The sequence below is a fragment of the Anas platyrhynchos genome, chromosome 2 (genome assembly GCF_047663525.1).
Source record: "Anas platyrhynchos isolate ZD024472 breed Pekin duck chromosome 2, IASCAAS_PekinDuck_T2T, whole genome shotgun sequence".
Taxonomy (NCBI): Eukaryota; Metazoa; Chordata; class Aves; order Anseriformes; family Anatidae; genus Anas; species Anas platyrhynchos.
The window spans coordinates 44,522,924-44,649,992 of record NC_092588.1 but is presented as its reverse complement, the minus strand read 5'-3'; the positions used below and the strand labels follow the sequence as shown (position 1 = coordinate 44,649,992).

General features: G+C 40.7%; 7 protein-coding genes across 10 annotated transcripts; 1 reads left to right on the top strand and 6 right to left on the bottom strand.

Annotated features, from left to right (window-relative positions):
- Positions 1-13,045: 13,045 nt before the first annotated feature.
- On the top strand, positions 13,046-61,360 carry TRAPPC8 (trafficking protein particle complex subunit 8). 4 transcript variants are annotated; one of them, XM_027452176.3, is made up of 31 exons: positions 13,067-13,397; positions 18,090-18,284; positions 21,057-21,140; positions 23,891-23,980; positions 25,205-25,379; positions 25,774-25,927; positions 26,962-27,049; positions 28,161-28,408; positions 29,880-29,995; positions 30,807-30,957; positions 31,737-31,837; positions 32,333-32,438; positions 33,960-34,091; positions 36,046-36,270; positions 37,060-37,168; positions 38,130-38,324; positions 38,498-38,625; positions 39,127-39,201; positions 39,865-39,991; positions 41,022-41,179; positions 41,655-42,097; positions 43,837-43,984; positions 45,233-45,329; positions 46,105-46,173; positions 46,285-46,325; positions 47,710-47,895; positions 48,454-48,555; positions 55,900-55,947; positions 57,303-57,448; positions 58,236-58,325; positions 60,317-61,360. In XM_027452176.3, the coding sequence occupies exons 1-31, from the start codon at positions 13,241-13,243 to the stop codon at positions 60,549-60,551; spliced, it is 4,419 nt and encodes a 1,472-aa protein (XP_027307977.1). In that variant the 5' UTR covers positions 13,067-13,240; the 3' UTR covers positions 60,552-61,360. The 4 variants fall into 4 exon arrangements, with proteins under 4 accessions (XP_027307979.1, XP_027307981.1, XP_027307977.1 ...); XM_027452178.3 differs by lacking the exon at positions 21,057-21,140 and having other exon boundaries at positions 13,046-13,397; XM_027452177.3 differs by lacking the exon at positions 55,900-55,947 and having other exon boundaries at positions 13,104-13,397.
- Positions 61,361-64,548: 3,188 nt separating this feature from the next.
- Positions 64,549-66,488, bottom strand: CATSPERD (cation channel sperm associated auxiliary subunit delta). Its single transcript, XM_072033345.1, is given in 3 exon segments — positions 64,549-64,733; positions 64,735-64,775; positions 66,136-66,488. Coding segments are annotated over 3 exon segments (396 nt in total). The 5' UTR covers positions 66,382-66,488; the 3' UTR covers positions 64,549-64,624.
- A 19,855-nt stretch (positions 66,489-86,343) lies between these two features.
- On the bottom strand, positions 86,344-88,468 carry LOC140001560 (E3 ubiquitin-protein ligase Topors-like). Its single transcript, XM_072033339.1, has 2 exons — positions 87,584-88,468; positions 86,344-87,462 (listed from the first exon to the last, which is right to left on the bottom strand). Exon 2 carries the CDS (start codon positions 87,373-87,375, stop codon positions 86,344-86,346), a length of 1,032 nt encoding a protein of 343 aa, XP_071889440.1. The 5' UTR covers positions 87,376-87,462; positions 87,584-88,468.
- Positions 88,469-90,188: 1,720 nt separating this feature from the next.
- LOC140001706 (E3 ubiquitin-protein ligase Topors-like) lies at positions 90,189-92,495 on the bottom strand. The gene is made up of 2 exons (XM_072034124.1): positions 91,482-92,495; positions 90,189-91,360 (listed from the first exon to the last, which is right to left on the bottom strand). The coding sequence occupies exon 2, from the start codon at positions 91,271-91,273 to the stop codon at positions 90,242-90,244; it is 1,032 nt and encodes a 343-aa protein (XP_071890225.1). The 5' UTR covers positions 91,274-91,360; positions 91,482-92,495; the 3' UTR covers positions 90,189-90,241.
- Positions 92,496-94,086: 1,591 nt separating this feature from the next.
- On the bottom strand, positions 94,087-96,393 carry LOC140001705 (E3 ubiquitin-protein ligase Topors-like). The gene is made up of 2 exons (XM_072034123.1): positions 95,380-96,393; positions 94,087-95,258 (listed from the first exon to the last, which is right to left on the bottom strand). The coding sequence occupies exon 2, from the start codon at positions 95,169-95,171 to the stop codon at positions 94,140-94,142; it is 1,032 nt and encodes a 343-aa protein (XP_071890224.1). The 5' UTR covers positions 95,172-95,258; positions 95,380-96,393; the 3' UTR covers positions 94,087-94,139.
- Positions 96,394-97,984: 1,591 nt separating this feature from the next.
- LOC140001704 (E3 ubiquitin-protein ligase Topors-like) lies at positions 97,985-100,291 on the bottom strand. Its single transcript, XM_072034122.1, has 2 exons — positions 99,278-100,291; positions 97,985-99,156 (listed from the first exon to the last, which is right to left on the bottom strand). Exon 2 carries the CDS (start codon positions 99,067-99,069, stop codon positions 98,038-98,040), a length of 1,032 nt encoding a protein of 343 aa, XP_071890223.1. The 5' UTR covers positions 99,070-99,156; positions 99,278-100,291; the 3' UTR covers positions 97,985-98,037.
- Positions 100,292-101,882: 1,591 nt separating this feature from the next.
- Positions 101,883-104,102, bottom strand: LOC140001703 (E3 ubiquitin-protein ligase Topors-like). Its single transcript, XM_072034121.1, has 2 exons — positions 103,176-104,102; positions 101,883-103,054 (listed from the first exon to the last, which is right to left on the bottom strand). The coding sequence occupies exon 2, from the start codon at positions 102,965-102,967 to the stop codon at positions 101,936-101,938; it is 1,032 nt and encodes a 343-aa protein (XP_071890222.1). The 5' UTR covers positions 102,968-103,054; positions 103,176-104,102; the 3' UTR covers positions 101,883-101,935.
- Positions 104,103-127,069: the final 22,967 nt, after the last annotated feature.

Here is a 127,069-nt window from a genome sequence, read left to right as displayed (position 1 = left end):
GTCTTAGGTATAACAACAGCATTAACAAAAATCAAAAAGCACTATGCATTTTTACAGAAACCGCAACAAAATATGTTCCAGCATATGTGAAATCTTGTCAGCCAGAATCAAATCAATGAATTTCCTTTGTCAGTTACTGTTTATCTTTAGCATCAAATAAAACAGGAGGAAAATTGTAACACCTTGACATTGGCTGAACTCCAATTTTGTCTGTTGCTGGGTTATTTTTGGTGTTGCTTGGTTAAGATTTAGATCTCAGTTATATCCAAGTTTAATTTCTAACACTGCATTAATAATACAATGTGATAAAATGTCACTAACTGCTGTACGATAATTAAGTACAAAAGCTATGAAAGAAAATCAATCAGGGACTAAAACTGTAGTTTTTCTGGTAAATCACACACGAATTTACAGTCTGACAATGTAAATATGAATAATGTATGGAAAACATTAAATCATGAAGGATAAAAGCAAAATGCTTTTTTTAAAGGGCATAAAAAAAAACAAATAAGCCCTTAAGTGCCCGTCAATAATATGTGAAAATAAAAACGGTGTTGTCATCATTGACTTATGGAGAATGGAAGTCTCGTGAAGACAGTGGTAAGACTGCATTAGAGTTTTCAGGAATTACTGTCAATAATTTTCCAGCACAAAATAGGTGCCCTGCACATAGACCTGAGTGTGGTGGGTAAAGATGGAATGATCGCAAGGCTGGAAGCTTGTTCTTGCCTGAAGACCAGTGGTCACAACCAATTACATCAAACAAGGGCAGACAGAGTGCAGGCTCAGCCAAGCTCTTTTACATGTGCGCATGTTTACAGCTGAGTAGTCATTACCTATGTGTATGCATTTGTTTAGATATTGCATACAGATAAATGTCTATGTCTGTGTGATTAGTTACCTGGAAAAAAATATTAGTTAAGAAATATGAAAATCCAATAATGTATGAGGAGAAACTTAGCTATATTAACAAAAGCCAGAGTGTGTATCAGGAGATTTTATTGTGTGGTAAGTGTACATCAATATTTTAAATAATATAAAGCACTATTTTATTAAAAGATCGTTATGGAAAAGGAAGTAAAGACAACAATTAGAGGTAGATAGCAATCATAAATATGGCAATAAAAATTAGCAAATGAAGCCAAAGAAAATTCAAGCCTAGTAAAAGTAGGAAAAATGAAGGAAATCTAAAATATGAAAAAAAAAAAAAAAATAAAACAGCAGTTAAGGCTTGGTGTTAGATTAACAGTATAGTGCTAATGATACAGAAAGTGTTCAATGGTTAACTATGGCTTTTGGTAAGGAGTAGAATGATGTATTTATATCTGATCAGAATATTGTGTAATTTCCCAGTCTGTAATGACAAGGCAAGTGTTAAACCACATTTATTAGGAATAAATACAGTAAAAAGAGGGCACAGTTACCTTTCAGCCAACAATCCTAGAAGATTTGGCTGAGGATATTTCTGTCTTACTGATAATTATTGTTAAGAATTCTGAGCATACAATGGAAATCCTCCAAAGTTGAACTCAAATGACACAGAATTACAGAATCACAGAACATCCTGTGTTGGAAGGGACCCACAAGGATCATGGCATCCAGCTCCTGTCTCCGCACAAGACCACCCAAAACTTGGGAGCCTGTGCCCAACTTGATGTGGTTGACCACAATGGTTATAAAATGTAAAAGAAGTTCAGTCAATAAAAATAAATGCCCTCTAACATAGTTCTAGAAATTGGTCTTGTCAGCTGAACTGAGGTTGTTCTTTGCTGAACTTACAAAAATAATTGCTTTTGGTGACTATGCAGATGTAAGATACTTCTGTAGACTATTTAACTTGGTATTTCATGCCCGTCAAACTAAAATGAATTAGCATTGTATAATATTAATAAGGTGCATAGGAAATAAGAAATACTATATGAAAGGTCTTACAAAGTAGTGTCAAAAACATACATACCTGATTTTGGATAGTATTTTTATGAATAATCTGGAGACAAATATAAAATCATCAAGTGACTGTTTGCAGAGTCAAAAGCACAGATGACAGTGGACATTGAAGAGTATAATCTGGTTTCCAGGCTAAATTGGACCCATTCAAAGAAAATAGCCAAGTGCATGCTCGTATACTCTATTTCTAGAAGAGTAAGTCAGGGCCAAACACAATGGAGCAGCAGGGTGGAGAAGCAGCATGCGCTTCCCTGGTAGCACTACTATCAATGAAAGCAGATAAGCTCTAATGGGGATAGCAGACAGAAAAAGTGGAAAATGATTATATTTATTGCATTAGATTCACTGCTCTAAGTGAAGGACAAGTGAATGAACCTCTGTGTAATGCAACTCGCTTTTTTTTTTTTTTTTTTCTTAATAAAGAGATGGAACTAAACCTTTCGGCATAGCTGATGTTTATCTGAGTGCCGTGCACTTTTCACACAATTTGAAATAAATTACATCACTGTTCACGTAGGGCAAAGTTGGATATTTATTGATTCATATCAGACAGCTTTTTGTACTCAGACATAAAAATCCAATATTTGTAATTTTTTTTTGTTGTTTTTGAGGTCTTTGAGCATCATTAAAGTAAATATTCTGGAGAGGAGAGTGCTAGCTGCCGAGGGACAATGTTGTTCATTCATGAGATTTTAGGCTGATTCCCTAAAGAAGTTAAACAATATCATCTTCTCTGCGTGTAGATAAATCTGTCTGTTTTCTCTCATTCCCTCAGGCCCGATGTCTTGTTTTTAGCAAATCTCAGAGCAGGCATTGAAAGGGATGATTAAGAAAACAGTGGAAAAACCCAAACATAACCTAAAATAGCCTGTCCCACAGAGGGTAGACTGCAGAGGAGACACTGTAAAATCCTGAGCAGGAGGAGAGGAGGACTGCAGCAAACCCTACATCAGTTTACCCCTCCTGCAGGCAGGGAGGATGTGTACAGTAAAGCTTCCACGACAAATGAAAATGATCCTTACCACCAGAAAAAGGTCTGCCAAGAGAGCAGCGGGAGGTCCTAGGTCAGGCAGTGCTTGCCCTTTCTAGCATCTCCATGTGACCACAAAGCTGCTCTGATGAGACGTGTCTCCTCCTGTATCTCACTCAGAAATGGTCACAGCTTAAGACAAGGATGCTCTAGTAGGCAATAGCTTGAAGATGCTGAGCTCTACCTGCTAGTGTGACAACAATAATGGCTACCAAAGCCATGATATTTGCAGCACATAGTCTCCTCTGAAGGTATATAAGCATAACTTTGACAGAGAAGAACTGGAAATATCATAACCTCACCAGACTGCATGTTAAAACACTACACATTTTTTTCTCTTGGGCTGTTAATGTAGCTTCACAGTCCCTTCTGTCAAGAATTATCGTGCTTCAGATAGGACATGCCCATGGATCATCTGCGTAAAACTGCACTGTGGACATGGGGACAATAGATGGGGATTGGATACATGGAGGCTGTTTCAGAACACCAGCTCTGCAATGAACTTCCCATTGTATAACGTGGACATGCATGTAGTGAACGTTGCTCCTGAACCACAGCACATTTTCCCACCCACACATAAATCATGGTCTTACAATTGAAAATACATGTTCAGGTACAACAATGGGTGTTTGTTGACTGGCCTAGAAGGAGCCCACTGAACTGCCTTTCCTCCTCATTTCCTGTCATAATAAAAAAATACTAAAATTGTAGAGGATTTCCTCACTTGAGTTTCCTGTCATTTGTGCAAGTCAAAATGACACAAGTATTTTCCAATCCCAAAAGGAAGACAGTAGAAAATCCACATACAGAAGACAGCAGTGCTGTTGCCTTGAAATATGAGTTTCAGTTTCAGTGAGCTTTCTTACAGATGACTCTTCATCTATTTACCTACTTTTAATGAAGCTATTATATGAGAAAGTAATCTCCAACAGTGACATTATTCATCATAGCTTTCAAAAACATTAATGTCTTAACCTTTCCTGGGGTGAGTCATAAAATTAAGTAATTGAGTAAGATCAATTAGAGTAGACACATACTGCCAGATGACAGCATGTGTTGCCATGAATCTGCTTTTATAAAATAATTGTGTAATCTCTAATATGTGCAGGTATCTTGAAGTACTATACAGTTTCCCCAGGAAAAACCCTTGTACAGATATTTTTAATTGCTAGCATTTTAGGAGAAAGACTAAAATATTTTGTTAATTTATGAAATTACTTAGTTTCCATGCTTCTTTCATGGAAAAGTGATAATGAAAAACAACAACAACAACAAAACTTAAACAACAGTATTTGGAATTTATTTCTGGTTATTGACATATAAAAATAGCCTATTGAAAGCCAAATAACTTCAAAAGCCTCCATTAGTATTTTGAGTATTTCAGTTCCTTTTATCTGATCTTCTCTATAGCTGTGGCTTCTACACAGAATCACCAAACTTCCCACTTCAGCCACATGAACCTTCCTTCAGGTTTAATCTTTCTTTAGCCTGAAACTCTTGCTCTGCTCTGCTCATTTAATCTAACTGAGATTTGGGTCCAATACTTATTCCTGGCAGTATCATGCTTCCAGATCCAACTTTGTACACTGATTTTTTTTTTTTTCTTGTTGTTTCATTGTAAGCTAGCAATCCATGCTGGCTTAGCTTCCAAGGTTGCTCCCTGATCTGTAACAGTCACTGCTTTCCCAATCGATTTGAAGAAGTCATTTATTTTTTTTTCTTCTTCTTTTTTTTTTTTTTTTCTTTCTCCATGATAGAACGTATGCTTGAGTGAACATTCAATTTTCAGTACTTCCACCACATTTTGCCCTAAGAAAATTCCCCTGAAAAGCAGGGGAACAACAGGTCTGAGCCAGGGTTAGCTGAAGAGCCTAGACAGCATGCTGCATCAAGCCATGCTTTTGGAAAACAGGTTTGAGAGAAAGGAGGCCTCAGAGGCAGTATGAGCAGGAAGCAAATGGGAAGCAAGCTATTGCAAAGCCTTTTGCATAATTTTAAAGGTGTGAAGCCACATAGACCACACTCTAATTAGAGACACCACACCTCTTTGCAGTTGGGTACTGCAATCATCTTGGACTTGCCTGTAATTGCAAGATGTGTGTTTGTGAGCCTCTCAGTTTTGACCATGGAAAACTTCTGGATTTTAACTTGTGTTACAGAATGCCCCATTTCAAAGCAAAGGGCAGTCTTAGCTCAGGAGTATGTGATGAATTTGGTGAAGTAGAGTAGGTGCAGATCTAACAGGTTACTGGAATTTCTGTTCCTCAATAAATGACTTTATTAGTTTTCTTTTTTCAACTTAGACTGGAACAAAAGTTGAAAATTGGAAATATCCTACTAACTGGCATCTTTTCAGGGAGAAAACAACTTTGTTTCAGGTCAGATGAAATGTTCAATTTTTAAAAAAGCTTCTATTTTGACTTGTAAATGTCATGCTTTCAGTGCATAATTTATGCTGTAATGGGAAACAGCTTTTCCAATTAAATGGCATTACTAAATGTAGAAACTGAAGCATGCTGTTTAGAAATGTTGGGAATGTTTGGATTTTACCTTGGTACAGGACACAAGAAGTGGAAGAAATAGAGATTTTTGACTGGCTGTCCAATTGGGAGCCAGCACTGTCAGACTCAATCTAGCACACCTTTCCTTCCTCTGCTTTCCCTTTTTTTCATAGAGCAAAATTAAAATTACCTATTCAGTCCCAGTACTTACCAGTGAGGATGGCTCTCTTATAGGTATTGTGCTATCTGGAAGCTGCTGAAGTGGGATTTTGACTTTGTTTCCTTGCCTTCCATCTCTTTCCAAGCTAAGTCCTACATCCCTACAAATAATGGAGACAAAATCATACTTGTACTAAATTCAGAGATTCCTGGTATAATTAAAGTCAGAATTGACTATTTTATGCTTCAGATGAGAGTGTATCAACAGAATTTGAACAACATTTATATTATAAATATATTATATTGTATTATTATTATTATATTGTGTTGTTACTACTATATTGTTAATATAACAAGTTATATTCTATGTATTTTCTCTGCATATCCACTTTATGCTGTCTAAGGAATATTTCATCAACTGCAGGGTGACTTTGCAGATTGCTTAGATCACTCATAGCCCAAACATCCTTGGAAAGGGCTGGTCCCAGCTCCTGCCCAAAGTCACTGCCCCTTTCTTCTCTTGGTGCAGATTCTTCGGTCAAGTGGTAAGCTGGACCACTTTTTAAAAACAGGATTAATTTTTAGATCTCTAAGTTCATTACTCCTGCTGATTAAATGTCCATTTGAGAAACAGTGCCAGATTTATGCCAGATTTATGGAGGTGCAAAGAGGAGTGCAGCTAGGCAGCTGTGGAGGGTGGACTCACTTTCTTTTTCCTTTTTTTTTTTTTTTTTATTTGGCAGGTCTAAGTTGGCTTGAATTACTTTGTGAATCTACTTAAGTAGATATCCACATGGTGGCTCCTAAGATAAACAGAAACACCCTGTAGTTATTTTTATTTTTGATTTTGTTCAGCAGGAACTAGGGTTGAAAAAATTATTAAACTGGGTAAAACTCAAAGGTTTTACATGCTATTTGGACTGTTTCTAGCTTTCTCTGAACTCTCCAGGCACAGAAAATGAAAGGAACGTGGAACCTAAAGGAATCTTTTCCAATATAATTTTGCACCATGCCCTTAGTATGAAAAACCTCTCCCAAGTGTTTATCTTTCCCTGTTCTCCTGCTCTTCAATTCTTTTTCCCAGCAGTGATGTTTTATAGTCACAGAGTCTAAGCAGGGTACTTGAAATACTGTTAATTAGAACGTGAATATCAAAATGTTGATTTGAAAATATTACTTGTGTGTACAATAGGTTGTACAAAGCAGGTTTTTTTTTTTTTTTTTTTTTTTTTTTTTTTTTTTTTTATTCTTTCTCCTCAGTCCTGCTGTGGTATGATAGATGAATTGCATCTACCTGACTGTTATGACTATTAAATTCTAGTAATTCTCAGATGGCCTTTCTGTGACTATTTGCAGTGTATTAAAATATGTTTTACAGTCAAAATCCGTACCACAACTTCAAAGACTGAGCTTATTGTTTGTTTTTTTAATGATGGGGAAACGTTTATTTAGTCCTTTTGGTTTGTTTGGTCTAATTCATTTATAGATATATATATATATATTTTTGTAACATGGTGAAAAGAAATTTGTTTCTGGAAAGACAGGCAAATCTAATTGTACAAAAGAGAGGAAATCTCAAATAGTTTATCCCCAGGAGTAACATCTGGCAAACAATAGAAAACTCTGCTATTATTGTCCCAAGGCTTTTATTATTATTGTATGATTGTGCAGTATGTAGCACTTTATTTATGTAACAAAATACCTAGGAAAAATACTCTTTGTTATGCAGAAGATTGTTGACTGCTAAGTGAGAATCTACTGTTTGGATAATTTTCATAGAATCATACAATCATAGAATATCCCAAGTTGGAAGGGACCCATAAGGATCATCAAGTCCAACTCATTTGGACTTCATTTTCTCCTTATGTCTCCAGAAGTAATTACTTAAATATATAGAAAATCAAAATTATAAAATATATTTGAATAAAAAAAGTTTGACAAAAATGTGACTCCATTCTCTTGTCAGAGAACTGATGAGAAAATTTACTATTAAGATATCTTCTCTGCATTAAGCACATTGCCATTTGACTCAAAATATTAAAATTTAACTGAATAGCAAAACATTTATAAATTTAGCATCTCAAATCTTTTAACAACATAACTTGTGCAAGTTCCATGAAAATTTTCAGCTTTTCTGTGGACTTCAGTAGCAACAATCCATTTGCTAGAGATACTATATCTGGTCTTAAATCAGAGTCAAAACTGACTACATTAAAAGCTACAGTATAACTCAGGGAAATTACTGCTTCTAAATTCTGCTCTTCTGCTTTTTGACACAGTGTGTCAAACTTAATTTTTGTCCTGTGGGTCTGGAAAAAATCCGGGACCCTGTACACGCTGCATGTTGCTTCCTTCCTGAAGAGAAAATGAGGCTGGAATATTATTTTTAAAATTCACGCTCACGAGGATGCATCTATAAAGCTGTTACCTCTCACACAGTGGGAAGCTGGCTTAATGATGGTGATTGCTGCAGGCTGGCTAATATTTGTACTTCTACTTTGTCTTGAAGCAACAAACAAACAAAAACACACACAAAGCCAAGCCAACCAACCAACCAACCAACCACAAAACAAAAACAAAAACAAAACACTTTACTGCTTCCTCCCTGTCTCACCTCTATACTTACATCATTTGTGTCTATGTCTTATATCTATCTCCCATCTTGTCCCATCTTTTAATCTATAGACTCTCTGATGTGAAGACATGATTTTGCATGACAATTCACATGCCTTTGTGTGTGCATGCAAGAAACACGGGTGCTGGGGTGCTGGCCTCTGCCCCAGCTTTTGCAGGGATCAACACCTCAGCTGGATGAGCCCCAGCTCCCATCCCAGTTGCCTGATTGGACTTGCTTGCTAAATCACCTTCTAATGGCTTATCTGAAGTACCCTTAAGTGTATCATTTCTCACACATGGCATGCTAGGGTCTAGTTTAATGTATTTTTGTGCACAGAAAATACTGTTTATTTCCATCGCATAGCAAGGAAAATTATTTTCTTTTTTCTTTAATATTAGAAGATTTTGATGTGAATTTCTCTTAGGCATAAGACATTGATATAAGATACCTGAGGCATAACCACAGCTTGCCTCATGCCCACATGGCACATACCTCTCACCACCTTCATTCCCAAGCTGTGTACTACACTTATTCACCAGTATACATGTTGATATGGGGCCATATTAAGTGTAGGGTTTTGCACATGACTAAGTGCCACAGGGACACTGAGAGTGCAAAAAGGGAACTGATTTGTGGAAATTAGTTCAAATGGCACCTAAGCATGAAGAATCTGTTCTTTAGTTCATCCTTGTTAACATCAATAACTCTTAGTTTCATCAAAGAGGAGATATATCCCCAGGAATTCTCCTGGCTAAGGGCCCTTCAAAATCTGGAACATTTTTCAATTACAGTTCAGAGAATCCTATAGCAAGGGAGACTGACTAAAGATAAAAGTGTCTAAGAGCATTCCTTCAGAGGAAGCTCTGAGAGCTTTCCTTCAAAGAGAAGGAAAGTTTGAAGTGTGTGTGTCTGGGGAGAGCATCCTCTTCACTAACTTGTAAGAGCAAAGTGAGGAGCATTATACCTGTCCCTCAGTGCTGTGGTGAGTGGAGCCTCCATCCCCAGTGCTGGGTTTGGACCTGCTCGCTTTCCTTCCTGTCCTCTTTTCATCTGCCTCTCTCCTTTGATAATGTGCAAACCTTATGTTTATATTAAAAAGTTAAATTAATTCTTATCGAGTCTTTTTTTAGACTTACATCTGTTAACAAAAAGGGGCTCTTAGTTTAAAATCTCTGGGGCAATACTGCAGAGATTGCTGTTAATCCTGGCTGAGACAGGGAGTGGTAGATGCCTTCCCCTGGGAACAAAGAGGAGGTGCTAGAGAGCCATTACCTTGGAAATCCAACCCCAGATCAGGACTATCAAGTGCTACCAGCTCTTCCTTTATCTCTCTAGGTGATGGGAGTTGCTCACAGAAAGATCTGGTATCATCATGCCTGGAAGGAGAATTGCATTATCACACACTCCCATCCCATGCCCAAGAAAGGTGTTGTGATCCTTGAGCTGGGACAGGAGAGTGCCCAATTGATTCAGAAGCACTGGAGATTGACTGTCTACCATCATCTGCTCTTTGTAATTCTCCCTCAGGCAAGGCAGGGTAAACCTTTCTGATTAACCACTGCAGCTGAAGATCTGACCTTCTTCAGCCTGCACATGTGAGCGTCAGGAGGTTGCCTGGGTGCAAGCTGGGAGCAGTGTTACAGACACCATGGGGCTGAAACACACTTGAGGCTGTGCCACTGTTCTTACTGCCTTGCTGTGTAAAATCTTCCTTCAGAACAGAAAACAAAACAAAACAAAACAAAACAAAACAAAACAAAACAAAACAAACAAAAAAAACACAAACGTGTGTGAAATACTACTTCTATAGCTCTGCAGAAGTCTGAACTGGGCAAAAACTCAAATTTGGCCTTTAAGTTTGCTGAGAGTTGGGAGTCCATGATGTAAACATTCAAGGGTATGGTTAAACCCGTAACAAACTTATAGGAACATAGACCTGTTCTGTATTTGAAAAATGACAAATGAGAGCATTGGACTCAGCTACAGATTGCAGCATTTGCAATTCTATATTTTTTGTTCTCTATGTTAAACCTACATGATAACACAAGTATCCTTTTATTAACAAGTAAAACAAAACAAAACAAACAAACAAACAAAAAGCACTAAACCCAAACCTAACCCAAAACAAAATAAACCTTTAAACCTTTAAAAAAATCTTCCTCAGCAGCAACTCAGTGCAGCAGAAAGTTCCTAATGTCTGGCTTTGTCATCTGCACAAAGGAATCAAAGAAATTCCAAGCTCAGAAGACTTCTAGCTCAAGGGAGTCAAAACACACTCCTGTCAGCAGCAAAGCAGCATGGAAGAGTAGAGGCTATACACTTCTAAGTCCAAATTTTTTTTTTTTTTCAATTGAAACAGTGGATATTTTTTATGTCTTGGTGATTGTGATTGTTTTGTTATTGCCAGACTTCGGAATGATACATGTAATTAGAGATGATATATTATATTCTTTCTAATGTACCTTCTGCCTCGTAAATAAAGATAATGTTATTTGAATCCTCTTTGAGTAGACTATTTTTAGCACCAGATCTGGGATACAACACCCTGAGCTACTGTGTCCATTGAGGATGGGGTTGTTTATTCTTTGGTAGCAGAGCAGACAAGTCAGAGGCCGAATCAACGGTTCTAAGCCCTGGGAAAACATAAAACTTTTATTACTATAACACAGACCGTGAGACTGAAGAGCTGAATCAAACCAGAGACGGTCCTTTGGACAATGTTGCACTGGAAGAGAACTATCACAAAAGGGAGAAATTCTTAGGACTAGTATTCCTAATGCTGGGTAAAAAGAAAAGGTGTACAAAAAGTTTTTATAGACAAAGAATAAATTTTGAGCACATAAGACTAGGTTCAGAATGCATGGCTGCTTTAGTAACAATAAAAAGAACTTATAAATTTTGCCCTCTGCAAACAACAAAAATGAATGTTTATTTCTCATAGTGTAATGGTTACCAAAGTTCATTGATAGTCACATGCTGACACTCTGAAGAGCAACAAATAAATGAAAATAGAATCTCTGCTAGAAAGACATTGAGATGTTCAAAATTTTAAAATAACTTTTAATATCAAATCATTTGTGATCAGGATTGGGACTTCTGATCCACTTCAATCTACCAGATGTAATCCATGCACTGTTCTGAAGAAACAGATTAAGTGGAATGGGGGAAAAGCACCAGTGTTTCAAAGTGTCTGTCTGGAGGTCATATTTTATCTCTGGAAACATTACTTTTGAATATCACTGTGGAATTTACAGATGCGGACAAGCCATAAATATTTGGAGAATGTTGGCCTTCCCCTTGTTCTAGTATCTGTCAAAGCCAAAATATTTTTTTCTGCAATATCGAGTAGCTTTTGGGTAACATTCCCAGGATTCAAACCTGGAAAACAGTGAGTAATCTAGCCTATTAATTTTTTTTTTTTTTTTTACTGCCTACATAGAATCATTGAATTAAAAACTAATTTTTCATCCACAGAGGAAGTAGCTGACCCAACTGGTGTAGATAGATAAGTTAACACAAATTTCCAAATTACTGAATCTGTTAGGGAAGACAATTAGATATTCTTTTTAAAAGGTTTATTTATTTATTTATTTTTCAAACAGGATGCACTCATTCCGTAGTATCAACTACAGAAATAACCACATCCTCTTTTTATTTTATTTTTTTAAAGGATCTTACACTTTAATGAGGCTTGGCTTCTTATGACTTTGTAAATCATGCGTATGAAAACACAATGTGCAATCTCCCACTGAACCTACAAGATCTCTCTGGCATTTGTGATTAGGAAGGAACAATCTTGTGCTATAAATCTTCCATCAGGACTGGCTCTCTCTCTTGTACATACCTGCTTCACTTTATAGCAACTTTCTACCCCTTGGCAGGCCTGCCAAGTGCACAGAAACCAGCAAGTGATTTCCAAACCTGAGTACTGAAATCATAATCTGTTATAGTCTGCTCAGCATTGCTTTCCAAACACCATAGGGCTTTTTCTGTGGTCTTGACAAGTCCCTGGCAGCATGTTAAAACCTAACCCTACTATTGCGATTACTCGTTCTTAATTATCACTGCTCAGCAGTGTTGCCTCCCTTCCATGTCATGTCCTTATGCAGGTTACAAATGCAAAAGCACAGAATCGTAGAATATCCTGAGGTGGAAGGGACCCACAAGTATCATTGAGTCCAACTCCTGGCTCCACACAGGACCACCCAAAACCAGACCCTGTGTCTGAGAGCATTGTCTAAATGATTCTTGAACTCTGTCAGGCTCAGTGCTGTGACCTCTGCCCTGGGGAGCCTGTCCCAGTGCCCGACCACCCTCTGGGTGCAGAACCTTCCCCTAACCCCCAGCCTGACCCTCCCCTGTCACAGTTCATTTGGGCTGAAAGCAGCAGAACTTTGTACAGGACCACGGGCGAAACACCCATGCAATTTTCGCTTCGTGCGTTCAGCCGAGCAGCGACAGGCCCGCTAGCCAAACCCCAAACAATTCTTTACACCTTAACGAGTCTGCTTTTATTTATTTATTTATGTATTTATTTGGCATGAGGGAGGGGCTCGTTCCTTTATTTATTTATTTACGCCGGTGCGCGGGGGCTGCCCCCTCACGCCGCCCAACGGTTGGCAGCGACGGTTGGCACCGGCCCCCCGCACCCCCCCCCCCCCCACCTCGGGGCACACCGAGACACCGCGCATGCGCAGCATCCCCCGCCCCCTCCCCTCCGCTCCCTCAGCCCGCCCCGGCCCCGCCCCTTCGGGCCAATCACATGAGCGGGCGCGGGGGCCGCCGGGAGCGGGCGCTACCTGAGGGGCGCGACATGGCGGCGGCGGCGGCGGCGCTGGGCGCCTGCTGCTGAGCCCCCGGCGGGCCGACTGCGACAACGACAGCGACAACGACGAGGGAGAGGACAACGAGGAGGACGAGGAGAAGCCAGAGGGGCCCGGGGGAGGGAGGTGGCGGGGCTGGGTGTCGCCGCGGCGCTCGGCGGCGATGGCCCAGTGTGTGCAGTCGGTGCAGGAGTTCCTCCAGGACTCGTTCGTGCCCTTGGTGGCCGCGCTGTGCAGCGAGGAGGCGGAGCGCCTGGCCCGCAGGAACAACCTGGGCTTCGCCGAGCTGCTCAAGCCCTTCTGCCGCCTCACCTCCGAAGGTCGGTACCCGTGGGGGTTGGGGGGGGGGGTGGGGAAGGCGGGGCCGCACCCTGCAGGCCGGGGGGAGGCGAGGACGCCACCCCCTGCCCCCTTTTCCCCTTTTCTTTCCCCTTCCCTGGGTTTGCCCCGGCTGCCTGCGGCTGTTCCCTTCTGCTCCGTGGGGTTCGGGAAGTTGGGCTTCTCCCCGAGGCGCCGCGAAGCAGAAGGTCAGGGAGATGGGTGTGTGTAAAGCCAACTCTCCCCGGCTGGGGTCTGTTAAGCTGCCCTGCTGGTGTCTGCCTGGTGCCTGTACCTGGAGCTCCCGCAGTAGCTTCTCTCGGGGTAAGGTTCTTTGTAAGCTGTCTAGATACTGAAAGTCACACAGCTGAAATGACAGCTAACGTCACGAAACCCTGCCTCCTTTTGCCTGTCCTGGTGTGTATACATCTCTTTTTTTTCTCAGTGCTTCTATGAGCAAGACTTGCCTCAATGAGGGGGAGCACTAAACTGTTTACAAAGCATAGATAAAAAAAAGCACATAGAAAACAGTAAAAACTAGGAATTGACCACTGGAAAAATGATTGGGCTCTTTTACTGTAGCACCTAAAGTGTTGCAGGTAATAACTTGAAGCTGTGCTTTTCAATTCACTGCTTGTCAGAACAGAGCTGCAGATCTGCTCATCAGCATAGTGATGCAGTGGCATTTGTCAAATTTGGTTTCTGGCAGACACTTGGCTCAGAAAGACTTCTTTCTTGTGTTGAGAAAGCAGTGTAAGAAACTGAAACTTGTACTGTCACTTGAGCTAAATATTCTGCATTGTTGAGTGAGTGGCAACAACTTGAAAGCTAGTGTGTGTGAAAATCTACCTTAATTTGTGGCGAGCCTTGAAAATGTATAAAAATGCGTTTAGCAGTAACTTCTCTATAGCCATTTTTCCTTGTCTGGTAACTCTCACGAATCATGTGAGACTGCAGAACAGATATAAATATTAAATGCAGAAGTTTCAGTCCTTGGAGTTCTGAAACTGCTGATATGTCTTAAACATCATCTTAGGTTCTTTGGCAAAAGGCAGTGCATCTAGAAAACTAACCAGTCAGGCTATTCAAAATGAAGCATCAGCTCTGATGAAGAATGCTTAGTTTTGTTGTTCCTCAATAATAAAGTCTTGTTTGACTGTTGTAACAATTAAGAAGCTGTCAAACCTGAATCTTTCTTGGTGTTTCCTGTGTAAATGCAGAGCTCTGTGCCGTAGTGTGTCAATGTTTATAAATCAAGCTATTCCTTCATCCTGTTTTGGAAGTTTTACTCTATAAAGGAGTTGGTTACAGCTGAAGTTTAGACTCCATTCCTCAGTACACCCAAGGATGTTGATTTTTGTTACCTGGGAGACAGATACTGACTGGATTTTGGTATTCTTCTGATAACTGGAGTAGGAAAGCTCTGCCACTTAATGATCTTACCATGATTTCTGATGTTTCTGTGGTAGGTCTTCTGTAAGTTCTGTAGTGTAACTGTATAAATAAATATGCTTGTGAACTGTGTCCAAATCTCCACAGTTTTCATTTCCTGATTTCACACCTGTGGCTGTCATGAGGAATATTAGAGAAGGGGTATCCTTGCTGGTCTTTCCAGGCTGCCTAACTGACAGTCTGAACTGCCCTTTTCAAAACCTGGCCTGGGTTTGGAGAACTGAGAAGCTGAAGCTCGGCACGGTGGGTGTGTGGCCCTGCTCGGTGTGTTCTGATTCAGCACACTGTGAGCTTGACTGCAGCTCTTCACTCCAAGCGTGACTTCCTCTGCTAGCTTCATGGAAAATGCATTTCTGCATGCTGTAAGTAACTTCTTGCAACGAAAGCCAGCATGTGTGAGGGTAAGCAAAGTGGTAGTAGTCATTTTCTTGAGGCAGAAGACTCATTAAGTGCAGTAAAGTTTCTGTGAAGTTAGTGTAGTAGTGAACAGTTCTCGTAGCTCTGTGACAGGGAAACCTGTTTGTGGCAGTCTGCACACAGTGTTGCATTAACAGTCACAGCATAATGGCACTGCTAACTGAGTCCCATGCACCAGACTCTGGAAACTGTGCATTTTTTGTGAGATAATAAATTTGGCTAGACATAGCATTAAATTTTTTTCTGTGGTCACGTTTTTGTGTCCAATAAAAGGAGTGGCATTATTAACGATCTGATCATTCTACAACAGAATGTGTGTATGCAAACCTTTCTCCAAAACTGTGTCTTACGGTTCATGATTGTTTTGATGTCTTCAGACTTAGCATCAGTTTTCTTAATGGAGAAGAAAACTGGAGACCAGATTACATCTAACTTCGGGGAGAACCCCACAAACATGATGTAGGTGCAGGGGGGCCTCTGCACTAAGTACTAATCAGAGTTAATCTACTGATTGACTTCTGTCTCTGACTGACTTGCTAATGTTGACATAGCCAAAAATACCTTTACAGTCTAAGGTTGTCTTAAGTTGTGATGTTAAGAAGTCCTCACTGCACGTTCAGAATTCTCCAGTGTAGCTATATCAGAGTTTTGACTTTGATAATTAAGTCACTTATTGTTATTGAATGAGAAATCAAGACAACTTTATTCTCCCAGTTAAGTTTTGACTTCACAGGAAAACAAAAACAAGGCCCCCAAACTTCTTTTGTCATGGTCTTTTTTAACTACTATGTTTGTTACTATGTTACTAACAGTTGCTGGCTAATTTAAGTTACCTATACAATATATGTTTTCTTTAACATTGCATCCCATTCCTTTGAGATACTTTAAAAATACTATCTGAACTAGTGCTGCTATGGTAGGAGAATTTGCTGCTTCAACTAGCATGTGTCACTTTGAGATAGCTTTTATTACACTTTGTTTATTTGAGTTTAGTTTGTTAGGAATTCACTGTTCATAAGCGTCTTAGAGTTTGAATATCCTCATCTTCTTATTGGGAAGATATTCTGGTACACACCACTTCTGCTTTGGGAAAAATACTTTTTTTTTTTTACTAAAAAAAAAGAAGGCTGAAATTTTGTGGTTCCAAATATGTCCTTTTGTGTCAGCCCTTAGGATTGCATCTATGCCAAAAATGTCATCTACATCCTGGATGGAAACGTGCATGTTTTTATTATTATGGCTATTATATTTTAGGAGAGACAGCGAGGATGAGTTTTGTTATAGCTGCAATGGGAAAACAAGTTGTTCTCTAAGTTGGTTGTCCCTGCTACTTCCTCTTGCATTTGGTCTTTTCAGTAATTCTGTAGCTGTAGGGTTAGTAATCTAAGGGTTGAAAATTCACCCCATTTGATGAGTTGGGGGGGGGGGGCACCCTACAGTTCTGCAACTGGAGCTCTGTATTCACGAGTCATATAAAGCTCAAATTATTGTTTCTGGTAAAATTATCTGTAAGATACAAAAGAGAGTGATTCTTTCCCTAAAAGTGATTGGGCTATGAAGAGCTAGACCTTTAATTTTTACACTTATCTGTAGTGGTCCACCCTTCTATTTATTTACTTATGATGAATAACTTTTTGCTTTTCAGGAGACTGAGAAGTCGCTGAACCTTCTCCTACCCTACCCCCTCATCATGTCCCTCCCTTTCTTTCCCCCCTAGCTCTTAGGCTGTGGTCTTGGGACTGTTTCGTTCTCAGTGTTTTCTTTTTGATGGCTTTCTTGGAGGAGTTGGTAGAGAGGGAAATCATTTTGGGGATAAATATCCCAAGTCAGACAGCATAAACCACAGTGTGCTAATAACATAAGGTTGGTATCATCATTTTAAAGGCTCGTCTTAATATTGCATCTGCTGCTTTTTTTTGAGTATTGTATGTATTGGTGTCTACTTTCTGTAAATAAGCAACCTTTGTGCCAACTTAAACACTTGTCAGCTATTTGTAGTTCTGTCATAAACATGATGTCCATATGGTATGAACCGCATTGTCAGGATTTTGTTTTTGAGGCTGCCTGCAATAATCCAGGTATACTTCTGCATAATTCTGAAATCAGTGTTTTGTGTTCATAAGATTTATTTCTGTTTTCAAACAAGGATTTAAAAGTGATTCAGACATGCAGGTGTTATTAACATCGACTTTTTTGGTTAATCAGCTAAAAATAGCTTATTACTTGAGAAATATAGCTTTCAGTAATGTCCTATTAAATCAGTTGCGTGGTGTCTTTTAGAGAACAGGTAAATTTAAAAACCATTTCTTCAAGTTAAAGTGATCACACTTTAGTGTTATAAATGAAAGGGTACATTCGTTAGGATGAACTAATGCTATGCTGTCCCTGTTGAGTTTCCTAAATGCTGTTATTGTGTGCTAGATTTTTCTGTCACTCCTAGGAATGTGAAAGATAATGTGCCTTCCATGTGGAGTTCCTATGGGCTTTCAGTAGAAGTTCAGCGTATTTCTCAAGGAAGAGGGTGTGCAGCAGTGTAGGCTACAGATCTTATGGGTACCTTCTTACTTAGAGTGGGTATTTTTTTCTAAACTAAGATCCTGCTTATATTTTCATGTGTCTACGTAGGTGAGCTTAATGCTGAACATGAAATAACCCTCCCCCCCTCTTTTTTGATACTCAAATATTATGGACTGAAATATAAAATTGATGGATGGGGTTTAATGAAGTACATAACCTTTCCAGAAGGAAGTCTGGAGAAATAATAATTATGGTAACTATTTTAACTCTGTTATGCTACTCAACAAAGCCTTTTTTTTTTTTTTTAGTTCACATGAGAGATCCCAATAATCAGCTTCATATAATTAAAAATTTGAAGATTGCTGTCAACAACATTATTACTCACCCACCTCAGCCTGCTGCCATTCGAAAGCTTCTGAATGAAGTGGTGTCCGTCAGTCAGCCTGCTGAAGGACTGGTAGCTAACGTGATCACCGCTGGGGATTATGATCTCAACATTAGCGGTATGTAACTATTTTCCTGTAATTTAAGCTGGAATTTACTGTAAGGTTCCTAACCTTGATATCAAATTTGTGACATGTATTGAAGTTGCTCTGAGGGTTGATTGGTCTTGAGTTGTTGTTGTACTGAAACTTAAATTAGTAAATATTCTTCTAGCATTTTATAAAAAACAAAACTTAATTTAATGCAACTGTGACTCATAACTTAAATTTGTTACCCAGTGTTGTGGTTCTTGTGAACTTCTGTTAAAGCATCATATTATTTTAAAACTGAAAATACTCTTTCTTTGGTTTTATGATTACCTTATCAGATTAGTGGTTTTCCTATTTCATAATTGAGACACTAACCTGTTACCCTTGCTTGGATAAATACGAACACTGTTGCTACTAACGTATGGGTTTACTTTAAAGTTAGTCCTCCTGTCTTGTGTTCGTCTCTTTTTGCTTAATGCATAGAGTTCATAAAGTCACTGTAAACACTTGAAGGATAAGGAGATCTTTAGGAACAATGTGCAAGTCTCTTTTTTTTTGCCATGAGACTCAGTGCTTCGTATTTCTGTCACAATGACTAGAACCTTCTAACAATGACTTCTTTCCAATCTCTAAAGACACTGAATAATGCTAATTGAGAACTGATCTTGAGAGCTGAGAAGATTAAACTCCTCCCAATTAAGACCCTAATCTATTAAAGCCTTTGAGTACATACTTAATTCAAACCATGTATGCATTGCCCTATTTAAACATGAGTAATTTATTTTACGTAGTTAGATGTGCAGTAGGGAATTTGGGCCTGTTATAGGGAAAGACAGGGTTTCTGTATACTTTCTATGAAGAATTCATGAGGATTAGTAACTGATAGTCATAGTATATTTAATGTTGATGTTGAAAAATGTGTAATTCTACATCTTCGATTTCTAGCTTGCAAGCTGCATCCTCAACTGGATGTGAAATATCAATAGTAAAGCAAAAGACTTGACCCTGAAAACTCTAAATTTTTGAGCTTCTGCTGCAAGCTGTAGCCTCTTTCAGTTTCTGTGCCCATTCTCATCTGAGAAACTGGTTTATTTGCTAGCTATTTTAATATGGAAACTTTTTTTTGGGTTGGGAAGTCTGTTTGAATTCTAGAGATTAAAGCCATTCTGCTTTCTTGGGGTCATCTAATAAAGTGACTGTTCTAAACTGAGGCCCTTAGAACTATTACAGAAGTGGGGGGAGGAAGAGAATGGGTTATAGTGACTTTATCAAGCCAGACAAGCTGTGGATGTCCCATCCCTGGAAGTGTTCAAGTCCAGGCTGGATGGGGCTTTGGGCAACCTGGTTTAGTGGGAGATGTCACTGCCCATGGCAGGGGTTTGGCACTGGGGGATCTTTAAGGTTCCTTCTGAAACTATAAGGAACTACTGTGTTTTTATGATTATTTGTAGTTTTGGAAGCAAATAGCTCTCCTTTTGTTTTCCCTATTTGCTTCTGGAGCCTCAGATGCGATAATTCTCACATGACTGTGTTCTGTCCCAATGGTTAGGTTCATATTTCTGTTCAAACTGGGTGTGTTCTTGGTTGACAGAGGAGGGAGTATAATCTATTTAGTGTTGTGCACAAGGACAGAAGCACGTGATAATTTCTTAGTTCTGTGGTACACCTTCTTAAGATTTTAGCACAAAACACGAGCACAGTGTCCTTGATCGTGAAATTTGAATCCCATTATACTGTAGGAGGATATATGGAAGTCTCTATCTTGTCATGTATAGTTCTTCTACTTAGAAAAACTTTGAATGTTTCCTAAAAATTTTTTCTACCTTGTTAGAGCATTTTATTAAAAAATGATGGAAGCATTCATTCCTGGCCATAAAACACGTGTGTGTGTGTGTATATATTTTTGCATGAAAATGTAAAATGTACTGATCTCTTTAAATTCGCTGCTCTTTTTTGGTAAATTATTTTTTTAGGGTGGCAATACTGAAACATATTTCCTTGATCTTGAATGATGCAATATATTTGGGAGGAATATATAAAGAGAGGGCTTAAGAAAACTATGCATGGGTATTACCAACACTGGGATCACGATACTGCTCTTTTTCAGAGAAGTTCAGGGACTGCTGTAGTGAATTGTTTTAATTGGTTACAATCATTCTTTGTTACACTTGTTAATAGTTGCATTCATAATTCCATCATCTTCTTGTGCTGATGGACCTGTTTGATTACTGGAAGGGTGCTTGCCTTCAGCCATGTGTGCCTCTCCATTGTAGGTGTGTGTGTGGGGGGGAAGTGATCCTACTAAAGGACTTGTATTTTTCTTCCAAATAGCTTTCAGCTGGATCACTGCTGTGACTGTTTAGGGCACGACGCTAACTCTGGTGTACAGCAATACAGGAATATGACAGATACAAGGGATAATGTTGGAGCAATCATTCTCAGCAGTGGATCTCTTCAGTTCAGTTGCAGTTCATTTCTACAGGCTGAGAAATCTCATGAATTACTGACTTACTCCAACTAGAAAAATAGCAATATATTTATATAGAATTCTAATTCTCTACTGCTTCATAGACTTATGTTATTCAGACCTAGAATTTGGGTGGAATCAGAAATAAATACTGGGTTCTATTAAAGTATGTTGTGAAATGTGGCCTGACTGAGGTTGTCTGAAATCAAATGCCTTAGTCTACTATGGGCATGCATGGTACAGGTTTTCTACTTCATGCTACCAGAGAGTAAAAGCCAATAGTGTGTTTGCACCTGACCCTTTTTAGTATAATAATACCATGTTTTTTCTGTCAGATCGCTCAGTTAAGGCTAGTGTTCCTTGGTACAGTAATTGGAAAGAGACACTGATGGAACTGAACACATCCACGTTTTATTCAGGTATTTTTTTTTTGTGGTTGGTGCCAATTTGCCAAGTTGCCCTTTATTCCTTTTTCCATGTGCTCCATCCACCTTTCCTTACCATCTTCTACAACTGTTTAGCACCTCTCTTGGCGTAGATGTGCATTCCTCCATTTTTTCCCCTAGAATAATAAAAAAATAAAATTGTGGTGGTGGTTGTTTGATTTTTTTTTTTTTTTTATTTCAGTTGCATTTCTACTGCTGTTAACCTAAATTGTTTGGTCTTTCCATGGAGTCCAATAAGTGCCTAGCTGGGGCAGGGGAATGGTCTGATGCTGTAAAAGCACTGTCTTGTTTGATCCTGTGGGAACATCTGCTATCACTGTTCTGTATTCCAAATGCAAATACTTTCCTGCTTCTTCCTAGAATTTCCTTTCATGGGACAGCGGCACTCCTTCAATTGAAACTGAAGAGTTAACTGTACTAGAGCTCATGCGATTCTGCCATATTGACAATTTTTCTGGTGTATGACTTAAAAACAAAACATTTTGTAGCGTGTCTTTTAAGATCTGTTTCTACCAAAATGCATTGGCTATTGACCTCTCAATTTGTAGATCACAACATAGAGATTCACTGTAAAGTAGCCAAGTTCTAATGTTCTTCAGTTTTAATCATTAGCAAAGCTTATGCCTTCAGTTAATAGTAACTGTCCTTTTGTGGTGTCCATTCAGGTGCTGCTAAATACTTTCTGAAGGTGCTAGCATACTGGTATTTGTGGAATTCATCTTAGTGAGGTAGCTAAAAAATACAAAGCCTAATGAAGCAGACTTCTTAAACTGTTATGTATGAACAGAAAGTATCAATTTCTGAACATGGTAGCAAGTTATTTAAACTTCAGTTCTTCTTGATTAGCAACCTATAAACATATACTGGAAAAATGCAGAGCATACAGGTTCCTAAATGACAGTGTTGCTATACATTGCTGAAACTTGTATTATATATGAAACTTACATATGTTACATTTGAAATTTTTCTTGGGCACTGTTTTTGTTTTGAATGTGGTGTATGTTTATTTAAATATTGAATGTGAATGATTTAACAGTATTCACTCAGAAACATTTTAGGACTGTGAAGTTTGTTGTGTCTGTGTTCAGGAGAGTCAGTTGCCTTTATAGGCACTTTAAGGTTCTTACTAGACAGAGGGGGTGAAAAATAGATGCAGTTCGTTCTTGTTTGTGGATGTGTCAGACTTTAACTTCTTTGCTTGGGTTCAACAGAAATAGAAAACTGAGAATAGAGCTTCAAACTAAAATGTACTTAATGTTTTTACCTTAATAGTTTAACATTGTAGAATCTGAACCTGAATTATTACAAAGCTTTGTTATATGTGTGAAAAATTTGTATTTATCACCTTCTTGTGGTGTGTTTTTAATAACAATCTGTTTTCCTTTATTTAAATAACAGGAGTATATATACTTGTTAGCCTTAGTTAAAGCCAAATGATTGTTCACACCATAAATGAGTGTTCAAAGAGCAGTTGGTTAGAAAGACTGTAGTCAAAAGCTAGCTGTTTGCCTTCTATTGATCACTTTTATGAAGTTAAATGTGCTGACTACTAGACTGAGTTCAGATGTGTAGTGTGGATGAAGCTGATATAAGATGGCCAATGTAAGATTAAACAAAAAGCGTTAATGCACTACAAGAGAATTCCAGTGTACAAATTAAACTCAGTTTGTTGAAGTTGGCTAGGAAATAAAGGGTTTGGGAGGTGGCAGGGGGAGGCCAACAAAGCTTTAGAACTTGTTACGTGAATCAAATCAAGGAATTTACTGGGGCTGTATGTGGAAAACATACCTTCAATACCTTATTAATGTATTTTTGGTACCAGTTACTGTTTTCTAGTTTGCAGGTGAGTTTACTCAGGGTTCTAACTGCTCATTGTGAAGCCTGGTTATTAAAAATGGATTAACTTTTATCTGGTCTTCTTTTCAACTTAGGTGAAGGAGTTGCAGAATTGAGATGGCATAAAACAGGCTTGAAAGGAGAACAATTGTTTCATGGCTAGATTGTTGTTGTGGAAAGAGACAAGATTAAGTTCACATGTTATTTGTATGTCCCAAACATGCTTGGCTTCCTTTGACTTGATACTGTTTAATATTAAAGTCCCCCTTGTAAAAGGCCATTTGAACATGACAGGTGAACGTTATAAGGCATTAATGGAACAACTTAGATCTGAGATTTCAGCTTTTTGGTTCTCTGCTTGGCCAGCTAACAACGAACTGTCTGTTTTTATTTATTTAGCAGAGAGGAGGAGGGGGACTACTGTCAAGCCAATTTACAACACCTTGCAAAAAAACTGGCAGGATAGGGTTTTGGTAATCCTTAGTTCCTTTGCATAGTCAAAAATTATTTTTACTTCTCAGTCAATTGTTACATTCCTAGCCAAGACAAATACAGTGATCATCAGAATAACTTCTTTTTTTTTTTTGCTTTCCCAAGCCTCTGTGGTTTTAGAGGGATGGTAAGGTTCTTTAACAAGGACTGAATATGTGAGCCTGAAATACCGAAGAAGTTGGTGCTTAAGATGCTATTCAGTTTCACAGGATTTAATTCCAAGTGTTTCTCCTACTTCTGTATATTTTTGATTTCATTTTAGACTGTTTCCCCTTCCTTTCTGTCCCATGCAAATCTTGTCAGAGTTTAGGCATAGTATTTTTTATTTCCTTTTTATAAATGACTAAACAGTAGTTTGGATAAATACTTAAATTTGGTCTTACTTTGTGTTTCAGCTACTACTCCTTGGTTTGAGTCTTACAGAGAGTGCTTTCTTCAGTCCATGCCTGCATCAGATCATGAGTTCTTAAACCACTATGTTGCATGTATCCTTTGAGCATTACAGACATCTTTGGTGGAGACTATTACAGATGGCTGCAGAAATATAATGCAGGAAACTTTGGAACAACTTTTTGCCACAGTGCTTTGAAATGTACCCTTTTCAATATGTCCGACTATACAGACTAATTTTGTAAGGGGTCCAGGTTTTCTCTGTAGTAAAAGCCACGCTTCAAACTGAACTCTGAGCTAATAATGTGTAACACTTTAAGAAGAGTGAATTTCTGCTATAACTCTTTAGGTCCTCAAGCACAACAGAGCTTGTGTGCTTGGGATGCACCTGCAGCCTTTTATAGCTTTTATAGCAGATGGATGAGGGAGGCTGGGACGGGTGTGTTGAAAAAACAGTGGACTCTTAGCTGTTTTGGACAAAAAAGTCTGGAAAGATGCCTAAATGCTTTCAGTGTTTCTGTTGCTGTGACTTAATCTTGACTTGTTTGCCTGCAGGAAAAATAAAAATATACACTGTTTCATGGTGTAGCTGGTGTTAAGCTTCACAATAAAGATAAGGCTGCAGGTTTCATAATATTTTGTTTCTAACATTTAACTAATTCACAATTTCAGCATGATATACCTCTGTATAAGATTTGACAGAATCTTGTACAGAATTAATTTGACAAAATATTGAATCTAGCCTTTGCGGTAATGTGAAGTACAACTTGCTTTCTGGCCTCTCTTATTTAATTTGGTGAATACATGTGGCAGAGCAGGTTGTTCCTCATTAATGATAATGGAGTTGCATTGAGGTAAAAGAACGCATCTGTTTTTTACTTAGTAGGTGTTGCTGTGTTTATGAACACTGGCTGTTGTTGCTCAGGTGATGCCCTAAAAAGGAAGTCCCAACTCTTTGAACATTGCAAAGTGAGCATTGAAGTGAACTTCAGCTATATCTCTACAAAAAAAGTTTCATATGGGACCTGGATTTGAAATATAATGAACTACTAGCTGTTATATATCAAGTTAAACTTGGGTTTAGTTTCAGAACTGGAGCTAGTTACTGTTTCATTTTAAAGATGTTAACACTTACTTGACTGTTTAAATAGTGTGTTTTTTTTTTTATTGAGACTTAGGCCAAGTCCTAGTTGCACTTGCTTTTATGGCAGTATAGTTTATGGGCTTAGAACAGAATGAGTGCAGTGTTTATATACTTCTTATTTTATCATCAGTGGCTGTTCCGGGGTTCTTGGTAAATGTCCTTAACATGAATTCAGGTATGCTTGTAGTTTCTTCTAGTGAACCGGAGCCTGTGGAGCAATTTCTGAAGCTGTCTCAAGAACAACATAGAATTCAGCATAGTAGTGAATATATGTATCCAAAATGGTTTATACCAAACACGCTCAAATACTATGTGTTACTGCATGATGTAAGCACAGGAGAAGAGCAAAGGTGGGTCTTCTGTTTTCAGTGAACTTAGAGATAAACTTTTTGACTGAAATGCTTGCAATTATAAATTACTGTTGAGATTAGGCATATGACAGAATATATTAACCACTATGCAATTATCAAGGCAAACTTCATTAAGTAGTATTTTAAGTCTAATTATTGTGTTCACATAAAATAAAAAGAATCAGTCCCAGGTTCTTGAAGTAGAAGCTTTCTTTGCTAGCTCACTGAGTAAATTGTCAGAGATAGTTGGTTTAACTCTTGCATAAAACACCACTTTAAATTTTTTTTCTTCTTAAACTGTATGTGTAATAGTCTAGAATAACTTGTTGTGGTAAACACTTAGAATTGGTTTAACATCAAAATGAATAGATGTTGCTGTATTTTTTTTTTCCAGAGCTGACTCCATTTATGAAGAGATGAAGCAGAGGTATGGAACTCAGGGTTGCTATTTGCTGAAAATAAATTCTCGGGTGTCTAACAGAGGAACGGATGAACAGATACCAGATCCTTGGAGCCAATACCTTCAGAAAAACACTATCCAAAACCAGGTATTATAGTGTTAAAAAACAAACAAACAAAAGCTAGTAGGTAGAAGAAATTAAGGCAGTTATGTAAGATTTAACTTTTTTAACCTGCCTTTTTTGTGAGGGCATTAGGTGAGTCCTTTTTCAGAGAGCTGTCCTCTGTGGTACTTAGTGACTCTAAGAAGCACAGAAGTGCTATACTGGAAGGAACATGGAAATAGTGGATTCCTGAGGTTGCCTGCAATGCATAAAGCAAAAGTCTTTTTTGTAGTAACCTTTTACCTTCATTTTGACTAATTTTTGTCACTTCCAGAATGTTTCTATTTACAGGTCCATGTAGTTCACTAAACAATATGGCTGTTTTTCTGTGGTAATTTCTTGCAGTCAAGTATAGCCTGTAATCTGCTAAGATAGCAAATGATAGTGTATGTTCAGAGTTTTGGGTTCTGTTTGCCATGAATGTCTATTTTTGACTTCAAGACCAAAAAACGCGCCTTCTTGAACTTACTTTTGACTGCCCTGCAGTTCTAACAGTATCTGATTAAAAGATGTCTGTGGAATTCACAGTTCTTTACCAAATACAGCTGGCACTGGAAAATCAAAGCTATTCATATTCTGTAAGCTGTTAAGAGGAGTAGTGAGTAATGTTCCACCATAAACTAGTTAATCTTTATTTTTTTATTTTTTGTTCCACGTCAACTATTCCACACTGTAGGTTTTTTTCAGGAGTTACTTTAGGGAGCATATTTTTTACTGCTATGGGCATTGCTGTGTAAGAGTTCCAATCAGCTGCTGGAACTGCTTGCTTTAGTTGACCGTGAAGTTATTTTGAGCAAACCAGAAGCAGCTTGCTTCATCTGTTGGTGATTATAAGTTTCATCTTTACAATAGGGTGGGACCTTAAAGGCTGAAAAAATGTTTCAGTGAATATATGTGAACATTAGTTGAATGCACTTTCCTAATCTGGTTAACTGCTATAAAGTTAACAATTACTGTTGACTGGTTTTTGTGTGTGTGTGTTGTATTATTCTTAAAGTACTAACTTTCCCTTCCGGTAGGACTGCTATGAAGATTGTTCTTATGCTGTCATTTCAAACAAGAGTACCGATCACTTGATATCGGATGGCTTAGATAATGAAATTAAAGGTATTTATATAACTTTAATCAAACTTTTTTGGTGTGATAGCTTTTATAGAGCTGCCTTGTCTGTGATAGTAGTTCTTTGAATGCTGGGCAGATTCTGCTGTGCCATTACATATACTGCTATGTTAAGTATTAACTATATTAGTTTTAAACTTCATGAATATTTTTAAAATTAATTTTAATACATTGTAGATTTATGGAACTTTATCTCAAACTTAATCAAGGTATAGAATAAATGTTAGGTAGCCCACAAACTGAGATTGGAAAAAAGTTGGTAATTATAAACTTTGTGTTTTGTTAAGAGATAAGTAATTTCCTCAGTGCTCAAAGGTAGTAACTGTATGTTAATAAATGAAAACATGGAGTTGATTTATTAGACTGATATTAACTGGAGAGTGTATCTGTAATGAGACGGGTATTGAAGTTTTAGGCTTGTCTTTAAGACTATTGTCACCAAACTCTGACAATTAATAACTTGCTTTCACAGCTCAGCTTTGCTTAGAGCTAGCAAGGCCCAGAGGAAGCAAACTGATATATTGGAAGGAGATTATAAATTTGAGGATTATTAAAATCTGAGTGGGTAGGTGTCTTGATGTAGATTGGCTAGCTAGATGCGAAAGTAGTTACCCTTCTTATTGAAGTAAGGTGACTTCAGAAGAGGTTCTTTTTCATCATGATTTCTCAGGAAGGCATGGAAAACTAGAGCTTTTAACCCTAGAAATAGAAAAGAATAATTGGATCCATGTTGTCCGCTGCATCAATTGATGCATTTCCATCTTTTCATGAATATTTGACTTAAATTTACTGTTTCATTGTTTTGCTTCTGTACTTTTGATACTAATCAGCGTATTCTTTGCACTCTAGGGTAGAACTGAAAACATACTTCGAGGCATGTTGCGTTTCCTAAGACTTCCTGAGCTTTCTTAATTTAAGGAGTGACATAATATTCACATAGTTCTCTGCTGATACTGATCTGTAGTACAGAATGTCTGACTAGCTCTGCCTAACAGAGGAAATAATAAGGAAAATATTAAGGTTAAGAAAAATAACACTTAAAACCATAAATACTTCAATAACTTCATACAAGGATTTTCATGTTTCAATCTCTTAATAGATGGTCTGTCAAACAACTTCAAGACTCATCCCTTACAACTGGATCATCCCAGCGGCAGTTTGGATAGCACTGATTATTTGAAGGCTACTACATCATTGCAGGAGTCAAAGAAATTGAACTCTGGAATGCCTCATGGTGCTTGTTTAACACTCACAGATCATGATCGAATTAGGCAGTTTATACAGGAATTTACATTTAGGGGGCTTTTGCCACATATAGAGAAGACAATACGGCAACTCAACGATCAGGTCAGTTCACTCTTACATACTCTTAGTCAAAAGCAGTTGTGGTATAAATCCAGTTACTCAACAGTCTGTTCTGAAATTAGTACTTCCCTGTGCATGTAATGATTCAATAATTTTACTGAAAGCTGTAAGCAAATTTAAGAGAAGCAGTTATCCTTTTGGCTCCATTTGTCCTTTAAAAAAAAACAAAAAACAAAAACCACCAAAATCCAACACCTGTGTCAATAAAACTTCAGTACAAAGGCTTGGTGAAAGCCTGTCAGAGATAACCCTTTGCTCCTAAAATCTTTGTTAGGCTTTTACTGGATGCTTCTAGCATGGAGAACAAAATGTACTTTCTCAATACTTGAATGCACCACTAAAGCTAAGAAATGTATCTTTGTCAATATGTGTCTCCAGAAAAGCTGGACGCTTCAATTGCTGCTTCTTGGCAAGGAAAGGAATGCATGGACATCTTAAATCATGCACTTCTGTTCTGATATCAGCAGTTTTTGCAGCCAAGTATTTGTCTCTTTCTTCCAAAGTATTCTTTGGAAGTATGCTATTTAACTTCATGCCTATTTCAAGACATGGGCATGCATTAATTTTTTTTCTCTCAGTAAGATCTTTTATCTTAAACGTATTTCACTTCTATGTGTCTTAAAGAGCTGAAGAGACAGATTGACTGACTTAAGTGTAATCAAATTACTGGATTTAGCAGTTGACATGAACCCAAATATCAGTCAGTTATCTGAGCTGTCTTTTGACTGAATTGTCCAATTAGGCTGTAGTTTTTAGTAGAGGGTTGTTGAGAGTAATACAGTATGCTGTGAGGAGCACAGTCTCCCTCATTAGACTTCTGGAACATAGTATATGCTGACTGTGTTTATGTTAGGAAAGCTTTATGGTTAAATAAAGTGTAGCCTTATGGCTGGGAATGTAGTGATATATTCCTAATGCATTAAAAAAAAATCAAAAAAACTTTTTACACTACTTTTAAAGAGAAATGTAGCTTTTCTTAGATCTGGAGGAATGGTAATTCCCTGTGGAGAATGTCTCATTTGTGGGACTTCCTGAAAGAATAACAAGGTGTAACCTTGCTTGCAGGTATAACTAGCACACTTGACACTGCAAAAGTATTACAATGTGGTGATGCTTCCCATGGTGATAGGGAGAATGCTCTCTCTTGAAATATACCAGGAAATAGGTGCTCTGTATTCAAGCAAATGCATTAGACTTTTTTTTCTGGATTGAGATACCTGAAGTTTTACAGCAGCAATAGACAGACAGCTGAAGTTCATTAAATATGGATTACGATGTATGTCAGTGATTCACTCCAATGACGTGTGTTCTTTTTGCTTTTTTTCTTCCTTCTGTTTTCTTGAAGAAAATAGAATTTGGGAATTATTAATGGAGCTTGGATCTGTAGTTGGGTGTAACTTATTTATATCCTTTGCAGTCTAGCACTAATTTGTTGTTTTTCTTTTTTTTGCAGTTAATATCCAGGAAAGGCTTGAGTCGATCGTTATTTTCTGCTACTAAGAAATGGTTTAGTGGCAGTAAGGTTCCAGAGAAAAGTATAAATGAACTAAAGAATACTTCTGGTTTGCTGTAAGTTATTTCAGTCATTACCTCTGAATCAAAATAAAAATGTACCTCTGTCTTGGGGTGGAAGCCTGTGTTTATTAACAGTATTCCTCAAAGTGAACTGAATCAGCAGTACCGTAGGAGGCTTTGATTGGTGGAGGAATCACACAAAGCACTCTGCCTTGTTTACAGCTTTATATTTGTGTGGTTTGTCTTAATTGTCTTAGGGCTCATAATCAAACTGTTCTTCATTTCAGTTTTCTATTTTGAATTTGTGAGTATGGTGTGCTTCTTACAAACAAATATATGTGAAAACATACTGAATTTGCACTAAAGATCTGTATATACTGACTGACCAAAAGTTACTGATACTAGCAGAAGACAGAAAATTGCTTTGTGTTTTGGCATAAGGCATGGTCTTTCTAAAACTTTTCTTTGTTGAAGAGTAGTGGGGATAAATAACTGCAGCTAGGTGAACAGTCTGTAAAGTCTTATTTTTCCTTCTCCTACAGGTTTCTTTAGCTCTAGCAGTTAATCATAGTGAGCAGCTTCAGTGATAGCTGCATACTTGTTTCAGTGTTTCATTCAGAGGAATGCTTTCTTTGAATATTAGTGGGATAGTGAATCTTGTTAATCAGAAAGTAGGCTGCGAAACCACGTAACACATGGCAGAAAGGAAGCAGCTTCACTTTTCTTAGTAAGTTGTTTTTTGGTAATGTTGAAAGTAATGCAGATTATATTCCTTCTCTCTGAATAGAAATTAAGATGAGAATGAAATATGTTATGCTCTACATATTGAAATCAGGGCTTTAAATTGAAGTGTTTGTACTTATAGGTATCCACCAGAAGCACCAGAACTTCAAATCCGGAAAATGGCAGACTTGTGCTTTTTGGTGCAACACTATGAGCTTGCATATAGCTGTTACCATACAGCAAAGAAAGACTTCTTAAATGATCAGGCAATGCTTTATGCAGCTGGAGCACTGGTTGGTACTTCACATTCTAAATATCCTATGACTTCTTCACTATAATTTCTAATATGTATGGAAGTAACAAAACACAATCTCTTCTCTCCACATCCAAATTTGTAATGGTCTTGACAAACTTACTGCATATCTTCGGCAAGTCCTAAAGTATTCTCAAAGCTGTTGGCTGCTGTTTTATGAAGGGAATAAAAGCATGAATAAAAATTGGAGACTCAATTCTTAAAATCTAAAACACAGAAAGGAGAATGCTTATAGTGTAACCTCTAGCAAAATGGGTCTTTAAACTTGTCTAATAACTCAAGTGGGTCGGAAGTAACTTAATAGTATATCCTGTAATAATTACTTGACTTCCTGGCAAATATATCACTAAATATGGTGCTGTACAATTTAGAATAAATACAAATTTGATCAGAAATATTCCTGCAGTAGATAATTTGCCTCTTAGACTTGTAAAGCAGTACTGAATCATCGTTGCTGCATACTGTTGGTGTGATATCAACTGAACAGTTGTGTGAATGTGTATAACTTTTGCTGCTGTTTAGTTAATTAAAAGCAGAGCTGTTAAGTAAGCTATTTTATTTAAGTAAGCTATTTTATGTTAAGCAAGCTATTTTATTAAACCTTCTATCAGTTACAGTGTGTACAGTGCATTCTTACATGCCAGTAATTGATTACATGAATATTTTGAGACAGTAGCTGTTGAGATGTGTTCATCAGTGTTTGCAAATTTTCAACATGTTGAAAACATCTGCAGTGACAGTACTGACTTTTCCTTGTAGGAAATGGCAGCAGTATCAGCTTTTCTTCAGCCTGGAGCTCCTAGACCTTATCCTGCTCATTATATGGAAACAGCAATTCAGACTTACCGAGATATCTGCAAGTATGTTTACTTTCATGGTGATCCTATGAAAGATGAATTAGTTAGTAGCTTAACATTCTTTCTGCAGACAGTGGCAGGTAACTGAAAGATCAGAAGTTGATAACCTGTTTAAAGAGTAGGTTACATTAGCTCATCTAGGAACGACACGCGTGCTGTTCTTAACAGAGTACTTATTAAATTTGTTTCTGATAGTTGAACTTCTTGTTTTTCATATCATGTAGTGGTCAGTTGCATTATTTTAGTTAGTGTTTTATAAATATGATGTACTCAAAGGTTTTCTAGCTTTGACTTAAAAAAGCTGCTGTTATAGGAGGATGAGACACTTAATGGTACAAGTTCTTCCCTTACAAAACAGGTTGACACTTATCCTTTTTTAAATTCAAAAAGGATGAATAACACCAGTCTGTAACGTGGAGGAAACTTGTCAGACTTGAGGTGAAAAGTTTTCCGATGTTTCTTTTCAATAAATATTCAATATATTTGTTTTTGCTTTAGGAACATGGTTCTAGCTGAACGCTGTGTACTTCTCAGTGCTGAAATCTTAAAAAGTCAAAGCAAATATTCAGAAGCAGCTGCTCTTCTGATTCGTTTAACCAGTGAGGTAAAATGCTAGTTTATTCCGCTCATGTCCTCCCTCTACTTGTGTACTTACTGAAGTGCTTTTAGGTGACACTGCTTTTTATCCTGGGGTACTTCCTATCCAGTGATGGCAAATGGCCAATTAAAGCTTGAAGTGAAGAAAGCTGTTTATGCTGCAAGTGAAAAAAACAATTACTTGATTTTTTCTTTCAAGTCAGGTGACTTACTTGATTTCTTTAAACAGCTGCTAAATGTGCATTTGTTGTTTTCGGCTTTGGAATTAGTTTTCTTTAATATCTGCTCAGCTTTTGTGTGTTATATTTTGAATTTAAGAACTTGTGGGTTAAAAATACTAGCATGGCTTGCCAGAGCTGTGATGAATACTATCTCTCATACAATCAGAAGTTCTCAATAGTTTAAGCAATGAAGCCATAACTGCAGCTTAGCTGCTATGAATCATTAGAAGCTTACTGGGTAAGTGAAAGCTAGCCTGAACATTTCTGTAATACTAATTGGTTTAAATTAGGCATGGAACTAGCTCTTAACAGCCCAGAAAGGGTCTGCTAAACTGTTACTGGTATTACATCTGTTTCACACTTTCTCAAGCTGTGTAGCTTGGAGGAAAGTCTATCTAGCAGTTAGTTCTAGCTTTGTAGCAAGCTGCACCGAATTTGATGCTTCCGAGAATTCGTGGAATTTATTAAGCATGGAATAAATTTACTTAGTTTCATAAGTTATTCTCTCAAGTGTCTTTATAGCTTCATTCTTGCCCTTTTACCTTAAACTTGGAACCAAATTTCTATGTGAGCAGTGTAAGTTACTTACATTTAAATGCTAGTGGCTGTGTGTGATCATATTTCTTTAAATTATATGTAGTATACTTTCGTTGTCTTTTGCCAGTTGCAAGGAAAACATAGGATACCGTGAAAGTCTCAGAGTATATTTGTAGTCCAGGCACATACTTAGACGCTACTGATAACAGACTTGAGTGGTGGTAAAATCAAATAGATTCTGTTCTTATTGCTTGAAGTAATATAGCTGTGTCTTGGCATGAGAAGAGGATAATAGTAAGGAATTGTATGCTGTAAGGAAAGCATTCTGGTTCTTGTGATCTAAATTCAATAAGCTACATTTTCTTTGTTTTATTTTAGTCTTATTTTTTATTTCGAGGCTTAATAAAATTATCTGAAATAAAGGGGGAGAGGGAGGAAAAAGGATAGAGTCCATCATAGCCTGAGTAACTGAAGTGGCAGAACATATTTGTTGTAATCCATACTGGAGCTGGTTGATAAATGGGGATGGGAGGCAGGTGATTGTTAACAGCACTTTTTGTGATCACTATTTGTTTATTGCTATGCATGTGACAGTGAAAAATACTTCTAGTCTTCATTTATTTTTGTGTTCATACATACAATGTTTATATTTATCTTTTCAACTTTACAGCAATGTTACATCTTTTTCCTGTTAGCATTAAAACAAGCTACTGTTACAGTTACATTCATATTTGATTTTGAGGCTAATTCTTCTTTTCCCTTTTTAATAGGATTCTGATCTTCGTAGTGCACTTCTGTTGGAGCAGGCAGCACACTGCTTTATAAACATGAAAAGTCCCATGGTTAGGAAGTTTGCATTTCACATGATATTAGCAGGACACAGGTTTAGTAAAGCAGGACAGGTAAGTCTTATCTTTCCAGATGGAAAATATGATAAGTATTTGATACTTAACACATTTAACATGCCATTCAGATTATTAGTTTGGTAGAAGACATGGAGCTTCTGATAGTTTTGTGTTAGAAGTGTTGAGCTCAGTGATCTTCTGAAAATGATTCCTGCCTTGGTCTTCTATATTTGTATTGGAAGTAATATTGAAGATCACTGGCTTGAAATTCAGTAATGCCTTTTTAATTTCTTAGTCTCAATTTTATCCCCAAATAAAGAGTTGTATTTCATTGTGTAAGGAACTATTTTTCATCTTGAGATGTGTGAGTTGCGGAAGTTAATTTTGTTAAACGCTATTAGAATAATACGAAGCTTAGATACACAGCTAAAGCACGAGGAAGACAGGATACTTTTCAGTGGAGTTTTAAGTGTATGAATAGTACAAGACAAACCTTAGAATCTGGTTATGGATCAATTCTACCAATTAAACCACTACAAACTAATTCTACTTCCACTCACATTCCTGGGCAGGCAGCTCTAACTCTGTGATAAAACTCAGTTTGGACACGAATCACGTGCTTTATGTGTCTCAGTTGTGCAGTAGACTCTATGGACATCTTGTTTGATTTCTGTTGAGGTTAACCACTGGAATTCAGTTATGGGGCTGTCCACAAACAGTCAATTTCTTTTAACTTAAAAGCTGCAAACCTGTGATACAAGGCATCAATACAACTTGTATTTCAAGTCAATAATACAGGAGAACCTAGGCATCAGATCTACATTTGAAACAAAACTGTGTGTATAGAGGTGTTTTCAGACCTCCCCCTTCTTCCCCTCCGGCAAAAATAAGAGTATTCTCCCACTTTGTTCTATTCTTGCAGTAGCTTCTTTATCTGTAGTTCTGACAGTGCTGCTGATAACTAGCTGCTGATCAGTTTTTTCTATTTTACTTTTTTAAAATCTCATTCTTCTGCCTGGGAAACTGCATATGTTTTGTAATGCTTTGAGTCAATATTCAGGTAACAGCTCTGTTGCTTGTTTAATTCTTGTAAAGATTCTGTTTTCCAGGAAATACTTTTCAGTGTTACAGTAAACATAGGCTATTTTTTTCAATATCATTATAAGCACCAAAATATTAAAAAACTACTGAAAAGTCAGCCAGGCTGCTCAGTTACATACTGCAATACTAAATATTACCATATTAAAATATCCTGATGCTAGGCTATTACTGCTTGTCCTCTGCTGTTGTTGCCATGCTTATTTGAACTTACCTTGGATTAATTCCCATTAATGCTGTAAATAAGGGAATGTTTTGAGAAGCTGTGACTTGCCTGTATAGTGAATACCTATGCAAATGTTCAGTATGTAGACTTGGGATTGAATGTCCAGGTCCTGATGTATCCAGTTAAGGAGCTGTAGAGGTCATTGGGAGTAAAACATATATTTCACATTGGCTGATGCCATCGGTAATTTTGTCCTACATGTACTCTAGGGGCTGTTTGTTGCTTTACTTGGTGTGGATTTTGTCTTAAGCGTCTTTTTTTTTTTTTTTTACTGAACAATTAAATGGAGATGTGGCATGAAGATCCAGTTACTAGAGTGAGATGTAATAAATGTAGTTTACTCTAAGGCTTGCTAATAGGCCTCTACAAGCTCCTGCAGTCAGTTCAAAAGTAATGCAGAACAGTATTTTTAAAACTAGTCTTCTCTTGTTTTCTAACCCTACTGCCTGTTACTGATACTGGAGAACGTGAACTTTATCTGCAAGCTAGGCACTGCGCTGTAGGAGCCAACACAGAAATAGTGTTTAGATTAATGCTGACCATGTTCTATGAGTTCTGCAAATGTTGTTACGCTTAATATAGTGGGGATTGTGGTAAACAACTTGCTGTTCAATCTTCCTGGTATTACAGTTGCAGTGCTTGGTTAATGGGACTATCTGAGAAATAATCTTTTTATTTTTCTTTCAGAAAAAACATGCCTTACGTTGCTACTGTCAAGCCATGCAGGTTTACAAGGGGAAAGGCTGGTCTCTTGCAGAAGATCATATTAACTTCACTATTGGTCGCCAGTCCTTTACGCTTCGTCAGCTTGATAATGCTGTGTCTGCATTCAGGCATATTTTGATCAATGATAGTAAACAACCTCCAGCTCAGCAAGGAGCTTTTTTAAGAGAGTATCTTTATGTTTATAAGGTAAATGATTTTCTTTTAATTCCTGAAGCGGTCAGCAATTTCATTAATGGTAATTTTTTATTACGTGTATATTACTGAATGATTTTCTGTCACACCTGCGTTGTTCCAGGCTTGTTTTTTTTCTAGTTGATATGCTTACTTTTTACTTTAGGTTTCAAAAAGCAAATTTGCTGCATCTAGTGTGTGTGTTAAGTTTATTTACTTAATGGATGTTAATACAAACTTCCTAACGGAAGTTTATTTACTTAACGGATTTACACGGATGAGTGTGTGTTACAGGGTGTTTAGTGCTGGTATCTCCACACAACTCGCGGTCTTCTAGTTGCTTAGTGTCTTCTAAAGCTTATAAGCAGCATGATTGTAGTATTTGCTATTTTATGTTAGACCTTTTTTTGAGACTGGTGTTTGAAGCCACAGTGTGGTGAAAGTCTATCAGATGGTGGTGGTATAGTGAATGTAGCTTAAAAAATTCTGAGTTAGGCCTTGCATCATAATAAAGCTGGCAACAGCCATGCAGTCACACCAGTGGTTAGAGTACACAATGGAGATTTTATTTAACTTTTTTTCTACAGACTTCATGGACTTTAAGATCTTATTGAGAGAAAATACTACCTAAAACTGAGACAGAATGAGCTCTTAGAACAGTTGATTGAAATGACTCATTTCATATTTAATAATACTTCAAGTGTTGAATGTTTAAAACTTGGTCTCCTTATCATTCAAACATTGGTAACATGCAGCATATATGTTACGTACTTTGATAATGATTCTTTTCTTCCTTAACTCTAGAATGTAACCCAGCTGTCACCTGATGGTCCTTTACCACAGCTTCCTTTACCATATATTAACAGTTCAGCAACCCGTATTTTCTTTGGGCATGATCGAAGACCAGCAGAAGGTTAGAAAACTTTATGTAAACAGCTTAAAATTATTTTTTTATGGAACTAAAATCTATGCAACTTCTCTTCTTAAAAATCATTGTTACATAAAAATGTAGCAAGATATCTTCTGAGGTTGGATTTCAAAAAGAAAAGCTTCAGCTTAGCACCTGCTCTCTAAACATATCTATACAAGGAGTCTGAATAGGAAATCCTTATAGGCAGTTGTACTGAGTTTCATTAGCTTTCATAGCTTGAAAGCTTCAGTGTAAGTCTGTAATGAACTTCATGAAAGGGATTTAAATGCTTTAGTAAATGCTAGATGCTAGTGTCAGAGCTAGAAATTATCTTTACAGTTAGTTTTCTCTAAGGTGATGTTTGAAACACTGATTCGTGAATGGAAAGCATGTTGAGTGAAAATTCTTATTTAAACTGGGTCTGTACTGTATACTATATAACATGCTAAAATCATAGAATTCCAACATTTGCACATAAGTGTTCTCAGTCCTTGGTATCTTCTATGCATGCATTTCAGAATCATATGATCATTTAGATTGGAAAAGACCTCCAAGGTCATCTGGTCCAACTATCCCCATACTACCAATATCATCCACAAAACCATGTCCCTAAGCACCAGGTCCAACCTTTCCTTAAAAACCCTCACGGATGGTGATACCACCAGTGCTCTGGACAACCCATTCCAATGCCTGACTGCTCTTTCTGAGAAGAAATGTCTCCTCATTTCCAACCTAACCCTCCCCTGGGGCAACTTGAGGCCATTGCCTCTAGTCCTATTGCTAGTTATCTGTGAGAAGAGGCTGACCCCAGCTCCCCACAACGAAGTCTCTGGCCATCTGCTGACTGGTTGATTAATTGACTGAGAACTGAATCTTTTTAACAATGCTTACCAAATTGCCATTGCAGCCCTCTGTAGTTGTATGCCAATGTTGTCACTTTCTAAGATTGCCTTACTCTTATTAGGTGAAAAGCAGGCAGCAACACATGTAAGTCTGGATCAGGAGTATGACTCGGAGTCATCACAACAGTGGAAGGAACTTGAGGAGCAGGTTGTTTCTGTGATCAACAAAGGAATAGTACCTGCAAACTTTCAACCAACGCAGTTCTGCTTAAATCGCTATTCAGATAACTCCAGATTTCCCCTTGCTGTGGTAGAAGGTAAAGCTGAGATTTATACAGTTAGCTCACTTATTTCTGAAATGAATTTGTACAGTGTTTTCTTCTCTGTTGTAGATTTAAACCATTTTTTTATTGTATTGGCCTTCTGAGTTAAGTGAGCCTTCAGAATGATGAGGGTAGGCTGTCATTATTTTCTTGTACTTCTTTAATAGAACCAATAACTGTAGAAGTCTCTTTCCGAAACCCACTGAAAGTTCCACTTTTGTTGACTGACCTTTCATTGCTGTGGAAATTTCAACCCAAAGACTTCAGTGTTAAACACGATGAAGCAAAAGAGCCGGTAAGGAAAGTGTTATCTTTTTCCAACCCAAAATAGGCAGTTACAGTTATGGAGTTATGTTTGAAAACTTAAGTTTTCGAAGTTTAAATGTGTGAAAACAGCTCTTTTAAAAAACAAACAAACAAAAAAAAAAAACACAAACAAAAAGAAACTGTTTAGATTTAAAAGGCGGAAGGTGTGGGGAAAGGGAATTCAGAAAGTCTGAGAGGATGGGCATGCAACACTGCCAATTTTTAAGTCTGTAAACTGGAATGTGTGTTTTTTGTCCCTGAACACTCTAGGAAAGCTGCAATAAATAGTGTGTATATATAGTGTGTATATATATATAGTATATATATAGTGTGTATATATATAGTATATATACTGTATAGTATATATACTATACAGTATATATACTATATATATATACACACTATATATATACTACACAGTATATATACTATATATAGGCAATCTTTCTGTCTAGGAGCAATATCTGAGAAGGTCTGTCTTCTTTTTCAGGGAAAATGCGATGATGATATGATAGGAACTGAAGCAATAGCAGAATTTCTAATTAATAGTGAGGAGACAAAAGTGGTAAGTACCATACTTTATATAACATTGATAAGACTATTCTTAGGAAAAAAAAAAAGAAAAAAAAAAAAACCTTTGGGATAGGATGGAGTTCAGTCATGTTACAACCTGAGTTCAAACTTAGAGGAAATGTTACTGTGTGTGAAGAACTGAATCTTCTAGATCTCATCAGTGTGTATAAGTAACTGAAAGGAGAGTGAGATGGGACAAGATGCAATGGGCACATACTGAAACATGGAATGTTCTGTCTGAACATCTGGAAGCAGAGCTTACTGTGTGGGTGATGGAGCATTGGCACAGGCAGCCCAGAGAGGTCGTGGAGTCTCCCTCAGAGACATTCCAAACCTAACTGGAAGAGGTTCTTGGGCAAGCATCTTCAGGCGGCCCTGCTTGAGTAGGGCCGTCAGGCAAGACCTCCAGTGGTCCCTTCATATCTTAAGACTTCTGAGATTGTGCCTCTGTTCAAGTTAAGTTTTGTTACAATTTAGGATTCTTTTCTTATGTAACAAGTACTCTGCAGTGAATCGCCTGTAGTTACTATATATAGTTATATCTAATGCAACTGTAAAGTAAATGTAGCTATGAGTGTCTTTAGTAATTGGACATTTAAATGTAATATTACTTACTTAGTAGCAACAACACCAAAAATTTAACATATCTCCACAGGCAAGACTAAAGCTCTTTCCCCATCAAACAGGGGAGCTACATATTCTGGGAGTCGTTTATAATCTTGGCACTGTTCAGGGTACTGTGACATTAGATGGGATAGATCCTTCTATTGGATTACAGGAAGGTAAGTGTATTATTCCTTCAAGTGTGTGTCTGGAAGGGGGAGTTATGAATTCCGTTGAGTAAAAAAGCGTTCAATGTTTTGACAATGTAAGGCCTTTCTTTAAGTAAAGATATAGAAACTGGAAATAACTGGAATGGGGAAAAAATGAATTGGCACCCATATGATTACCATAAAAAAGGAAGTAACTTCTGCAAAACCTGTTCTTACGTTCTTTTCAAATCTTTAGAAATTCTGAAACCCTTAAATTCATATATTCTATCTATGGAGTCTATAACAAACTTATTGACTCCTTTACCATTTATTTTTGTTCCTGGTTTTATTTTCTTTTAACTTCTTTGTGTTGCAATAAACATTTTGGTATAGATTCCCAAATACAAATTAAGCTGATATAGGTTTACTTATCTTGACTTTTTTGCTTGTCTTTTCTTTATATTAACATATAAATGCCTTAATTGCATGTTCATTAATCTGTTTTGTTGTTTCATTCATCTGAAACTGTCTCCCACAGGGAAAATTTAGTTCTTGAATTAAGTGGGGATTAAAGTACATACTTGCCAATGTCTAAAAGAAATAAGCTTAGTTAACTATCTATGAACTGGAAATTTGTGGGAAAGACTTTCAAATAAAAATCGTTTTGATAGCCTGTTTTTGAAGGAAGAAAGTGTTCTGAGCAACTTTTCCCTAGCTTGGCAGAAATGAAATGGATCACCTTCACTCAACACCCTTTCCCGCTTTCCCAGCCAGTCTGGTATCCCTATTCTCTTTACTGCCAGAACTTTAAAGAATTGAAGTCAAACTTAAAGGGCAAAACTTAAATAGATACCTGGCTGTCTGAACTTGCAATAGCAATGAATTCTGTGTCCCAATAAACTGTGAATATTTCTTTGTCAGTGACGCTGCTTAATAAGTGAACACTGCATGTTCACAGTAGCAAAAATCAAAATGATGTGTAAGATTGGGAAGGGAAGTTCAGATTACTTCCTAAAAAAGAGTTGCTTTAAAAAAAAAATACTTTTTAAAACTGTTTCAGGAAAGTTTGTCTCCAATGGGTTATCTGTACGAGGACGACAAGACTTAGAAATCCAGGGGCCTCGACTTAATAACACAAAAGAAGAAAAAACATCTATTAAGTATGGACCTGATCGACGTTTAGATCCCATTATTACAGAAGAAATGCCTTTGCTGGAGGTATGTAGCTTTTTCTACTGGTAATTTTGAGCAAATTGCTGAATCCAGAACTATAAATATAGTTGCAACAATGAAGTCTTAAACTTTGTTTATGTCTAAGTTTTTCCAGTTAAATTTGGCACTGACAGGTCATAATTTGGTTTGTTTTCCAAAGGAGACTTGAAGCCTCCAAATTAATATAATTCTGAAATTGTTATGTTCCCTTTTGAGTTTTTAGTTTGCAACAGCTTTTGTAGCCAAATTATAACTATGGGTAGGGAAGAGTCAAATAGGTGTTTTTGTTTGCTGTTCTTTATCTAGAACACTACAAGTTGGTTGGTTAATAGAAGTGGTAGCTTTTCTTCCTAGTGTTATTGAAGTACTCTTATCTGGCTAATGACAGCACTCTGTAGTTTAAATATTAGATTTTTTTTTAAGATCATTCATAACTTTACTCAGTGTTCAGTTTTTTCTCCTCCTGTTCTCTCCAATACAGGTGTTCTTTATAAACTTTCCTACAGGGCTTCTCTGTGGAGAAATCAGAAAAGCGTATGTGGAATTCGTGAATGTAAGCAAGTGTCCTCTTACTGCGCTGAAGGTTGTGTCCAAACATCCGGAGTTTTTCACTTTTGGTGGAAATACTGCAGTTCTAACACCACTAAGTCCTTCAGCTTCTGAAAACTGCAGTGCTTACAAGACTGTTGTGACAGATCCTACCTCTGTGCGTACAGCACTGCTATCTTCAGCTTCTTCTGCAGACTTTGGGGTTGGCACTGGAGGTCAGCCTGAGGTAATACATGTCCCACTTCCTGACTCAGTGCTTCTTCCTGGGGCATCAGTGCAGCTGCCAATGTGGTTACGAGGACCGGATGAAGAAGGTGTTCATGAAATAAACTTTTTATTTTACTACGAAAGTGTTAAAAGACACTCAAAAATGTGGTAAGTTATCTACCTTTTTCTCCTACTTACTAGGCTGTTAATAATAAACACCATAAGCATAAATTTAAAACCTGCTGAAGTTCTCTGAATTGCAGTGAAGATATATGTGGCCTATTATCAGCTGTTCTAAGCAATAATTTTACTGTATGATGCAATTTTCATGTGAAACTATATAGCCTATACTTCTTCCGTCAGAGTGCCAATATTTCTTAACTTAACAGAAGGAGAGTTAATGGAACTGTTTAATACAGACTCTGTTCGTAGTTTGTGTTTCTGGGAGCACATCACTCTATGAGATAGAAGAAAAGCTTCATGACAATTTCTGTACTTTACAGAAAAAGTCTGCTTTAAACCAAAGATTTTTTTTTTCCTAATTAAAATGTGGCTAGTGCTTGTATTATGATACAAGGGGCTAAATACCAAGTTTGACTTGCATGCTGTTGTATAGCTCTTCTTTGGAGCATTCCTGGGACGATGAACAGTTGAGTTTGGTACTAGAGGCTAACAATAGCATTTTTAACTTCAATTTTATTATTGCTTATTCTAAAGTCCCACATGTTTCCCAAGCTAAGGCGGCTCAGGAGAACTTATTTTGAGAAACCTGTTTTTCAAAGATTCTGGGGTTAGATATGCCTTTGCTCAGAAAGCGAAGGTATCAGCCTTTAGGAAGGCATTTCTGAATTTCTGTTTACTAAAGCTTCAATATGAAGTCTGTCTATTCTCCTCACCTCCTGCCCCTACAAGCTGTCTTTCACTATTTTATAAGTACTGTGCTTACAACATTATTTTACAACTGTTAAAGCTCAAAGCTAGAGCAGAAAGTTTTAATAGGCTTTATCTAGATTTAGTTTTCAGTCCAGTAAGAAATCTGGTTGTGGACTTGACAAATGTAATTATTTTGTGGGGGAGAATTTCATCATGGAGATATGTGCTAGATTGATTTGTCTGGAGGAGTGCATCTCAGCCTTCATTAAATAGCAGTGCAGGCTAGGAGGAATGCATCTGTAGCATCAGGGCTTAGGAGTTGCCTCCATACGGTAGACATTAAGGATGATGGTACCTTAGGTGAGCTCTAGTCCCATGGACTTAAGCTCCAGCCACAAGCTGACATTGTTTTTCAGGCTAGTTCTGAGAAAGAGCAAGTGAGCTTGGCTTCTGAGACTTTTTCATCCTGTAAACCAAAGCAAAGTAAGTTGAAGACTGTCAAGAGCAGATCAACAGCATGTTCTTGAAAATCAAACTACAACTCATGTAAATGTACCCTTTGATAATTCCCAGTTCATGAGAATTTGTTGAATGTGGTGGTGTTTCAGTAAGTGTTTGTGCAGGAGGTGTGATTCACTAGTGGGCCTTTTATGGTTTACTTGCTGAAAAACTGTATTTCCAAAGCATGTTAAATTGCATCCCTCTGCCAATAAACGCCTGTTTGCTTTCATTATGCCACTTGTCTTATAAGAAATATTAACAAAGTATTTTTTTTGTCATGGTAACTTCTGAACTTTTTTCTGGTATTTTGAACTGGATAAGAAACGGTTTGAACAGTGCCTACCCATTGCAGCATGGTTGTTTAGCATCCTATCAAAATGATACGTTGAAAAGAAAAATGCCTCTTTGGTTGTTGAAGGGAATAAATTGTTTAATAGCTTGATATTGACAAGAAATGTAAAAGCTAGACTTGGTGAGAAGTTATGGATGGCAGTCCTGGTTCTTCAGAATGTTGTTTTTTCTTCCATTTCTAGTCATAGAGTATTAAGGCACACTGCAGTTATTTGTACTAGTCGATCTCTACATATTCGAGCTACTGTCTGCAGAAGTAATGCACTTGAAGATGATGAAGGCAGAGGGGACAACATGTTGGTGTTTGTGGATGTAGAAAATATCAATACTGTAAGTTCTTTTTTTTAATGACAGTACTACTCTTAAGCTCAGCAGACATGTAAACATCTCTAGTAGAACCAATATTTAATTCAGAGCTTTTATACTAGCAATCTGACTGGAAATATTAAGTAAGCCTTGCATATTTAGACTTTTCAATTAATGTTGGAAAGAAAGTACAAACAGTAAGTAAGTTATGACTCAAAACTAGCTGTGGGTATCTGCTAGAACCACCTCTACATTAAATGTATATGATTTCGTCTTCAAGCTCCTTTTGAAAGACTTATTCCAAATTCATGGATGTCCCTAATGCTTGCAACTTCCTGAATGAGACAACCTGTGTTCCTTCTCTGTGCTACACCCCCGACAGAATTAGTGATAATCTGAAGGAAGCTTCTGTGTCCGCATTCATTAATAAACTCTCACATTTTTGGAAGCACAATCCAAATGCAGATATGTCTGTTGGCTTAGCAAAGCAAATGACAATATTTTAGTTTGTCTAACTGTGCTAATTTAAGTTTACTTACATTTTCTGGTTAAAGCTGCTCCTTATTTAACAAGGCCAGGAAATCAAATCCTCTGCTTATTAGGATTCCTGGACACTTAAATGGTAGTGGAATCACAGAGAATTTTGGAGCTGATTTGTCATTTCATGTTAAGTGTGTAGTTCTTTTTTCTTCAGATATTAAGGTGAATATTGCCAGTGTTCTTTGAGGAGGAGGAAGTGTACAAAGCACTTAGTGAGTTTACAGATGATATTGTATAAAATTTAACTTTCTGCTGTCATCTCATTCTTTCCAATAGAGAAAACGATCCCAAAAGCTACTTTCCATCATGTGTATATAGACACGTAATTTTAAGAGTTGTTGAATTTCTGTTTTTTTCTAAGAATTTTGAAGTAATCTTAGAGATTATGTCCCCTTCTAGCCAGTGGTCTGCACTGGAGTTTAAACAAGTCTAGGTTTTATTATAGTCATGTTATTCTAAAATGCCACCTCATGGGAGTTTTTCCATAGGATTTTTTCATCTTCTTATAGCTTTGCTTACTGGAATTCGAAGTTCCTGGGAGCTGGGACTATTTTATATTACAGTGGGTCTTCAATCTGTTCTTGTCTCCTTAGTACTGTATTGCAGATAGTGTGAATGAGGAGTTAAATGAAAATTTCAACAATACCACTTTGTGATGAATGCTTACTGTGCAATGAAGAACATTCCAAGTATGACTGGTCTTATTTGACATTATTTTTGTCTCTTCCTTAGAGTGAGGCTGGTGTTAAAGAATTTCATATAGTTCAAGTTTCGAGTAATAGCAAACACTGGAAGCTTCAAAAATCTGTTAACATCTCTGAAGACAAAGGTGTGTATCCTTAGTATCAAAAGAATAGCAAGTCCAGCTTCTGCCTGATGAGAAAATTAATCTTTTAAGAAGTTGAACTTGCATTTCAGATTAACTCAGCTATAGGTGTTTTTGTGTTCCTCTCAAGTGAAGTGTTTTTCAACTTTCATTTATTAAAAAATGGTCTTAATTTACAGGTAAATTATTTTAAGTTTTGTGGAGAAATCCATGTTTAGGTTAGTTGATAACTTACCTTACAAGAAAAATGTCTCATGGCATTTTTTGTTTGTTTGTTTATATCAGTGTAATGTTTTGACTGATCAGCAGAATATTTCACAAATGCTCTATTCAGTTATTAGAAATATACCGGAATTACTAGTGCTGTGTATCCTGCCTGAGCTAATATAACCTGCTAATTTTTGAAAAGGCAACCCAAGAAAATAGACATCTATTATTGTATCTGATGTGCTATCTTTACATGCATGCCGATGCTTTATATATTTAAAGTAAATCTAGACAAATCTTCCTCTTGCATTAGTATTGAAGGATGTGATTTTTATCTTCTGTTCCTTCTTTCTTTCTCTGTATGTGCTTTACATAGTAAAGCTTGTTTTGTGATAAACAAGTAAGTGGAATGGGTTAGCAGAAGGTCATCTTTACTTTCTGCTTGTTCAGACATGCTATGTAAGTGTCAGTGTAGTTTTATCTGTGAAGTTCAAAGGCTGACTTATGGCTAATGTGTGATGCTTTGTGATTATGTTGAGGGGGGAAAAAATCTTGCAATTTTTTCTTTCAGATACTAAACTTGCTAGCAGAGAGAAAGCAAAGTTGTGCTTTAAAGCAGTAAGATGCAAAAACTCAGAAGGTAGGTTCTCTTTTGAATGAGGTAACACTTCTGAAGGGGAATACAGTTGGGATGTTGTATACTGCAGTTGAGTCTGATGCTGAAATAATGCCTTCTCTTTTTATCCCTTAGAAAACTACACATTTGCAGATATTGTCTTTGGAAATGAGCAGGTAAGTTACCTGGTACAACTGCATATTTTGTCTCTTGCAAGTAGCCTAGTGAAATCCTTTTTTGCATACCCTATTGCTTTTTTTTTTTATCTTTTCACAAAGATAAGTTAAAAATTCTAACTCCAGATCATTGTAAACAGTGGAAACCTCTAATGAATGTAGGTACTGAAATTGCAAAACCAGTAATTTAGGTTACAATCAATTCAGGGAGTCTTTCTCTAATTTTTTGAAAGATGGTTAAAATTACAGGCTACCCCATCCTATTACTCTGTTTAAGCATACAAATGTCTGAAGAAGAGTCAGTTTAGAAAATGATCTTGGTACATGAAATATTTTTCCAAAACCTGAGAAAATAAGACACTGTATTGGATCAGAAATTACACTAGGATAGTGAATTTGGTTAGTTGGATGTCAGTACTAGGTTGCTTGTTTTATGTTGAGATTGGATTTTCTATGTATGCACCTGGCTTTTAAAAGCCAAAGAAAAGCTACTCAATGCCATTTCTTTTATAGATGTATAGACATATACTCAATTTATGACTGAAAATCTGGATAGGCTTCATGAACTTGCGCTTTCTTGTAAGAAAATATTCTCCACTTGGCCTGTGGGAAGGGTTCTTTCCCTTTTAGACAGTTACTTCAAAAAGCAGTTTTTCTCTTTGGATAGAAGTATTCTGCTGATGGAAAAAAAATAAGCAGCTCTGCAACAGAGTATTCTTGAATGTCTAACACTTTTTTAAATGGAGGTAGTCTTATTTATCATGTTTGTCCAGGCATCACTGATGTCTGTCTTAACCATCACTTCTTTAACAAGCTTTTGATATTTGTCATAGCTTATGCTAAGCTTTTCCAAACTTGACAAACAGCACAGTACTCCTGTACCTGTAAAACAGGTGGAACATGCTATGCAATCTCTAATTTTTGCTAGTAACGTGTACGTTCCTAACTAGCATTTAGGGTAATTAACTGGAAGAATCTTATTATTAACCTAATAATTAGTCAAAATATTAATCACTATTAATAAAGCAATAGTGATTTGTGTATATGTTAGTTCAGAGGAGAGACTCCAGCTCTCTCCACCACACTTGATTATATCTCGGTAGGCTGTCTGGTAATAATCAAAGACCTTATTTTTAAGTTCAGTACTTATGATTTTTAGACCTTTAGTGATCTGTAGCTCTGTTCCCATATGTTGCTTTGGAAGCTTCACTATGTAGTGCTGATGGCTGTAAAAAGAGCAAGTATTGTAACCAAAATGACATATGCTATGTATTTGCAAGAGATTGTAGTATTTCAGTTCCATTCTCAAACAATGGTAAGTTCTGTTAGAGAAACGTGTAACAGCTTGCATCTTTTCCTGAGAGCACTTTCTTTCATCTTCCAGATAATAAGTTCAGCTAGTCCTTGCGCAGACTTTCTTTTTCAAAGTTTATCCTCTGAATTAAAAAAAACACATGTGCAATCTCATACTCATGGATCTCAGAGGGCTGTGAAACAATCATTTGACGAGGCAGTCAGATTGGTACAAAGATGCAGTGAAGTGGACTTGAATGTCGTTGTACTGTGGAAGGTACGTATAGTTGTAAGAACTCTGGAATTTGACTGAGTTTTAACATGTAGAAAATAATGTGGCATCCTGAACTTTCAAGCATACTTGTACAAAACTTGCAGATGTAACTTTTTAAAACCAGACTAATGAACTAAAAAAGTGGTAAGTAAACAAAACAGTCCTAATACTTGAAGTAAATCACTTAAATGGTTTTATGCTGTCCTAGATGCATCCAGTTCTTATCAGCTCTTTTTTTTAAAGAGAAAATTTAACAAAACATACGTTTTAAGTTTTCATAATGCTTGCTTTTATCATAGATCTGTAAGAGTGACCCCGTCTGCTTTGAAGAGGAAGACCCAATTTACCCGAATGCAAATCTTAAGTAGTGGCAATTAGCAGTCTGAACCACAGTTGTTGTCTGTGCTTGCAAAGTTTAAAGCATAAACATAAATATGTAAGTCAAGTTAGTATTTAGGTTTTTGACAAAACATCTTCTAGTTAAGGAGAGAATGTTGACTGTAAAGCTTAACATATATTTTGGTCTGCTAATGTCTGTGGTCTCTGCTCTGTATTTTGTAGGCATATGTTGTGGAAGACAATAAGCAGCTTATTTTGGAAGGTCAGCATCATATTGCCCTTAACACAGTTGGGAAAGAGGCTTTTTCGTTTCCTCAGAAGCAGGTAATCTACTATGAAACTTTCCTTTGCAATTGCTTCTTTCTCAAACTGCATGTGATCTGTTTTCTTGTAAATGGAAGTAAATTGAATCATTTTGTGTGCTTTTTGTAAAATCTAATATAAGACTGCAGTGAGATACAGCTATGTCGTTTTGTAAACTTCTGTGGTATTTCAGACTACATCTAGCAGCTTTTTAATTCATTAAGTCAAAGTTAAAACTAAGTAATGAAGTGTTAACAGGATAAAAACTTTGTGAATTCTACTACACACAACTTCTAAGTGAAGGCCTTTATTGTAAAATTTTTAAAAACAGAAGCAGAAACTCTGGGGAAATTAGTTAGACATTGAAATATTTATTTGAATATATAAACTAATAATATATTTCATTTTCAAATTTTATAGCCTGTGTGGTTATACAAAGAAAATAACATCTGCAAGAAATTTGTCTCTTGGTACACAAACAGTAACAGTTATGAGAGTTAGGTTTGCATAAAAACATGTGTATGACAGATGCAATTTGTGTATGAAAGTGGCTAATGTGTAAAATTAAAAACCATAATTTAGTTTTCTGTTGACCAGTACAATGCCGTTCCTTCTTGCTTTGGTGCTGGTTTCTTTGTTTTTGCCAACATTGCATTACATATACAGCTTTTAGTGAGCCCTCTTACTCTTCTCTGGTAATAAAGCATTAAGACAAATATGACTTTCTATAGGGATTGTTATAGCACAAATAGTGAATTACTTGGATATCTGAAGCTGTGCATTTGGCTTTGGTTCATAAGCCTGTAAGTATTTTACATCACTAAGACTTTTCCGTGTAGTCCTTTTATGCTATGAAATTTAAATAGATCAGAAGGGACATAAGTTTGATCTAAACCGGCTACTGTTCATTCTCACTGAAGAATCAGAAAATCTAAACCCAAACTTCTGAAAAAGCTTCTGTTGCAAAAATAACAACAGAAGCCTCTGCATGTGTGGACTGAAGTTATGCTGTACAATATTATGCCTTTAGTCTGACTACTTCCCATTCTAATATTCTGTCCTGTATTTTAAAGTTGTATGTAGCACAGTAGATCATACTGTAAACATCTGAAGTTCCAAGAGAAAATGCTGTTGACTTTGCTCCTTGATCTCATTGAGGTCTTGTTCTAGCAAATGGATGTGGAGAGAAGTAGGAATGAATTGCATCTGCATCCTAAAATAAACATATCACCAAACATTAGACATGCTAGGTATAGGGGTTTTCATTTTTTGTTGACTATATCAGAACACTAGATGTTTGCATCGAGTTCAGTTGTTTCAAACTAAACAAAAATGATCACAACTTGTTTTGAGGAATTCATGCTACCCTCTTAAAGATTAGAGGCTGCATTCTCATCAATATTGTTGTTACAACTACAAATAGATGCTACATTGATTGTATGTACCTTCTTAATGAACAAATTCTCAGAGCTTCTTTTGAACCATTCTGTTCTGCAGGAGCAGAAATCTATCTACTGTCATGCTATTGAAATCTAGTTTAAGAATAGGGTGGTTGTTTTTAATAAATGCTTAACTCCTCTGTCTTCATGGTAACCAAAGCTCAGGTTGAAATTGGACTTTAAGAACCTGTAATTTCAGGATGGCAGAAGGAGAGACTTTGTATGCTCATATACAATTTTATATTGTGAGAAGAGAAGACAAACTCTGAGTTTGAAGGTTGGGAAAGACCTTCATGATCAAGCCCAACTGTGAGCCTGACGTATGGAATCCCTACCCTGTCCTTTGGTGTCCATATGTCTCTTGAATACCTCCACTACTCCCATGGGTTGCCTGTTCCAAAGCTTGACCACCCTGTCCATGAAGAAATATAAACCTCCCCTTGTGCAACTTGAGACAGTTTCTTCACATGCTGTCATCTGAGAAAAGAGGTGGACACCTTCCTTATTACAGCCTCCTTTAAGGTAGCTGTGGAGAGGAATGAGGTCTGCCCTCAGCCTGCTGTTGTCCACACTAAACCCCAGTTCCCATGATTGCGCCTTATAAGCAGTGTTTTCTGCTCCCTTCACCAGTTTCAGTTCTCTTCACTGCATACACTGGAGCAAGTCAACACCCTTACTGTAGTGAGGGGCCCTAAACCAAACAGTATTTGAAGTGTGGTCTCATTGGTGCCCTGTGCAGGGGTACAATTACTTCCCTGGTCCTACTGGCCATGCTTTTTTTTTATATGGGTTAGGATACCTTTGGCTGCCTTGGCCAGCTGGGCACACTGCTGGCTCATGTTCAGCGTGACAAGCACCCCCAGGTCCTTTTTTGCCAGGCAACTAGCCATTCTTTCCCAAGCCTGTACCACTGCTTGGGGCAGAACCCAGCACCAAGCCTTGTTGAATGTCATGACTGGGATCCATGTTGATTTAGCCTATTGAGAACCCTCTGCAAAGCTTTCCTTACATTCAAGCAGATCAACAGGCCTGCCTAACTTGGTATCATCTGGAAACTTACTGAGGGTGCCCTCAATCCCCTCATCCAGACTTTTGCTGAAAATGTTAAGCAAAGCTGTCCCTAAAACTGAGCCCTGGAGAGCACTACTGATGACTGGCCATCAGCCAGATTGAACTCCTATGCACTGCGACTCTTCGGCCAGTTCTTCACCCAATGAACTGTATACCTGTCCAAGCCATGAGCAACCATGTTCTTCAGGAGAAACTATAGGAAACAATGTCAAATGTGTTACCAAAATCCAGATAACATCCGCAGTCTTGTACTTACCTGCTTATTAGGTCATCTTGCCTGACAGGAGGAGGTCAGGTTAATCAAGCAGGACCTGCCTTTTATAAACCCATGCTGCCTACTTCTGATCAGTTGATTGTCCTCTGTGACAAGTTAAATGAACACAGACTTTGCAGCAGTTAAATATGTGGAGCGAATGAAGTTAAGAATTAAAGAATACCAAAAAATCCCCCAAAATAGGATTAAATGAGGCTATGCAGGGAAAATAATATACTTCATCTGTTAGTTAAGGCTTGCATATTCTGTTTAAAATATCTTGCTCTTTAGTTAAAGGTACACAAGCAGTGAAATCACGAAGTCAAACAGTACTTGTGCCATTATGTTTTCAGTACATAGTTTCTGGATTTGCAACAGTCAAATAGTTTGTGTAAACCTGTGTTTATTTTGTATAAGTCATCACCAGGGTTGGAAACTAGACACTTTGAGTGTCTTGGGCTGACAGTATAGCATTTAGCTGTTTTCTGTCGACTAGACAGCAGAGGGAGATGGAGATGCATGCTTTCTACCACCAGTAAATGCTACTCAGTTCTGGAAAGTAGATATATGCAGATTCCAAACCGTGGTCACCTAGGATGCAAAAATCTGCTCCACTCCCTGCATTTCTTGCTGTGTTTCTGCTTGTTGCTTTTTGAGTGGCTTTTTTTCCTCTTTACTTGAACTGCTTCTGCTTCATGGTGTTGTAACCACCAACGGAACTGTTGCTTCTGGCAATAGAGCAACTCCCAACAAAGAACAATTTCACAGTAGACTTCTAGAAAACATGAATAAAACTGTACCCCCTCCCACTTTGTTTTGTATTATTAATTTATTTTAAAGTAAACTCCAAGTGATTCCAATCTTAATGGAATTCTTCAAATAATTGCATTAAATAAATCTGGATAGCTTGCTCTCGGGGGGGGGGGGGGGTGGGATTAACTTCTCTGTACTTGCTGACCTCTGCTTTGTCAGTTACCGACTGAATAATTCTTTGCTAGCCTTTAAGGGTTTTGTTTGGAGTTGTTCAAACTTGAATGACTTGTCAAACAAAGCTTCAGTAAAGGTCTGCATTAGAGAAGTGCTGGATCTGCATTCATTGACATGTTTCTCAAGTTCTTTAGGCAGTTGCTGATAGATTGGTAATTGCATGTGCTGATACATAAGTCATCTTAAGGTTTCTCAGCTAAAATGTTAAGTCTTCTGACCAAAATGCAAGGACAGGTTACTTCCATTTGGTTTACTGTGGAACAGACAACAGGATGCGATTATTCCTGTAGCACAGCAACATAACTTGGCAGAACATCTGCTTTAAAAAAAAAAAAAAAGTATGGTTTCCACAAAATACAAGATAGTGGGGTTAAGGGAACGCTTAAAATGTTTTTGGCTAAAATTTCTCAATACCTTCTCTATAAAAAAGAGAAAAAGCGAAATTCTATTTGAACTTTATTTGAAAGCTCAAATGCACATGATATACTTTATTCCCGTGTGTGTTCAATATATAATTATAGACGTTAAACTCTTCATTATAAACAAGGCAATGATAACTACATCTTTGAAGCTTACTGGTTTTCTGTCACTGTAGACAGACTTTTTGTTTACACTATGATGTTTTTATCTGCAAAATTGAGTAGGTGATTAAATGTTTTTGAGCACAGGTTGCTGGACACAGTAGGTATCTCAGGTGATGTGAGGAGCTACTTGCATCTTCTAGAACTTCAGAATTGGAACACAATGCTGACAGAACGTTTAACAAATACTGATTCTGTTAAACCAGAGGAAAGTTTTTATATAGAGGACTGTTTTTTATATATATATTTATATATAAGTATATAAATAGTTCTATATAGAGGAATGTTTTTATATGTTATATAGAAAGCTCTCTGAACAGTACAGAAAATGTTTATCTACCTGTCCGTTCCATCACGTGTACTTTGGGGGGGAAAAAAAAACAAACAACTTTTGCAAAAAGTAAGAAAAAAACTGCTAAATACAGCTTTTTGCTGAATCAGAAACTCAGAGGTGCCACATGGTATGTGGCCTAGGCAAAGTAAAAACCTCACTAATAAAAACTGACTGGTACTTGTAGATAACTTCTTTTCTGACAGCAATACTGCCAGGGAGTCTGTTTCTCTTTTGAAATCTGTTTTCAGAAATTCAGCTGTATTAAATGAAGGTCAAAATATGACTGCATCTAAAATACAGCTATTCTGCCATTTGAGTTCTTTACCTCCCTACCATAACTTAAAGGATAGAGTAACTTCAGATTTTTTCAAACATCCATTCTCAGCTAGGGCTGTTGCTCAATACTACTTTCTGTTTTTTCTCCTATTTTTTTTCCTAATCCGGTCAATTCAAGCAGAAAGGTTCTGAAGCAAAAGCACAGTGCAGTCAATATAGTGGGGTTGAAGTAACATTGCAGGCTGGGGTGTTTGCTGTAATTTTGATTAACAGAGACTTGACCTTGACTAAAGATAAGGAGCAGCCTAGTAGAAACTTACCACTTTAGACTTTCATCATCATCTTACACTACTAGCACCCATACTTGTGGAACGTGTTACTTATGAGCGTGATTTAGTTCTAACTTGTTTACGTGAGGTTATGTATGTATGAGTGCATTAAATCAAACGTACTTTAAGTGATTCTGTTCCCATGTATGGCTCTCTCCTTTTATTATGGAGGGACTTGTAATGCACAAGCTTATAGATTTCTTTCAGAGAGGAATAATCTGTGTACATCCTAGGACTGTGCAAGATTTGCTTCTGGGCTGCTATTTCAGTTCTGTGGATCAGGCTAGTGCTAGCCCAAAGGAAACTCCATGAAATACTTAAGGCATGGTTGAAACTTCAGAGATGATCACTTTTGGTAGCGCTACTTCTTAATATCGATGTAACTCGGGAGTTAGAGTGAATATAGACAAATCATGTGGTAAGGAAAATCAGTTTAAAACTGAGATTTAAAAATGGTACTCTGGTTTTATTTTTTCTTAATACCTTTAAGAGCACATTGACCCAATCATTGGGAAGATTGTCTCTGAACTTGAAAACTTTAAGTTGTCCAAAACTCCTTAAAAGAAAAAATTAAATGGTTGCATGTAAGGATACCATAGTTTCTGCCCATCTGATGGAAAGGAAGGACTTCTTACTTCGAAAGTGCCTTTTAAAGTTGAAGTATTTATTATGGGCAGACCTATCTATTACATGTATCATATAATGCAAAAGCTACATTGATCAGTATGTAAATTTTGAGTTTTCTAGCTTTAATTAGTTCATTAGTGCAGTTTCAGGAGAAATCAAAAACTGGTGTGAATAGTACACAATTTCTGAAGTGTAACTAGGGGTAATACACTTCTTTGCTTCAAAGAAGCAAAAAACCTCACTCTAATGGTCCTTTTTTTTTAATAATTACTGAATAAATAATGAAGTTATAAAGATTATTCTAGTTGGAACAGTAAGCTTGTGTTTTTTATAGGTGTATGTTTTAAGCTGACCTTTGTAGATGACTTTGGACAGTAAAAAGGTTTCTATTAACAGAAACAGCTTTTCTAGTACCAGTCGTACAGTTTGAAGCTATTGGAAGGCACATGTGGGAGCAGTGCAGCTCTGTTGCTGCTATCTATTGAATGTTTCCATTAAAAAAAAAGTCCAACTTAAATGCAGCTATAGTACTTGACAGGGGAAAAAAGGTTCTGCTGTAACTGTCAAGTTCAATTCTTCCAAACTCTTTCTATGATGAAATCCATTCCATTTGAGCTTGTCTGTATTGCTACTGTTATAATGTTGAGATTTTCAAATTGTGCCTAAACTATTATTTAAAGGGAGTATGCTGAATGTCGTTGTGGCCTTCTTGTATGGAACATATGGTGCTTGCTGTGTACTGTGGCCCACAGAGGCTTTACAGAGAACTATAATGGGTCAACAAGCTGACTTTAGGTCTCAGAACTTTAAAAAGGCAAAACTCCATTTGGGTTGGTGCTCTAGAATTTGAGCAACAAAATACCGCTCATTTAATTTTTAGTCTTGTTTTACTTTAAGTGTGACTTGAGGCTATTACCTGTTTGGTGCGTATTCTTGAAGGGGAGGGTACAGGTACACAAGTGGGTATGGGTATCTTTTTTTGGTAGTCTTGATTCAATTTCTGAAACTCCAGAGTAGGGAAGGAGTTTAATGCATCTTTAAACTTAGCATTTCTTACTAGATATCTATAGGCAGCTCCATGATCTGCATGCAGATCTTCTTGGTTACCATTTGTAAGTGTTTAATTCCCTCCTGAAGCATTAAGTAAGAGAATCGTGCTAAATATCATACAGCCCTTGTTACAGATAAATTGCAAAAAAAAAAAAAAAAAAAAAGACTTGAGCAGCTGAAGAAATGAATGTCTTTAGCTGAATCTGACACCTAGAGCGTGACTGGAATTAAAATTTAGCCCTGTTACGATAAACTGTTAATCTTGTTACCTTCCAGTCCTTCAATAGAGGTGTAGTATTAGAAATAGAGATTTGAAATATTACTAGTATACTGCACTTTCACTGGTAAATGTTCCTGCTGCATTTCATGATGTTTTTGTCTATTTGTAGAGATAAATCTTCATATTTGTCTTTTGTAGGGTTTTAAAAAAATACTCGGGAGTTCTGATTGGGAGGACTTGGAACAGGTAATTAACTCTAGGGCAAACTACAGTATGTAGGATTTTGGTGTATGGTCAAAGAGGTGGTTATAATTTGAGATACATTCAAATGAAAAACTATAATTTGAACTCTCAAAGGCTGGTGTTTTTCATGCTGTCAAGTTCCATCAAATTAGGTACATATAAGGTTAGGGTGGAACTAATAAATTCATTTAGGGCTTAAAGTAATTTGGGGGGAGAGATACTACACAGTAACAATTAAATATATTTTAAGAAAGCTACTTGTACTTTCAAGAAGAAAGGGGAAAAATAACACCAAAAAAACCCTGGCTTATCTGGGAAATCAGTAGAGGCTAACATTGATGTTCACGGATTGCAGAATGCTTGCAGATTTCACTGAGCCCCGTGAGTATGTTTGAGTCAGGTTTTATTGCTTTTAGTATTTCTGTTCAACTTAGAAGGTATAACTCCCCATCCTTAAATGAAAAGTATTACTTTGCGCAGTGTACTGTCTTATTTGTGTGTTTAAATCTTTCCTCACTTTAAGTAGTTACATTTATTGCTGTAAAATCTATTTTTTCTAAAGGTGGACTCTTGTAGAATAGTTTCTTAAGACAATGAAGAAGGTAGCCCCTGCCTCTATAAATCCTGCTTGCAAAACAGATTAAATGTTGATCAGAGTTCAGCATTACTGTAATGCTCGACCAAATGTAGCCAGATTTGCCTCATTTGGTGTTGCATCTTTGTCATCTGATTTCTTCTGCTTCAGAGATTGATTCTGCTTATAACGTTAGGATGAATCCCAAGTAATGACAGTGCTTTACTTGGGCTTACAGCTGGGGACAAGGGAAGGCAACTTCTATGTCTACAAGAGCTTGCTATACAATTCTTAAGATATTCTGTGTTTTCAAATCCTCCTGTCACTGCTAGCATGTTTTCCATAAACTTGTTTGCTTTACTTTGGATCTGTTCTGGGAAACTTGGTTATTGGCTTTTCTGTTGTGAACTTCCCAGGGTAGGTAATGTTTTTTTTTTCCTAGTTACAGCTTCTGAATTAGGGAACTAAATGCTGTCCCTTTTTCTTAAAAAAGAAAACAAAACCAAAATGCATCAAATTACCACAACACTAGCCTGCTTTTGTGAAACATGCACAGATAGTTTTTTCACAGTTGACTGTGAAATCTCTCTCAAAAGAAGGTAACTGATAACCATATCATTTCCTTACTTAGAATGCTTAAATACAAAAATTGGAATAATTAAGCTATAGTCATGTCCCTGGAATTAGAGTTCATAATAAAAACTTCTAACTTCTGTGACTGGATTTATTGTGTTGCATGGTGTTTCATGCCAATGTTTTAAATGTCATTCTGAATTTGTTTCAGGAGTTACCGGAAATGGCTCTCTTAAAGTTTTTTCGACCAGAAAGTACACCAGGACCTGCAAGACCAACACCAGAGCAGCTTTCCAGTCTTATCAAGACGAGTCTTCATTACCCAGAGTCTTTCAGTCATTCTTTTCATCAAAAAAGGTTAGTGGAATGCTTTCTGCAGAAACTTTTGAAATATTGTTAATTTGATGTAAATCCTGTTGAGAGATGCAATGTGGATTATAGTACAGAAGACAAAACAGCATGAAATCTTGCTGAGTTCCTAAACTTGCTGCTTAGGTAATACATAAGTAAAATGGAAGTTTAGAGTAGAAAAAACAGGCTATAATATCACAGTTTGCAGTTTTAATGTTAACTGGTAACTTACAGAAATCAAAACTTACTGAAAACAAAATAAATACTCTGGTGTCTTTGTGCGTTTTGGTGGGTGTCAAAGGAGGAAGCAGCATATCTTCTCTGAGGAGCTCAGCAAAGCTCCTCAGCAAAACAGTAGTCTTAAATTAAAAGAACTGCTATGTCTACAGTATATGACTTGTCAAGATCAGCCATTGTTCTGACTTATGTCAAAAATAAAGATGATAATGGTCTAGATTGCTTGGGCTTTTCTCCTGGAAGAATCTCAAAATTAACCTGTCAAATAGACAACTACTAGGGTGAATTAGTTGAAACCTGCAAAAATGCTTGACTCTTCTAAAATGAAAATGATCTGAACAGAATTGGCTTAATTGGCTCGATAGTTTTTTTTACATTGACTAGAGTTAGTGACACTAAGTGATTGTATTATGTATACTGTCTCAGACTGTTGTATAATAGACAACTACATGTTAATTTTGCATGACCTGAAATTTCTTTTGACTACTTAAATCTTATTCTGGATAGTCCTTAATTATACTTTTTTTAATTGCTGTGAAACTATTTGTCTTTGCAGCCTCTGTCTGGTACCTGTCACTCTCCTACTTTCCAATTGTTCCCAGGCTGTTGTAGATGTGATGATTGATTTGCGGCATAAAACAACAAGGTAATGCATTTAATCAAAACATTTCCTGAGATTGTTTCCTAGTTTTAGGAAGTTTTGCAGTTTAACTGCACTGAATATCTGGAATAAGATCTTTATAATAGTGGCTTCAATAAAAGAATGCAAGGTGATCTAGGCTTCATACAGTCAAATGTGTGTCTTCAGTCACTTCTCAGTTTTTGTTTTGCTTTTGGCTGTATCTGAGAGGACCAAGTAGTTAAATTAAACTTCGCAGACCTTTTCTGGGGGAAAAAAAAAGTGGAAACATTCTTAAACTTGCAGAATACTGGCTTTAGCAAACTTACATTACTAAACATGTTATTTTTTTCATTTTTAAAGTATCAAGGCATTTGTAGAAAACGACTTTTGAAGTATAAACTTGAATAGTTTATGCTGTAATGTGATCTAGTATAAAATGTTGTCTTAAAGGTTCTAAGATTTCCCCTGGTATTTTACCAGCTTATTTTTATGACTGACTTTTCACCTGGAATTGGAGTACTATGTAAAATACTACACTGGGGAAATATTTTGTGAATTGTTTCTAAAAGTTTTAGATATTTCAGTGGGATAGATGGAATTCAGTATCATGTGATACTGTTAGTTTTAATTTCTGTTAATAAAAGGCAGTTTAACTCACGTAAAATTCATGTGAACCCTAATCCTAGATACAATGCTACCTGATTTACCTTGATTTACCACAAAATAAACCTGTGGGATTCTTGATTTGAATGATCTTGGGGGAGGGGGTAGGGAGGGAGATGACATGACAGATTGAGAGACATCGAGGACTTGTTTATGGGGAATGCGTGCTTCTTGCCAACAGACTGTCTTACGTGGTAAACAAGAAATTAAAAACCCAGAGTCTAACACACGGGTTCAGAAACAAAGATTAGAAGGATAAAGTCTTCAATTTGTTGTTTAAAACTGGGAAGCTATTCACTGAACTTCTTTGTTTTCATAAGGTGGTTGCTCTCTTAAAGCATTATAAGACCCAGTCTGACTGGGTATTGCAGTTACATGCCTTGACACTTATTTAAAAAAAAAAAAAAAAGCAAAATACCAAACCACCCCCCTCCACTGTAACCACCAAATTACTGCGGTGCCTGTGTATATCCATGTTAACTATTTCTGTTGACGTGACATGTTCTGTCTCTAGTTCATGGGACAGGCCTTAAGAATGCCTTATGCAGTACTTTTAAAAACTGACAATTGGTATCTTGTTACCTAGGCTATTGTTATGTCATGGTTGTCATGGTTCTATAAAACCAGGGAGTACACTGGAATTTATAATTACAAATAGATGTATAAAGTTTTGTGTGTGGTGTACAACATAATAAGTGTTTTAAAGATCTGTACTGATCCATCTGAGACAAAGGAAGAGTAGTTGTAAAAGTTCGTGTGAGTCACAGAGTAGTAAAAGGTATTTGGAAAGAAGTGAAGAGGACTCAGTTAAATGGACGTGATGAGTGGGTGTTGAATATCTTTACAGATCCCTAAGGTGATGTCGTGGTATGCATGGTGGGAAAGAGGACAAACATGCTGCTTTTTTGAAACTGTTTAGCATCTTGGTTAAATGTTAAGCACGCTTCTGTCTATATCTTTGATTGCTATTGTCTTTCAAAATCTAGGCTTGTCTTGCTAGAAAAATGATAACCTCTTAATGATAAGGTTGGGAGGGTGGAACAATGAAGTATTTGAGGAATGCAGTGATTTAAGGGAAATTATTATTGGCAAGTAATGAAAAAGACCCAGCAACTTCTAAGATTCCAAAGAAGACCAACTCTAGCATCTGAAGACTGCCAGAGTAGGAACTTAGTTGTACAATTCCTGGTTTTCGGTTACTTTTCAGAAAGTATAAACAAGCATATTTGTAAGGGGCTGATTGTGAACACACAGTGCATTCAGAAGTTTTGGGAAAGCTTCAAATTGAGGGGTTCATGTAAACTGCTAATGTCTGAATTGCGAGAAGTAACTCCTGTTACCTTCTTTTTCAGCCCAGAAGCACTAGAAATCCATGGATCTTTTACGTGGCTTGGGCAAACACAGTACAAGCTTCAACTGAAAAGCCAGGAAGTCTATAGCTTGCAGCTAAAAGCTTGCTTTGTTCATACAGGTGTCTATAATCTTGGAACCCCCAGAGTATTTGCCAAGCTAGCGGACCAAGTTACTTTGTTTGAAACAAGTCAGCAGAACTCCATGCCTGCACTGATTATTATTAATAATATCTGACCACTTCTGAAAAATCATACTAAAAGACAAAATAAATGGGATTCTTTTCTTATATTGCTGGTTGACATTTTGCTGCAGTTTTTTGAAATAGCACCTCAAACATCTAACTTGTTACTAGAGATTGTGTAGGAAAGAAAATAGCAAAATATTCAGACTACTTGTCAATTTGTTTCTCAATGCAACGCACGTTGGACTGAAAATTCGTTTATCCTTTTATAATGTATTTCTTCTCCGGTAATTAAGATATTCATAACACAAAATAATCTTTAACTCCAAATCTGAACATATTTGTATGTCCTATGCCCTGTCAGAAACGCAGCTTGACTGCTGTTACAACTTCCAGCATGGTGTGTTTAATATTTGTGGCTGTATTAGGATATGGTTCAGGAAGAAACCATCACTGGCTTTTTCCTGTCTAAAGCCATTAGTCATGATAAATCCCAACCTTACTGTGAAGTTCAATAGGGTATCTCCAATCTGTTCCTCAATTCTTTAGTATAAAACTTTGTTTTGAGTTTTCATGTTTATGAAAGCCGATGACCTGTCAAGGTTTACATACAAGCCCCACCTATGGTGTTTAAAAAAATAATTTCTTCAACCAGTTTGAGTATTTTTTTTCTCATTCATCTCAGCACAGAATGCACTATTTCACAACCATGAGATTGTCATTTAAATTGTCACTTGCTTTATTATGTAACTAAAACAATTGATCTGTTTTAAAAAAAATCTACTCAAGATTTTCAAGAAATGTATTATATTTATAACAAATGTACTGTAAATAGAATAAAACATACACCATATTCACTGTATGGACTGCTGCCTTTAAATTTTTTTCCTTCCTTTTTATACAGCTTTGGCGACCTACTAGTGCTGGTTTTGTATATAAATTCAGTTGTGTACGTTAGAATATGTTCATTCTAGTCCTTTTTGCTCTGAAGTTTCTATCTTGTTGTCTATGTGTAGTGTTGGTATACATGGGAAAATTGCAGAGGTTGCTATATTTGTCTTTTGAGTTCTCACATGGTATTTCTGGGAGCAAGTCTCAGGATTCAGCTACCTGGGGAATATCAGTTAGTATGTGGTGAGGATTTTTAATTTGAGTAGTAGCTGCTGAACGTAGAGAAGGCTGTGAAGTAATCGAGTGCAGCAAAACCAGCGTAGAGTTAGGAGATGTGGTTTATGGTGGATTATCCGAGAACAAGGAGAAACAGAAGACTTCTGTCTGCTGTGTCATGTGGCTGAAGGAAATTCCATCACAGAACAACATTGACTTATGAAACAGTAAATCTGCCTTCAGAAGCTTTTTTTTTTTTTTGATACCTTTTATGCAGCACTACTGTATGTCTGTTTCCAGGACTTAAATTCCTGAAAAGTCTTTGAATTCATTCACAGCACGTGGCCTTTCATAGTCATACTTAATGACTGTGGACTATGCTGATGCATTAACAGAATAGTTGAATATTATAAAACAAACATGCTGCTTCTGGGGCAGAGTTCTTTTCTGCTGTTGAACAGCTTTGAAGGCTACACTTGCTAAATTTTTCTTGGCATTGCACTATGTCACGAGTGCTCTGTCTTGGCAATCTTTTTAGGAATGAAAGTGTTATTTATGCCAGCCAGCTATCCTGCTGTAGGCCACTAAGTAGTAAGTCACATCTGATGTGTTTTCAGCACTTCTTTGAATACTTGAGTGGCAGAAGTCACATTATTCAGACAGAGGATGTTTCCACGTGAGTTTTGTGACATATGAGTCAGAATTTAACTGACTTTCAGCCTGTCAAAAGAAACTGCTAAGAAATATTTCGTGATTTGGAAGTTCCATTGTTGTAAAGAGTAGCCTTACTGCTGAGTCAATTAACTGCTGCCTGGTATAGGTTTTTTTAATGATCCCAACTTTTAGATTAAGTAAACCAGTCCTTGATGTTTCTACTGGTGTGTATCTAGGTTTTTAAAACAAAGAGAAACTGTCACAGATCACATAGCTTGGCTTGAAAGAACTACCATATGTAGATCAACCCTTCATGTTTCTCAATGCTTCTAGGAACAGGGTGAGCAGGAGGCTTAAGGAGACGGAGGAATGTTTTATTCAGTATGGGTGACATTAGCAGCCTCTTCATCATATACTTATGAGATGCTTTTCTATGTCTGTTTATGTACACATGAGATTTTTTTTTTTCCTGTGCATAGCAACTGTTCCCAAGGAATTCTCAACTAAGCAAAACTCAGAAAACTCAGCATTCTAAGCTGTTTCAACCCTATAAATAAACCAGACTTTGATTATGCTGTTGATATAATATCATGTTGCTTTAAAAAAACAAAAAACACCAAAAACAAAGCATTTGCTTTCTTTTCGCCCTTCATTGAAATCTCCCTTTTGTTCTCTTTCCCAGCATGCTGCTTAAAAAAACTGAGATTCTCAACTTGTCATATTCTAAAACAACGATGGAAGGGTGGTATCTGAGTCTAACTCTTTAAAGCATGTTAGAAAAGACTGTTATGATGTGTCTGCGGAATGACTCTATTGTACACATTAAACCATCAACCAAAGTGCTTTATTTCCAAATCAGCATCAGTTCCTTCATGCAGCATTGTCAGTTGTATACATCATGTTCTGTGTAAAGCATGGAGCTGACCAAAGAGATCAAAATCTCTAAATTCAATAAAATGTACAGTTTCATTTTGAACATGGTAGAGAATTTGTGAGAAAATTAGACTTGCATCAAGTAAAACATAGGAGTAGTTAAAAACATAGGAGTAGTTACACACCTTTGTGTACTTAAATCCTAATTGTGCTGTGTCACCAACTAGCATGGTCCTGGAATGAGGTGGGTGAATTCTGTCATCTATTCCATATTTAGGAGTGTGCCCTTCTAAGTCCTACGCTATGGGGAAGCAAGTGATGTGAGAATCCAGCTAGTTCCAGGCTGCTTTGCCAAGATTTGTTGAGATGCTGCATTGACAGGTTACAGTTTTGTGCAATGAATATCTGGAATAATACGGTTTTCTAATGTCTTCTAATGTCTTCAATAGGCCTTGAATATGACTTAGAAAGCACACAACACTTCTGAAAGGATGGTTTGAGAATGGAGGAACATCAGGCCATATAGTTGGTGACTTTTATGTTTTATATCACTTCTGAAGCTTGAGAGGGAATTCCAATATTTAAAATCTAATATTACTAAATTAAAATCTAAATTTCTTGTGATGGAAACACATTTATAATGTCTTTGTCTTAAACTGCATTATTTAAATCTTGTTTAAACATTCAGTATAATAGGCTTTAACTAGCAACAAATACCAAAAAGTAAGCCATATATTGCAAATGCACAGGATTCATAGTAATTGTCTGATCTATATAGGAACTAATTTTTTTTTTTTTTGTTATGACGGTACTGAGTGTAGATAGTGTCTTAAAAGGAAAAAAATTTGGAAGATTTGGCCTTTGTCACAGTCTTCATTCTTACTAACAAAAAATTATCTTCAGTCCACTTGATGTAAAAGTTATTTCCTAAAATTAAACTGTCATGTTTCTGAGATTATATGCTTGGAAAAAAACCTATACTGTCTCTAGCCACACGTGGTCAGCGATAAGTTTAGAATGATAAATGGGGGGAAAAAATGGGTAAAACCGGTTAACAAGTTAAAAACCATTGTGAAATGAACTTTTTTTTTACAACTTCAAAATATCAAAAATTTAATTTTATAATTAGGAAGAGGACACTGGGATAGTTTCCCCATCAGATTTTTGTAATATCAAAAAATTTTCCCAAACAAAAGAACTTCTGCAATTAGCTCTCCTAGAAGCTTTCAAAAATTGCAGTGAAAATACTTGGAGTTTTTGGCATTTTTTGGCATTCAGTTTTTAGTGATAAATAGGGTAGGCAACATCTTGTAAAAATCAAAAATAAAATCAGAATGCCTGACGGTGCTGTCCAAAAGCTTAGATAGCTTGTGGGAAAAGCACCACGTATATATAATGAGGTTACAGATAAATCATAATACCTATACAATGTAGCCACTACACTGGCTTTAAAGATGTATAGACCACTATATGGAGGGAAAATGATCTTATTTTAATCTTTATGAAGAATGGGATGCTTGATGGAGGGCCACTTTAACTCAGCTTCACTTCTATTCTTACAGCCCATATAGTTTCTTTTGGACCATGTAGTATATGGACTGTTCTTCCAGCAAAGAAGTCCAATTCTGAGGCTGAGAGAAGCACTTTGCATCATATGCAGTTCAGAGATAATCATAGTTATGCATTCTGTGTATTTCAAACATAAAGTTGGAAGACATGCTTCTGGTACTTACTGTCTTCCCATAACTCAAGACCTGCCACCTGAAGATTTTTGTAATGTGTCAGGAGAGGGCATCCCAGATTTGTAAAGTTAGCTTTGCTCCATAGATTTAAAGTTAAATTTGCTCTATAGATGGCTGTGCATTTTCTCTGGCAAGAAACTGTGAGTCATATGTTTTTGGCTGTTTGTATAACTGAATTTACTTCTCAGTGCTGTTTCCTGTAGGTGGGCAGGGCGCTGCAGTAAGTGCAGTTGTGGGAGCTGTATCAGTATAGCCAATGATATTGTCAGGGATATCCACAGTGGCAGTAGACATGTCTCCGTCACATATGCCATCACAGAAGTCAGCCTATGCAAAAGAAGAGACGTTCTGCTGCTCCAGAATTATATGCAAGAGTTATTGGATGTTTCTGTCATATATAAGTCCAATTTATATTACATTTGCACTGAAAGCCAGCACATGTGAATTGCTGCCTGTCACCAAGTGAATGAACATTTTGTCAGGCTTGGGCACAAATAGAGTTTTCAAAGTTATATTTCTATGCATGTCAATGTAATAGATATTGTTCCCAAAGTTTCCTGTGAGGATCTCCACAGTGCAGGACTGCTGAGATTTCCAGACTGCTAACTTCAAGTCAAGTTTGCATTTCTTGGTCATAACAGCTGAGAAAAATTGCTGATCACAGGGCTGAGCATGGTCAACCACCCTCTTTCTTCAAATGATATCTGTTTTTCAAATCCATGTTCTCATCCATGGCAACACGCATCATGCTAGTGACAAGCCTGATGCTGCCACAGGAGATGTCTGTTCTGGGTCAAGGCTACAATTTGGGAGACACCTGCAGTTACAAGGAGGAAACCATTGTCAGGAAAAGTAGTACTTTGAAACCTCTTTGAAGGCAGGACAGCCACTTCTTCCATGATCTTCCATTGTATCTGAAATGGGTCCCTGCTGCCACCTTCCCTGCCTCATCCTCTCCAGTTCTGCTGATAAGCAAGCCGGTCATGGCAAGGGAGATGAAGTTGTAAACCCCAAACAGTGCTCTTTGCTTTCTTATATTACTCTTGATAGATGTAAATGTGTAACTCCCATCCTTTGAAACAAAGATGCAACTGTTGGAGACTGAGCACCTGGTGTCATAAGCAAAAAGGGTCCAGCTGAGCTCCTTGCACTGGGAGTCTGCCACCAAGTAACAGCAATGTGTGTATGAGTGTTCAAACCCAGGGGAAGTGACTCCTGCTGATGGGCTCCATCTGTCAAGGCTCTTGAAGTACAGGTAAACCTGACCATTGATCATTATCGTGACTGTGTGCACACAGGTGATGGTGCTGATGGCAGCTTCTTTGGCCTTAAGTTCTTCTGGGATGGGGAGAGCAGAGATGCTGCTCTCAGAAGCATCCATGCTGATGAAAACATCCTTCTCCAGGTGTGTGGATACCTTTGGCTGCCTCTTAGAGCCAAACCCTTCACGGGGGTGCTGCAGGATGGTGGGGCTGGCACTGTAGTAGCTCATGTAGGTTCCTCTCATCAATGTCACTGTGAGGCCAAAAAGTATCGCTTATGCCCGCTACACGTGGCTGCAATCCAAGGTGTCCCTGCTGCCCTACGAGCAGAGCCACAACCCGGCCACCAGTGCCCACCAAGGCTAAAGCACCGAGTCCCTGGCTCCTGGAGGGCTGAGGGCCGTGCTGAAGGGCTGGGACAAGTGGCAGCGGGGGCTGTGCAGAACATGGCGGCAGCCGGCTCCTCCCCTCCCGGTGAGGTTTCTCTGTCAGTGGCCGCATGTGGCAGAGGCGGCTGCTGCTGAGGGGTGCACTGCCCAGGGGACCCCAGACAGGGACAGATTCTGGCTGGATTGGGCTGGGGATGTGCCGAGGAGATGAATTCTTGAATGAAGAGGAGCTATCAGAGTATTTCTCCAGCAGCAAGGTTTCCTCACGGACTGTATCTATCATTGCCTGAGCAAAAAGCCCCACAATCACACTTTTTCACTGGGTCTTATGACGCTTCAACCATCTGGAGTTTAAGCCTTATCAAAAATAACCACTAATTGCCATTAATTGCACAGATGTTGGCAGTCCTTGGCACTGTGGGGTTTCTCATGTGTCTTCCTCCTTCTCTTCAGCAGCATCAGGGTAGTGCTGGCACTGCCAGGGTAGGCAGGCAGAGGGGAGAGGGGTGATATTGCCCAGCCAAATGGAAGTGGGAGGTAGACGATGGGACAGAATTATGTAGGTGCTTGAAGGGACATAAACCTCAGAAGGGAAGAAAGAAAAAAGAAAACAAAATCAAAAACAAACAAAAAAAATATTGGGAGCTTTAAACTTTTAGGGGAAGCAGTACTTCTGTCAAACAAGGTTAGAACTAGGACAACCATTCTGAAATAAAGCAGCTGTCTATGCAGGCAAGCAAGGTGAAGACAATAAGGAGATGTCATGAGAAGCAGAGGGTAAACACAAAGAAACATCTGGTAGGTCAGGGAGTGCAGGGTACATAAGGCAAGCTTAAAATACAGGGAAATGCAAAGAACTGGAGACAGCTGAGGTCAAGTTAACATGAAAAGCAAGAAGGCCTTGAAATGGATCGCAGGAGAATGTGGTGAAGCAAAAAGATTGAAAAAAACGATGATGGATGTGGGAACAGGCATGAAAAAAGAGTGGAAGTGAGTATTTATCTAGGTATGAAAGAGGGTAGAGAGCACCCTGTCCCAAGAATGTCCCCCCAGGAATGTCTAGGCACTTTGTATTTTTTCTTGTCTGTATACAGGGTTTAATTTAGGAGCACTGTATTCCAGTTCTGCAATATTTTTATCTCTGACATTGAAAAATGCATTCAGTAGTTACTACTAAATTGTTACTTCATGTCATATTACTACTATTCCTGTTTTACATTGGCATGAAATTGGAAAATCTTGATTCTGCTATTGCCTTCTGTATTCACTGGCATTTTATCAACAGTTTTGTGAGATTTATCTACATTGTCTTTAGTTTTAAATTCGTGCCTCGGGTGCCACGGGAAATACATAGAAACTCCATTGTATTGCTGTGTGGGTGGCTGCTCTCCTACTTTTGTATCCAAATTATATGAGTTAAGCACTGCTGCCATCTAGTGCTTTCAGCTCCTAAACGTGTTCTGTCTCATCAGGAGGTGGAGGTGACTTTTTATTTTCAGGAAAAGTCTAATTTGTTAGGTTATATGATAAAAGACTCTTCTCCACAAAAACAGAGGAGCAGAGAAGACCAATGGCAGGTGGAGAAACCCCAATAATCTAACCAGAGAAATGAGGCACCATGACTTGGCTTCTCCCAGAGCAGTCCAAGGTGAGCCAACAGCCCCATGGTCTGTGTGTGATGCCCACTGAGATAATGGGGCAGGTTCCCCAAATCCCCTGACAGATTGAGAGGGGTTACTGCCTAGGGCTATGGAAATCTCTATGGCATGCAAGGAAAGATCCTCTTGAGACTGTACAAAACTCATGACAGTTTGGAGGGGGGGAACCCAAGGTGGGAAAAGAAAAGAGATCACAGTGATTTGTGGAGGGACAAACATGGGGCAAAAAGGACGGAAAGGATCAGTCTAGTGTAAGCGAGCTGCTGGTCAGGGTGCATGTCCAGCCATACCCAGTGCCTGACTATCACGGTCTGTCCTGCATTGTTATTAACTCATTTTCTAACTATTTTCCTAGGTGAGGGGATTCTCTATTCTGCATATATGTATTTGCAACTCCTGACATCATGTTGCTATTGTTCAGAGCTTCAGGTAAAAGACAGAAAAAAAGTAAAATGCTTGATTCAGCAATTAGAAAATTTTCAAGAGAGAGGTGTTGGAGATCTATTTCTCTCCCAGTGAGACCTTCTGTAGAGAGCCAAATAATAGTCTTCATTCTTCTTGGTGTCGTAGATTATAGATAAATGTTACCTACTGTCAGGATTCAAGATTTCAAGACAGCAGAGAATGAGTACAGATTTACTTTGAGTAAATCCTTGTCAGTCAAATGAAAGATACAAATTTTCTAGTGACTTGTGCCTTGAAACATCTTTTTCATAATGAGGATTATGTATTCCTTGGTTCAATGTGTTTAAAAACTTTTGTTCTAGCTTTGTTTACTAAGTAGCTTGGGAGTCCTGAAATTAGATGTCTCTACTCAGGATAAACTACATCAAAATAAACTAAACACAAAAGGTGTCAAAATAAAAACAGAAGATTTTTCACATTTAGTGTCTGTTTATTGACAGAATTCCTGTGCAGTAGAAATAATGCTCAGTACCTGTGGCCTTTGTGGGTCTCAGTGCACAGTTTGTGTTTTGAACTGTTACCAAAAGGATTCTCTTTTCTGTTGCCATTTATGTACAGCAAATTTGTTAAGATAAAAAGATAAGTAAAATCAATTGTTTTAAGTTGTAAGAAACACTCTGCCAAAGTGGTAGAATGAGTGGAAAATACCTATACTTTGCTGAGGGAGCTTGTATTATAAATAATACAATGAAAATAACGATAATAAAAAATACAGGTTTTGGATGGCTTACATTATTTAAACCTGAGGTCATAATAACTGAACATTTTGAGGAAGCTCAGTAATAAACCAAAGCTTCCTTACTGATTTCCTTTTCAATCCACCAATGAAACCACAAAATCAACATTTCTAATATTCTTCTTTTTGAAAACGCAAGCGTGGCTGCTTTACTAGCAGTCAGTGTCAGTGAGACTGCTTAAAGGAGAATGGAATCATATGTGGTAAAGTCATGGCTATGATCAGGTTAATGGGGACGGAGTTTCTCTTCAATATTATTCTCAATTATATTTATGAAATATGTAAAACCTACCTTCTAATTTTACTAAAAAGTTTTAATTTTAAAGCTCTTCTATTTCAGCATCTACTGTGATTCAGAGCTGTCTACATGGAAGTGTCGTCTAGCACAGATAAGAGAAATCAGGTCTCTGAATTGCAGTGGATATAGCAATGACTCCTGGATCTTTTCTGCTTATTCTCCTGTTACTCCAGTGAGGTAAGAGATTATTTCTGAGTATTGTAAAATATATTTGCAGTAGTAGAAATCCACCGAAGGAACTTCAACCTTTCTTCATATGCATATTGTCATTATCTCAGTCTATTAATATTTGCTGTCCTTTCAAACTTATTACCCTTGAATAATTTCATGGAAAAGAAAAAAAAAATAGAGTAAAAAGTAGGCTGGTGCAGAGGATAATCATTTTCTCAACACTTCTGTTTTAACCATGAATGCTGATTAAATGTATTCCAGGACTGAGTGATTTCCTGATCCCATTTAAATCAAGATTTATTTACTATGCATTTCTATCGGTTTACAAGAGTAAATCATCAATTTGTAAAATGTCACTTGGTTTATGAGTTCTGCTAATTGCCTTAGTAGTAGGTGAAAAAGTGAAAAATTAATGTTTTAAAGATGTTGCTTATGGACTATAGCAGTGTATAAATCAATTCAGCTGATGCTTGTGAATTTAGTTTCTTGGGTTTTCCTCTTTTTAAGTTAGAATAGATGTGGTGTTCTCCTCCTGATAACTGTGGCATACTTCCTTACCCTGTTTCCTCCAGGAAAATGGAAATGCTGCTCAAAAAAAAAAAAAAAAAAAAAAAAAAGAATTTTACTTACGGAAGGAAATAACTTAATGGTAGTCCTTAAACAAGTGTCTCTGGGTATTTTGATGCCCTAGGCCACAGAAGATATTTTTGTATGTTGAGGAGATTGCAGAGAAAGTAACAATTACTTCTGACCAAGAAAATAAATACTTACACTTGAATACATGATCTGAGTGTACCAAAAAGCTCAGCTGCCACAAGACAAATTAAAAATAAAACAAACAGGCAAAACATTGCATCTCTCCCTATTGCGCTGCCATGGGCTACCAAAGGGAGCTGCTGTAGGAGGGAAACGGCAGTGGTGGCTCAAAGCACTTCTAGCTCTGCTTGGGAGAAGGAGTAGGAGGAAAGAATACTCCAGAATGTTTTCCTGTTGTGACAGAACTGATTGAATGCATCACTTGAGTTCAGGGGCTGTGGCTCAGGAATCACAACTAATACCATTTTTCATCTTAACATCTGTCCTTAAAGATCACAGTTTTATTTTCCAGACCGCAGAGGAGAGATGCCTTAGAGGTTCATGTTCTGTTTCTGGCTGTTTTTCAAATCCTCCCTGGTTATCTATAGGTCAAAAGAGCCTCAAGCATTCTGAATGAATTGTATTCTCAGCTACGCAAAAAACCACTATTAAATTCCTTTATTCTTTTATAGACATATATTACAGCAGAAATTACCTTTAACTTACTGAAATCCCATTTAGAAATATTTGTATTTTTAGAATAATATGTAGAACTTTTACATAACAGAACCTTAAAAGGTTACAAGGAAAAAAGGAATATTTTATTGTTTGTCTGGGTCTTTTATTTTATTTTTTTTTTCCTACCAGGTAAGGAATTTCTTCTGTACATGCTAGGGTTCAGAGAAAATGAATGGGTGCTGAACATACTCATCAGAAAAGTTTTCTTCTGTCCAAGATATTGCTATAGTTTTGTTCAGTATTTTATTAAGCTGGCTGCTGGCTGTAACTTTTCTGAAGACTCTGTACCTATTTTTAGTATTCTCTAATATCCTTTCTGAAGGTGTGAAACTTGGTGTTGATGAAGATTGCCAAGAAAAATCTTAAATTTTCTCAGTATTGATAACTTGCCATTGAAAACAGGTTGTTTAAACCCCTTTCATTGAAGATCTTTGCATATTTATACGCCTCCGCTACACAAGAGGAATGAGAATGTATGCATTGGGATGACAGTGGCAGGGCAAGTATGTAATGGAAACTTTCTTCACTATGCTGCCATCTTCCTCATTACTTTGGCTGCTAATTATTGATAGAAATTAGTTTTTTTTTTTTTTTTTTTTTTTTTTTTTTTTTTTTTTTTTAAAGCAGCACTGCTGCATATTTTCTTTTGTCTCAAACATAATATTTACAATGAAAATCCATAAACTTAAGTGTAAAGGTTTAAAACTAAGAGAGCTTATCCAAGTGAATGTTCTGCCTGAGCTGTCAGGGAAGTGCCAGCCTTGCAGAAGCCCTGTAGTAGTGCCAAGCAGCTTTGGAAGAAGAGTATGGAAATAAGAGCTCAAGCTCCTGCTCTTACATTGATTATATATTGAAATGACCACCAAGCCAGCTGTACCAGCCAAAGCACCGGTGTTAGCATCCTCAGGAGCAGATGGGACAGCAGTTCAGAAACCCATGCTTGCTAGAAGAGCTTATGTTGCTGCACTGTCTGGTGGTAAATGACTGTACTCTCAACAATCTTAACTAGTTGGAACAGTTTACCAAATAAAACTGTGTCCTGAATATATATATATGGCTCTGCTCATTATGAATGCCGTGCACCAGCTCTTAATAAAAATCTTATATGCTGCAGTAGACAGTTAAGTTGGTTAAACAGGTAATTATTCTTGTCAGGAGAGTTTAGTCAGGTATGGCTTCCTAGGAATGATGATAATATTTCAGCATGGTGTTACTTAAACAGTATCTGCATGATAGATGCATTAACCAATGTAGCATTTCCAAAGACACTGAAATGAGAAATAGATCCAACCTTGACAGCCCCACAGTGGACACTGACTTCTGGCTCAGGAGATTAAAGTCTTTATTTCAAGATACTGCTTTTATGCATGAAGCATGCAAAAACAAGTCTTTGGCACTGGATACCACGGACTAATAGAGTCCCTGTGTCTATAAAATGAATTTGAAATTTGCTATATTTCTTTAAGCAACAAGGTAGGCAGCTTTGGGGCTGAACTCCAAAAAGTGAAGGGGCAGATTGAGAACTGGGAAAGGTAGTGACTTCCTGGACTCCTGGCTTTCCGTCATTATCAAATGCAGTTGGGAAAGAAAGGTCTCCCTGATTTATTTATTTATTTATTTATTTGTCATTTTATTTTTTTTCCTGGTAAACCACTAGCATTCTGTCATAGTATTACTTCATTTTAATTATCAGTGCAAATCAATCCCAATTCCCTGAATATTAATTGTTCAGGTCAAAAGTGCCAAAAGGTTGTATAAAGTTTCCTAGGAAATTCAGTTTTCTTTACAAATGCTGTTTTTGGAAAGCAAGAGAGTGTTTCAGCTACACATTGTAATTTTGCCAAGAACTGTTATTTTGTTGAATCCTTCTGTGGAGATTTTAGCCAGTTGCTGAGGTTCTGGAAGGACATTAAAGGAGAAGACTCTCTTTTCGCTAATCTATGTATGAGAAGCAGATGAAACTAAATTATTATTTTAATAAGAAGCTGATATTGTTTTGCAGCATCTTTTCAGTTAGTACCCAGAATGTTTTAAATGAAACACAATGTGACGCTTCTGCTAATGGGATCTCTACTTAGTAGGAAGAGTATAACAGTACTCTTGTGGGTAGCATCCCTGCTTGTGTCTGCATGCTGGAGATGGAACTACATGTAGATGATCTTTAAGGTCTCTTCCAACCCAAGCCATTCTATGATAATGGGCAAAGATCTACATATGAGGAACAGACATATATGAAGAATGCATACTGCAGCTGTAGGAAATTGCACAAGGATGCAAATAAAAAATAATAATAATAATCTTGTCTGAAAAAAACTGTCCATGGGAGATCAAGGCATGAAAAGGCAAGTCAAGTTTTATTAGGAGAGAGAAATTATTTGAGAAATATTATTACAAAAATTAATAATTGAATGCTACTGTAAAGGTCAAATGATTACCTTTGAATTGCTCTATGGCTTCAGAATTAGATTTTGATGACTACAAACAAAACAAAACAAAACAAAGGATATGATTAAGCTGAGATCTGATACCCATGTACAAATATGGACATGATATTCCCAATTAAAGACAGGATTGCTTGTGATACTTAAGATCCTAGATAATGCGCTGTTGACAGCAACAGATGAGACACTGTAAAAGAACTTCCAAATGAAAGGTTACTGGCGTTCAGATACTGGTTCAAAGTAGTTGTATTCATTAATACAGGACCAGATATGTTGATTCAAGCTGAAAAAAAAAAAAAACAACACAAAAAGGCAGAGCAGAGACAGTGACAAAGAAATCATTTGTAACCAAGAAACAGTGTGTGTGTGTGTGTATGTACACACACAGAAAAAATATGAAAGATAGAAGAAAAAAATCAACCTGAATTGAGTAAGGATGTTAGAGGTTACAATAAAGATGATGTGAGTAATCTATCCATAGTCTCTCAAGAGGTGCATGCTGCTTTATCTTCCTGCATGAAACAAACAAACAAACAAAAAAAAACCAACAAACAACAACTTATCATGATTGGTCTATATCTCATGTTTCTGATGTTTTATTTAATTATATTATAAATATCAGATTTTTCCTATGATACTAGTGCTATCTTGGATAAATATTACACTTATAATTGGCAGATTTTATAGAATTCTCTTCAGCAACAAAACAGGGGAACTTTTTGACTAAAAGCCAAAAGAAAATTTATTGCAATATCTTATATAGGCAAAATATTTGGCCTTACAAACCACTACAGAAAGTGTTTCTGAGGCCATAATCCATTTTTGCACAAAAGCCCTTCTCAGATATGTTATTTAAGTTATTGCTGAAAGCGGTCATATTTCCAAAACTATGTTGCTGCATGCTGATAGAGTCGTTTTAAAAAAATAACTTTTGTAGGCACCCGTATTCCATTTCTTATAAACAATGTGACTAGAGCTCAGTGCTTTCTCTTCAGTTTATTTTTTCATTTTTTTTTTTAATAAATCTTTTATGATCTTCATTTCATCTTGAAATTCTTCAGCAGTGCTTTGAAAATCTATCTTTCTAAATTTATTTGTAGTACCCAAAAATCTTCAGTTTCTCAACTGTGTATTTCAACAGCTTTTCATATTACTCCAGTCGAGAAAAAAAATGATGAGCACTGTTGAATGGTTCATGCTAAATGACTCACTGCACAATTTATTGTAATACATAAAAACCTCTTCTGTGGTAAGGTATTTTGTTCCACTGGGAAAGATATTTTATAGTCAGAGTGGATCAGTAATTACCTACAGGTCCTTCAATTCCACTATCTTAATAATGTTGTGTTATATCCTCTAAACAATAACATCTCTGTATATAAATAAATTCTGAGCTTAGCATTAACACATTTTGAATGCCTGTAACAATGATGACAATCTTGTTTTTGGGTTCTTGTGAAGAACACATGCATATGGATGCATATAACCATTGATGTCCAAGGAACCAATAGGGCTCATTTCATATTGTGTTCTTATGTGCAAGTCAAAAAAAAAATCTTAATTTGAAGGATGAAATTTAGGGCCTGGTAACTTAAATAACCACTGAATATTTAAATAATCACTATACACCCTTGCTAGTAGCACCATATAATTGTAATGATTTCTGTAACCCCATAAGTGTCTCCTGAAAGGAGGTGGTACCTTTAATTTGAAGTCACACAGCTTTCAAACCCAGTAAGAGTATAATATAAAACTAATTCTCAAGCCTGTATTTTCAGGGACATATTTTAGTCATTTGAATTTGCTAGAAAAAGACTTAGAAAGTTATGGAAACTAATGTTAGAGATCAAGAAAAAGCTTTAATTTTGTCTACATAATAAATCAAAAAACTCCACAAAATTACTTATATTTACTAACAAAATAGACCAGAGTTTTGCAGAATCTGACAGTTAATCTGGAAAAGTGGTTAGTGGTTTTACTATACTTATTCTGTATGAGGAATGTATATTTTTCTATAATAATGTAGGCTTTTTTTTTAATTTTATTTTTTGCTTGTATGTTGTCTACCTTTAATTGGACACCTAAATAATTCAAAATATTTACCTAGGTAGTTGCTAAAATATTTAACAATATATTCAGCATTTATTCCCTGGGGAATTGTTCCAGTCCTTGCCTGATGCTGCTATTTTTCATTTCATATATGTCATTTGGGCACAGGAGGGAAATCTAGAATTAATAGTTCAGATCCATGACTTTAAGATCATTGAAATGCCTCAAAGCAAAGAGTATACAGTATGTTTTCTTCTTTGTCTTGAGTAATGGGTTGTCATTTATTACAGTCTACTTATTCACATCCGAAAATCGTCACTTCAGATGCCAGCTGTCTCATCATTTTTTGCATTTGGCAGACACAGATCCTCAGCTGGCGAAAGCTATGGTAAAATCATTCAAGTAAATGAAAGACCGTCCCATTAATGTCCTCAGTGAACATCGATGCATCCAACGGAGGTGGATGATGAGAATAAAGTGACAGTTACATCAGTACTGCTTAGCAGTAGGAGCAATGTGGATATCTCTCATTGTTTTGATTTGTCTTTAAAAGCTCTTCTTAGCATCAGGAAAATGTAAATGTACTAAATGAGAGAGCTCATACAAGACTAAACCACAAAACCTTTCATGGTGTATACCATCTTATTCTCGAAGGCTACAGAACACATGGATGGGAGACTTTGATCCTATTAGCACTGCATGAGTGGAAGTCAGCAAGAAAACAAAACCTCGAGTTATGCCAATGGGAAAGTCAGTTACATAAGTAATTGTCTACAAAAACAGGAAAAATACCCTTTCTTTTACAAGGAACTAAGGTCATCCATGGCTAACTGGAAAACAAGGTTAGTCCTTTGCATCTATTGCCCCTAGATCTGCCTGTGGCATTTTTGGCCCCTAAGGACCGTTACTAAATATAGACTTGTTTTTCAAGCATACCCAGCTCCTGTCCATCACAATATGGTGCAGCTGTCTGGTGACATGGGCCACTCTGAGGGATCTAGTGTGGGTTCATGGCCTGACTCTTTGGAGCACATCACAATTTTTTCTTTTTTTCCTGTTATGCAGAAAGTAACTCTCCAGCTGTGCACATCTGCCCAGAATTTGGTTACAGAACTTTCAGAAAATTATTTCTGAAGTTATTTAATGTCCAGAGGAGATTTAATGTGAGGATCTGAGTATCCCAAAACAGCCAGAACCACCTACTGCTGGTTACTGTCCAGCGAAGATTAGATAGACTTGGCAGGTAGGATTCTAGACAACTCCAGGAGCTACAGAAACTTATGTCAAATAGAAAACCTAAGAAAAATACAATGGCCTGCATATGAGGACTCACAAGCCACTGGCCAATTGGCTATCTCACACTGGGGCTGAGTCATGATGTTCATCCTTCTGAAAGTTTTAACACAGTGAGTACTGGTGCCCTGTGTTATGGATGGAAGAAAGAAGGATGAAGATTAAATAACTTGATTGCAGCCACAAAAAAACTGGTGTCCAAGCCAGAGGTAAAGTACAGCAGACTTTATTCTCAGCTGACTGAAGCTCACAGTACCTTCTGGTCTTGAGCCAGTTTTTTCAGGTGCAGAGGAGGCATCCCCAAACATTCATCCCCAAATTCTCATTGTCCGTCAGTGCAGCAGCAGCCAGCATAACAACCCTGAAGGTAGTGACTGAGACATCTTGAGGCTACAGAAACTACCTGTCTTTTACTTCCCACATTTTAAAAGTCTGTGGAGTGCATCCCAATTTCATAAATATAAATAGACTAAAAATTAATCTGATTTGACTGTGAAATATTTTAAATAGTTTTTGCCAGCTTGCTTGACCAAGAATGGCATCTATAACACCAGTGAATTAAAGGATCCTCACTCTCATGGATTTTAAAAGCCAAAAGTGAAGTACTCTTGAGAGATGAGCAATGGCTTTGTGTGTGGATATCCTCCCACAGAAAAAGCTAACAACTCTTAATTAAAAAGGGGAAAGAGAAATTGATAAATATACCTGGACTGATAAGTATGAGGCCAAAGTTACACTCAATTTAATGAAACTACAAGATACACAGCTCCTGGATACTTAACTGTACTGGGCCTGAGATAAATTCATGGTCTGCAAGGTACAAATATGATGACAGTTCTATTACAAAGTCTTTAAGAAGTATATATGTTGTTATGTTTCTTAGAGCAGTGCACTGGATTATAAAATGTTTTATGTTATATAACAGTGATTTGTTAACTGGTTAAAACTTACTAAGCAGTTATAGTCTCCTTCTTCTTCCACCCAAAGGATTTTTTTTTTTTTGATGGGAAACAAAAAACAGCATCTAACTTCTTTTTCTCTAGATTTCAATCCCAGAATTTCGGCAACATTACAGTAAAAAGAGTTGTTCTCACATAGGCTATTATTAGGTATTTTACTGTTAAGGAAATGACCTAAAACGTATATATGTCTTTCCAAATTACATTTGAAGAGGTAAAACTACAAAACTGATTAAGAAATGGCAAGCAGCCATTGAATGCTACTCACTTAATTTGAGTCTTACATCTGTTTTATTCTCAAGAATTAACATTGACTTGGAATGAATTGCTCCTGATGCAAACCAGGGTGTAGTAACCTCCTAATTCTGCATTTAATGAAGCCAGTGGTAGATATTATTTCAATGGGTACAGCGTCAGCCTCTGTTTGTGAACAGCAAATCTGGAGCAAAACTGAGATGTGCAGCACGTCTCAGGTACCAAATTTAAGATTGCTCTGAGCAGCTCTTGGAGGAATGTGAAGGGCAAAGGCACTTATCCAAAGTCAGAGGCCTGCTGGCCCTTCTTGCTGTTATCCCACAAATGTTCTTTCACAATGTATAGCTGACTTAAACCAATCTATACACTCTTGCCTTTGGCTTCTTTTGCTGTTTGTATTAATATAACCGTTTGGGACCTGTATGATAAATCACAGATTAATTAAGGAGGATTAAGAAGACTCTACCTTTTTCTGTTGTACACCTGAACCAATTTCATCTGAAAGCATGTGGTTACACAGAGGCTCCTGCTCTCAATGAGATGTTTCAGGAGGATGATCTAGTTGCTCTTATAGTTTTGTTTGAATGGCTTGAATTCTCTTAATCTTCTTGCAGCTCCAAGAGATGGGGCAGCACTACAGCTGTGCTGCTTTGTATCAGCTTTAAACTGGTGTGGAACCTAATGCTGAGAAAAAGACCCCTTGGGGGCAGGGTCTTCATTGCCTCCTCTTAATGCTGCAAAGACCGGTGTTCAGAAACTACTAATAAACTCACGACAGTACCAAGGATGGACCACAGCCATACAGATATTTCCATCCAGGCCTCATTCATTTTATGAAGGGATGAAGACATGCTGAGCAGCCAGATTTCTCCTCCTGCCTGTTAAAGTTTAACACAGAGAAGCAAGTAATGATCACTGTAGCTGCAGAGGCTGAGGAAGATGCTCTCTTAAGTTCTAAGGGTCTCTAAGCCGAGGAGCAGTGGCCTTGGAGACTGGGGGATGTGGAAGGCTCTGGTAACAACAGGTGTGGAGGCATAGAGAGGAACTGGTTAACATGCTGGTGTCCTGTGAACTGCTGCTACAGAGTGCTTGCAAGGTGAAGTTCAGAGCATGGTGATATTTTGGAGGCCAGCTGATAGAGTTGGCCAAGTCAGAGCAGTTTCTAGATGTGTATTAATTTTGAAAAAAGATTTAAGTGTTCTGGGAGATGTGCTTGTATCTGGGAATTGTACACCGTCCCATAGTTATGTTTGTAACATTAAATGTCTACGTGACTTTGTGGGAATGAGAATAAATTGATATATTTAATATTAACATCCTGATGGAGGGAAAATAAAGAGGTGAGATCAGGTTTTGACTGGCATCATCCTCTGTTTCAGTATCAGAGTTTTACAGGAACAGATGCAAACTATAAAGAAAATAGTTTCTTTTATAGTTTTTGCCATATTTGACCTCCTGTAGAGCCTGTGCAACCTAGAAGAGGTTGTCTTCACCAGATCCAGGGGTACTTGTGCTCAGGTGCTGCTGGAGACCCAGCTCCCTGCTGAGGCTGTGCAGCAGCCAAGCGTGGAGCATTTGGGCTTGCGGGGTGGGGAGCCCCAGGCCCCCGTCCACAACCCGGGGAGTCCAAGTCCAAATCCTGTGCTCTTTAGATCTGCCTCAGTTGTTACAGCAGCCGGGCTGCCTCTTCCCCTCGGTGCGCAGAAGATGATGTCGAGGGATGGGCTTTCGCGAAGCGCTGGGAACATACCAGTTTTTATGGCGAAGATAAGGGGGCTGGTTTTATTTGGCTGTGTTTCACCCCAGTGCCGAGCTTTATTACTGCTGCTCTTTCCAGCCAGATCGGCGCGGCCACAGCTCCTCAGTCGCACCCGGCGGATTTGGGGCAAAGCATCCCCCGGAGGGACCGGGGGCACCTGGCCGGCCCCAGCCCGCTGTGGGGCGGCCGGGCTCGGCTCCCCCTGTCCCGCGGAGCCCCCCGGAGGGCCGGGCTGCCCTGGGCTCGGCAGCAGCGCCGCAGCCCGGCTCCGAGGTGGGCAGCAGCGGGGCTGGGGCCGGGGGGCTGCGGGGGCTTCGTGGGGGTGCCCGGAGCCTGCAGGGGCTGTGGGGGACTCGCGAGGGGAGCCGGCGCCCGAGGCTCTCAGGTGTTCGTGTGGGGAGCGGCTGTGCGTGAGTACATCCCCCTCCTCCTCCTCCTCTTCTTCTTCCTCCTCCTCCTAACTTATTCGAGCTTTGCAAACCCGCGAATGCCGGGTTTTTAACCCAGCCGTTTCATGTAGTGGGTCTTCTCCACGCTTTGGCTGCTTTTTTTTTTCCATCCTGCCACATTGATGCTTTTGGGCCACCAGTCCCAGGATTCAGGGAATTATAGGAAAATCCTACATTGAAATTAATTATGCTGCTATCCATTCAGCTTAGTCTCTCAAACCATTAGACAAAGAATGCAAATCTGGAATTTACTCTAAAAATCCCATGATCTATAAAAAATAGATGATAGCTGAGAGCTGAACTGTGTGGATTGAATGCTCCTGAGGTTGGTAGGATGGCTGATTTAATTTATTCATTATGTAGTGGCTTTGAGTATTTTGTTTTCAAACGTATTGCTGCTTGTGGCAGCATAGAAAATTGTTTCTCTGAGTCTCTGGACATTTGTTAACAAAGTTGAGCTTTGATTAGTGAAGGTATGGGACATGGATTTGTTTGTTGTTTCTGCAGCCCCTCGTGTACTGGTTATAGCTGGATGTGAAGCAAAAAATGTTTCTTAGATATGAAACAAATCGAAGCTGTGAATTTCCAACTTGCTTTTTGTGAACAGCAGCTCTAAATTCAGTTCAGATGTCTTCCAATCAAAAGAAAGCTGAATACCAGGAAGAGTAGTTTTATTCTCATACAGAAATAGATTACTGGTTTTGATATTTGTTCGCGGGTCAGCTTCACTTTTTCACTGGTAGTGAGGAAATGAAAGATTTTTAAAGAAGGACATGGTGTAACACTGTGCGATGCAGCCTTTGTGGGTACTAGTGGCTTACTGAGGTATCTGTTATCTTTTGCATTTAGAAGTGGTTGCAGCCCAATCAACAACCAGAAGGATTCAGATATGCACTTTTACACCAAGACTGTTTAACAGTGATGCTGCTAAGTGGTTCTGAGCTAGTTTGATTACTGAAATTATCAGATACTGGGGGAATATGACAAGTCCAACATTTTTGTTCACTAAGGCTGGTGTCATGGTGTTTGCATCCTGGGAACAAGGCAAGATCTGTGGGGCAAAGTAGAGTATATCAGAGTAATATGTATTTTCAAACTATCTGCAAAAGTCCAGCAAAATGCGAGTGCTAGCAACTGCGCCTGCCTTCGCTTTGATACAACTTGTCATACAGGAAAGGGATAATGCTATTTTTTTGCAGCAATGTGTTTTAACCCTTTTCTGCAGAGAGAAGCAAGATCTCTGTTGTGTAATACCGAGAAATGAGGCAGCTGTGCCTTTGTGCATTTGGGCAGACTTTCTTTGAGCTCTAAAAAGGTTTGTAGAGACGGAGTCCTTTCCAAGTGCGTAGCCACCAGGCGGTGGGGGGCATGGTTTTGCTGCGAATAGGGTGTGCATGGCTTCAGGTTCAGGCTGCAGCAATGATGTCGTGTGAGCTGTTTTCTCTGTTAGGGTGGGGAACTGCAAGTGATTCATTCTGGGAGAGAAAACAGTTTGTAAGACACTGTGGAAAGAAACTTCTCCATAAAGGAGAATTATCTGGGGTGGCTTAAAGACATCTATTGACGGGGCCAAACCCAATCTTAAGTTTTTCCTGCTTTGTCTCACCATCCTTCTGTTCCCCAGAATTGAGGAAATACCTGGGACGAGCTATACCCAGATGGGATTCGTTTTGCTGAAATGTAGGTCTGCAGCAGATTCTCTTTAGCACCCTGTAGTGTCTCCCCATAACACCAGGCCAGGAATCAGTGAAGTCTCAAGAACCTCTGAACTCTAGAAATGGAGAAAAACCTTGAGGCAGCTTTCGAAACATCCTGCAAGACCTCAAGGCTAACAAAAATATCATGAGACATAAGAAATGCTTCCTTGAGTCACACACAATTAGACTCCTTACTCCATGCTTCAGAGCAAATGCGTCTAAGCCTGATGCCACGAAAGAGATCCGAGGGCTCTTTTAAAGCTGCCCCTGAGGAAGCTCATGGAAGGAGAGTTCTTTACACTGATTTCCAGAGACTTGCTGTGAGTTTTGTAGTGTCAAGATACTACAGCCAATAAAAATTTGAATAAAACAAAGAGAGGAAGAAGGCAGGAGAGATATGTGATCTTCATACGTAGCTTCAAAACATGAAAAGATGTCATTGGGAAAATTAAAAATCAAAATACATCGAGAAGAGAATAAGGGACAGCTAAGAGAAACAGCTGAGGACAACGACGGGCACAAAAATGGTGCAGTTAGATGAAAGTATCTGTCCTATTAAGAATTTGGACAAGGTAAATGAGAGACAACAGAAATCCTTAATTATTTAAATAAAGAGCTTTGAGTATTGAAGAAAATCAAGTATCTTAAGCCTTTGGTGTGTAACAAAGTCTTTTAAAGGGCTGGTGGAATAAAGGCGTGAAAGCAGCTGTGACTCATCTACAGATAAGGAAGAATATGTCCTGGCCAAAGACAGATGTGAAAGTGTGCATGAAGAAATCCTTTTCTAAGAAAACAGCTATATGTTCCAGAGAAATGAAGAAAAATCACAAGGATAAAGCAGGTGTTCTCTGGAGAAAACTTACTTAGCAGAACAGGAAAGGATGGTTTCAAATAGAGGCTTTGTTGGGGTTGAAGCAACAAGTGTTTGTTATAAGTTTTCAAGGTTGATTTATAGAGACATCAATACAGATAGTGGCCTTAGTACATTTTAACTGTCTGAAAACAACCTGCAGATTAATGCAGAGAACAAAAAAGGCTAGGGTAGCTGTTGCTAGCAGCCAGGTGATGGCAGCGCATAGTCGGCTCCTCACCTTCTTGGGAGTAAACTCACATCTTTTCCTCTGTGGAATAAGATGTATAAAGTGATTGTGGTGCTTATACAAAGGAGACAGATGTGACCCTAGACTGTGATGGGTATTTCTGATAAAATACTGGTAATGAGCTAACCACTGAAGTACAGGATGGATTCACAGCAGTAGAAATATGGCTGGTAGGGGGGGAAAATGACAGGATATTTCCACATTCTTCACAAGGTGATTAATCATTGGAGAAGACTGGGAGAGAAGAGACAGACAAAACTACCCTTCTGTCATTTCAGTTGCTAATAATAAATGATCAGAGTAAAACTGACCCTAAAGCAGTGTGAATAGGTATGATGGTACTGAGAGACTTGCTGGTAGACCCAAAAAAATTAACTTTGAGTGTGGAGTAAAGAGTAAATAACTATAAGTAACTATGAGTAAAGAGTAAATAACTTGAGGAGCAACAGCTAGCTATCACAGCTCAGAAAATAAGTTAGGTATTCCTAATGGTCAGTTCTCTTTAACAGTTATTTAGTGTCTAGCAGCTATCAACAAGAAAAAAAAAATAAATTGCAAAACATCAACTAGAAAACAACACAGAGAACTTGATTTTTTCACTGCGTTGTTCAATAATGTATTGGTACTATTTGTGATTCTGGTCTCCACAGTTTTAGGCTGTGGAGCACTGATCCAGGCTTGCTTTATAATTAATTTGTACTTTTTGCAAATATCTTCAAATGATGACTTCTGTGAGTCTACAGAGACTGTATGAAATCCCTGTTGAGAATTGTTAGGTTTTCTTGTGGTGCTTCCCATCTCCTACACATCAGGAGCTTCCTGAGCCCTGGCAGAACAGCGGTATGCAGAGGCAGTTTGGCCCTAGTGTGTGCATAGTCAGTAAAGGGGGTGATTAGGATGTTGGCATGTCCCTTTCATTACGTTCAGGTAAAGAGCAGAAGACACCACCGACTGCAGAGTTGGGTCTCATCTCACCAATACTATTGGCATGGGGAAACTGTTGAGGCATGATGAAAATGAAAGGGAAAAAGCAGCCTGCAACCAACAGGGCCTGTGAGTTAGACAGGGATAAATAATAATAATAATAATAAAAAGTTTTAAAATGTCTTACTGTTCAGAAAAAATCAGACTTTTGTAGGGCTGTGGGCAAACGTTCTGCGTGCTCTCAAAGCTCTACACAGTGTTTATCTGTCAGCAATGTTAACTGCTGAGAGAGATGGCAATTTGATCAATTTGTGAGGTATTAGCATTTATAACCCACTGTGTCTTTTAATGACCTATTTTAAACATGTATGGGAGAAAAAAAGGTTTTACTCAGAGTGGAAAATCCATAAAACTGCCCATTTCCAAAGCCGCCAGTGACTACAGAAAGATGCCAGTTTTTATAAATAGACTTAAAAGAAAACAAGCAAAACTTTAGAATTTGTCCTTGATTAAGGAGCAGTGATAGTGTAACAAAGATTTTATACTGCATGAAGAGATTGAATAGATTCTATGTGAAAATGTTAAAGTGAAAAGAACTGTTGAATGAAAGTGACTAACTCTAAAACTAAAAGTTTGCACCTGCAGAGATGGCAGCTCTGGCTCACTGATATATTCAGGAGCTCTGTGTATTCCTTTTGATGTTTATTTTTTTTTTTTTTGGATGGATATTACCAAGAAGTCACAGCATGCCCAGAATTTTGACTTTGCTTTTATTAGTGGTTCAGATCAGGAAGAGTATGACTATGTGCTTCAGAAACTTACCTGGTGTTTGTGAAGTAATGGGTAAAAATGCATTATTTTCTCCATGTTCAGTGATGGTTTTCAAAAACATCCTGAAAGAGTTTCGGCTACGCACTGAAGCTCTTCTGTCTGTGTGGTTGTGTACGCCCTCATGGAGAGGAACCTAGGAAAATTCATTTTGTTTCCCATGATGGAAAAATATATTTCAAATTCCTTTATTACAAGAGAGAAAAGGTGGGAATATATAATTATATTTACATAAACATTTTTACCATTATTTTATTGAGGACAGGCTGACTTCATGGGGAAAACACATGGAAGCAGACAAGATACATCTGGGTTATAGAAATGCGAATGATTGTTGGAAACTTAATTCTGTAACTTGTGGTGAGTCCACAGCTGACTGATGTCAAGATTTGTGTGTCTGTGCCCCCAGACAGCTCCCTGTTGAGGTCAGGACCCTGGAGGTTGTTCTGGCTGCTTGAGGGGTCCAGACTTAAGAGGAGAGAGGCAGAACTCAGAGATTTTCGCCATGGGCTGCAGGGGTCATGGGCACAGCTTTGAGGAGTCTGACTGAAGGAAGGAGTTTAGAGTGCAGAGTAATGTGGGGTTTGGGGTTTAGAGAAAATAGAGCCATTGCTGTTCCTTTGTTGGTCACGTCTGTGGGGATCTGACACCTATTTGCTGTTTTCTTCATAAAAAACTTCCTTTGACCTTCTTTGGCTTTCTGGCAAAACCCCCTTTCAGAAGCATTTAGACCATTTTCTTCCCTTTCCCAGAAACTCCTGCTGCTGCTGTGTTGCCCCACACGCTGTCATCAGTGTATTCTTATGGGTGTTCAGGAGCTTCCAGCCCAGCACCAGCAGCTGGGGTGACATGGATGTTGCCTTCCTGGCAAACATGCCTGAAAAGGCTCTGGAGAGACCAGAAGGCAGAGTGTGTTGAAGGCAGTGCCATTTCTTGGAGTTGAATGTGCATTGGGACATGCTGCCCACATCCATGAGCAGCATTGCTCTACCCCTTTTGCAACTGCAAGTGCATGCATGACAGGCCTCAGCAGTCAGTCACCAAGTGCTTTTAACACACCTGGATCACACCAGGAGGTGGTTTCCAGTGACCACCTTCTTTGCTAAAAACAGAGCCCCCCGAGGAAGCGTTCAGACTAAGGCATTTCCAGTTGGGGCAGTGGGATCCAAGCCCAGGGGATGGTGTCTCTACTTGTCCCTGAAGCTGAGCCTCAACCAACCTCCTATCCCCACCCTCGTGGGGGCCTCTTGCAGCACCCCTTTTGGGCCCTGTTTCCTGGAACACCCATCCCACATCCCACCCCTCATTTGTGGCATCACACGTAGGCTCTGCCCTGAACTCTCTTTGGAGTAAGAGCAAGACACTGTGTCAGAGTCACTGCTTTTATAGATTTTTTTTTAATTCAAAACTAAACATGCCCTGCTAAAGGCGCCGGGGAGGCGGCCTCTTGCAGGGTTTGGGAGAGTCCGGGCTGCTGTTGGATCTTCTCTTCGGGGGGCGCCGGGGCCCCCCAGGAGAACTGTCCCTGCCCTGGCCAGGAGGAGACGGCCTGTGGCTGCAGCCCTGCATCGCGGCACCTTCTGTTGCCGCCTGTCCCGGCTCTCTGCAGGGCTCCTCCCGCTCTGTGGGGATGGGTGCAGTGGGAGGGTGGGCAGGACCCCCACGCAGGGCGGCACTGGAGGTGCTGGGGAGCTCCTCGATATCAGAATCCTCTGAGCTGCTGGAGGACAGCACGATGGTGAGAGGAGCATCCTGGCAGGAGGCAGCATGGCTGGGGGTGGCTTCAGTGCTGTTTTCTGGCTCCCGGACATGGGAGCACCCCAGGTCCACCTCAGGGCCATTCTGGTGCTGGCTTGCAGGAGGGGGCTCCAGGAGCCCCAGCTCCTCGAGGAACTCATCGCTGCACATGTCTACAGCTCTATCAATGAGCTGGTTCACAAAGCGCTCTGTATGGCCCTGCAGGAACGGCTGCATCTCGCGAACCAAGACCACCTCCTCCAGCCCAAAGCGGCACAGCCAAGCAATGACCTTGGCCTCTAGCACATCCTGGTCCCACCAGGCAGCCCCAAACAACTCCCTGGCTTGCTGGCGCACCCAGGGCCTCAGAGGACCGAGGATTTCAGGATGCTCCCTGAAGAGGGCCGCCCATTCCTCTGGCAGGAGGCCGCTCACGGCAGCCGGGGGCACCGGCACTGCAGCCCCCTGCTCGTCCTGCTGGCTGTCCTCTTGGTTCTCTGCATGGCTGACAACTTGGACCTCCAGAAAGTCGTCTTCGGACCAGATGGAGTAGCGTATGGAGGTGATGTCCTGCCTGCAGAGGGGGCAGCTGACGCTCCTCTTGGCCCAGCGCATGATGCAGCCGAAGCAGAACTGGTGCTGACAGGGGCTGATGACGCTGGGCTCCTTCAGGGACCCCTGGCACACAGGGCAGGTGACTTCAGCCTCTGTGGCCATGGTGCTGTCTCGCTGCGGCAGGCTGGGGAGAGCTGCGGGTGGTGAGCTGCTTCCCCTCTCTGGTGCCGCCGAGACAGGTGCTGCGCGCTGCAAGGAGGAGAGAGGCCAGGGTCAGCAGGAAACCCCCAGACCCATCCCCATCCCCGCGGCTGAGCCATCCCGTGCCCCCTGCGGGCCACCCCAGGGTACGTGTCCCCACACAGCTCACCTGTGTTGCTGCAAGCGCGCCTCACAGGGCCCCGGCTGCCTGAGCCAGGCAGGGCCGGGGAAACACGGGTACTGGCTGTGGGGACAGGCACTGAGAACAGCTGCCAGTGGCCCCCCAGCACAGCTCCACCAAACCCTTGCTCGTCTCTCCAAGCCTCGCACACTCGCTCAGCAGGAGTCCAGGCACGAGCCAGGCTGGGGCGGGCTCTGCCAGCGCCCCTATATAAGCAGTGAGGGCCGTGAGGTCACAGCCTATCGCTGGGTGACATCACAGCCCATCGCTCTGTGTGACATGTCTGAGAGCATTGCCCAGACGCTTTGTGAACTTCAGCAGGCTTCCTGCCCTCACCACTTCACTGGGAGGCCTGTTTCAGTGGCCGAGACCCCCGCCAGTGAAGAGTCTTTTCCTCACCTCCAGCCAGACCCTCCCCTGTCACAGCCTCATGCCGTTCCCTTGAGTTTTGTCACTGTCCCCAGAGAGCAGAGCTCTGTGCCAGGCCCTCTGCTCCCCTCCTGAGGAAAATGTAGGCCACCATGAGACCTCTCTTCAGTCTCCTGCAGGCCGAACAAAAGCAGAGACCTCAGCCGCTCCTCCTCCATCTTGCCCTCCAGATCCTCCACTAGCTTGAAGCCCTCCTTTGGGCACTCCAATAGTTTTATGTCCTTCTGTTACTGTGGTGCCCAAAACTGCACACAGGACTGGAGGTGAAGCTGAAAGAGCACAGAGCAGAGCACAGCGATCCCTTCCCCTGACCGGCTAGCACAGTTGTGCTGGAGACATCAAGTGGCCGGTAGACCAAAGGAATGCAAGAGGTTGTTTCAGAAATGAGTCCCATTATCTGATTCAATTCTTTTGGGCATGCCATGTCACCATAAGACCTGCTTTTCAAGGCCCTGTTTGAACCAGAGCTCCTTTTCCCGCTGAAACTGCTACCACTTTCCCATGTTTCACTTTGGTCAAGCTGTCACTTTCTGACTAGAAGAAAAACAAAAATCATAGAATCATAGAATCATAGAATATCCTGAGTTGGAAGGGACCCTTAAGGATCATCAAGTCCAACTCTTGACACCGCACAGGTCTACCCAAAAGTTCAGACCATGTGACTAAGTGCACAGTCCAATCTCTTCTTAAATTCAGTCAGGCTCGGTGCAGTGACCACTTCCCTGGGGAGCCTGTTCCAGTGTGCAACCACCCTCTCTGTGAAGAACCCCCTCCTGATGTCAAGTCTAAACTTCCCCTGCCTCAGCTTAACCCTGTTCCCGCGGGTCCTGTCGCTGGTGTTAATGGAGAAAAGGTCTCCTGCCTCTCGACACCCCCTTACGAGGAAGTTGTAGACTGCGATGAGGTCTCCCCTCAGCCTCCTCTTCTCCAGGCTGAACAGGCCCAGTGCCCTCAGCCGTTCCTCGTACGTCTTCCCCTCCAGGCCTTTCACCATCTTCGTAGCCCTCCTCTGGACACTCTCCAACAGTTTCATGTCCTTTTTATACTGTGGTGCCCAGAACTGCACACAGTACTCGAGGTGAGGTCGCACCAGCGCAGAGTAGAGCGGGACAATCACCTCCCTCGACCTACTAGCGATGCCGTGCTTGATGCACCCCAGGACACGGTTGGCCCTCCTGGCTGCCAGGGCACACTGCCGGCTCATATTCAACTTGTTGTCTACCACGACCCCCAGATCCCTCTCTTCTAGGCTGCTCTCCAGCGTCTCATCGCCCAGTCTGTACGTGCAGCCAGGGTTTCCCCGTCCCAGGTGCAGGACCCGGCACTTGCTCTTATTGAACTTCATGCGGTTGGCGATCGCCCAGCTCTCCAACCTATCCAGATCCCTCTGCAAGGCCCTTCCACCCTCATTCGAGTCCACAGCTCCTCCAAGTTTGGTGTCATCAGCAAACTTGCTCAAAATACCTTCTATTCCTACATCCAGATCGTTTATAAAAATATTGAAAAGTACCGGCCCTAAAATGGAGCCTTGAGGGACCCCACTAGTGACCGCCCGCCAGCCTGACGCAGCGCCATTCACCATAACCCTTTGGGCCCTGCCCGTTAGCCAATTGCTCACCCATCGTATGATGTTTTTATTTAGCTGTATGGTGGACATTTTGTCCAGTAGGATCCTATGGGAAACCGTGTCAAAAGCCTTGCTGAAGTCCAAAAAAATCACATCAGCTGGTTTCCCTTGGTCCACCATACGGGTGATCTTATCATAAAAGGAAATCAGGAAAATAAAGGAAAAATAATACCTGGTTTCCCCTGAAGCTATTCCTTTCCCAGACAGCCTTGCTGATAGGGTGTGCAAACTTACATACTCAGGGTGTGCAAACGTCTGATCACCTCCCCATTTGGCCACTTCATTGAATAGGGACAGTTTAATTTCTTGTAAAAAGGCATGAAACTTCTGTGATATCAGGCTACTTCCGAAGTGAATCTCTTTTTATAGTAGCCACACATAACTAGTGCTGTGAAGCAGCAGTGATTTCTTTTTTAAAAACTATAGAGTTTTGGGCCCTGTTTCCTGGAACACCCATCCCACCTCCCACCCCTCATTTGTGACATCACTCGTAGGCTCTGCCCTGAACTCTCTTTGGAGTAAGAGCAAGACACTGTGTCAGAGTCACTGCTTTTATAGATTTATTTTAATTCAAAACTAAACATGCCCTGCTAAAGGCGCCGGGGAGGCGGCCTCTTGCAGGGTTTGGGAGAGTCCGGGCTGCTGTTGGATCTTCTCTTCGGGGGGCGCCGGGGCCCCCCAGGAGAACTGTCCCTGCCCTGGCCAGGAGGAGACGGCCTGTGGCTGCAGCCCTGCATCGCGGCACCTTCTGTTGCCGCCTGTCCCGGCTCTCTGCAGGGCTCCTCCCGCTCTGTGGGGATGGGTGCAGTGGGAGGGTGGGCAGGACCCCCACGCAGGGCGGCACTGGAGGTGCTGGGGAGCTCCTCGATATCAGAATCCTCTGAGCTGCTGGAGGACAGCACGATGGTGAGAGGAGCATCCTGGCAGGAGGCAGCATGGCTGGGGGTGGCTTCAGTGCTGTTTTCTGGCTCCCGGACATGGGAGCACCCCAGGTCCACCTCAGGGCCATTCTGGTGCTGGCTTGCAGGAGGGGGCTCCAGGAGCCCCAGCTCCTCGAGGAACTCATCGCTGCACATGTCTACAGCTCTATCAATGAGCTGGTTCACAAAGCGCTCTGTATGGCCCTGCAGGAACGGCTGCATCTCGCGAACCAAGACCACCTCCTCCAGCCCAAAGCGGCACAGCCAAGCAATGACCTTGGCCTCTAGCACATCCTGGTCCCACCAGGCAGCCCCAAACAACTCCCTGGCTTGCTGGCGCACCCAGGGCCTCAGAGGACCGAGGATTTCAGGATGCTCCCTGAAGAGGGCCGCCCATTCCTCTGGCAGGAGGCCGCTCACGGCAGCCGGGGGCACCGGCACTGCAGCCCCCTGCTCGTCCTGCTGGCTGTCCTCTTGGTTCTCTGCATGGCTGACAACTTGGACCTCCAGAAAGTCGTCTTCGGACCAGATGGAGTAGCGTATGGAGGTGATGTCCTGCCTGCAGAGGGGGCAGCTGACGCTCCTCTTGGCCCAGCGCATGATGCAGCCGAAGCAGAACTGGTGCTGACAGGGGCTGATGACGCTGGGCTCCTTCAGGGACCCCTGGCACACAGGGCAGGTGACTTCAGCCTCTGTGGCCATGGTGCTGTCTCGCTGCGGCAGGCTGGGGAGAGCTGCGGGTGGTGAGCTGCTTCCCCTCTCTGGTGCCGCCGAGACAGGTGCTGCGCGCTGCAAGGAGGAGAGAGGCCAGGGTCAGCAGGAAACCCCCAGACCCATCCCCATCCCCGCGGCTGAGCCATCCCGTGCCCCCTGCGGGCCACCCCAGGGTACGTGTCCCCACACAGCTCACCTGTGTTGCTGCAAGCGCGCCTCACAGGGCCCCGGCTGCCTGAGCCAGGCAGGGCCGGGGAAACACGGGTACTGGCTGTGGGGACAGGCACTGAGAACAGCTGCCAGTGGCCCCCCAGCACAGCTCCACCAAACCCTTGCTCGTCTCTCCAAGCCTCGCACACTCGCTCAGCAGGAGTCCAGGCACGAGCCAGGCTGGGGCGGGCTCTGCCAGCGCCCCTATATAAGCAGTGAGGGCCGTGAGGTCACAGCCTATCGCTGGGTGACATCACAGCCCATCGCTCTGTGTGACATGTCTGAGAGCATTGCCCAGACGCTTTGTGAACTTCAGCAGGCTTCCTGCCCTCACCACTTCACTGGGAGGCCTGTTTCAGTGGCCGAGACCCCCGCCAGTGAAGAGTCTTTTCCTCACCTCCAGCCAGACCCTCCCCTGTCACAGCCTCATGCCGTTCCCTTGAGTTTTGTCACTGTCCCCAGAGAGCAGAGCTCTGTGCCAGGCCCTCTGCTCCCCTCCTGAGGAAAATGTAGGCCACCATGAGACCTCTCTTCAGTCTCCTGCAGGCCGAACAAAAGCAGAGACCTCAGCCGCTCCTCCTCCATCTTGCCCTCCAGATCCTCCACTAGCTTGAAGCCCTCCTTTGGGCACTCCAATAGTTTTATGTCCTTCTGTTACTGTGGTGCCCAAAACTGCACACAGGACTGGAGGTGAAGCTGAAAGAGCACAGAGCAGAGCACAGCGATCCCTTCCCCTGACCGGCTAGCACAGTTGTGCTGGAGACATCAAGTGGCCGGTAGACCAAAGGAATGCAAGAGGTTGTTTCAGAAATGAGTCCCATTATCTGATTCAATTCTTTTGGGCATGCCATGTCACCATAAGACCTGCTTTTCAAGGCCCTGTTTGAACCAGAGCTCCTTTTCCCGCTGAAACTGCTACCACTTTCCCATGTTTCACTTTGGTCAAGCTGGCACTTTCTGACTAGAAGAAAAACAAAAATCATAGAATCATAGAATCATAGAATATCCTGAGTTGGAAGGGACCCTTAAGGATCATCAAGTCCAACTCTTGACACCGCACAGGTCTACCCAAAAGTTCAGACCATGTGACTAAGTGCACAGTCCAATCTCTTCTTAAATTCAGTCAGGCTCGGTGCAGTGACCACTTCCCTGGGGAGCCTGTTCCAGTGTGCAACCACCCTCTCTGTGAAGAACCCCCTCCTGATGTCAAGTCTAAACTTCCCCTGCCTCAGCTTAACCCTGTTCCCGCGGGTCCTGTCGCTGGTGTTAATGGAGAAAAGGTCTCCTGCCTCTCGACACCCCCTTACGAGGAAGTTGTAGACTGCGATGAGGTCTCCCCTCAGCCTCCTCTTCTCCAGGCTGAACAGGCCCAGTGCCCTCAGCCGTTCCTCGTACGTCTTCCCCTCCAGGCCTTTCACCATCTTCGTAGCCCTCCTCTGGACACTCTCCAACAGTTTCATGTCCTTTTTATACTGTGGTGCCCAGAACTGCACACAGTACTCGAGGTGAGGTCGCACCAGCGCAGAGTAGAGCGGGACAATAACCTCCCTCGACCTACTAGCGATGCCGTGCTTGATGCACCCCAGGACACGGTTGGCCCTCCTGGCTGCCAGGGCACACTGCCGGCTCATATTCAACTTGTTGTCTACCACGACCCCCAGATCCCTCTCTTCTAGGCTGCTCTCCAGCGTCTCATCGCCTAGTCTGTACGTGCAGCCAGGGTTTCCCCGTCCCAGGTGCAGGACCCGGCACTTGCTCTTATTGAACTTCATGCGGTTGGCGATCGCCCAGCTCTCCAACCTATCCAGATCCCTCTGCAAGGCCCTTCCACCCTCATTCGAGTCCACAGCTCCTCCAAGTTTGGTGTCATCAGCAAACTTGCTCAAAATACCTTCTATTCCTACATCCAGATCGTTTATAAAAATATTGAAAAGTACCGGCCCTAAAATGGAGCCTTGAGGGACCCCACTAGTGACCGCCCGCCAGCCTGACGCAGCGCCATTCACCATAACCCTTTGGGCCCTGCCCGTTAGCCAATTGCTCACCCATCGTATGATGTTTTTATTTAGCTGTATGGTGGACATTTTGTCCAGTAGGATCCTATGGGAAACCGTGTCAAAAGCCTTGCTGAAGTCCAAAAAAATCACATCAGCTGGTTTCCCTTGGTCCACCATACGGGTGATCTTATCATAAAAGGAAATCAGGAAAATAAAGGAAAAATAATACCTGGTTTCCCCTGAAGCTATTCCTTTCCCAGACAGCCTTGCTGATAGGGTGTGCAAACTTACATACTCAGGGTGTGCAAACGTCTGATCACCTCCCCATTTGGCCACTTCATTGAATAGGGACAGTTTAATTTCTTGTAAAAAGGCATGAAACTTCTGTGATATCAGGCTACTTCCGAAGTGAATCTCTTTTTATAGTAGCCACACATAACTAGTGCTGTGAAGCAGCAGTGATTTCTTTTTTAAAAACTATAGAGTTTTGGGCCCTGTTTCCTGGAACACCCATCCCACCTCCCACCCCTCATTTGTGACATCACTCGTAGGCTCTGCCCTGAACTCTCTTTGGAGTAAGAGCAAGACACTGTGTCAGAGTCACTGCTTTTATAGATTTATTTTAATTCAAAACTAAACATGCCCTGCTAAAGGCGCCGGGGAGGCGGCCTCTTGCAGGGTTTGGGAGAGTCCGGGCTGCTGTTGGATCTTCTCTTCGGGGGGCGCCGGGGCCCCCCAGGAGAACTGTCCCTGCCCTGGCCAGGAGGAGACGGCCTGTGGCTGCAGCCCTGCATCGCGGCACCTTCTGTTGCCGCCTGTCCCGGCTCTCTGCAGGGCTCCTCCCGCTCTGTGGGGATGGGTGCAGTGGGAGGGTGGGCAGGACCCCCACGCAGGGCGGCACTGGAGGTGCTGGGGAGCTCCTCGATATCAGAATCCTCTGAGCTGCTGGAGGACAGCACGATGGTGAGAGGAGCATCCTGGCAGGAGGCAGCATGGCTGGGGGTGGCTTCAGTGCTGTTTTCTGGCTCCCGGACATGGGAGCACCCCAGGTCCACCTCAGGGCCATTCTGGTGCTGGCTTGCAGGAGGGGGCTCCAGGAGCCCCAGCTCCTCGAGGAACTCATCGCTGCACATGTCTACAGCTCTATCAATGAGCTGGTTCACAAAGCGCTCTGTATGGCCCTGCAGGAACGGCTGCATCTCGCGAACCAAGACCACCTCCTCCAGCCCAAAGCGGCACAGCCAAGCAATGACCTTGGCCTCTAGCACATCCTGGTCCCACCAGGCAGCCCCAAACAACTCCCTGGCTTGCTGGCGCACCCAGGGCCTCAGAGGACCGAGGATTTCAGGATGCTCCCTGAAGAGGGCCGCCCATTCCTCTGGCAGGAGGCCGCTCACGGCAGCCGGGGGCACCGGCACTGCAGCCCCCTGCTCGTCCTGCTGGCTGTCCTCTTGGTTCTCTGCATGGCTGACAACTTGGACCTCCAGAAAGTCGTCTTCGGACCAGATGGAGTAGCGTATGGAGGTGATGTCCTGCCTGCAGAGGGGGCAGCTGACGCTCCTCTTGGCCCAGCGCATGATGCAGCCGAAGCAGAACTGGTGCTGACAGGGGCTGATGACGCTGGGCTCCTTCAGGGACCCCTGGCACACAGGGCAGGTGACTTCAGCCTCTGTGGCCATGGTGCTGTCTCGCTGCGGCAGGCTGGGGAGAGCTGCGGGTGGTGAGCTGCTTCCCCTCTCTGGTGCCGCCGAGACAGGTGCTGCGCGCTGCAAGGAGGAGAGAGGCCAGGGTCAGCAGGAAACCCCCAGACCCATCCCCATCCCCGCGGCTGAGCCATCCCGTGCCCCCTGCGGGCCACCCCAGGGTACGTGTCCCCACACAGCTCACCTGTGTTGCTGCAAGCGCGCCTCACAGGGCCCCGGCTGCCTGAGCCAGGCAGGGCCGGGGAAACACGGGTACTGGCTGTGGGGACAGGCACTGAGAACAGCTGCCAGTGGCCCCCCAGCACAGCTCCACCAAACCCTTGCTCGTCTCTCCAAGCCTCGCACACTCGCTCAGCAGGAGTCCAGGCACGAGCCAGGCTGGGGCGGGCTCTGCCAGCGCCCCTATATAAGCAGTGAGGGCCGTGAGGTCACAGCCTATCGCTGGGTGACATCACAGCCCATCGCTCTGTGTGACATGTCTGAGAGCATTGCCCAGACGCTTTGTGAACTTCAGCAGGCTTCCTGCCCTCACCACTTCACTGGGAGGCCTGTTTCAGTGGCCGAGACCCCCGCCAGTGAAGAGTCTTTTCCTCACCTCCAGCCAGACCCTCCCCTGTCACAGCCTCATGCCGTTCCCTTGAGTTTTGTCACTGTCCCCAGAGAGCAGAGCTCTGTGCCAGGCCCTCTGCTCCCCTCCTGAGGAAAATGTAGGCCACCATGAGACCTCTCTTCAGTCTCCTGCAGGCCGAACAAAAGCAGAGACCTCAGCCGCTCCTCCTCCATCTTGCCCTCCAGATCCTCCACTAGCTTGAAGCCCTCCTTTGGGCACTCCAATAGTTTTATGTCCTTCTGTTACTGTGGTGCCCAAAACTGCACACAGGACTGGAGGTGAAGCTGAAAGAGCACAGAGCAGAGCACAGCGATCCCTTCCCCTGACCGGCTAGCACAGTTGTGCTGGAGACATCAAGTGGCCGGTAGACCAAAGGAATGCAAGAGGTTGTTTCAGAAATGAGTCCCATTATCTGATTCAATTCTTTTGGGCATGCCATGTCACCATAAGACCTGCTTTTCAAGGCCCTGTTTGAACCAGAGCTCCTTTTCCCGCTGAAACTGCTACCACTTTCCCATGTTTCACTTTGGTCAAGCTGGCACTTTCTGACTAGAAGAAAAACAAAAATCATAGAATCATAGAATCATAGAATATCCTGAGTTGGAAGGGACCCTTAAGGATCATCAAGTCCAACTCTTGACACCGCACAGGTCTACCCAAAAGTTCAGACCATGTGACTAAGTGCACAGTCCAATCTCTTCTTAAATTCAGTCAGGCTCGGTGCAGTGACCACTTCCCTGGGGAGCCTGTTCCAGTGTGCAACCACCCTCTCTGTGAAGAACCCCCTCCTGATGTCAAGTCTAAACTTCCCCTGCCTCAGCTTAACCCTGTTCCCGCGGGTCCTGTCGCTGGTGTTAATGGAGAAAAGGTCTCCTGCCTCTCGACACCCCCTTACGAGGAAGTTGTAGACTGCGATGAGGTCTCCCCTCAGCCTCCTCTTCTCCAGGCTGAACAGGCCCAGTGCCCTCAGCCGTTCCTCGTACGTCTTCCCCTCCAGGCCTTTCACCATCTTCGTAGCCCTCCTCTGGACACTCTCCAACAGTTTCATGTCCTTTTTATACTGTGGTGCCCAGAACTGCACACAGTACTCGAGGTGAGGTCGCACCAGCGCAGAGTAGAGCGGGACAATAACCTCCCTCGACCTACTAGCGATGCCGTGCTTGATGCACCCCAGGACACGGTTGGCCCTCCTGGCTGCCAGGGCACACTGCCGGCTCATATTCAACTTGTTGTCTACCACGACCCCCAGATCCCTCTCTTCTAGGCTGCTCTCCAGCGTCTCATCGCCTAGTCTGTACGTGCAGCCAGGGTTTCCCCGTCCCAGGTGCAGGACCCGGCACTTGCTCTTATTGAACTTCATGCGGTTGGCGATCGCCCAGCTCTCCAACCTATCCAGATCCCTCTGCAAGGCCCTTCCACCCTCATTCGAGTCCACAGCTCCTCCAAGTTTGGTGTCATCAGCAAACTTGCTCAAAATACCTTCTATTCCTACATCCAGATCGTTTATAAAAATATTGAAAAGTACCGGCCCTAAAATGGAGCCTTGAGGGACCCCACTAGTGACCGCCCGCCAGCCTGACGCAGCGCCATTCACCATAACCCTTTGGGCCCTGCCCGTTAGCCAATTGCTCACCCATCGTATGATGTTTTTATTTAGCTGTATGGTGGACATTTTGTCCAGTAGGATCCTATGGGAAACCGTGTCAAAAGCCTTGCTGAAGTCCAAAAAAATCACATCAGCTGGTTTCCCTTGGTCCACCATACGGGTGATCTTATCATAAAAGGAAATCAGGAAAATAAAGGAAAAATAATACCTGGTTTCCCCTGAAGCTATTCCTTTCCCAGACAGCCTTGCTGATAGGGTGTGCAAACTTACATACTCAGGGTGTGCAAACGTCTGATCACCTCCCCATTTGGCCACTTCATTGAATAGGGACAGTTTAATTTCTTGTAAAAAGGCATGAAACTTCTGTGATATCAGGCTACTTCCGAAGTGAATCTCTTTTTATAGTAGCCACACATAACTAGTGCTGTGAAGCAGCAGTGATTTCTTTTTTAAAAACTATAGAGTTTTGGGCCCTGTTTCCTGGAACACCCATCCCACCTCCCACCCCTCATTTGTGACATCACTCGTAGGCTCTGCCCTGAACTCTCTTTGGAGTAAGAGCAAGACACTGTGTCAGAGTCACTGCTTTTATAGATTTATTTTAATTCAAAACTAAACATGCCCTGCTAAAGGCGCCGGGGAGGCGGCCTCTTGCAGGGTTTGGGAGAGTCCGGGCTGCTGTTGGATCTTCTCTTCGGGGGGCGCCGGGGCCCCCCAGGAGAACTGTCCCTGCCCTGGCCAGGAGGAGACGGCCTGTGGCTGCAGCCCTGCATCGCGGCACCTTCTGTTGCCGCCTGTCCCGGCTCTCTGCAGGGCTCCTCCCGCTCTGTGGGGATGGGTGCAGTGGGAGGGTGGGCAGGACCCCCACGCAGGGCGGCACTGGAGGTGCTGGGGAGCTCCTCGATATCAGAATCCTCTGAGCTGCTGGAGGACAGCACGATGGTGAGAGGAGCATCCTGGCAGGAGGCAGCATGGCTGGGGGTGGCTTCAGTGCTGTTTTCTGGCTCCCGGACATGGGAGCACCCCAGGTCCACCTCAGGGCCATTCTGGTGCTGGCTTGCAGGAGGGGGCTCCAGGAGCCCCAGCTCCTCGAGGAACTCATCGCTGCACATGTCTACAGCTCTATCAATGAGCTGGTTCACAAAGCGCTCTGTATGGCCCTGCAGGAACGGCTGCATCTCGCGAACCAAGACCACCTCCTCCAGCCCAAAGCGGCACAGCCAAGCAATGACCTTGGCCTCTAGCACATCCTGGTCCCACCAGGCAGCCCCAAACAACTCCCTGGCTTGCTGGCGCACCCAGGGCCTCAGAGGACCGAGGATTTCAGGATGCTCCCTGAAGAGGGCCGCCCATTCCTCTGGCAGGAGGCCGCTCACGGCAGCCGGGGGCACCGGCACTGCAGCCCCCTGCTCGTCCTGCTGGCTGTCCTCTTGGTTCTCTGCATGGCTGACAACTTGGACCTCCAGAAAGTCGTCTTCGGACCAGATGGAGTAGCGTATGGAGGTGATGTCCTGCCTGCAGAGGGGGCAGCTGACGCTCCTCTTGGCCCAGCGCATGATGCAGCCGAAGCAGAACTGGTGCTGACAGGGGCTGATGACGCTGGGCTCCTTCAGGGACCCCTGGCACACAGGGCAGGTGACTTCAGCCTCTGTGGCCATGGTGCTGTCTCGCTGCGGCAGGCTGGGGAGAGCTGCGGGTGGTGAGCTGCTTCCCCTCTCTGGTGCCGCCGAGACAGGTGCTGCGCGCTGCAAGGAGGAGAGAGGCCAGGGTCAGCAGGAAACCCCCAGACCCATCCCCATCCCCGCGGCTGAGCCATCCCGTGCCCCCTGCGGGCCACCCCAGGGTACGTGTCCCCACACAGCTCACCTGTGTTGCTGCAAGCGCGCCTCACAGGGCCCCGGCTGCCTGAGCCAGGCAGGGCCGGGGAAACACGGGTACTGGCTGTGGGGACAGGCACTGAGAACAGCTGCCAGTGGCCCCCCAGCACAGCTCCACCAAACCCTTGCTCGTCTCTCCAAGCCTCGCACACTCGCTCAGCAGGAGTCCAGGCACGAGCCAGGCTGGGGCGGGCTCTGCCAGCGCCCCTATATAAGCAGTGAGGGCCGTGAGGTCACAGCCTATCGCTGGGTGACATCACAGCCCATCGCTCTGTGTGACATGTCTGAGAGCATTGCCCAGACGCTTTGTGAACTTCAGCAGGCTTCCTGCCCTCACCACTTCACTGGGAGGCCTGTTTCAGTGGCCGAGACCCCCGCCAGTGAAGAGTCTTTTCCTCACCTCCAGCCAGACCCTCCCCTGTCACAGCCTCATGCCGTTCCCTTGAGTTTTGTCACTGTCCCCAGAGAGCAGAGCTCTGTGCCAGGCCCTCTGCTCCCCTCCTGAGGAAAATGTAGGCCACCATGAGACCTCTCTTCAGTCTCCTGCAGGCCGAACAAAAGCAGAGACCTCAGCCGCTCCTCCTCCATCTTGCCCTCCAGATCCTCCACTAGCTTGAAGCCCTCCTTTGGGCACTCCAATAGTTTTATGTCCTTCTGTTACTGTGGTGCCCAAAACTGCACACAGGACTGGAGGTGAAGCTGAAAGAGCACAGAGCAGAGCACAGCGATCCCTTCCCCTGACCGGCTAGCACAGTTGTGCTGGAGACATCAAGTGGCCGGTAGACCAAAGGAATGCAAGAGGTTGTTTCAGAAATGAGTCCCATTATCTGATTCAATTCTTTTGGGCATGCCATGTCACCATAAGACCTGCTTTTCAAGGCCCTGTTTGAACCAGAGCTCCTTTTCCCGCTGAAACTGCTACCACTTTCCCATGTTTCACTTTGGTCAAGCTGGCACTTTCTGACTAGAAGAAAAACAAAAATCATAGAATCATAGAATCATAGAATATCCTGAGTTGGAAGGGACCCTTAAGGATCATCAAGTCCAACTCTTGACACCGCACAGGTCTACCCAAAAGTTCAGACCATGTGACTAAGTGCACAGTCCAATCTCTTCTTAAATTCAGTCAGGCTCGGTGCAGTGACCACTTCCCTGGGGAGCCTGTTCCAGTGTGCAACCACCCTCTCTGTGAAGAACCCCCTCCTGATGTCAAGTCTAAACTTCCCCTGCCTCAGCTTAACCCTGTTCCCGCGGGTCCTGTCGCTGGTGTTAATGGAGAAAAGGTCTCCTGCCTCTCGACACCCCCTTACGAGGAAGTTGTAGACTGCGATGAGGTCTCCCCTCAGCCTCCTCTTCTCCAGGCTGAACAGGCCCAGTGCCCTCAGCCGTTCCTCGTACGTCTTCCCCTCCAGGCCTTTCACCATCTTCGTAGCCCTCCTCTGGACACTCTCCAACAGTTTCATGTCCTTTTTATACTGTGGTGCCCAGAACTGCACACAGTACTCGAGGTGAGGTCGCACCAGCGCAGAGTAGAGCGGGACAATAACCTCCCTCGACCTACTAGCGATGCCGTGCTTGATGCATCCCAGGACACGGTTGGCCCTCCTGGCTGCCAGGGCACACTGCCGGCTCATATTCAACTTGTTGTCTACCACGACCCCCAGATCCCTCTCTTCTAGGCTGCTCTCCAGCGTCTCATCGCCCAGTCTGTACGTGCAGCCAGGGTTTCCCCGTCCCAGGTGCAGGACCCGGCACTTGCTCTTATTGAACTTCATGCGGTTGGCGATCGCCCAGCTCTCCAACCTATCCAGATCCCTCTGCAAGGCCCTTCCACCCTCATTCGAGTCCACAGCTCCTCCAAGTTTGGTGTCATCAGCAAACTTGCTCAAAATACCTTCTATTCCTACATCCAGATTGTTTATAAAAATATTGAAAAGTACCGGCCCTAAAATGGAGCCTTGAGGGACCCCACTAGTGACCGCCCGCCAGCCTGACGCAGCGCCATTCACCATAACCCTTTGGGCCCTGCCCGTTAGCCAATTGCTCACCCATCGTATGATGTTTTTATTTAGCTGTATGGTGGACATTTTGTCCAGTAGGATCCTATGGGAAACCGTGTCAAAAGCCTTGCTGAAGTCCAAAAAAATCACATCAGCTGGTTTCCCTTGGTCCACCATACGGGTGATCTTATCATAAAAGGAAATCAGGAAAATAAAGGAAAAATAATACCTGGTTTCCCCTGAAGCTATTCCTTTCCCAGACAGCCTTGCTGATAGGGTGTGCAAACTTACATACTCAGGGTGTGCAAACGTCTGATCACCTCCCCATTTGGCCACTTCATTGAATAGGGACAGTTTAATTTCTTGTAAAAAGGCATGAAACTTCTGTGATATCAGGCTACTTCCGAAGTGAATCTCTTTTTATAGTAGCCACACATAACTAGTGCTGTGAAGCAGCAGTGATTTCTTTTTTAAAAACTATAGAGTTTTGGGCCCTGTTTCCTGGAACACCCATCCCACCTCCCACCCCTCATTTGTGACATCACTCGTAGGCTCTGCCCTGAACTCTCTTTGGAGTAAGAGCAAGACACTGTGTCAGAGTCACTGCTTTTATAGATTTATTTTAATTCAAAACTAAACATGCCCTGCTAAAGGCGCCGGGGAGGCGGCCTCTTGCAGGGTTTGGGAGAGTCCGGGCTGCTGTTGGATCTTCTCTTCGGGGGGCGCCGGGGCCCCCCAGGAGAACTGTCCCTGCCCTGGCCAGGAGGAGACGGCCTGTGGCTGCAGCCCTGCATCGCGGCACCTTCTGTTGCCGCCTGTCCCGGCTCTCTGCAGGGCTCCTCCCGCTCTGTGGGGATGGGTGCAGTGGGAGGGTGGGCAGGACCCCCACGCAGGGCGGCACTGGAGGTGCTGGGGAGCTCCTCGATATCAGAATCCTCTGAGCTGCTGGAGGACAGCACGATGGTGAGAGGAGCATCCTGGCAGGAGGCAGCATGGCTGGGGGTGGCTTCAGTGCTGTTTTCTGGCTCCCGGACATGGGAGCACCCCAGGTCCACCTCAGGGCCATTCTGGTGCTGGCTTGCAGGAGGGGGCTCCAGGAGCCCCAGCTCCTCGAGGAACTCATCGCTGCACATGTCTACAGCTCTATCAATGAGCTGGTTCACAAAGCGCTCTGTATGGCCCTGCAGGAACGGCTGCATCTCGCGAACCAAGACCACCTCCTCCAGCCCAAAGCGGCACAGCCAAGCAATGACCTTGGCCTCTAGCACATCCTGGTCCCACCAGGCAGCCCCAAACAACTCCCTGGCTTGCTGGCGCACCCAGGGCCTCAGAGGACCGAGGATTTCAGGATGCTCCCTGAAGAGGGCCGCCCATTCCTCTGGCAGGAGGCCGCTCACGGCAGCCGGGGGCACCGGCACTGCAGCCCCCTGCTCGTCCTGCTGGCTGTCCTCTTGGTTCTCTGCATGGCTGACAACTTGGACCTCCAGAAAGTCGTCTTCGGACCAGATGGAGTAGCGTATGGAGGTGATGTCCTGCCTGCAGAGGGGGCAGCTGACGCTCCTCTTGGCCCAGCGCATGATGCAGCCGAAGCAGAACTGGTGCTGACAGGGGCTGATGACGCTGGGCTCCTTCAGGGACCCCTGGCACACAGGGCAGGTGACTTCAGCCTCTGTGGCCATGGTGCTGTCTCGCTGCGGCAGGCTGGGGAGAGCTGCGGGTGGTGAGCTGCTTCCCCTCTCTGGTGCCGCCGAGACAGGTGCTGCGCGCTGCAAGGAGGAGAGAGGCCAGGGTCAGCAGGAAACCCCCAGACCCATCCCCATCCCCGCGGCTGAGCCATCCCGTGCCCCCTGCGGGCCACCCCAGGGTACGTGTCCCCACACAGCTCACCTGTGTTGCTGCAAGCGCGCCTCACAGGGCCCCGGCTGCCTGAGCCAGGCAGGGCCGGGGAAACACGGGTACTGGCTGTGGGGACAGGCACTGAGAACAGCTGCCAGTGGCCCCCCAGCACAGCTCCACCAAACCCTTGCTCGTCTCTCCAAGCCTCGCACACTCGCTCAGCAGGAGTCCAGGCACGAGCCAGGCTGGGGCGGGCTCTGCCAGCGCCCCTATATAAGCAGTGAGGGCCGTGAGGTCACAGCCTATCGCTGGGTGACATCACAGCCCATCGCTCTGTGTGACATGTCTGAGAGCATTGCCCAGACGCTTTGTGAACTTCAGCAGGCTTCCTGCCCTCACCACTTCACTGGGAGGCCTGTTTCAGTGGCCGAGACCCCCGCCAGTGAAGAGTCTTTTCCTCACCTCCAGCCAGACCCTCCCCTGTCACAGCCTCATGCCGTTCCCTTGAGTTTTGTCACTGTCCCCAGAGAGCAGAGCTCTGTGCCAGGCCCTCTGCTCCCCTCCTGAGGAAAATGTAGGCCACCATGAGACCTCTCTTCAGTCTCCTGCAGGCCGAACAAAAGCAGAGACCTCAGCCGCTCCTCCTCCATCTTGCCCTCCAGATCCTCCACTAGCTTGAAGCCCTCCTTTGGGCACTCCAATAGTTTTATGTCCTTCTGTTACTGTGGTGCCCAAAACTGCACACAGGACTGGAGGTGAAGCTGAAAGAGCACAGAGCAGAGCACAGCGATCCCTTCCCCTGACCGGCTAGCACAGTTGTGCTGGAGACATCAAGTGGCCGGTAGACCAAAGGAATGCAAGAGGTTGTTTCAGAAATGAGTCCCATTATCTGATTCAATTCTTTTGGGCATGCCATGTCACCATAAGACCTGCTTTTCAAGGCCCTGTTTGAACCAGAGCTCCTTTTCCCGCTGAAACTGCTACCACTTTCCCATGTTTCACTTTGGTCAAGCTGGCACTTTCTGACTAGAAGAAAAACAAAAATAATACCTGGTTTCCCCTGAAGCTATTCCTTTCCCAGACAGCATTGCTGATAGGGTGTGCAAACTTACATACTCAGGGTGTGCAAACGTCTGATCACCTCCCCATTTGGCCACTTCATTGAATAGGGACAGTTTAATTTCTTGTAAAAAGGCATGAAACTTCTGTGATATCAGGCTACTTCCGAAGTGAATCTCTTTTTATAGTAGCCACACATAACTAGTGCTGTGAAGCAGCAGTGATTTCTTTTTTAAAAACTATACATGCTATAAGTCTACCTTTCCCTATGCTCCAATGAAAGAAGAACTAAACAACTCCCTTCTTTTCCTCTGTTTTTTTTTTTTTTTTTTTTTTTTTTTCAAGGATATTTTTTTGTGGCAAATATACAACTTTTTCATAACTGTTTAATATGACCTTGTTAACAATAAGATTTTTTTTTTTTTTTTTTTTTTTTATTTCTCAAAAGGTCTTTCAAGGATACCAATTTAATTGTTTTGGGAAGGGGAATTATTGAAAAAATCTTTGAAACTGAATCTCTATTTCTTTTTTCCCCACATCTTTATTTATTTCTAATGACCATTCTTTCTTTAACAAAAAATTTCAGCTATACTTAACCCTTGCTAAGTTTTTTAGTCAAGCCTGGTAAGAGCCTGATAAATATTTTAAGGTTTTTATTATTATTGTTTGTACAAAACATGTTGCAAAACATTTTTTGATGACATAATGTATTTTTTCCTGTACTTCCTCATGACTTTGTAGAACTTGCCTTGGTAGTGGTGTTAGGTTGTTGCGATTACAGGGGAATAGACTTGCTGAAACACAGTACTTATAAACAGTGCTCACAGATAGGACTGCAATGTGCTTTAGGGTAGTACTGTAAGATCAGATAAAAGTAGAAACAGTCTTGGCTGCCTATGATATGCATTAAGTTTCTTTGTCAGACTATGTAAATACCAAAACCAAATTTTTGGGAACTTGGCATATTATCCCAAATAGTACTGGAAAGCAATTTTTTACCATCCAGTTTTAGTGGTACTTTTTTCCAAGTATAGGCATGCTGATTCTTGTTCCCACAACAGAGTGCCTAATGCTTATCTGCAACTAATGAGCTAGAGTCATTTTTATGGGCCTAATTTTATAAGTTGTAGATATCCCCAAACAAAACAAATATGAGCCAAACATTCTACTTCATGAGGTGTACCAATGATGTACCTAAGATACAAAGAAAACAGAAACAGACAGGGACTAGTGACCCAATAAAGACACAATTCACCTCTATTTTTCTCACTTATCAGCTGGTGAACTTAACTCTGAAGAAGAATCTGTAAGAAAAAGAAGTGTATATTTTATTTCCTGGAAAATCTCAAAACCAGATGTTTTAAAGAATTATTTATTTATTTATTTATTTTTTTGTGGAACTGCACTTTTTTTATATAATTGGAGAATTTTTTTAGGCCTGGTATTTCCCATTTCATTCACATTCATTCCCTGAATATGATGTGGCTGAGGGTTTCTGCGTTAGAATGTAATGAAGTTTAGAAGAGTGCATTACATTTCTGGACCTGTAATCCCTCTGGGTTATACTCAGGGGCAAATATGACAGTAGAAGGTAGCTGGCCAACCTTTAATATGTATCTTCCCAAACTGGAAGGTTTTGCTGTTCACAGAGGAATACTGGAATGGACTGGGGAGCATCAATACTTGCCATGCTGTGGTTATATTCTATTGGATAATAACAAAATAAAGAATAAAATTGTTTCTGTTTGATCATAAATGAATGATGATGGCAGTTCCCTTGTTATCTGAAGCTGAGTCAGCTTTTGCCTTTTGCCTATTAGATTTGAATGTATGAATTCAGTAAATAACTGTTAGGGTTTTCAAGAAGATTTCTTGTTGATAGCAATCAGGATTCATGCATGGCATAGATGTTTTTTGTCATTCTCCAAACCTTAATAGCAAATTCTTGTTGATTCCAGAGTCTTTTTTTTTTTTTTTTTTTGCTAAAATATGATATTTTTGTTCAAAAATCTAAACTTCTTCTAGATCTAAAACCTTTAGATAACTGCTTGAGATCTGCCAGTCTGTTACATCATGACCCAGACTGTCATAGAATAAAATCACTTTGTGCTCTTTTCTATCAGCTAAATGGAAGGAGAGATCCTATCCTTGCTGATGTCAGTGTGACACTCACTGCAGCAGGACTGAGATTTTTCTCTATATTCCCCTGGCATGGCAAGTTTGCCTATAAACAATTGGCTTTTATGGTAAAGCTGAGACAGTGCAGAGGTTTCACATTTATCCTAATATTTCCTGCTTTTAGCTACGAGTCTGACTCTGCTAAAAGTAGCCAGAAGACCACAGACAAGTTAGTAAGTTTTGGCGAGTGCTGCATGCAGTAAGTAATCAACTGTAGTAGAGACTACATTTTCAAAAGATAATGGATATGTAGCTTAGCTAATGTTGTTACCATTCATTTGCACCATTGCTCCGATTGTACCGTTCATTGCAGGAATTCATAAGCAGTCATTTTACGTGTCACGGTGTAATCCACCTTTCATTGTAACTTTGTGACTCCAAGGTTTGCATTATGTCAGATCAGAGAGAGTAATGAGTGAGGAAAATGGTTACACTGGTTGTACACCTGCTACCATCCTCTAAATGAAAATAAGTTAAAGTACTTTTTATTTATTTAACATAACCTTCTGCCTAAACCACAGCACCAACAGCAAAAGGGATGTTAGACTTGCAGGACCAGCTGTAGTGTAACAGGTTTCCTGAGATTTTGAAAGAGTAGGGTTGTTAAGCAAAGATACACATAAAATGGGAAAGAATTGATAATCGATAAAAGAGTGCAGTTAAATAAAACCTCATGAATCTATCGCTAAGTGTAAAATGTGAAACAAAGATGGAATAAATCAATAGTGATTGAGGAAAAAAAAAAAGGCTAAATATACTTAAAAGTAGTAACAATATAAGTAGTATAAAAGATCCCCTAGTTCCAACTCCACTGCCACCTCCCACCAGCCCAGGTTGCCCAAAGCCCCACCCAGCCTGGGCTTGAACACCTCCAGGGATGGGGCATCCACAGCTTCTCTGGGCAGCCTGTGCCAGCGCCTCACCACAGTGAAGAATTTCTTCCATGTGTCTAATCTAAATCTACCTTCCTTTAGTTTAAAGACATCACATTTTTTCTGCCACTACACTCACTGACAAAGAGTCCCTCCCCAGCTTTTTTGTAGGCCCCCTTTAGGTACTGGAAGGCTGCTGTAAGCTCTCCCTGGAACCTTCTCTTCTCCAGGCTGTACAACCCCAACTCTCTCAACCTGTCTTCATAGAAGAGGTGCTTCAGCCCTTCATGGCCCTCCTCTGGACTCATTCTAATACTTCCATGTCCTTCTTGTGCTGGGGACCCCAGGAGGATACCCTCAGGCAAAGGCAACTCAAGAAATCTTTAGCAAAAATGAGTTGTTTATATTGAGATATGGCACTGATTCCTTCAGGAACAAAGAATGCATGTCACTTGTCACTTGAAAGACCTCCTTCTGCACATTGCTGGGCATTCTCTTTTCTTTCTTTCTTTCTTTCTTTCTTTCTTTCTTTCTTTCTTTCTTTCTTTCTTTCTTTCTTTCTTTCTTTCTTTCTTTCTTTCTTTCTTTCTTTCTTTCTTTCTTTCTTTCTTTCTTTCTTTCTTTCTTTCTTTCTTTCTTTCCTTTTTTATATAATTATTTATTTTTTATTAATGGTTATTTTCTCCTATTTTTGTCTGGTTTCTTTCCTCCAAGGAGTCATTCTAAACACTAGCAAGAATCTGGAGCAATAAAAATCCCAGGAAAATAGTTTAGTGTTTGTCCTTTGATGTTTGGCAAAAAGTAACAACTTTGTAAACTTTTGGAACAGAACCATGGTATTAAAACAATTTTAGAACCCCTTGGCATGAGTCACATAATCATGTCTGGTCTCATCATGTAACTGAAAATCTTGATTTCTAACAATTTTTCTTTGTGCACTGAAGTAATAGCTCCTCCAAAGTATCTTAGCTGATTCATATTCCCAGCAAAGGTCCCCCTTTTCCTTCATGCTTGGCCACTGTGTTACTTGGATACAAAGATAGTTTTTGAAAGCTATACATAAACAATGCCTTTGAATTTTTCTTTTGACCCAAACTCAAGGTTCTGGTCTGAGAAGTAAACAGCTTTTTCTAGCTGCTGAAAAAATTCTGTCTGAATTTCTAACATAAAATATTCCCAAAATAACAGCATTTGTAGATACGTAAATCTTGGCCCTGTCAACTCAGAAAAACAGCAGTTAGAAGGCTGTCCCAGTCCATTTTCATTTTTCAATGAAGAGGTTGAAGTGATAGCAAGGAGATATTTCCCATTCATTGTCCAATGTCAATTTATTTGTGGCAAATGGGATCATTAGGAACATAAATGACACTTGTGAAGAAATACTTTGGATCCATTCTCAGCTAATTCTAATTTTAAAAGACTAAAGACCTTTCATATATCTATGAAAAGTTCATCTGTCTGAAGTCTGAACTATCTATTTCTGCTTCAAAGTTCTTAGTTTCTAAACAAATTTGGTCTTCTGTGTTTGCTAGTTTGGTAGTTCTGGGGTTTATCAAAGAAAATGATCTGAATCAATCCTTCCCTCTGTCCCCTGGAGTCTGGTAGTACCTTGTCTGTGGTTTCTTCAAAACATTTATCTTCTACAGATTTACTGTTATCTATCACTGGAGAACACTGGCTATGAAAGCTCTGTGGTTTAACATATTTTTCTATTCCATCTGCAATTGGCTGAGGTCTAGAATTGCTATGGTGTTTACTCCAGGTATCAGTTAGGCTTTGGAACAAGGCCAGAGACTTTGTCAGCAGCTTCTTGTAGCAGAGCTATTATTGTCTTATATTGGTGAGGAATACATGTTCTTGCAGGGATCCTGTGAAGGATAAGGTCTTCATGGCCTGGACACGCTGGCAAGGCTGCCTGCGCCAGGGGGTTTGGGCTGGCTAGCTCAGAAGTAGAGAACTTTCCCACTGGCCCTTTTTCACAAGATTAGACTTTCTAAGGAGATGAGCCTGTCTGCCACATGTCCTTTCTCCAATTTCCTTCTCTAAGGTATCCAAGGACCATTTATATCTTTCTCTCAGTAAGTGGAGGAGAGGTAGATTTTTAAAAGCAAAGATACATCTTTCTGTTATCACTATTGCTAATAAGAATAGTGGGCTTGTATTATACCTTTGTGTGTATGGACCCCATGAGATGTTTGATGTATCCATTGTTCTTGAGGCCAGGGCCATCTAACGCAATATATCACAGCTATATGGACACTGGAGTAATGCTGGATTTAATTAGAAAGATGATATAAACTAAGCAAAATGAAAAGGTAAAGAAGACAGCATGGATATCAGGGTAGGGGGAGAAGAGGTAGATGGGAAAAGGGCTAAATTTAACATCCTCTTCTCTTCTCCAAGGCAAATGTCCCAAACACTCAGTTACAGAGTCAAGCTTGTATCTGCATGGATCATAGATTCTCCTTAACAGAGTAACCCTTCTCCCACTCTGCTGTAACCTGGTGGTTTTTGTGTTCCTCTCAGAAATGGGGAATATTGACTAAGAAGTCCCTAGGTCCTGAAATGCATGCCGCAGGTGTCTCTATCTGTAGCCATTTGGCAGAGATACAGCAGGCAAATATTTTTAGAATCCTTGGCCTTTTACCATGGGGAACTTTTCATCAAAGTCTAGGGAGAAGGTAAAATTCATACGCAAGCCTAAGCTCACTCAGCTCACTCTTAACCTGTTCAGGCTCTAGGTATTTATGTATTACTCTCCATCATTTAAGAAGCTAACTATGGCTCTTTAAATTGCTGTTCTGAAAGGGCCAGATACCAGCAGCTGCAAGAATTATATTGAAGGCACTTTAATAGCCTCGTTGGATTTCCTATTATGTTTGCATATTTTCTTTTTCTTGTTTTGTTTTCCATGGGATTTGTTGTTGTTGTATTAAAGAACAATCTCATAAGGAAAGGTTCTTGTGCAATTAAAAAATTAAGTGTTCTAGTACCAGAGTGTAATCTTTCTATGGACAACTTTACTGACACAAGTAATCAGTCTGTGTTCTCTGGGAATAATTCTCAGGCTCCTCCTCCATTGCTCTCCCTTTAAATCCTTGTTTAAAAGATTGTCTCTTTTTATGTTAGAGGTACCTCATGCAACTGTTTTCTTAATCTTTACGGAAAGAAGGCACTTGCATATACTTTTGACTTTTATAAGCACTGCTGCATAACGGGTTATCTCCTCTTGGCCTTGAGTGGAAACATGGCTGAGTAATACACACTGTTTTTGTGGTGTAGTAGTTGGTTGATTGCCTTCCTCATGCAGACTTTTTTATTTATTTTTTGTACAGGTTAATTTGTCATGACAAGTTTGAGAAAGTGTATTTTGCAACTGGACAAGCTGGTGTACTTTATACATACATCACAGCTGTTAGGCTCAAAGACTGTTAAAATCATGAAGATAGGTTTGGATGATACTATTAACTATCTTAGTTGTAGTTGGTGTGGTTAGGAGTGAAATTCATATTACTTTTCTTCAGCAAATAATTCAGGCATATAGTCTGAAATGACTATCTAGATACCCTCAGGATCAGAAGAAGTGGGGTATCTTAAGGGTTATGACCTCTTTCTTGGACAAATATAACATTCTGTGGCATAATTCTGTAGCATCATTTCAGGTTGGAAATTAGGAAAAATTTCTTCTCTGAAAGAGTGGTTAGGCATTGGAGCAGGTTGCCTAGGGGGTGGTAGAGTCACCATACCTGGGGTTGTTTAAGGCAAGGTTGGATGTGGTACTTAGAGACATGGTTTAGTGGGTGACGTTGGTGGTTGGGGGATGGTTGGACCAGACAATCTTGGAGGTCTTTTCCAACCTTGATGATTCTATGTTTCTATGATCATTCTGCAAAGAGACAACCAATACATGACTGGTGGCATTATCAAAGCACACGATCATACTGCAGATATGTCTTTTTCAGCTCAAAGCTGGCAAGCATGGCCTATTCTGGAGCCCATCATTCCAGCACTGGCATTGTTCTTTGGCAGTGTGTTTGATCCTTTCAGCCATTGGCCCCTCTATTTTCTAGTTTCCTAGTTTGTATGGTGGACTTGACCACCAACCTCCTGTCCTTGTTTTGACAGGCCTAGGATGTAGGTCTGAAGTGGTACAACATTCCTCTCATGAGAGGGAGACTAGCAGTATGGAGTCAGATTTCAGATTTCCTCATATTTTTAAGCTCTTAATTTCTAAGAAATGGTTGATTCTGTGAATATGTATGTGGTCATGTGTATATCAGTGAGGTACAGCTGGGTATTGTCAGCTGTGAAGTAAAAGAGATGCAATATTTTTATGAAGAAAGTAGCACTTGGGCTAATAACTGGCTGTTTTCAAACCACTTATCTTTTTCATTTGGCAACTAGCATCCAGCACCAATCGTTTTCCAACTGAATCTTGGTTGCAGGATTTTCCATTAGTAACAGTCTCTTAAAACATGATTTGTGTTTCCTAGTGGTACTGTGACAATACCAGAATAACTACAGAAGAGCCTGCAGGGCAGGAGCAGAATGAGAAAGTTTTCAGGTATTTATCCTACCCAGAGTGAGAAAAGAAATTGAAACAGTAAGTTTCCACAAGGGTAACAAGGCATTTTTTTCCATCTATTTGTTATTGTCACCTCTGGTATTTACTCTTTTTTTTTTTTTTTTCTTTTCCAGAATTAAGTTCTTCTCATTGAACTTCATGGCCTCAAGGAGGTTCTTATCATCTGAACCTGAAAACACATTTAATTATTGAATTCTTGTTAAAAAGCAAAACTGTCTTCTCTCAGCTTCTCCTGTAGGCCACAAACCCTGTTCTTATATTGATTTAGGGATCTATTGCATTTACATTGTGGAAGTAAGTTGTATCTTTATCTTAAGTATCTTTAAGTCATTTATTACTGAATTTTGTTTTGGCCAGGATTCACAAAACCAAAGAAAGGGTCTTAAATATAGATTTTATTTAAACCAAAATGAGGAAAATAGCTACTTCCCAAAGGCATTGAGGCAAATTGCTATGTGGAAAACAGAATGTCCAACTGTCATTTTCCTTCTTACAAATGAGATGGGAAATAGATTATTTAAGGACAGTTGGAGATTTATATGAAATGGACAGGAGTCTTATTGCTGTTTCAGTTATTGAAACAAGTAGATTAAAAGTACGAACACTAGTAATTACACTGGATAAATTGGAAGGCACGGCAAGAATAATGAATTAACTAATGAAACCAGAACCATGCAAGGAAGATGCTTTCTCATTTCGTGGATGCTATCTTTCCCCTCTCCTCTGGGGCAAAAACACAGTATGAAGCCAATGAATCAGACGAGTAGTTACAACCAGTCAAAATAGGAGAACTTCAACTGTTCTGAGAGCTATCTATCATGTTTACCTTCCATGCTCTGATCTGTACTGTTGGACCCAAACCAGCCTCCATCATTGCATTTTGCATCTGTTTTTAGGTGTGCTGGGAGGATTACCATTAAAAATAAAAGCAATGCGAAGTGTGATATAGAACTAGTTCAAGAACCAGATCTATTTGTTGTAGTGAGAGCCCTAACCACTCTTTTCATGAGTGGTGTCTCTCTTCATTTAATTTAATTTGATTTAATTTTTGTTATTTAATGTGTTTCTCAGAAGATATATTTTCCACTCTGGTATTAGAGTTTTTAATGGGTAGGGAAACTGTATGGATTTGATGTTGTTACAAATGTAAAGGTCAGTAGAAGATTACCTGAAATTGTTTTCCTTGTTTACCTGTTAACAGATTCTGTGACACTACGATTTAATGATATTTCTTCTCTCTCTGTAGGTAACATCATTGTCAGACACCTCTTTCAAAGCCTTGATCATCTAAACATGCAGTTACTGTCTTTCCCCTTGGTTCATTTTGATTTGATTTACTCCATGAGGAATGGTGCTTGCAGAACTTTTATTTTTTTTTTCAGCAATTCATATTATTAACACTGGGTTATGTTATTCTGAGCTTTTGCACATTCAGTTTACTTTGCTGATGGTTGGTGGTTTGTAATTGATCAGGTTACAATAACAGCTGGTTATTTATTTCTTTTATTCATCAAAATAGTAATACGCTTCCTTTTGGAGTGGCTATGTTATCTGAATCCATAGATTTTTATTTTTTTATTTTTTTTAAGGGAAAAAATAAGAGTAAATTATATGATCACTTTGCAATGTCTTTCTTGTTCCAAGGGCACTTATTATTAGCAAGGAACACAGCTCCCAGCAGCTATGCCTTTGGACTGTAGCATGTTTTAATGTATCTGAAGTGAACCATATATTGTCTGTGCTCAGCAAAAGCTGAGTTTATTCTTGCTAGGGCTTTTCAAGATCAGCAATTTAGTTGATGCCAATGTTTTTCCTGGCAGTAAATTCCTGCAAATCATTCCCCTGCCAGCCCTCTAAATCTGTTTAAGATCCAAATTTCATGTTTTATGAAGATGGTCATATTCAGTAGCAGCTAACACAGTCTCGTTGATGATGAAACTCCTGACTTCCTTGCTGAAAGAAAAGTTTTAAATCCAGAAAGTCTTTAGTAGGTGGAAAAAAATAATAATTTAAGGAGTAAGTGAAATAAGCAGAATAGAGAACTCTGTGCAAACATTCCACTAGGCTAAAGATTATTATTCCTTGATAACTTTGTTCATGTCAGGCCTAAATACGTTCTTTTGAAATATTCATGTTAAGAGAGTTGAGTTAGTCTAATGACTAATGTATAATTACATTAGTTCCCTCCTGTTTTGGTATAAGAATTTAAATATCAAGAGCTTGTATTCTATCTTGTAGGTTTTGTTCTCCTGGCTCATACTTTGTAGAGCAGAAGGAATAGGTTGTTGCTTGTTCCAATTCTTCTCTTTGCTGCTACATAAACTAGGATTGTAATTACAAACTGAAACACAAAAAAAGTTGTAAGAGTACATCCCCTGGGTATATTGAAGGCATGGGTGGATGGTTACAGGAAAACATTCTAGTTTAGAATGAGGTGAGCATCCTGCAATATAATCAGAGCTGGACACCTCACTGATAAGCATGCAGTCTCCTACTGTGAGGAAAAAAAGATTAATTTTATCCTTCAGAGGATCTGAAGAGGGTTGGATTTTGTTGCTTGTAAGCTCACTGTCTGCCTGCTTGCCATATGAGAAAAGGTAGAGGTAGGGTTCAATGATTTACTGTTAATGAGTTTGGTGGTACTGATGAACAGATGAAGTTGATGAATCTGTAACAATACTGCTTAGATTGGTAGAGATCTGAGAAGTTGTACTGGGTCTGGCTGGAATGTTAACTTTCCAGCTACATAATTTTGTACTTTCCAGTACATAATTTTGTAAGAAATATTTGTTGGTTTTTACCTGTGAATATAAATACATCTGCATTCTTTCTAGTGCATCCTAGAAGTTTCTATATGTTCAGCTCCATGTGTTTGTAACCTTGTGTTTTAGACTGTTCAGCCTATTTTTTCTGACAACAAGTAAGGCATTTAAAAATAGAGCTGGTAGGAAATTTCCTTGGAAATTTTCTTGCAAACATGAATGAAACATTTTGATTTCTTGAAAAGCAAACTTCTTACTCTTTCAGATACATCTTCCCTGAATTGGTAATGCCTGAGTTTTTTTTTTTTTTTTTTCCCTAATTGTGGTATCTTGTGTTCCAAGCTGTTCATTTTGATCCATTTGATTCCTTTTGATTCTTCAGCTGTTTTCTGCACCCTATCTTTACTACTGTAAATAATATCAATTTACGGAAGGCGGGGTTTTACCTTAACAATGAACAGAGGTGAAAAGGTTGTTCTTTTGATTGTACGAATATTTTCTGTATTATTTCTGAATAAAAAGTTGCTCTAACAATGTGAAAAAAAGGAAGTGAAAGTCTTCAAAATTTAGAAAGTGTCAGGAGAAAAACAACTCAGTGTTTTAGTGTTTGTTCCTTTATGATTATGATTAGGGTGCTTGAAACAAAATTTACCAAAGCATCAACATTTTCACTATGTCTGTCCTGGAGGTTCTCAGTCCATCCCTTTTCAGCTGCTTTTCTATGCTACACTACTGGAGTGCCAAGGAGATCTAAACCAATGTCATAATCTTAAACTAAAGACAGGCCTTTTGTGCTGATGTTTTATAATATATTAATACTGTAAGTTTGTATTATTTTAGTTCCTTTATCTGCTGAATAAATTTGGTGTCAGTGAGCAGATGTCTCTGATGTAGCAATGAACCAACTGCCATACAATCCTGAGTTTTTATTTGTTCTCCTCTTCTTTCATTTCATCTCACTTTCAGATGTGACAGATGACTAAATGAGCTTCAGCTTAATCTTTATAGATACTATTCCTCTAGTTAAAACATGCCCTTTCTTCATCCAGCTCCATTAGATCTCTGAGAGAGTGCTTTTACCTAAGGGTCTGTGCTTTGTTGTTCTGCTAGTCATACAGCACCATACATCCCCATCATATATCTCTTGCATGACGTGAAGTTCTGTGTGAATAAAATGGAAAAATATCCTACCTCAGGCAGAGTTCTTTCAGTGAAGAACTCTTTCAGAGTTCTTTTCATTTTGTAAAGCATCTACATATATCTTTTAAGAGTCAATGATCTTCTGTATATGCTACTAAACATTCACATCCTTTAATGAAACAAACACTTGATGATTAGAACAGAAAGTCTTTCTAAAGAGTTCACGTGCTCTATGAATAAATTTGAGCATTATTTATTTGACATTTTTTCTGTTATTCCTCTTTTCCCCAAAGACCAATAGGAGAATTTAATTTCCCCAAGAGGAATCAATTGTTTTAGGCCTCAGTGTCAAATTAATTGTTTCTGTCATTAATTACAATGCTCAGATGAACAGCTAAAATCATAATTTAATGATCTGACAAGGAGATTATAACAATGGAGTAAAGAGAATATATATATTTTTTTTCCCTTAAGTTTTAGTACTTTGTAATATGGCTATGTGCAAATAATTAGAAAGTAAAACTTGACATTTTTTCTCCCATTTGCTAGGAGGCCCCAAGATATTCAAATAAAATCTCTACTTGAAATTAATTCGGAGAGTTCTTCAGCTAATAGTTGTTGGTAAAAGTACAGTGGAAGTATTGTCCATATTGTGTTGGTTAAATATATAATCCATGAAGTGTTTTTCCTGTTTTTAATTGAGTATAGATATTTTATGGTATAAAATGGAAATGTATTAATTAAGTTGGCAATTCAAAATTCTCTTTGTACTGCTCATATAATGGCCAGGTCTGCCACTGATCCACAGCAAGCAGGTAAATGACTATAGAGGAATAATCTACTGTAACTATAGAAATAATCACCTGAGGAAGCAGCTTGTTAACATCTCCTACGAATTTGTTTCAGGCACCATAGTGCTTTGAATTTTGTGGAAAGCAAAATAAAACACTCCAACAGAGATATACCTTGAATTTGGCCAGAATTTTTCAAGAACTTAGTGCACTGTTTCATTGGTGGTTGTAAGTACTACTGGCTTGGTTCTTTAGTAGTGTTATTTGGCATATGTATAGTTATTTTGCTAGAAAGAACAATAAAAAATCAATGTGTAATATATCAGGTTTCTAAAATGCTTATCTGAAGGAACTTGAAAAGTAGCAGAGGGGGAAAAATATAAACTAGATAATCCATAGGACTGCTCCTGTCTGACTTTATTTTATTTATTCATTTATTTATTTATTTTTCCAGTAGTGGTTTAGAAGAAATCTTTGCTTTGTTATAAAGAGAGACAGACCAATCAAATACAAAGGCATACACCTACGTTCATCAAACAGTCCACAGTATTAGAAAAAAAAAAAGCTTAACAGCAACAGTAATTTATGCTTGACCAATGAGTTCCCATTGCAACTCTGTGACTGAGAAGAAATATTAGTTTTGCATATCTAAATAGGGAAATATTAAATAGGAGAAGTTAGGTACTGCATTCATTAAGATTTTTTAGGGAGTTAGAATCCTTGTCCCACAGCAAGAGAAATACAGACTGTAGAAATGGGAAGGAGCCAGGAAAATCTTCAAGAATGATTTAAAAAGTTCCCTCGTAAGATAATTAAGAAACTCAATCTATTTAACCCAGGTGATGAAGACAACTGCAATATCCTATGCAACTGTGTATTTGGGGAGCAGATTTCTAATATCAGAGTGGTGTTTTTTGTTTTGCTTTGTTTTGTTTTGTTTTGTTTTCAGTGCTTAAGGGTAAAAATATAAGTCAGTGTTTGGCAGCTGATGCTAGACAAATTCAGGTTAATTATGAAAAAAGAAAGACGTAAAAAAAAAAATCCATATTGAGAATAATTAACCTTTAGAAAATGTTGACTAGGGATTTAGAAAAGTTGACTTAAAACTATAAGCTAAAACTATAAGCTTCTGCAAAAAGAAATTATAATGTGCTCATGCTTTGTAATTCAGGGGGCTGGTCTGGAAGTTGATGGGTCCTTTGCTGATTACAGTATATGAGTTACAGAAATGTAAATCAGTTGAAGACCTAGCTCCTATGTATAAACTGATATTTGAAGACCTTACTCTGAACATGGAACATATGTTCTTATAGGTTCGTATAGGTTCGTAAGTGGCTTTTTATTTTTATTTTTCCATTTATTTGTTTTATCTGAATGCTTTATCTTCAGATTCATAAAGGAGCAATACTGAAACAAAGCATTTATTTCTCATTTCCCCCTGTTCTTCTCTGGTTGCATATACAAGCAAGATTTATAAAGAAATTTTGAAATTGATAACTGCAAGAATATTAAAATGTGATTTTGCTAGTATATTTTACATTAAAAATTGATTGTGGGAAGAGAAAAGGCAGTGAAGAGAATAGATGATGAGGTTGAGGAGAAATAACCGTGATTTAGGGGGATGCTTTACTGGAAAAGAGAAAATGAGAAGAAATTGGAGTCATCTAGATCAAACCTTCTTTGTCCCATCTTATCAGTTTATTACTTTGAGTATGAGAAATTATATAGAGAACATAAGATGCTTAAGACATAACTTCTGTACAAAGCCTACTTTTTATCTCAAATGTAGACAATGCAGATTTCTGCCTTGAAATAAATAAAAGAATTTGTGCAAATGTAGACCAATTCATTAGTTGAATAATCACAAGAAACATCAATAGATGCACTGAACAGGCAAATGCAAATTTATTTAATTTATTTTGCATTTTACTTTTAAAGTGACTAGTAGTAAATCTAGGTATTTTTACTATCCTTTTGCCTATGAAATATTATGGAAGTATCTGTAATTTCATTTATTTTTTCTTAATACTGCAAGGAATTATTCACATTCACTATTTTGATGGTATGAGCAGCAGATCAACTTGTTTAATTTGTCTAGTCTATAGATATCTGGAAAAAAATGAGGGAAATTCTAAATGCACCTCTGAGTCCTAAGGCTTGGTGTTTTTTTTTTTTTTCTTTGGTGGACCCAGGAGTTCATAGAATCATAGAATATCCCAAGTTGGAAGGTACCCATAAGGATCATTGAGTCCAACCCCTGGCACCACACAGGTCTACCCAAAAATTCAGACTATGTGACTAGGTGCACAGTTCAAACACTTCTTAAACTCTGAGGAGGAGTGGAGACAGGTCCCTGCGCGACATGGCAGGCGATGCCCTCCCCTTCCGGCCCCACCTTCCCAGGTGCCCTTACGAAACAGGTTTGAGGCCCTGGAGATTGAGAGACCAGCAACTGAGGAAGGGATAGAAAGTGTTCCCAGGAGGATGCCTAGGGCGAGGAGGTCAACTCCACGCATCAGGACTGCCTCCACCAAGAAAGAAAGAAGGGTGATTGTCGTGGGAGACTCTATCCTTAGGGGGACAGAGGGCCCTATTTGTCGGCCTGACCCTACCCGTAGGGAAGTCTGCTGCCTCCCTGGGGCCAGGGTCAGGGATGTTGCCAGGAAGCTCCCCTACCTGGTACGCACCTCTGATTATTATCCTCTCCTGATAGTCCAGGCGGGCAGTGATGACATTGATGACAGAAGCCTGAAGGCTATCAAAAGAGACTTTAGGGGGCTGGGACAGTTAGTGGACGGAGCAGGAGTGCAGGTAGTATTTTCGTCCATCCCTACGTTGACAGGGAGGGGTACGGAGAGGACAAGGAAAGCCCACCTGTTAAACACGTGGCTCCGGGGCTGGTGCCTACGCAGAAATCTTGGGTTTTTCGACCATGGGGCAGTTTACTCAGCACCTGGTCTGATGGCCGTAGACGGGTCCCTATCCTTTAGGGGAAAAAGGATCCTGGGCCAGGAGCTGGCGGGGCTCATTGATAGGGCTTTAAACTAGGTAAGAAGGGGGATGGGGCTGAAGCAAGAACTGTTGAGGCTGTGCCAGGGGGAGCAATGGCAAGGCCGGAGGATAAGGTAAAGGCCCAGCTGAAGTGCATCTACACCAATGCACGCAGCATGGGTAACAAACAGGAGGAGCTGGAAGCCATCGTGCAGCGGGCAGGCTACGACTTGGTTGCCATCACGGAAACGTGGTGGGACCAGTCTCATGTCTGGAGTGCTGCGATGCCTGGCTATAGGCTCTTCAGAAGGGACAGGCAGCACAGAAGGGGTGGCGGTGTGGCTCTCTATATTACAGAGTCTTTCGATGTTGTAGAACTCGAGGCTAGGAATGACAAGATCGAGTCCCTTTGGGTTAGGATCGGCAGGGACAACAAGGCTAGTGTCCTGGTCGGGGTCTGCTATAGACCGCCGAACCAGGATGAGGAGATGGATGAGGAGTTCTACAGGCAGCTGACAGAAGTTGCGAAATCGTCGGCGCTTGTACTCGTGGGTGACTTCAACTTCCCTGACATATGCTGGAAGCACAACACAGCCCAGAGGAAGCAGTCTAGGAGGTTTCTGGAGAAAGTGGAAGATAGCTTCCTGACGCAGCTGATTAGTGAACCTACCAGGGGTGGTGCCCTGCTAGACCTTCTCTTCACAAACAGAGAAGGACTGGTGGAGGATGTGATTGTCGGGAGCTGTCTTGGGCAGAGTGACCACGAAATGGTGGAGTTCACTATTCTTGGCGGGGCCAGGAAGGGAACCAGTAAAACCACTGTATTGGACTTTCGGAGGGCTGACTTTGGGCTGCTCAGGACACTAGTTGGTGGAGTCCCATGGGAGGCGGTTCTGAAGGGCAGAGGGGTCCAGAAAGGCTGGGCGCTCTTTAAGAGGCAAATCCTAATGGCGCAGGAGCGGTCTATTCCCATGCGCCCAAAGATGAGCCAGCGGGGAAGAAGACCAGCCTGGCTCAACAGAGAATTGTGGCTTGAGCTTAGGAGAAAAAAGAGGGTTTATAATCTTTGGAAAATTGGGCAGGCCACTAAGGAGGACTATAAGGATGTAGCGAGGCTGTGCAGGGACAAGATTAGGAAGGCCAAAGCTCATCTGGAGCTCAATCTGGCTACTGCTGTTAAAGATAACAAAAAACGCTTTTATAAATACATCAACACAAAAAGGAGGACTAGGGAGAATCTCCATCCTTTACTGGATGCAGGGGGAAACTTAGTTACAAGAGATGAGGAAAAGGCGGAGGTGCTTAATGCCTTCTTTGCCTCAGTCTTTAGCGGCAAAACCGGTTGCTCTCTGGATACCCAGTACCCAGAACTGGTGGAAGGGGACGGGGAGCAGGATGTGGCCCTCACCATCCACGAAGAACTGGTTGGTGACCTGCTACGGCACTTGGATGTGCACAAGTCGATGGGGCCGGATGGAATCCACCCAAGGGTACTGAGAGAACTGGCAGAGGAGCTGGCCAAGCCCCTATCCATCATTTATCAGCAGTCCTGGCTATCGGGGGAGGTCCCAGCTGACTGGCGGCTAGCAAATGTGACGCCCATCTACAAGAAGGGCCGGAGGGCAGACCCGGGGAACTACAGGCCGGTCAGTTTGACCTCAGTACCAGGGAAGCTCATGGAGCAGATCCTCTTGGGAGTCATCATGCGGCACTTGAAGGGCAAGCAGGCGATCAGGCCCAGCCAGCATGGGTTTATGAAAGGCAGGTCCTGCTTGACGAACCTGATCTCCTTCTACGACAAAGTGACGCGCTCGGTGGATGAGGGAAAGGCTGTGGATGTGGTCTACCTTGACTTCAGCAAGGCTTTTGACACCGCCTCCCACAGCATTCTCCTCAAGAAACTGGCTGCTCTTGGCTTGGACTGGCGCACGCTTCGTTGGGTTAGAAACTGGCTGGATAGCCGGGCCCAAAGAGTTGTGGTAAATGGAGCCAAGTCTAGTTGGAGGCCAGTCACTAGTGGCATCCCCCAGGGCTTGGTGCTGGGGCCGGTCCTCTTTAACATCTTCATCAATGATCTGGATGACGGCACTGAGTGCACCCTCAGTAAGTTTGCAGATGACACCAAGCTAGGTGCGTGTGTCGATCTGTTCGAGGGTAGGAAGGCTCTGCAGGAGGATCTGGATAGGCTGCACCGATGGGCTGAGGTCAACTGTATGAAATTCAACAAGGCCAAGTGCCGGGTCCTGCACCTGGGCCGCAATAACCCCAAGCAGAACTACAGGCTGGGAGAGGAATGGTTGGAGAGCTGCCAGGCAGAGAAGGACCTGGGAGTGATGGTGGACAGTCGGCTGAATATGAGCCAGCAGTGTGCTCAGGTGGCCAAGAAGGCCAACGGCATCCTGGCTTGTATCAGAAACACTGTGACCAGCAGGGCTAGGGAGGTGATCGTCCCCCTGTACTCGGCTCTGGTGAGGCCGCACCTCGAGTACTGTGTTCAGTTTTGGGCCCCTCGCTACAAGAAGGACATCGAGGTGCTTGAGCGGGTCCAAAGAAGGGCGACGAAGCTGGTGAGGGGCCTGGAGAACAAGTCCTACGAGGAGCGGCTGAAGGAGCTGGGCTTGTTCAGCCTAGAGAAGAGGAGTCTCAGGGGTGACCTTATTGCTCTGTATAAGTACATTAAAGGAGGCTGTAGCGAGGTGGGGGTTGGCCTGTTCTCCCATGTGCCTGGTGACAGGACGAGGGGGAATGGGCTAAAGTTACGCCAGGGGAGTTTTAGGTTAGATGTTAGGAAGAATTTCTTTACTGAAAGGGTTGTTAGGCACTGGAACCGGCTGCCCAGGGAGGTGGTGGAGTCACCATCCCTGGAAGTCTTCAAAAGCCGTTTAGATGTAGAGCTTAGGGATATGGTTTAGTGGGGACTGTTAGTGTTAGGTTAGAGGTTGGACTCGATGATCTTGAGGTCTCTTCCAACCTAGAAATTCTGTGATTCTGTGATTCTGTAAACTTCAACAGGCTGTGACTACTATGTGAGTTGGTGGACCCAGGACTTGATGATCCTTGTGGGTCAGTTCCAACTCAGATGTTTTATGATTCTGTTATTCTAAGACTTACTAAGAGGCTAATCAATTGAGATGCTGGCAGACTCACTGGGAAATGACTTCAAGTCATGGACCCCATGCACAAAACACAGGGGTGACTGTTCCATCTACTTTAGAGCAATGACAGAAATGAACAGCTGTCCACTGCTACTATAAGCAGTAATTATTATTGCAGGAAGGGAAGAGACTTCTTAGGCAACCAAACTGCAAATATCTAGTCATTCACAGAATATAAATCCATATGGAATGCAATGGGTAACCTCCATGAATTGCTGACATTGAGATAAAAACTTTGTAAATAAGTGGTATTCCAGGTAATTTAGCCGTGTTGAAAAAAAAAGAAAAATTTTGGGTTGTGCAAAAATTTCAGTAAAGCAATCTGCTTTCAAATCTTTTGAAATAAAACCAAAGTAAATCTTGAAGTAATGTGTCAAGTACTATTAAATATAGCATTTCATTAATGTATTTTCCTTTTTTTTTTTTTTTTTAATCAGGACATGCCCAGTGTGGTGGGATCATGTAGAATCATAGAATGGTTTGGGTTGGAAGGGACCTTAAACATCTTAAAATTCCCTCCCCCCATCATGGGCAGGGATACATCCCACTAGATCAGGTTGTTCAAAGCCCCATCCAGCCTGGCCTTGAATATTCAACCTGGTCTTGAACATTAACAGGGAAGGGGCATCCACTGCTTCTCTGGGCAACCTGTTCCAGTGCCTCACCCTGCTCTGAATAAAGAATTTTTTCCTTATTTTCTCATCAGCTTCTGCTTCTTTTTTCTCTTCCAATATAGCCTAGTTTGCTAAGTCAAAGCATAAATGTTAACAGCAGCAGTGTGCATTTATGTAAATTATAATAACCATTTCACTAAGTGTGGATGAAAATAAATTCCGTTGGACCCAGTTGTTCCCTGGATAACTGTGACCTAGTCAAGATTGATGAGACTTTTTGTTGTGTGGACAAAAAAAATACTGTTTCACTCTGTCAATTCTTTATTCTCAGTCAGTTCTTTTTCTAGCAAGCAATAACCTTTCTGTTATATTGTACTGATAATTTATTTTTAAAACTTCAGAAAGGTGGTTTCAGCTTAGAAGACATGGCAGTATAGCAAGTAATCTTCTTTATCACGTTTTGAGAGACAAAACTAACATGTTTCTGTTGTAAATTGTCACTCAATTGTCATTGTTTTGTTCTGTATCTGTACCATTTTAGAACCATAAAAAGGTTTGGGTTGAAAGGGACCTTAAAGATCATATACATGTAATTCCATCTCCCCTGCCACAGGCTGTGACATGTCACACTAGACCATGTAGCTCAAAGCCTCATCCAGTCTGGCCTTGGAACATTTCCAAGGATGGGGCATCACAAATCCTCTGCGCAACCTGTGCCAGTGTCTCAGCACCCTCTTAAATAAAAAAAAATATTCCTAATATCTAATCTAAATCTACCCTCTTTTATTTTAAAACTATTCCCCATTGTTCTATCTGCCTGATAAAAGTCCCTCCCCATATTATCTGTAGGCCCCCTGTAGGTACTGGAAGGACACTACAAGATCTCCCTGGAGCCTTCATAGGCTCCAGCCCCTTGATCATCCACCTTAATGGGTGCTTCAGCCCCTTAGTCATTTTCATGACCATCCTCTAGATTCATATCTATGTCTTTATGTTGGGGGTCCCAGAGCTGAACACAACACTCCACGTGGGGGACTCACAAGAGCAGAGAAGAAGGGGAGAATGACCTCCCTTGACCTGCTGTCCTCACTTCTCTTGATGCAGCCCCGAATACAGTTGGCCTTCTGGGCTGCAAATGCACATTGACAGCTCATGTCAAGATTATCATCCACCAGCACCCCCAGGTCTTTCTCCTCAGGACTGTTCTCAATCCATTCTCTGCCCAGCCTCTATTTGTGCTTGGCATTGCCCCATAACAGATGCAGGACTTTGCACTTGACCTTGTTGAACTTCATGAGTTTCACATAGGCCAACTTCTCAAGCCTGTCCAGGTCCCTCTGCCCACACCATATATCTTGGTGTCATCAGCAAACTTGCTGAGGGTGCACTCAGTTTCACTGTCCATATCACTGACAAAAGTGTTAAACATTGGTCCCAATACTGATCCCTGAGGAACACCACTCTACTGATTTCTACCTGGACATTGAGCCGTTGACCACAACTATTTGAGTGCAACCGTTCAACCAATTCCTTACCCACTGAGTGATCCATTTGTCAAACACATCTTGCTCCAATTTAAAGACCAGGATATCATGGGTGACAGTGTCAAATGCTTGGTACAAGTCCAGGTAGATGATGTCAGTTGCTCTTCCTTTATCCACCAATGTTGTAACCCATCATAGAAGGTAACCAGATTTGTCAGGTGAAGCCATGTAAGCTGTCACCAATCACCTCTTTATTTTCCATGTGCCATAGGATAGGATAGGATAGGACTATAGAATCCATACTTCATAAACATATCTTTACTCAATGTATTCTGCCCATAGCAGGCAGTTGGAACTATGTGATCTTTAAGGTCCATTCCAACCCAAGCCTTTCTATGATTCTATGATTTTAAGACCTAAAGGTAATTTATTGATTTGTCGCATCAGAGCCCTTGATATGTATCTTTGATTTTTCTTGCAGAAATAGCCCTTGCACATTCAAGGATAAGCTACTGCACACATGACACAATGCTCTTTGACTTCTAATTAGTCCTTCCAGCAAGCATTATTTATAGAAGGTGGAGTGACATGATGTTGGAGATGAGCATGATTTCAATCCTGTGCTCCAAAAATATGGCCATTTATAACCAGAATGAAAAACAAATTAATTTCTAAAAGAATTTTCCATAAGGCTGAACAATGATAGGATCTCAATGCATCCATGCATGCATGCATAGCCAACTTGCTTTATGATTGCATGCTGAAATGACAATGTAAGTGAACAAAATAAGCGAACAGAAATTTGTATATAAAAATGTTTATTCATACAAGTGAATGAGTAGTTGAAGTCTAATACATTTTTATGGCAGCTAATATCATGACTTCACTTTTATGGCCATGACAAAAAAAGAAAAATCTGTTGTTTATCAGTAAAGATTTCTGTCTGCTCCTTATTCTTTCATGTATTGTAAAATCATGCAAGTTTCTGTCTGTATGTTCTGTGTTCTGATAGCTTTTTTTTTTTTTTTTTTTTTTTTGTCAAAATTACAGATAGTAAACCTTTTTAAAAATGGAAAATGAGAAGATTTCTGAGATTTTTTTTTTTTTTTTTAATTGGAACATAGTAATTTGCTTTATGTCACACATCTAATGGATACAGGTGATTAAAAAGTATGGAGAACCAATTTAAAAAAAAAAAACAACTCATACAGAACTACGTATGATGCTTCTTTAGTAGAAAAAATAAATTATTATTTAAAGGTATTTGAAAATTATTATACTTCTAGTTCTGTCTTAACTGGGTTGTTTTTATTTGAATCTGATATCACTTCTATCTTTTTATATTTTGTTATTTAACTGACAAAAGAATTAACATGTTTTTATTATGGACAGAAATGCTGGATTTTTGGCAGTTCTTGGCCTTCACATAGTCTCTTCCAACTTGCGAAGAGATTGCCTCAGGGAGAAGGCAGATGAATGTCCTGTCATTATTTTTGTTATTTTCTCTTGAGGGCAGTCACATGCTGCAGCACTGGCCACTAGGAAAATGGTAAAGCTGAGGCTTCTAATACAAAATCTTGCTGTCGCTGCTTCTGCTTAATGAATAGAAGAAATATTGGGAAAAGGATTAGAGTATAAACATTATTGCTGTTATGCAGAAGGCCTAAAATTCCTTCTGATGGAACTTCTGGTGAACAAACATGTAAACCCTTTGGTTTCCGTAGTGGTGTCCTGGATTTAGCAACTGAGGAAATAGGGATTGATGGACCACTGAGAGAATAAGCAGCCTATGGGAAGGTGGACATGATGAATTTAGGTAATCAGCTTTATTACACTGGAAGAATGTAATGCAGCTATGAGATCATTATTTAATGTGGATATACACTGGTTAAATAAGAACCAGAGGGTTGTAGAGCTGTATGAATTAGATGCTGTATTATTTTCTAAGGTGACTTCATGTCTCCAGATGCTTTTTTCTTTGACTTTTTTCATACCCTCAAGCCAAAGGCCTAAAGCTGTCCTTCCTACTTCACTGGGAGCTGTTGTGCTGAGTGTGTGTTGAAAGAGTGTGGCTGGTTGCAGTGACCACACAAAAAAGACTTTCTTTTTGCAACAAGAAACTCAATGGGAGCTCAGAGAAAGTGAGATGTGACCAGCAGTGGAAATGTATCATTATCCGACTAAGGTTTGTGAATATGTTTAGAAGATTTCGTTGAACTTTCATTGCCATATTTTTGTAATAACTTCAATTTGCCAAGAACAGCTCCAGATAATCTCTCCAATACTCCTAAAATAATACAGCAATGGCATCTGT

What these genes read in the sequence shown, in the direction of transcription:
- TRAPPC8 (XM_027452176.3), top strand. Translation starts at nt 13,241, where the DNA reads ATGGCCCAGTGTGTGCAGTCGGTGCAGGAGTTCCTCCAGGACTCGTTC. An exon ending in TACGGCAACTCAACGATCAG is followed by an intron (nt 28,409 to 29,879) that starts GTCAGTTCACTC and finishes TTTTTTTTGCAG; the next exon opens with TTAATATCCAGGAAAGGCTT. An exon ending in TTCTATTGGATTACAGGAAG is followed by an intron (nt 39,992 to 41,021) that starts GTAAGTGTATTA and finishes AAACTGTTTCAG; the next exon opens with GAAAGTTTGTCTCCAATGGG.
- LOC140001560 (XM_072033339.1), bottom strand. Translation starts at nt 87,375, where the DNA reads ATGGCCACAGAGGCTGAAGTCACCTGCCCTGTGTGCCAGGGGTCCCTG.
- LOC140001706 (XM_072034124.1), bottom strand. Translation starts at nt 91,273, where the DNA reads ATGGCCACAGAGGCTGAAGTCACCTGCCCTGTGTGCCAGGGGTCCCTG.
- LOC140001705 (XM_072034123.1), bottom strand. Translation starts at nt 95,171, where the DNA reads ATGGCCACAGAGGCTGAAGTCACCTGCCCTGTGTGCCAGGGGTCCCTG.
- LOC140001704 (XM_072034122.1), bottom strand. Translation starts at nt 99,069, where the DNA reads ATGGCCACAGAGGCTGAAGTCACCTGCCCTGTGTGCCAGGGGTCCCTG.
- LOC140001703 (XM_072034121.1), bottom strand. Translation starts at nt 102,967, where the DNA reads ATGGCCACAGAGGCTGAAGTCACCTGCCCTGTGTGCCAGGGGTCCCTG.